Raw genomic sequence first — 111,338 nt, 5'->3', positions numbered from 1 at the left:
CAACTAGTAAAGCCTATAGAATCTTTAATAAAAGAACTCTAGTTATAGAAGAATCCATACATGTTGTTTTTGATGACTCTAGTGACATCTCATCTAGTAAGAAGGTTAATTTTGATGATGATATTGAAATACTTGAAGAAAAGATAGATGAGATGGGATTACGAGATGATAATCAAAAGTTGATTGAAGGAGAATCATCAAACCAAGAGCCTATAGTGGATCATGGGCTAACTAAAGCTTGGAGGTATGCTCACGGGCATCCTAAGGAACTAATTCTAGATGATCCATCACAACCGGTTAGGACTAGAGCATCCCTTAGGAATATGAATAATCATCTAGCCTTTGTTTCACACTTTGAGCCCAAACATATAGAAGAAGCCGAAAATGATGTAAATTGGATAAATGCAATGCAAGAAGAACTAAACCAATTTACTAGAAACAAAGTGTGGGATCTAGTAGAGAGACCTTCTGAATATCCAATTATTGGTACAAAATGGATATATAAAAATAAGCTAGATGAAAATGGAATTGTTATACGGAATAAGGCTAGACTAGTAGCAAAGGGTTATAATCAAGAAGAAGGTATAGACTTTGATGAAACCTTTGCTCCCGTAGCTAGACTTGAGGCTATTAGACTATTATTAGCATATGCATGCTCTAAAGATTTCAAACTATTTCAAATGGATGTAAAGAGTGCATTTTTAAATGGGTATATTAATGAGGAGGTGTATGTAGAACAACCTCCTGGTTTCGAAAATCATCAATACCCTAATCATGTGTATAAACTAAACAAAGCACTTTATGGGTTAAAACAAGCACCTAGAGCATGGTATGAGAGACTTAGTAAATTCCTATTAGAACATGAATTCTCTAGGGGAAATGTAGACACAACATTATTTCTGAAAAGACAAAATAAGGATATGTTGTTAGTACAGATTTATGTTGATGATATCATTTTCGGTGCCACTAACAATCGCCTCTGCGAAGAATTTGCTGATTTGATGCAGAGTGAGTTTGAAATGAGCATGATGGGAGAACTGAACTACTTCCTCGGGCTTCAAATCAAACAATCTGAAGAAGGCATCTTCATCAATCAAGTAAAATATATCAAGGAGATGCTCAAGAAGTTTGATATGGAGGGAAACAAATCAATCAGCACCCCCATGAGCTCATCATGTAAGTTAGACCAAGATGAATCAGGTAAATCCGTCGATCAAAAACTTTATAGAGGTATGATAGGTTCTTTACTGTATCTTACTGCAAGTAGACCTGATATTATGTTTAGTGTGTGCATGTGTGCTAGATATCAGGCTAATCCTAAAGAATCACACCTAGCTGCAGTTAAAAGAATCTTTAAATACTTAATAGGAACTAAGAACATAGGACTGTGGTACTCTAAAGAATCTAGCCTAAACTTAATAGGGTACACAGATTCAGACTTCGCTGGATGTAAACTTGATAGAAAAAGTACCAGCGGGTCTTGTCAATTTCTAGGAGAAAACCTAATCTCATGGTTTAGCAAGAAACAAAACTCGGTTGCATTATCCACTGCAGAAGCTGAATATGTTGCAGCCGGGAGTTGTTGTGCTCAAATCTTATGGATTAAACAACAATTAGAAGATTATGGCATTAAACAAGATGAAATCCCCATTAATTGTGATAACACAAGTGCCATAAATCTAACTAAAAATCCAATTCAACACTCAAGAACTAAACACATTGAGATAAGACATCACTTCATAAGAGATCATGTATTGAATGGTGATGTGTCACTCCACTTTGTGTGTACTGATAATCAATTAGCAGATATTTTCACAAAACCCCTAAGTGAAGAGAGATTTAGTGTGCTTAGAAGGGGATTAGGAGTGATTGATCCATCCTAGTGGGAGTTACCACTAGATTAATTGATTTTGATGATGAGAATGAGGTTAAAAGAGAGTTTCTATTCAATGATCATCATATCAGTCCTTAATTAGGTGATTTTCCCTCATTTGGCGCGATTATAGCAAGAGTTTTAAGTGCGTGCCAAGGTTAGAGACGACTCGAGTAAGTTTCAGAGCCGGCTCCTAAGGGGGAGTCGACTCGCGCATTTGCGGGAGTCGACTCGCAAAGCTGGCAGCAAAAGGGGAGTCGACTCGCGCATATTCTGGAGTCGACTCGAGGTCGAGTCGACTCGCGACTCAGGGGAGTCGACTCGCAGTCGGGATCCGACTTTTTAACCCTAGGTTTGTCGTTTCGCAAACACTTTTCCTCAAGCCGCCACTGTTCACAAAGCCCTAGAGCCGACTCCTAGGTCATCCCCCGATCGTCTCCAAGCCTTTTTCCCGTCGATTCTTCGCCGGACATTGAGTTTCCATCCGTTCCTAGGTCATTTCCGGTCCGTCCCGAGCTTCCTCTGTCCGTCCTTCATCGTCCTCAAGGTATTTTTATTCCCGTTTAGGTCAAGATGCCTCGTAAGGCCGTCGTTAGGAAGAGGTCCCGTCCCGCGGCCGTTCCCGAGCGGCGCTCCAAGGCGCGGCATGATCCCGCGAGGCAACCACCTCCGGATCGTTCCCCGCCTAGGGAGGTTCATGTTAGGCCATTGGCCGGGAAGGCCGTCTCCACCGGGAGGTATGTCGATTTTGACTTCCTCTCCCGGGAAGGGTTCACCATAGGCGATAGGCTTAGAGCCCAGGGTCTAGAGTACTTCCTCACCTTGGACCTTCCCACCTATCCTGGCCTAGTTCAAGAGTTCTATAGTACCGTCCATCGGGGAGATGGAGGTATTGAGGGCACGGTATTAGGTGTCCCATTACGTGTCACGGAGGATCTCGTTGCCCATATCCTCCACCTCCCACTGGTAGGGGTAGCTCCTGCACATCCTGAGGATAGATTTGAGGCCCTTACGATCGTCTTAGGGCAGCCACCTCAGTCCCCCCTAGATGAGGTATCTGCTAGCTCACTTCCTATTGAAGTGAGAATCCTCTTGAGCATTCTATCCAGGTCCATCTTCCCTAAGACAGGAAGATTTGATTTTGTGAATGAGAGGGACCTAGCTATTATGTCTTACATTCTTCAGGACACCCCGGTCAACTTCCCCAAGCTGATTTATAGGTATATGTGTGAGCCTTTAGATAGACCTAGGCTCTCCCTCCCATACGGGATGATATTCACTCTCCTGTTTAGGCAGTACGAAATTTCCATTCCTGAGAGGGAACCCTCTCGTGCCTTGCGATGGACTGATCGCTTGGGTACGGGGACCATGCACAGGATGGAATTTCGGAAGAAAGACGGGATCTGGGTCAGGAAGTCCACTCTCACTGCTCAGACCACCAGACCATCACCCAGTCCTGAGCCAGACTCTGATTACCCAGACTCTCCACATCATCCAGACCTTCCATCCACTCCTCCTGCTCCTACCACCTCTGCCGGACCTTCCTCCTCAGCTCCACCATCTATGGAGGTCCGTATTGATCCAGAGCAGCTCCGAGAGCTGCGGCAGGAGATCGTCCGAGATTTGAGGGACGAGCTGCTCCGGGAGCTCCGAGGTTCCGTGCCAGCTGCCACTCCTGCACCCACTCCTGCACCCACTCCATCCTCCGCATTGGTGCCATCCTTGACAGCCGTGACAGACATGACGGCTAAAGTGCGGGAAGAGATATATAATATCAGGGATTTGATGCAGGCCCAGTTCCGCAACATGAGGGAGATCAAGAGCACCACTCGACAGTTTCGAGAGGAGATAGGCCGTGACATGCACACCACTACCGAGGGGCCGAGCGCTTGTCGAATGTGATTGTCGGCAAGCTGGACGCACTTCAGACCTCAGTGACTGGGCTTCAGACGTCGGTGACTGAGCTCTCCACTATGCACAGCAGAGCCACCTCGTCTATCATCACACAGCTTAGCCATGTCACAGAGGCAGTCGCCCTCCTCATGGAGCGGAGCAGATTGGGAGGAGGAGCCACATCCTCCAGAGGAGGAGACGCATCCTCGAGAGGAGGAGCTACATCCTCGAGAGGAGGAGCTACATCCTCGAGAGGGGGAGCTACATCCTCGAGGAGGACATAGATGATTTTGAGTTGTGTTTTATCTTCTTTTGTATTGTTTTTGCCTTACTTATAGTATGCTCAAATGTATTCACCTTCATATCAATACAATGAGTAGACATCTTATCTTTATTTCTGTGCCAATTGACTGTGCCATTTGATGTTTGATTGTGCCATTTGTGCCATTGATTGTGTGTGTGATTACCTCCTTTTTGATATGATGACAAAAAGGGGGAGAAATATGTATAAAATATGTAATAAGGGGAGAAATATGGTTAAAATATGTAAAAGAACTCTTAAAAACACACACAAATTTGTTCTAAGTGGATTCGGTACCTCGAGGCTCATTATCTCTCTTTTGGGGCTCCTAATGGAGTAATCTCCAGAATCTATTCAAGGGATATTCGGAGATTAGCTTAATCGTACTCAAGAACAAATTGACAGATTTTCCCTCTAAAAACAAAAAATTCAGTTCAAAAATTTCAAAGCATTAAAAGGAAATTCAGAAAACTAAAACTAGTTGAATGCATATGTTGAGGGGGAGAATCTGAATTTTAATCAAGATAAATCATTGATAACATATAAGCCAAACAATTGATTGCATAATATGGAGGCTTATATAATTCCAAATGAAAGGGGGAGCTTTAACTCCGAAATTTAAATGTTTCACACCTTTCAAACTTGGATAAATTAAATTTTCAGACATTTGAATTCACTTGTGAATTTTATTTCATTATTTATTGAGCAATTCATTTTACGTATACTCAAAGTTTTGTCATCATCAAAAAGGGGGAGATTGTGGAGTGATTGATTAAAACCCCGTTTGATTTTGATGAGCTCAAAGCATTTGAGTATATCGTGTGATTACTAATGAATTCAATTGAGTGTTTCAGTGAAAATCCTGCTCAAGTGTTTCTAGACATGGTTTACAGTATTTTGGATAAGTTAAGAAGTCTGCTGAACCAATGTCTGAGACTCGAGTCGACTCCCGAGTTTCACGAGTCGACTCCAAGCGTATCAAGGTCACTGGCACGAGCTCGAGTCGACTCCTAATCAGTATGAGTCGACTCCGACTGAAAACAGACAGAAGGATAGAAGAGCAGTCTTTCAGATCTGAGATTCGAGTCGACTCCAGTGGAACGCGAGTCGACTCCCAGCGGTGCACAAAGAAAAAGTCAGAGAGTGTTTTATGGACTCTGAGATTCGAGTCGACTCCAGTGGAACGCGAGTCGACTCCCAGCGGTACACAAAGAAAGAGTCAGAGAGTATTTTATGGACTCTGAGATTCGAGTCGACTCCAGTGGAACGCGAGTCGACTCCCACCGGTGCACAAAGAAAAAGTCAGAGAGTGTTTTATGGACTCTGAGATTCGAGTCGACTCCCGCATTACGCGAGTCGACTCCAAGATTGTGCGACCATCAACAGAGAAAACCATGTTACTGCCACTGAGATTCGAGTCGACTCCCAGACAGCTCGAGTCGACACCAAGACAAGCTTCACGTCAAAAGGCAGAAGACCAACTTTCGGAAACTGAGAGCCGAGTCGACTCCAAGGAAGTTCGAGTCGACTCCAAGACTGGATGAGCCAAAAGACAGAGAATCGGGAGTTCGGGCTCTGAGATTCGAGTCGACTCCCAGGACAGTCGAGTCGACTCGAGAGGGCAAAATTCAAATTTGTATCCACGGTCTACAGAGGAAAAGCCGACTCCAAAATTGCCAGGTCAGCGCCAGAAGTTGGCGAGTCGACTCCGGGCCAAGACGAGTCGACTCCCAGTCGTGACGGCAACTTTAATTCAAACTTGGAACAGTTGCCGAGTCGACTCCTGAAAAGCTTGAGTCGACTCCCGCTACAGCCGAGTCGACTCCTGATCGCGCGAGTCGACTCCAACCCACCAACGGTCACATTGTCAGGCTGCGCAGAGTGTGCAGAACGGCCAGAAAAAGTGGAGTAACGGCTAGTTTCCGTGGGGGTTGGCTTAAATAGCCACAGAAGACTGTAGCAAAATAGAGAACATACATTCCACTCCAAGCATTCAAGTCTTCAAGCTTTGCAAGTGCTCTTCAACGAGAAAAAGGGGAGATCAGCATTTACTGCGCCACCAACTTCTCCCCAGCATTCAAAGCTTCCTCCTCCTACATTCAAGTCGATCACTCATCCAAGAGGAGACCAGAGTCAAGAAGCCATTCCTCTACTTAAGCTTAAAAGCGTTTGAGGGCTTCTAAACTCATCCTTGAATATATTGTTTCATACCTGCTTTTGAGAAGCTTATTTTCTGTTTTCTTTCTACTACGTGTATTTACTTGGTTCAATCGGGGGATTGAATCAAAGGGAAAAAGGTTAGTTGGTGAGCCAGTTTTAAAACCAACGTGTGAAAGGGTTTGATTGTGAGCCCGGGAAAACAATCGGGGTTGGTTCTAGTCGGTGAGCCTGGGAAAACCGACCGAGTTCGTTGTTAGCTCGTAAAACAACAAGTTTGGTTGTGAGCTTGCAAAACAACCGGCTGTAATCCAAGGGGGTTATAGTGTATTCCCAAGAGAAACTTGGGGAGTGGACGTAGGAGCAAGGGATAGCTCCGAACCACTATAAAACTTGTGTTTGTGATTGATTGTCTCTTCCTCTTCTCATTTCATATTGCTCACAGCACATAGTAATTAATTAAATAACTTGGCATAGTTTTTAATTAATCATCCATAACGTTTTAAATTATCCAAATTGTTTTAAAACCCAATTCACCCCCCCCCTCTTGGGTTGTCTATCTGGGCAACACCTTTTTTTTCTATTAGGAAACAGAGTACTCTGTTTCCTTTCTTCTTCTCCCGTGGCCTCTCCTCCTCTCTTGCTCGGCTGAAAGGATTGATCGGAAGAGGGAGCTTCGCTGGTAGATCCTCCCTTGGCCTCTTCCTCCTTCGTCGCACGGCCAGCTGTCCTCTTCTCCTCTCTTCCTATCTTGCCCGAACTTGGATGTATCCGGCCTTCTCCCTTTCTGTTTTATTCTGTCCGGCTGGGAATAATGCCGATAGATCCTCCTCTTCTTCTCCCGTCGGCTCCCCTCCTCCACCGGATGACTCCCCTTTTTATAGCATGTTGAAGGCGCGGCTGGTGAGATGCGTGGAGGTTTGGGGATGATCCGGTTGCTTGAGATGCGGGATGAAGTTGAATCGCTTGGGATTCTTCAGCTGGAAATGTTGTAGAAGTTTGGGAATGGATGAGACATGGGGTAGATGAAGTTGAATCGCCTGGGATCTTCGGCTGCTGGGATGCTTCCACTGTTGCTTGGAATGATCCGTTGGAAGACAAGAAGCCATGTGGCTGGTTGATGCCACAACGCTTGAGATGCCATGATCGGTTGGGATGCGGCTGGGAAGTGTGGAAGAAGATGACCGTTGGGGTGTTGAGAAGACTCCTAACAGCCGCTGGATTTGTGGATGAGCTGGGAAGAAACAGGGAAGATGGAAGGACTCTGAGGAGATGCCATGATCGGTTGGGAAAACTGGGAAACTCCTCGTGTGCTCGAACAGATGGAATGTGGCGACGGTTGAAGAGCTGAGTGCTGGGTTTGTTCCAAAACAGAGGAAATGGAATGTTGCCACGGTCGGTTGGAGGACTTAAACATTGGGAAGTTGATGGCAAACGGATTGAATTGTTTTGGGACTTTCGAGACGGCACAGGGACACTTGAAGATGTTGGGAAATCACTTGCTTCAACTCATTGATGTGGATACATGGAAATTTTATGTTAGGAACTGTTGAGTCGCCTCATCACGGACACAGGGAAATTTGTTAAGCTCGAACTACCAGGCATTGGGCTAAAATCCAGCATTATTGGGTCTTTTGAATTACATGCACTCAGACACAGATAAAACATTAATTAATTAATTTTATTAATAAAGATTAGCTATAATACTAATTAAGATAATATGAAAATTTTACTTTTGTACTCTCATCATAAAGCAATTAACGACCCATCCAATGATAGCTTGATTGATTGGTGTCCTAATGGAACCGATGATGATGATTTGTCAGTCACACCTATTGTGGATAATCTGGATATCAAGATGGTCAATGGGTGGAGACCAAAAGTAGAAGAATTTAAGAGGTTGTCGCCTCGAGAGGCGAAAATAGTACCATCCCATGGGCAAGCACCCAAGCTCGAATTGAAACCCTTACCAAAGGAACTTAAGTATGCTTTTCTTGGACCCGAAGACACTTTTCCTGTAATCATCTCGTCTGGACTTGATCATACCCAAGAAAGAAAATTAGTTGGTATTCTAAAGAATCATAAAGGAGCCTTAGGGTGGTCTATTGCCGACTTGAAGGGAATTAGCCCCTTAATTTGCATGCACCGGATATATTTGGAGGACAATGCCAAAACCACAAGGCAAATGCAACGAAGGTTGAATCCTACAATGAGAGATATGGTTAAGGCAGAAGTCCTCAAGTTGCTTGATGTGGGTATTATTTATCCAATTTCCGACAGCAAGTGGGTAAGCCCTACTCAAGTCGTTCCTAAGAAGTCGGGTTTGACGGTGGTAGAAAATGAACAAGGTGAACTAGTTCCAACTCGTGTCCCGACGAGTTGGCGCATGTGTGTTGACTACCGAAAGCTGAATTTGGTCACACGAAAGGATCACTTTCCTCTACCCTTCCTAGACCAAGTGTTGGAGAGAGTTGCAGGGCATGATTTCTATTGTTTTCTCGATGGCTATTCGGGATATTATCAAATTGAAATTTCACCAGAAGATCAAGAGAAGACTACCTTCACTTGTCCTTTTGGCACATTTGCTTTCCGACGGATGCCATTTGGGTTGTGTAATGCACCTGCAACATTCCAAAGATGCATGCTCAGCATCTTTGAAGACATGAACGAGAAGTTTTTGGAAGTGTTCATGGATGACTTCTCCATTTTTGGTGACTCATTTGATGATTGCTTGTCACATTTACAAGCAGTCTTAGCTCGATGTATAGAAAAGAATTTGATATTGAATTGGGAGAAATGCCACTTCATGGTACCAAAGGGAATTGTCTTAGGACATATTGTTTCATCGAAGGGCATGGAAGTAGATAGAGCTAAGATCGATTTAATTGCTAAGCTACCTGCACCCTAGACGGTTAAAGATGTTCGATCATTTTTGGGTCACGCCGAATTTTATAGGAGGTTCATCAAGGACTTTAGTGTCATAGCTCGACCATTATGTAACCTCCTATCCCTTGATACACCGTTCAATTGGACTGAAATCTGTCAAGAGGCATTCGAAAAGTTGAAGTCTATGCTTAGCACTGCACCCATTGTGTGACCACCTGATTGGTCATTACTTTTTGAGATTATGCGCAACGCTAGCAACTATGCGATAGGAGCTGTCCTAGGACAATGCAAGGATAATAAGCCATATGTCATTTACTATGCAAGCAAAACCTTAAACGATGCTCAAATGAATTACACTACCACCGAGAAGGAATTGCTTGCAGTAGTATTTGCCTTAGATAAATTTCGCTCTTATATCCTTGGTGCTCCTGTTGTTATCTTCACGGACCATGCGGCACTAAAATATTTGTTGGATAAAAAAGAGGCCAAACCACGCTTAATACGATGGATACTTCTACTCCAAGAATTTGACATCACTATTAAAGATAAAAAGGGAGTAGAGAATGTGGTTGCGGACCATTTATCACGGCTAGTTTTTCATGATTCAGTGCCACAATTTCCCATCAAGGACTCATTCCCTGAAGAGCAGTTGTTTGCACTTTCTAGTATGCCATGGTATGCAGATATTGTAAATTTTCTTGTTACAAGCCAGATGCCAGAACATTGGGGGTCGACAGATAGAAAAATTTTCTTGCGCGAAGTAAAGAATTATTACTATGACGAACCCTATTTATTTAAATATTGCAATGATCAAATCTTTAGACGATGCATACCGGATCATGATATACAAAGCGTACTCTCTTTCTGCCATACTGATGCTTGTGGTGGACACTTTGCTTCTAAGAAAACCGCCGCAAAGGTCTTGCAATGTGGTTTCTATTGGCCTACTATGTTCAAAGATGCCCACGAGTTCTGCAGGACATGTGATCCATGTCAACGTATTGGAAGTCTAACTCGTAGGCAAATGATGCCTCTTCAACCCATTACTGTTATCGAAATTTTTGATTGTTGGGGCATCGATTTTATGGGCCCATTCCCACCATCTTTTGGATATGATTACATTTTAGTCGGTGTCGAGTATGTGTCCAAATGGGTAGAAGCTGTCGCTTGTAGGACCAATAATCACAAACCTGTCCTGAAGTTTTTAAAAGAAAATATTTTTTCACGATTTGGGATGCCTAAGGTTATAATTAGTGACGGTGGAAAACACTTTTGTAATAAGCCTTTTGAGATATTATTAAAAAATTATGGTGTCACCCACAGAGTTGCTACCCCATATCACCCGCAAACTAGTGGCCAAGTAGAATTAGCCAATAGGGAAATCAAGCGTATTTTAGAAAAAACGGTAAATCCATCACGAAAAGATTGGTCCTTGAAACTATCAGATGCATTATGGGCCTATCGGACTACATACAAAACCATTCTTGGCATGTCTCCCTACTGGCTAGTCTACGGTGTGGAGTGATTGATTATAACCCTATTTGATTTTGATGAGCTCAAAGCATTTGAGTATATCTTATACTAATGAATTCAATCTAGTGTTTCAGCCAAATATTTGTAAATTTATGTTTAAGTGTCTCTAGCTTTGGTTCAATACATTTTGGCTAAGTATGGAACTCAGTTTGAACCAAAGTCTGAAGCTCGAGTCGACTCCGAAAGATTACGAGTCGACTCCAAGTGTATCAGAAGCTCTGGCACATGCTCGAGTCGACTCCGGTACACTACGAGTCGACTCCGACTGAGAACTGATAGAAAGACAGAAAGTTGATTTTTCAGACCCTGTCAGCGAGTCGACTCCACAAGGGTTCGAGTCGACTCCGATGGTTGCCGAGTCGACTCCCGACGTTTCCGAGTCGACTCCAAAGGGTAACAGAAGAAAGACAGAACAATGTATTTCAGACCCTGCAACTGAGTCGACTCCAGAAGGTTACGAGTCGACTCCGAAGTTTGGCGAGTCGACTCCTAGTTAAGTACGAGTCGACTCTCAGAGGAAAGCAAGACTACGAGGCAGTTCAACTCAAAATATAGAGAAACAGTTTTCGGATCCTGAGAGCCGAGCCGACTCCAAGTACTCTCGAGTCGACTTCCAAGTCAGCCGAGTCGACCCCAACAAAATCTGAGTCGACTCCGAGGCAGTTCAACTCAAAATACAGAGAAACAGTTTTCGGATCCTGAGAGCCGAGCCGACTCCAAGTACTCCCGAGTCGACTCTCAAGTCAGCCGAGTCGACTCCGAGGCAGTTCAACTCCAAACACAGAGGATCAGTTTTCGAATTCTGAGAGCCGAGTCGACTCCAACAAAGTGCGAGTCGACTCCGAGGCAGTTCAACTCAAAACACAGAGAAACAGTTTTCGGATCCTGAGAGCCGAGCCGACTCCAAGTACTCTCGAGTCGACTCCCAAGTCAGCCGAGTCGACCCCAACAAAATCCGAGTCGACTCCGAGGCAGTTCAACTCCAAACACAGAGGATCAGTTTTCGGGCTCTGAGAGCCGAGTCGGCTCCAAGATGATCCGAGTCGACTCGAGAAAGAAATACAGAAAAACAGATCTCTGGAACCCTGAGAACGAGTCATCTCCGGAGGGCCGAGTCATCTCCAGACATTGGCGAGTCAACTCCAGGGTTGGCCGAGTCAACTCCAGAACGGGACAGCACTTTAATTCAAATCCTGAACAGTGGGCGAGTCGTCTCTAGTAAAGTGTGAGTCGACTCCAGCAACAGCCGAGTCGACTCCAGATCGAGCGAGTCGACTCCGACCCCAACGGATACACTGTCAGGAGTTGCAGAGTGTGCAGAACGGCCACAAAAAGGTATCTAACGGCTAATTTTCAAAGTGGACTGCTTAAATAGCCAGAGTGAACAGTAGTAGACATCAAGAGAGCTATTCCATTCAAACAAAAAGGGATTTCCACCTACCAAAGGCTCTCAAGAGTAAATACAAGAGAAAGAAGGAAAAAGCGCATTGAACTCTATCCAACAAACGTTTCCTTCGCATTCAAGGCTCTCCTCTGACATCAGATCATTAGTGCATTCAAAGAGGAGACTCAGAGTTCGAGAAGCCCCTTCTTCCTCTTCCAAAATCTGTTTGAGGGCTTCTAACTCTACATTATTTATATTGTTCATATTTGCCTTTTAAGAAGCTTTTTCTGTACTCTTTACAAACTGTTTTCTTGTTACTTGATTCAATCAGGGGATTGAATTAAGGTTGTTGAGGTTTGTTGGTGAGCCGAAGTTAAAACCAACGGTGTAAGGGTTCGATTGTGATCTCGGAAAAACAATCGGGTGGTTTTAGTCGGTGAGCCTGTGAAAACCGACCAAGTTCGTTGTGATCTCGTGAAAACAACAAGTTGGGTTGTGAACTTGTAAAACAACCGGCTGTAATCCTAGGGATTATAGTGAACTCCCAAGTGAAGCTTGGGGAGTGGACGTAGAAGCAAGGATTAGCTCTGAACCACTATAAAACCTCTTGTGTTTGTAATTGGTTCATTGTCTCTTCCATCCTCTCCACTCACTATAACTAGTAATCTAATTAATCAGCCTGCAATAATATTAATTAGTTATTCATTAAGTTTTAATTTGCAATTATTTCTTAAAACCCAATTCACCCCCCCTCTTGGATTGTCTTCTTGGGCAACATACGGAAAAGCGTGTCATCTACCTGTAGAAATAGAACATAAATCGTATTAGGCAATTAGAAAATTGAATTTTGATTTACAAGATGCTAGTCTAGCTAGAAAATTGTAATTGAACGAGCTTAATGAGATTCACAGAGATGCTTATGACAATGCTAAAATTTGCAAAGAACGAATGAAGATCTTACATGATAAATCAATTTAAAAAAAATCTTTTGAACCTTTGCAAAAAGTTCTTTTATATGATTCCTGCTTACATCTGTTTCCTGGTAAGTTGCGATCGAGATGGACAGATCCTTACATTATAAAAACTGTTTTTCCATATGGGACGGTTGAGATTGAGAATCCACGGGATGGTAGAATTTTTAAGATAAATGGACATAGGTTAAAACTTTTTCTTGAGAATTTTGCAGATGAAAAGGACTCCTTTTCCTTGGGGGAGCCTTCTTATGACTGAGCATGAAGGCAAAGGTATGTGTATATTAGTTAGGATTATTTTTCTAGTTTTGTAGGTTTTATTTTCTGGATATCAACAGCTCAAGGTATTCCTCTTCTCTTCAATATTATTTTCTCTATTGTCTTTCATTATAGCTTTCTTGTATCTATTACATTGAGGACAATGCAATGTTTAAGTTGGGGAGAGGAAAGTATTTTGATTAAAAAAAAAAAAAATTTGCATTCTTTTCTAAGCAAATGCACATGTATTTTCATATTGAGTTTGTGCAACTATTAAGGCAAGGAATACATGCGTACTATGACTGATCAGAGACCTATTATTAGATCCCCGCACATGTATTTAATGATTATAGGAAGGCCTCAGGAGTTCACATTTGTTTAATGCATTTTTATTAAGCCATATCTGTAAAAGAAGTACGAGTATCCTTGTCCGTACTAAAAGGTTCATGATTTGATTTTCACATAAAGATAGAAGTTGAATACCTTGGCTAGATCACCTAAGTGCCTTATGTTCCGACCTTGGTTGACCTATAGTCACGATGCAGTCACGTTATATGGTTCAGTTTACCTACTCTTATTATTTAAAAAAAAAGAAAAAGAAAGAGATGACAAGTCTGACCTCGTGGCGTAGTCTGGTTCGAGTAATTAAGTCCGAAGGGTGTTTCACCTAATGCCTTGAGCCAACTGGATCAGGAGTCATTGGCCGAAAACTCGCTACATGGACCTTGCTAGAGCCTAAGGGGGTTGGACTATTGTAATCATCGTATGTGTTCAAAAATAAAAATAAGCATGAATAGGGTTGGTCAGGCTGAACCCAGTGACATGTGGTAATGGCTGGTTTGACTCCATTGTATTGGACCTTTGTGTACTTTGGATATTTAGTTGGGATTGATAACTCCTTTTTATGCAAACCATTCTTGACAATTTTTAGACAACATGAGATATTCCAAAAATTTGATGGATCAGGCTCTAATAAACTGTAGTAAACACTTGTGAACTTAAGTAGTACACCTAAAATTCAAGCGGTACCATGTTGTGGTGGAGGTATTAGTGCTCTAAGAAAGTCATTCTGTTTATGCACACTACACTTTAGTATTCCCCTTGCTTTGATAGTTGCCAAGCTTAAGAAAAATAGATATCACATGTGTATTAGCTTAGGCTTTATTTCATATTTTTTAGGATCTCATGTCATATCATTCATGATGTTTGTGGGTAACATCCCTGAAAAACCCTCACGAGACAACACTCGTCCACTAGGGTAACCTAGGGGTTTAACGGCTTGTTGCACGTGCTAAGTGCAATCGTGATGCCCTACGAAAGTGGGTACATATCTTAGTTTTATGTCTTTAGCTTTAATAAAAAGTCAAAGAATTGACCAACACTTTTTGTACTCTCATGTTATTATTTACTCTGAATTGCTAAAGACTAGCAATAAGCTAGTTGGGGGGTATGATGAGAGCACAAAAGTGCAATCTAAGTACCAATTAACTTAGCCTAATGCTAGCAAAATAATGACAAATAATAGATGTTAACATTTGCATGATTAATATTTTATCCTTAGCACTTATTATAATTTTTAATATTATTTTATATAAATTCATCTAAAAAGGATGCATCCTTCCAACTGCAGAACAGAGTCTATGACTCTTCTTCCGCGCACCCAAGCGACTCCCCAAATTCCGTAATGCAACTAAAGCTTCCAGCCGTCCGTGAGCTAGGATCTGTGATCTGATCTCCCGCACCCAATCCTAGCATCCTGATTCCATCCGCACCAGTGATCAGCTCCCTTCCCGTCTTGACCGCGATCACCCCCCAGCGTCCGCCTCCTCCATTCACGCGTCCAGCTCTCAGCGTGATTCTCCTGTGTTCATTCCCAGCATCCGCACGTCGTCCGCGTCCGCGATCACCTCCGGCACTCGTCTCGTCCGTGTTCTCCTCCTTCTCAGCCTCACAACCCGATCAACGCTCCTCCACAGCAGCCGCGATCACCTCCCAAGCATCCGCCTCCCTCACCGTTTCAAAGATTCCGAGTCCGTTCTTCAGCATGTGATCCCGCCTACAGCCGTCCGTGAGCAGCGTCCCAGGATCCCAGCGTCCGAAGATCCTGCCGCAGCTCTCATCCATTTCAATCTCCCAGCCGTCTGCCTCCTCTTCTTCCACGAGCCTGCCTCACGCGCCGGACCAGCATCAGACCCCCTCAGCGCCGGATCCGCCCGCAATCTCCTCCACAGCGTCCGCCCGAGCCCAAGACCCCAGCATCCCGTGAAGCGTCGCACCCATCAGCGCCGGATCCGCTCCGTTGTCACCTCCTCTCCACGCGCGATCAGGGGAATCCTAGCTTGTCCATGGGCTCTGGGGCGATCTATATGAAGAGGGCCTTCTCAACTGGGAAAGGGAGCTCTGATTCGGAAAAACAGAGGGGCTGATTTGTGGGAAGAAGAAGAAGAAAAAAAAGAAAAAGAAACAGGGTATGCCCTGTTTTGGAAAAGAAAAAGAAAAAAAATAGGGGAGTTGATGTTTGTAATAGCTTGCTAACTCTTTTGGCAAAGGGTGATGGATGAATCCTTGCCATGTTGCTTTCATCAAGTATACTCTAAACTTTTATTCTAATTATTTTATATCCATTGGTATGTTTTGAATTCTTGAATATTTATTTATTAGATAGATCTTTTATGGTTTATATATATATTGATGCATGGATTGTTTCGATGTTTGATTTGTCGTAGACGTAACCGGCACGATAAATACTAAAATGTTGAATTCATATTTTCAGATTGTATACTCTATGATTAGAACTACTCTATCATATTAATCTTTAATCAAGAATCGCCGAGTTTATTTATTGAAAGTAATATTGTCAAGGAGGATTCCAGATCCCTAGTCTTCCCTATATTCTTGAACTTTGTTTAATTATCTATTAATCCTCTACTTTTAATTTTTGAAAATCAACTGGAAATTACATCTAAAAATTACGCTAATAATCTATAGATCGTTCCTTGAGGAATCGACCTCGGACTTTCGAGTTATATTACTTGTGCGATTCTCCTGCACTTGGGAGAGCAATTTTATTTTTGCACCAAGCTGCGAGCGAGATCACTATCGAGCGGGACCGCGATCGCAATCCCGCACGTGGCTCACAATCGCGATCTCCTTCTTCACAGCAATCGCAATCCAGCTCGCGGCTCTTGATCGTGATCTCCTACCTCCCTGTTTTCATAATCCACAATCTGCCCAGCATCCAAATCTCCCCTCTCCAAAAGCTGGTCGTGGACTTGAAGAATCTATCCTCGTTGTTCATCATAAAGAAAGGTATTTCAATATTATCTTGCCCTTTCTTCCCTCTCGATGTATACTTTTTTTTTCTATTTGCACGTCTATCTATTAAGGATATTTGTCATTTTAATTTGAAACTGTTAATTTTGTAACGGCGTTAGATGACATGGGTACATATGTAAAAACAATAATAAAAAAAGGATAGAATAGCAAAATAAGTGTTTTACGAGGGTATACATGTAAATATCAATTTTGGAAGGGTATTCATGCAAAATTCGATATCTAGGAGGGTATTCATGTAAAAAAATCAATACTCGAGATCGACTCGACTCAACTCGAATATCAATCGAGCCATACTCAAGCTCAAATTCGAGCCTTAATTATAATTAAAAAATATCATCAAAACAAAAATAATACAATATTGTATTGTAAGCATAAAATTAATAAAATATATTATAAATAAAATAAAATATTTTATATATATATATATACACTTGATTAGGCTCACGAGTTTTAGAGCCGAGCATTTTGCTATTTAAGCTCGACTCAAAAATCTATTCGAGCTACTCGAGTTTGACTTGAGTTCGATAATAGTTGAGTAAAGTAGAGCTTGGAGTCGAGCCCAAGCAACTCAAAAACTGCTCAGCTTATTTGCACCCCTAGTAACAACAATGCACCAGGACAAGTGTTCTCCAAAGTCTGCAACATTTAAAAGCTTTGATATAGGGCAATGAAACATCATACAGAATTTGCATTTGCATGGTAAACTAGAAATTCTTAGGTTCGTGATTGTTAATCCACCCATGTAGAAAATGCTCAAGTTTTCCATTCTCATATGAGGGGGGAAAGTTTTCCATTCTCATGATTTGATGGGTGCTTTAGCATTGCACTGGCAACTGCAGAAAGATAGCATAGCAGTAACGACCATAGAAAGACAATATGTGCGTGATCACTGGATAAACTCCCAGATTCCCTACAATCTCTCACTGCATCATATGTGATGCATAAAATGATCAGAGTGGTAAACACTAAAAGGATGGGAAATTTTGAGGCATCTATTGATCTTCCTCAAAGGCCTCTAGCTGGAGGATTGGGGCACATAGAGAGCATGCCCCTCATCTTGGAGAAAAAATGCATTGTTGGTAATTCTCTTTCAAAGCTCAAACATTTCAAGATTTTGAATTGGATTTCAGTGATCACGATAAGCTCCAGACCAACCTTGCTCATCTTTCCTTGCTCCTTACTGGTCCAACTTACTTTTAGCAATTTCCAAAATTTGAATTCTGGACCACTTGAAGGGCTAGCCCTTAGGAGTGAGGTGCCAACAAGTGTGTTAATAATTGTTTGCCTCCTTACTAGTATAGTTAAAAAACAAGCAAACTATTGTATGATGAATGTTGCTACCAATCTTCGAACTGTTAATATGGATCGCCTCTATTAATCTGCAAGACAACAACAGATCAAAGAACTCACCGAAGTTGGCTCTGACTAGGCCCTCTAATGCTTAAGTTAGAGAGAGTGTGTTTTGTGTGGGGAAGAGAAGATTTAGATTCTTAGTGTTGTAGTGGTATTATGTGTCGTACCTTTTCATAGAGGGATCCCAAGTTCACATGTAGCCATAAGGTCTAGAATCTTCTAAGGGTTGTGCTGTAAAGGACTAAAGTCCTGCGATAACTATTGAGGAAGGTCTTGTAACCGTCCTAGATCGTATTATAACTGCCTTAAGATACGGCGCAATTGCTTAGGACCATTATGGTAATCTTTAATATGATGGAGGAAGTGCATTTCCACATAGAGTGGGGAGCTATTGTGTGAGGTGAGAAGGCTTTGATTAGTCTAAATGGCTGCATGTCCAAGCTGCGAGACTTTGCATCCATCAATGTGTGACCTTGGAGGTCAATTACTTTTGGTTTGCTTATTCTAGTTCGTAGATTAGTCGAGGTAGACCTAATTTGACTACGCTGAGTGCCACACTAGCTTTGAGTTGGGCAATTTCGGTCACTCCACAACATCAAGCTTATTTTTCGCTGCATGACTTGCTGCCATATTAGAGTCCGAGCCATTTCTTTTGGTTTGGGCAAAGAAAGTAACTATATCCACCATCTTTGCCATTTTGAGGCGAGCATTAAATTTTTGATATGAATGTTCCAAATGAAGAGCTGCCTCACTTCAATTCTCGAAGGCACTATTGATGACTCAGTGGAGAATGTTGGTACGACACATGCCAACCTACTAATTTTAAAACTTTATTAGCTAGGTTGATCTGAGTGCATGCCTCATCACCTCCATTCCACATGGACAGCTTTGAGATTAAGGTTGTTCTACTTTCGAAGATTAAGCTGCCATAGATCCTTTAATAGTTCCAACTGAGGTTTCTTAAATAAAGGCGTAGCTTGAGTCCAGACTTCTCCTCCTCAATTCATTATGCCTGGCATGTTCAATCATGGTTGTTTGGTGAATGTTATTGGTGCCGACCCATCGAATTCTTGGGTTGCCAAGGTAATTTGCGAGCAACACCCTTTTAATTTTAGAGGCTTAGCCATTGTGTTGACTTTTTTGGTTTATAGAGTGTTAACATCGTGGCTCTAATAGGTGAGAGCTTTTTGGATTCTAGGCATCGAGTGGTACAACTTGAGCTGGTGGTGCACATAGTCGATCAAAAGACAATTGAGGTAGAGGCCAGGCTAAAGGCTGCTAAAGGCAGAGCTAAAATGGTTGAGCTCCAAGCTATAGATAACTAAACAACAAGTTGCCAAAGCCAAGCAGAAAGCCCTCTGATATATGGAGGAGTACAAGTCCTCGTTAGATTATCAATGAAATTTCACCAAGTGCTCAATCGACTCATTTCTAGAGGACTATAGGGAATGTCAGAGCCTAATGGCAAGCCTTTTCCCCGAGGTCGAATTTAACTACATCACCCCTTTAATGGAGGGTAGCCTTGATGACATCGAGGAATAGCAAGGGGAAGAAAGGGATATTGTTGACCTCCCTCATTGGGACACCGAGGTGGAGCACCTTCCTCCAAGCCCCAAGGAGTAAGCATTCGAGCCTTCATAATTTTCTTCTTCTTGGGCTTGGTGTGGTCTTGTTTGGTGAGATTGATCTTCTTCTTTTGTAACGAGGTCTACTCGATGATTTTAACATTTTGTGATGAGGTTTGCTCGGCCATGTGAAATGGTAGCTTTTGACCTTCTTCTTTTGTAATGATGTTTACTCGAATTATGAGCTTCCCTATTTTGTAATCAGACATGTATATATTACTAAAATGAACATTTTCATGCATACTCATTTCTTTGCAATGTTTGAATATTTGATTTTCCACTCAAGTGTTTGAGGTCATCTCATGAACGTCGAGGTCGATTGAGTGAGGCTAAAGTATTTGAGGTTGCCTTAGCAAACATCAAGGTTGTCGAATGAGATTAAAGTAGTGGACTACGATCCTTTGTGAGACTCCATGCCTCAAGCATCTTGCTCTCACCGTTGTTAGGTCGAGGTGATGGACTACAGCCTCTTGGAGTTAGCTTGGAGAGAGGCTTATAGTATCTACCATCACCTGAGGCAAAGGTGGTGGACTTCAATTCTTAATAGCCAACAGGCTGCAACCCCCATTTTCGGGGGTCGGACTACGGTCCTTGGTGGCGAATGGGCCTCTGTTCTCCGATCTCATCATACACTCTTCAAGCTCAATACAAAGCTTTTGTATTCTTCCTGCTCCATAGCTTTGACTTTTATGAGGCTGACTCTTCAACTCAGGCTGCTAGATTGTAGACCTCCTAGGTTGGAGGGTTGGATCCTTCAGCTGTAAATCCTCTAGAGATTGTAGTAATCACTCCGGCAATTGGTCGATCATCATTTTGCCTTTCAAGAGTTCACCTATCCTGTCTAATGTTTTGCTGGTCATCAACATGACAATTGAGGCACCCTCATCAAATGAGAGCCTTGATATCACCTTTCACTTGCAGGCACTCCTTGGAATCGTGCCTATGATCTTTGTGGAATTGGTAGTATCTATTCGTGTCCCTCTTATCGGTAGAATTTTTCATCCTTCGAGGCTAGAGTAGATAACCCTAGTCTTGTATCTCCATTAAGATTTGAGCCCTTGGGGTGTTGAGATGGGTATACCTCTCGAACATTCGAGGTGCACTCCTTAATTGCATGATGCTCCTCTCTTCTTGACTTTGTTTTCTTCTAAACTCATTCTTCTCTTTAAAGCTTTTACACTTCTTACCACATTTGCCTCCTACCACCTCCCTTTGAAGAAGTATAGCTTTCTCAATATGGATGTACTTATATGCTTGGGATAGGAGTTCAACCAAATCTTTAGGAGGCCTTTTCACAAACAAGAAACTGAAGTGCGAGCATTTTAGCCCATTCATCACTGCTGTCACTATGTGATCCAACTCATGCACTTCTAATGTCCCGAGGCTAAATCGTCTAATGTAATCTCGAAGAGACTTATCTTCCTGCTGCTTGTCAGAGAATAGGTTAGTCGAGATCTTCTTGTGTCTTCTATTATTGATGAAATAAATGGCAAACTGGTGGCTGAGTGAGTCGAAGGATTCGATTGAGCTAGGTCAAAAGCTCAAGTGCAAAAGTTGAGCGGCTTTTCTGAGGGTGGTGATAGGTGCATGAAAATGTACCTTTTAACACTACCACTTTAGGCTAAATTGTTAAGACTTAAGCATGATTTGGATATTTTTATGATATTTTTCTAATCTGAACTTTACTTCACAAAGTGTCCAAGTCTTAATTGATTTTGGTGATTTTATTGTAGGAATGGAGTTAAGAAGATTGAATATCCCATTGCAGTCCGAATGAAATGAAACTTGGTAGAGATGAAGTAGACATGTTGAGGTTTCATATGCATCAAGAATCAGGTCAATTGGAGCTCCAGAGAGAAAGTTATGAAGTTGCAAAGTTAGGTTTCCCTAAACCGCCAGCCTGGGCCCTGACAGATCAGACCTTTGTGTAGTATTTTGATGATTTCGAGAGCTACAGAAGTCCAATTGAGATGATTCAAATTTTGTTGGAAACTAGACTTCCAGAGCTTTCAAATGACTATAAGAACATAAAATTTGAAGATCAGATGCGATCTGGAGAGTCTCCCGAACTTCATGCTGACGTTGGTGCTCGAGGGTAAAGTCGGAAAAACACATGCAAACGTGTCTAAGTCGTGTTTCCTAGGGTTTTTAGCCCCAAAATCATATATATACTTGGGGAGCACGCCGTTCTAAAGAAAAAAAAGGCTGCATTACAAAGAAATCATCAAGAGGAGCCAAAAATTCATGGAGAGCTAATTCTTGGTGAAGCTAGGGATGAACTCGCTTGGATGATGGTAGTTTCATTTATATTTGATCTATGTAATAGATTCTCATGTTGATACAATTTTTGTTTATCATTTCTCATCCATAGATCTTTCTTGTGTTGGAATAATCTTGAACCTATTCTTTTCATAGATTCAGCCATGTCTTTTTCTATAGAATTATTGAGGTGCTTGATTATATCTAGATTTGATTGTTTATCCAGTTAGTGTGATTTTTTGCTGAAATATTGCCATTGGGTATATTTTTGTCTTTGAATCTGAGTCTAAAAGGATAACAATCCTTGGTTTTAAAAGAGGAGAATGATTTTCTAGAATTATCACTAAATATTTTGATTGTAATGCTATATCCTCCAATTAGAGAATCTGGTGCTATGATCTCTAATTGAGTTATCCAATGGATCAAATATGAATGGAATTACCTGATTCAAGTGAGGAATTCCCGATGCTTTGCTGCCATTAATTCTGGTCACATCTTTTCACTACTACAATCTAATTGTCAATTTACTTTTAAACATTCACATCACATTTTACTGCTTTGATATTTCTTTTTAGTTTTGTAGTTCCTTTTAGTGTTCCTACCTTCTCCCTGTGGAATCGACACCCCAATATATACTGCGATAGCCGCGTTATTCTTTGGGCGTAATCAAATTTTGGCGCCGTTGCCGGGGAGAACGGTACAAGAAGCGCTTCAAGGAATAGGTTTGCTGAATTAATTCGTCAAAGCGGTAACCTCGTTCCTTCTTCTTCTTTTTTTTTTTTCTCTTGCTTTTTGTCTTCAGTTTATTTCATTCATAGTTTTGATTTGATTGTGCAAAAGAAAATGAAAATAAAATAAAAATAATATACATATATTTTGTGTTGCATGCGTAGGCATAGAGACGAGTTAGGTAGATTTGCAAGAAGACCGGAATTAGAACCTGACACTTTTCCTGTGAATTTGCCCGATACGCCATCTAATTCACGAAGATCAGCCCATTAGGACTCTCCAGGACTATCTCCATCCTACACGCACAGCCACACCGTCATGCATTATGTTCCCACCCAATGTCCCACAACAGGATTTTAAACCAGGAATGATACAGTTACTTCCTACCTTTCATGGCTTAGAGAATGAAAATCCTTACGTGCACATTAGAGAGTTTGAGGAGGTAGTGGCGACTTTTCATAGTCAACCCGGTACAATAGATGCAGTTAGACTTAAGTTTTTTCCATTTTCTTTGAAAGATAGAGCGAAAAGTTGGTTGTATTCACTGAGACCGCGGTCAATAGGATCTTGGGATGAGATGACACAGGTTTTCTTTAACAAATACTTCCCCCACCATAAGACCAGTGGTTTGAAGAGACAGATTTCAACCTTTGCACAAAAGGATAGTGAGACTTTGTATCAGGTGTGGGAGAGGTTTAAAGATTTGTTGAACTTGTGTCCTCATCACGGCTATGAGAGTTGGCGTTTAGTTAGTTACTTTTATGAGGGACTTACACCTAGAGAGCGCCAATTTGTAGAGATGATGTGTAATGGTGAGTTCTTGCAGAAAGATCCGGATGAGGCCATAGAGTACCTGAATGATCTAGCTGAGAAAGCTCATACTTGGACAGGACCTAGTGCGACTGATAGTACTAGTAGGTCACGACCTACAGCTACTCCTTCTAGTGGAGGAATTTACCATCTTAGAGAGGAGGATAATCTCAAGGCCCGGATAGAAATTCTGACTAGGGAGTTAGAGGCCTTAAAAACAAAGGATACAAAGGTTACGCATACTGTTTCTCGTGTTGAGTCCCATGGACCCTGTTTTGTATGTGGTGGAGTGGATCACCTAGCTCAGGATTGTCCCACATTTGCTGAAATGAGGGGTGTGTATGAGGAACATTGTAATGCCCTAGGTATGTACAAGAAGCCTTTTACACCCTTTTCAGATACCTATAATCCTGGTTGGAGGAACCATCCTCACTTTAGTTGGAAATCTGACCCGCAACATCCTGCACAACCACAGCTGCCTAGAGCTTATTCTACACCTCCATACCATGCCCCATCTTCTAGGAATCCTTTAGAGGACACACTACATGCTTCTATTGAGGCTCAGAATAAGACAAACCAGAAGTTTGAATCAATGATTACTCAGGTGGTTGAGGAAAATAAAGAGATTAGGAGTCAAGTGTCTAAGTTGATTAGTGCTTTAACCGTAAATGAGCGAGGAAAATTTCCATCGCAAGCTCAACCCAATCCCCAAGGTCAGCATATGGCACAAACTTCTAATCCTGATAGGCAAGATCTTAAGGAGGTTAATTCCATAACTACTCGAAGTGGTAAGGTTATAGAAAGGGTTCCCAAGCCTAAGGACACACAAGAGAAGTTGAGTAGTGATGTAGTTGATGTTCCAAGAGAGGAAGAGATAGTGAAGAGTCCAGTTAGAGTGCCCTTTCCTCAAGCTCTCAAGTCTACCTCAAGAGTTATGGACCATAGTAGCGAGATCCTAGAGAACCTAAGGCAAGTGAAAATTAATCTTCCTTTGTTACATGTGATAAAACAGGTTCCAACTTATGCAAAGGTCCTTAAAGATTTGTGCACTGTAAAAAGAAAACACCATGTTAAGAAAACAGCTTTTCTAACGGAACAAGTAAGTGCTTTGATTGAACAGAGAATCCCACCAAAATATAAGGACCCAGGATGCCCCACAATTTCTTGTATTATTGGGAATCATGAGTTTGCACAGGCCTTACTTGATTTGGGAGCTAGTGTCAATCTCATGCCTTATTCTGTTTACTTGCAATTGGGATTAGGAGAGATCAAACCCACCTCTGTGGTCTTACAGTTAGCTGATCGGTCAGTAAAGATACCAAGGGGGATAGTTGAGGATGTGTTAATTCAAGTTGATAAATTTTACTATCCTGTTGATTTCTTGATTCTAGACACACACTCTGTTGTTATTTCTGAATCAAAAATCCCCATTATTTTAGGTAGACCTTTTCTTGCCACCGCTAATGCTCTTATTAATTGCAGGAATGGATTGATGAAGTTGTCCTTTGGGCATATGACCCTTGAGGTCAATATCTTCCACATAAGCAAACAGCCACAGGAGGACGATGAGTGTCACCAAACTTACCTGATAAACACACTTATGCAAGAGGAAGCCATCACAAAACATGACCCCGATCCTCTTGAATATTTTCTTATTAATTCTGGGTTTGATAGCACATTTGACTCTAATGATGTTACTAATATTTGTGCTGTTTTTGATTCATCTCAGGATTATGGGACGAGGACATGGCAACCAAGATTTGAGGAGCTGCCCTTGATGCGAGAACAACCGAAGCCATCTACCATTGAAGCCCCAAAAGTCGAGTTAAAGCCACTGCCTAAGGGTTTAAAACATGCATTTCTTGGTCCAGGTGATACCTTTCCTGTAATAATTTCTTCTGACTTAAGTGCATCACAAGGTAAAAAATTACTTACAACTTTGAATGAGCATAAATCTGCACTTGGTTGGACCATGGCCGACATTAAAGGCATCAGCCCTTTAATTTGTTCTCATAGGATTCACTTGGAGGAGGGAGCTAACCCTCGTAGAGACCCCCAACGCAGGCTAAACCCTACCATGAAAGAAGTTGTGAAAAATGAAGTCTTAAAACTGTTAGATGCGGGTATTATTTATCCGATTGCTGATAGCAAGTGGGTTAGTCCTACGCAGGTAGTTCCTAAAAAGTCAGGTGTCACAGTAGTGAAGAATGATGTAGGAGAATTAGTCCCTACCAAAGCAGCAACCGGGTGGCGCATGTGCATTGATTATAGGAAGTTAAATGCTGCCACTCGCAAAGATCATTTTCCCTTTCCATTCATCGACCAAATCTTAGAGCGTGTAGCTGGTCATCCCTTTTATTGTTTTTTAGATGGTTATTCTGGTTATTATCAAATTGAAATTGCTTTAGAGGACCAAGATAAGACCACTTTTACATGTCCCTTTGGAACTTATGCATTTCGTCGTATGCCATTTGGTTTGTGTAATGCTCCAGCTACCTTTCAAAGGTGCATGATGAGTATTTTTAGTGATATGGTTGAGAATTGCATGGAGGTGTTTATGGATGACTTGACTGTTTTTGGTGACTCCTTTGATGTATGTTTGTTTAATTTAAAAAGGGTTCTAGCTCGTTGCAAAGAAAAAGGCCTTGTATTGAATTGGGAGAAATGCCATTTTATGGTGCCTTCGGGTATTGTTTTGGGCCATATTGTTTCCTCTAGGGGAATAGAGGTTGATCAATCCAAAATTGAGTTGATCTCTAAGTTGCCCACACCTAAGACTGTGAAGGATGTTAGATCATTCCTTGGTCATGCTGGTTTCTATAGGAGGTTTATCCAGAATTTTTCTGCCATATCTAGACCATTGTGTAACCTTCTAGTTAAGGATACCCCATTTGAGTGGACACAAGAGTGCCAAGCGGCATTCCAAACGCTTATTGGGAAGCTCACTTCAGCTCCCATTATGCAGCCACCAGATTGGAGTTTACCTTTTGAAATTATGTGTGATGCAAGTGACTACGCAGTAGGGGCTGTCTTAGGTCAACGGAGAGAGGGAAAGCCCTTTGTCATTTATTATGCTAGTAGGACTTTAAATAGTGCTCAAATGAATTATTCTACTACTGAAAAAGAACTACTAGCTGTAGTATTTGCATTAGATAAATTCCGTGCTTATTTGATTGGCTCGCCTATTACAATTTTTACAGATCATGCAGCCCTTAAGTACCTTCTCGCAAAGAAGGATGCTAAGGCGCGATTAATTAGGTGGATCTTGCTTTTGCAGGAATTTAATCTAACCATCAAGGACAAGAAGGGTTTAGAGAATGGGGTGGCTGATCACCTCTCAAGGTTAATATTTGAGGATACTACAGATACACCACCGATCCGTGATGATTTTCCAGATGAACAATTATTTTCTATCACCTCCATGCCGTGGTTTGCACATATTGTCAATTATTTGGTAACAGGTGAGATGCCATCAGACTGGAATGCACAGGATAAGCAGAAGTTCTTAACAGAGGTACGTTCTTTTTATTGGGATGATCCACATCTTTTTAAGTACTGTCCTGACCAAATTATGAGGAGATGTATCCCAGATGATGAGATAGCAAGTGTCTTAGAATTCTGTCATTCCCAAGCTTGTGGAGGCCATTTCTCTATGAAGAAAACCGCTGCAAAAATTTTGCAGTGTGGATTTTATTGGCCATCATTGTTTCGAGACACAAATGTTTATTGTCGTTCTTGTGAGAAATGTCAAAAATTAGGAGCTTTGTCCCGTCGTAATATGATGCCTTTGAATCCAATTTTAGTGATAGAAATTTTTGATTGCTGGGGTATAGATTTTATGGGACCGTTTCCTCCTTCTTTTGGTTATCTATATATTATTGTTGCAGTAGATTATGTGTCCAAATGGGTAGAGGCTGCAACTTGTAGGAACAATGACAATAAGACAGTAATTAAATTTCTAAAGGAAAATGTGTTGTCTCGTTTTGGTACACCACGTGTTATCATTAGTGACCGGGGTACACATTTTTGTAACCGTTCCTTTGAAGCATTGATGAGGAAGTATGGGGTGGTGCATAAGATTTCTACAGCTTACCATCCTCAAACAAGTGGGCAGGTAGAGCTTGCTAATAGAGAGATTAAGCGTATTTTAGAGAAAACGGTTAACCCCGACCGGAAGGATTGGTCATTGCGATTAACTGATGCACTTTGGGCATACCGTACAGCTTTCAAGACCCCCCTAGGCATGTCACCTTATAGGCTTGTTTTTGGTAAACCTTGCCACCTACCGGTAGAGCTAGAACATAGAGCCTATTGGGCTATTAAGAACTTTAACTTTGATTTACCTGAAGCCGGTGAGCTTAGAAAGTTCCAGATGACCGAGTTAGAAGAGTTGCGAAATGAAGCTTATGAAAATTCTAAAATTTACAAGGCTAAGATGAAGGCATTTCATGATAGAAATATTCTTAGAAAAACATTTGCACCTAATCAACGAGTATACTTATATGATTCTAGGCTTCATAAACACCCTGGTAAATTACGATCTAGGTGGACTGGTCCTTTTGTGGTAAAGCATACATTTGAGAATGGAGCGGTAGAGATAGAAGATCCTAGAGATGGTCGGATGTTTAAGGTAAATGGCCAGAGACTCAAGCCGGTCCTTGAGAAAGAGGCTCCAGTAGAGGAAGATATTCTTCTCATGGACCCCGTCTACGAACAGTGATGCTATGCCCATGCAGGTACGTTTCTCTTATTCCTTGTTTCTTTTTGTTTTTCTTTATTTTGTCTTTGTTTCAGTTTTTGTTTTTGCTTGTTTTGTTTTATTTCGTTTGGTTTCCTTAGTTTAATTTTCAGGTTTGCCAGCTTCCTGTTTTTACCATGGATTTGTGCTCCGCTAATCAGGTGACCTCTATCCTATTTTGTTTTCTATGCTTTTATTTCCATACATTGAGGACAATGTCATGTTTTAGTTGGGGGAGGGCAGCCCATGTGTATATGTTTTTGCATGAATTTGCTTTAAAAAAAAAAAACAAATGATTACAGAGTATTTTTGCTGGAGTCAATTTTTCTATCTTAGTCACACTATTAAGACACCCTTTGAATTCTTTTTTTATGCACGCATCTAAGCCTTGTGGTTTGATGGATGTTCAATGCATACAATTAGAGAACTCTCAAACTTAAGTATTTACGCATTGGTGAGTATTAGAGAGAGAGAGAGAGAGTTCATCATGTTCAGAGACTTGTGGCATGCGTTCATTGATTTTTTTGAATTGGTTGCTCTATTGGGAATTTTTATTGCACAGTTTGTGGTATGTTGGTTGATTATACTTAGGAGATGATGAAGGTCAATTTAGGATGAACGTTTGAGCCTTTCAAGCTAACCCATGTTTTATCCATTAGAAGCCATTTTGAGCCGAAAAAAAAAAAGAGAACCCTTTCCTTTGTAAACCCATATGTCCTTACCCCCCCCCCCCCTCCACATTGGAGTTGAGCCTAAATTATTATATCTTTCCTACCTTTTACTTTCAAGTACATGCTAGGGATGATAAATAATTGGTCCGCAAATAATGAAGACAAGAAAGGGGATGTACTGTGGTGGTTTCTCATTGGTGCTGTCAGGTTTGCTGAAATGGACTCCATAATTGCAACCAAAGGTTGTGTTAAAAAAAAAAAAAAAGGGAAGAAGAAAAAGAAAAGAAAGAAACAAATCAACTCCACCAGCAGCTTCAGCTTTCTATTACCACAGGCCTTGAAAATGTCTCAGGCTCTAATCTCCATTCTGAAAATGATTCTATTGGTTCCCAAACTGCTTGTCACAGGTTCAAAATGCTAGTATGAAGTTGTTGATGAAATAACCAAATGGTATGACTAGCGTGAAAAAAAAAAAGAAAAAAAAAAGAAGAAAAAAAAAAAGGGTACAAGCGGTTTGAGGAAGTTGTGCTTGATGTTATATCTTGTGAAGACCTCTAGCATGTACTGGAAAGTTCTTTTGAATTCTCTTATCCATCCTTTTATTATTTTTATTTTACTTAACTTTAGCCTCATTACAACCTTTTATTATTGACCTTTTTGATCCTAAGTGGGTTTGTGGTAAGAATGGTTGAGTTCCCAATGGTTGGTGATCCTATCATAAGATCAATGCTTGTTTGTTGCTTGTTCATGAACACTTGCCTTCTCATATATTTGTATGAACACCCTTTCTCAACTCCATAGAGAGACCCCTTACACCAGTCTACTATTGAATATTATACCTGTGAGATATGGAGTTGAAGCTTTTGTTTGAAATGTTCTCGACGTTGTATGTGTCAGGGTTGGTGGTAAGATGGTTACGGCTTAGAGTACACACACACACGAATTCTGGGAGTTGCTCTTGATGGACTGATTTTGATAGTATTGTTGATCTCTTGCGAGTACTTTGTTTGTTATACTTGAATATTATTGCTTAGCTCATGCAAAAGCTGTCTACACTGGGTTGGATATAGTCCGTTCTTTTTCTTCGCTTAAATTGCTAGGGACTAGCAATAAGCTGGTTGGGAGGTGTGATAGGTGCATGAAAATGTACCTTTTAACACTACCACTTTAGGCTAAATTGTTAAGACTTAAGCATGATTTGGATATTTTTATGATATTTTTCTAATCTGAACTTTACTTCACAAAGTGTCCAAGTCTTAATTGATTTTGGTGATTTTATTGTAGGAATGGAGTTAAGAAGATTGAATATCCCATTGCAGTCCGAATGAAATGAAACTTGGTAGAGATGAAGTAGACATGTTGAGGTTTCATATGCATCAAGAATCAGGTCAATTGGAGCTCCAGAGAGAAAGTTATGAAGTTGCAAAGTTAGGTTTCCCTAAACCGCCAGCCTGGGCCCTGACAGATCAGACCTTTGTGTAGTATTTTGATGATTTCGAGAGCTACAGAAGTCCAATTGAGATGATTCAAATTTTGTTGGAAACTAGACTTCCAGAGCTTTCAAATGACTATAAGAACATAAAATTTGAAGATCAGATGCGATCTGGAGAGTCTCCCGAACTTCATGCTGACGTTGGTGCTCGAGGGTAAAGTCGGAAAAACACATGCAAACGTGTCTAAGTCGTGTTTCCTAGGGTTTTTAGCCCCAAAATCATATATATACTTGGGGAGCACGCCGTTCTAAAGAAAAAAAAGGCTGCATTACAAAGAAATCATCAAGAGGAGCCAAAAATTCATGGAGAGCTAATTCTTGGTGAAGCTAGGGATGAACTCGCTTGGATGATGGTAGTTTCATTTATATTTGATCTATGTAATAGATTCTCATGTTGATACAATTTTTGTTTATCATTTCTCATCCATAGATCTTTCTTGTGTTGGGAATAATCTTGAACCTATTCTTTTCATAGATTCAGCCATGTCTTTTTCTATAGAATTATTGAGGTGCTTGATTATATCTAGATTTGATTGTTTATCCAGTTAGTGTGATTTTTTGCTGAAATATTGCCATTGGGGTATATTTTTGTCTTTGAATCTGAGTCTAAAAGGATAACAATCCTTGGTTTTAAAAGAGGAGAATGATTTTCTAGAATTATCACTAAATATTTTGATTGTAATGCTATATCCTCCAATTAGAGAATCTGGTGCTATGATCTCTAATTGAGTTATCCAATGGATCAAATATGAATGGAATTACCTGATTCAAGTGAGGAATTCCCGATGCTTTGCTGCCATTAATTCTGGTCACATCTTTTCACTACTACAATCTAATTGTCAATTTACTTTTAAACATTCACATCACATTTTACTGCTTTGATATTTCTTTTTAGTTTTGTAGTTCCTTTTAGTGTTCCTACCTTCTCCCTGTGGAATCGACACCCCAATATATACTGCGATAGCCGCGTTATTCTTTGGGCGTAATCAGGTGGCTAGGAAAGCTTCGTACATTACAGCATCATTTGCTCTTTGTAGGAACATAAGAGTACCAAAACTCTTGAGTTGATCCATCAAATTTGAGGAACCATCGTAATGCTCAACCGAGGCATTTTGAATTTTCTTGGTAAGGGTTCCTCCATGATTTATTTGGTGAAAGGAGGTTCACTCATCTTCTCTAGGTCATTGCCTACTCTAGCATGCTTTCCCCTTAATACCTTGATTCTTGTTGTTTATTTCTTCAATCTTGCGGTCGAGATTTGCTTCCCTCTTGAAGCCTCCTTTAGAGGAAGAGTTGAGATGATCGCACCTTTGGCTTCACCTAGGAGAAGGGCGGTCACTGCCTTATGCCAAGCGGTCTTGATGGTTCGGTGGCTAGCTGCAGGATCAATGGTTTATTGCTATAGGTTTGCAGCGCTGCAGTGAAAACTTGCATCTACTGAATGAGTAGGTTATACTGCTCAATATTGATAGCTCCTAAAGTTGATTGAGGAGGCTGAGATCTCTGAGGATGCACAGAAAGCTGTCAGACTCTCACTAGCTAATTGTGGTGGGTGGACCCCTTGATGGTTATTTTGCCTGAGCTTTATAGCTTATTTTGCCTTATTCCATAGATAGGGCCAATCCGTTGCTAGTGATCTTTAGACTATCGATATGAATTACCTCCATTGATCTACAAGACAACAAGTTAGAGAACTTGTTGGAGCTGACTCCAATCGAGCCCTCCGATGCTTAGAGGTGGGATAAATGGCTTTTAGAGTTTGGTTGGAGGATGGGGATAGGGGAAGGAAATAGAGTGCAATAGCTTTATATTTTGTGATCATGAAAACTAAATTACTATTCCGCTTTTTTTATGTACTTAAGAGTGGATGGAAAAAATGGAAGGGTAATATAATAATGGGCTTACAATGTGGAAGGGAATAAGCATATTCTATCGCTCCTTACGGAATAGAGTTATCGGCATTTGGTAGGGGATAAGTAGGGCGTTATCCCGCCGAGTGCTGAAAAAATGACTACGGAATAGCACCTATTCCAATAGTAAGTCTAAAAAGTGGACGTATGCGGTAATCCTAACGTGCCGGAGGGTATCTTCTCCGCACTATAGCCAGGAAATAGGCTACCAACCGATCCAGAAAGACTGTTTAGGCATAATAAGAGAGAAATAAGGTTATCTGGAAAAGCTGTTTAATGGAATTAGGATTATCCAAATATGAACCATACTAATCCAAGGTATTTTTGTTGATCTGTAAATAATGATGTGTTCTATGAATTATATATAATTTCGACAAGAATAAAAAAAAAACCTAGACCTTGTTCGCTAGTGTTTTCGGCACGTCTCGGCTCGTCAAGCCGCTCTACCTTCTCCGGTGCTCTTCTATTTTCTTCAATTCCGGGGACGTCGAGCAGGCCGCGTTTCTTCTCATAATTTATAACGGCGAAGAGGAAGCAGAAGATTCCGATCGCCAAGAAAAGAAAGGATGGTAAAAGTAGGTCCTCCTCCCGATTTTTTTTTTAATGCCATCCTAACCTAATCCTCGTTGTTGCCATTTCTTTCTGTTTAGTTCTATTTATAAGCATCCGATGCCGTGATGTCGTTTTATTGGGCCTTTGACTTGTGCTCCTTTTAATTTCGTGAGGTATTGAGGAGTTTAGTGAGATATATTTTTTCGTTTAATACGAACAGAAATAAAGGAATAAAATGCTCGAATGAAAGCTTGGATTCATATGAGCACTAAATACAGTTTTAGTCACCAAATTCTCTAACTTAGCTTATCCGATATTGGAAATTTGTTTACTTCAATGAAGGCATCCGATCATCCTAATTATATTGCTGATTGTTCTCTTCTTTTCCATGGGAAAATTTCGGAGGTTCCAACAGTCCTATGAGATAACGAAAGCAACAGAAACATGAAAAGTCCAGATCTCTTCCTAAGTGAATTGTTTAGCTGAATATCCATCTTTTTTTTTTTTGTAGGATAACGAGGCCTACATTGGAGAGCATCTGAAAATAGCCCCAGATGTTCGTGATGCTCTTTTACATGGTAATGCAGTTGTTGCTTTGGAGTCGACTATAATTTCTCATGGTAAGCATAGATGATAAAGATAATTTATGCAATACATTTATCTAGCACTTTGAGAATCATTCGGTTGTAAATAATCTTTTTCCTTGGATTGACTTGTATCACATATTGCATATATTGATCATCAAGAGTGTCAAGTTTATGCCTGTTAGATGATTCAGTAATTGATATGAAAATGCACACATTTACGTTGTAACTATCATTTTCTGAAGGATGCCAATTGTTTGAAAGCATCAAAGCATTGTAAATTTGGCCAGTTAGCTAAAGTTCAAGTGGCCTGATGCACATGTAATTTATTGCCATGACATGAATGTCGGAAATAATTTACCTTCCTTTATGTTCTTCATTTTCTGTTTTCAAAGTGCAATTGCAAACAGCTGACATAGACTGACATAGAATCCTAATCGACATGGTGGTTATCCTAATCCAAAAATAATGAAATTGGACATAAACTGGCATAGATTCTCAATGATGATGAACAAACCGACTTAAGTGAAGTCCATGGTGGATTTTCCAAATCGAGAATCTACATTATTGATTACAGTTCAATACAAAAAGTTTAATATTTTGGAGATTACTTGTGTATCAAATTAACATAAAACAAATTGTACTTCTAGAGTTTGATGCCGAACTGTTAATTGTGCATGATAGTAGTTGAGAATTCACACCATTGATCATTATTTACAGATCCTAAGATACTCGTGCGCCCAAACCCAAGTGGCTTTGAATGTTGTTAGACCATAACCATTCAAACAATCCATTTTGTGATTGGTTGATAGATGGTCCAAGAATTGTTAGACATTTTAATGTTGTAGGTTGTGATGATGGTCTGGATTCACACAGGAGGTGTCCATGGTACATGCTTAAAGAAGCCAATAAGAGAAGCCTACTCCATGAAGCCATTTGGTGCAGTTTCTTTGCTTTCATGAAATTAGAATTTGTTTCCTTGCTTAGTAGTTGCATTAATATTGTCGTTAGATATGTTTTATTATGGTGGGGGTATACATTAGTTCTTCTAGTTTTTGGTGTTGTTTTCTCTTGGAAAAGTGGGAAGACCTTTTGAAACTTTTTAATATATACTTTGCATGCCCCAAAGTTAGAAGGATGCTACGTCCTATGTTTATGTGAAGACAAATCATGTATGGAGAAGGTGATTTGAGTGTTTTTTCAGTGAAGCTGTATTTCTCTTCATTTATAATAATGTAGTTAAAAGTTGCCATCTAGGTGCTTGAGCAATTTCCACCGCATTGGTTGCCTGGTGCTTCTTGGGGTTTTACGTAGCATATCTACCCAAGCACATAGGCTGGTGAGATCGTGGTCATCCATTGCAATGTCCCACCAAGGAATATGCCTAAAGATGCTTGTAATAGCAGCCCCTTTCATAAACCCCACTCCATGAAGCCTAATGTTTGAGACTCCTTATAATTTCATGCATTTAGCATATCATGTTTGATTCGTAGATATCAAGGTTGGGTTTTGTAATGGTGAACTTCCAAGTAGGTCTTTTAGTTTGTGTGCTGCTTCTCTTGAAAAATTAGAAAAAAACTTGCTGAAATTTATTTCAATATTTTATGTTGCATGCATGTAGGTGGAGGGATTTTCCATCTTATGCTTAATATAAAGGCTAGTCCTGGATGGGAAGAGGCAATCTATGTGGTTTTTTGAAGGAAGCTTTTGTTTCTTTTCCTTTAGAAGGAGTTCTTCTGAATTTATATACGCATCTCTTAGTGTGTACCCTTGTATTTCTCCTTTTCCCAAGCTAAGCCCTTTATCTGCCTCTATCATTGGTGGATACTCAAGTTGGATAGTCGAGCATGGTATGCACTTGAAGGATTTGGGCTTGATTCCAACTAACAAGGTTTTATCTACTTCTTTTATGTGAATGCCAAATTCTATGTGCTTGTGCTACGGTTCATTTTCCCTGCAATACCAAATATAATCTGTGCACTGCGATTTAGGTTCTCTCAGTCACTAATATCTTTTGTCACTTGCATTAGTATGCCCTATCCGGAGAATCTTTATACTGCAAAAGAGGTTGAGCTATTGTGAAGGAGAATGGAGCTATTCCTGCAACCATTGCCATTCTAGATGGTGTTCCATGCATTGGTGATTTGCTTAGACACATTGTTCTATCTTCTATTGTTTGAATGTAGAAATTCATATTGGTATGTGATTTTCTTTGACATATTTTTCCATCTTTCTATTGTTGGCAACTTGGCATGTAGAAATCAAATTGTATTCTTTACAGACAACCATAATTAAATTGAGAATTTATAATAATGGTCATAAGCAAAACCAACATGCTTTGGCTCATTATGCTGTTATAAAGAGAATACCAGAGAACACTGATGTAGAATCTAGAAACATCAAGTGACACAGAAGGAGTTTAGAGATGTTAGTTGATTTTAGGGGACTGAGATTTGCCATGCCAAAGTTTTTTCTACTTATGATCTTTTTGTACAAAAGGGGTGGACAAGATGCCCAGATTTTATCCAGAATGGGTTATTTACTTATTCCTAGCTGAAAGTGGCCTCATTATGGGATGCTAGGACTTTAATTTTCAGATAATCTAACTTGTGGGAGTTGGCGATTTTGTCCTGAGCAATGCGTTTGACAAATTTTTATTGCAGTAATTTTGAGGTTATCCAAACAGAAAAATGTTACATAAGGTACAGCAGTGCAAGGATTTCAATAATATGTTACCTGTAAATAAATTAAGCAAGAACAAGATATCAAATGTTCTTCTGTTGCCCAAGGTGACAAGCCAAGAGGGGGGGGGGGGGGTGAATTGGTTTCTTTTGAATTTTAACTATCTTACTTGTGTTAAATGATGAGTTAGTGAACTTAAACAAATCACAATGCAAACAACAAGAAGTATAGTGGTTCGGTGCTCTCCTTAGCACCTACGTCCACTCCCCAAGCGACCCCTTGGGAATTCACTATAATCCCGTGGATTACAGTTGGATTGTTTTCCGGGCTCACAATCCAAAAATCTTTGTTGGTTTTACGGGCTCACCAACGAACCTATACACTTTGGTTTCCGGGTCACCAAAACCTTTGTTGGTTTTGCGGGCTCACCAACGAACCTATACACTTTGGTTTTCCGGGTTCACCAAAAACCTTTGTTGGTTTTACTACCGGGCTCACCAACGAACCTTTACACTTTAGTTTTCCGGGTTCACCAAAAACCTTTGTTGGTTTTACGGGCTCACCAACGAACCTTTACAAATAGTTTGATAAACAAAAAGGAAAGATTCAAACTCCTAAATGAGCAAATGAAACAATATTAACTACAAAGAAGAGTTAGAAAGTATTATCGCTTTGAAGTGGCTTTGCTCTTCTTTGTCAAGGATGCTTCACTCTTCAAGGGAGGATGGAGCTCTTGATGACTCTTTGAATCTGCTCAACCCCTTTCTTTGATTCTTGAATGAAGCACTTGAATGAAGAAGATTAGGGCACTTTTGTTTCTTGTGTACTCTTTGATATCTCTTTCAAAAGTTGTCTATCTGATAAATAGTGCCCCTTTAAATAGCTTCCCACATCCTTTGGTCAAGCCCCAATGGTTAGAATTCAAAAAACTAGCCGTTACTGATCTTGGAAAGGACAAAAAGTACATCTGCAGAACTAGCCGTTACTGTTCAGCCCGTGTTTGGGTCGGCTCAACCTGTCCTTAGGTCGACCCAACTTTGCCTTGGGTCGACTCAAACATTCCTTGGGTCGACCCTCTCAGAGAACACAGAAACTTGAATTTCAGACTTCCTTCACTTGGGTCGACCCAACCATCTTTGGGTCGACTCAAAGTTCACTTGGGTCGACTCAACTTCTTCTGGGTCGACCCTCTCATAATTTCAGAGAACCATTTCTGTCTGTCTTTCTGTCTTGCCTTTGGGTCGACCCTCTCAGGGTTGGGTCGACTCAAGCTGGGTCGACTCAACCACGTTGGGTCGACCCTCTCAGTAAATCCAGAGAACATATTTCTTTCATGTTTTGAGGTTCTTGAAGTTTGGGTCGACTCATGCTTACCTTGAGTCGACCCAACTCACTGTTCATCTGTGCCAATTTGCAGAAGTGTGCCAAATGACTCTGATGTCCGGGGTCGACCCAATCATCCTTGGGTCGACTCAATCTACACTTTGCTGCATCTCAAGGTAGATTCATTCAAATGAACAAAGCCATGTATCTATTATCATTCATACAAATATACTGAGAGTAATGAACTTATAAATGAAGTATCAATTTAACTTATAATATACTCTAATAATGCTTGTTAATCATCAAAATAACACTATCATCCTCAATCTCCCCCTTTTTGATGATTACAAAATAAAGAGTATAAGCCTATTGATACCTGTCTTAAAAACAGTTATAAAAGGGTTAAATTGCTGAATTTCAGCTTTCATATATAAGAGTGAAATCTCCCCCTATATCATCAAATGTTGCCAATTTGACTTTTTGAATGCTCCCCCTTTCATTTATAATTCATTAGCGATGAAACTTCAAAAATTTGAGATAAACTAGAGTTTCAGGTTAGTATCAGGTGCGAGAGGTGCGTGCCAAATTCTGAAATTATATGTGCCAAATTATGAAATTGATAGAAATTTTTGATTTGATGATTTCATTGTTACAATTGCTCCCCCTTGATGTATAGCTATCTTATATGATTTTCAATTGTTTGCCCAATATTTCTCTTTCTGCATAAATTCTTATTTCTTTTCTCTACTTCTCCTTCTTAACTTTCTTTACTTTTGCTCTTATTATTCTTTCTTACTTACTCTAAATATCTTACTTCTCCCCTTTTGTTGCTTTATCTAATCTACGCAAAATCTTACTTCTCACTAAGATCTTTATTCTCCTCAAATAAATACTCTTCTTTACTTCCTAAAATAAAAAATACTCTTTCTTTACTTCTCCCCCTTTTGTTATCATCAAAAAGATACATGGAAAGATGCAATAAACAACAAACTTCAAACTTCATGATCAAAATAGAACATTTTCATACATTCATGTCCTAAAACAAAAAAAAAAGATATAATGTTTCTTAATCAAGATTTAAAGATACATGATAAAAGCAAGATACATATAGAACTAGATATCTAGCCTAGGCTCTAAACATAGATGCTAAGATCAGCCTAGGGAGACTCTAACGGCTGGGATCTAGTCCTCATCCTCCTAGTGTACGTGGCGAGGGAGGTCGAGCCTGGTGGAACTGGTCTGGCGTGGAGCACGACGAGCTGGATGACTCTGTGCCGAAATCTCTGACTCAGCAGCCTGGCACAGATGGTCCATGGTCTCTCTCTCTCTGGAGTGCTCCAATTGCTGCCTCAGATCACTGATCTCAGCAGACATGACATCCAATCGGGCGTCCATCGGCTCGTCAGCCCGTCATGATAGTCCTCGCCTGAGCTGACATGAGCTCAGTCATCCTGCTCCAGAACTCATCCGTATCTGACGGAGGAACGGATGACGATGGTCCAGCTCTGAGGGCAGTAGGATGATCCATATGCTCCTCATCCTCATCCTCTGGGCATCTCCCTCTGTGCCTCACCCTGAATGCCTGCTCCAGTATGAATCCACTGCCCGTTCACTTTCTCATATCCCATGCTATAAGTGTCCGTGCAGTGTATTGTCAGTGTGATGCAGACTCTTGGATGCCTCCTCCTCGAGAGGTAAACCGTGCTGACGGAAAATCAATGTGAGTATCATACCATAAGGTAGTGATACCCTGTTGCTGCACATCACCTTCCTCATCTGTTTCAGTATCATAGCCGGAAGATTTAGGGAATCCCCCGAATCATACACTCCATCACTGCCAGATCCGCTCAGTGATGAGATCGAATCTCCCGGTCTTTGGAAATAAAATCCTATGATCATATTGAGCAATAATCTCATTTCAGCGGAAAGAGAACTAGCTATTACCTTCGTGGAAAAATCGAAGTTCTCATTTTCCATGATCAACTGTAGAGCTCTCATTTTGTTTTCTGGCTTTTCCGGATGCTCCTATGTAGGTAGATGAAGTAGCTCACTCAAGCCTCCTCGGAAACTCGAATTCGAACCCCTCGAACTTCTGAAACAAGCCCTCCCATACCAGTCTTGAGGAAGGCATAGAACTCTGTACCAATCCGGGTAGATAACCACATCTAGGAAGCAAAATACTCCCAACCTTGCCTTGGATCCATTCCCAAATCCGAAACCCTTCTATTGAAGAACTCGGAATGGATCCTTCTTCCCTTGTAACCGGCCTCCCCGCAAATCTTGCAAGTATCACTGAGGGAAGGAGAGGAGGGGGCTCCGCACGTGCCTCACTCGTGGAGACACGGGAGAAGGCTCGGTAGGTTGCCTTCCTCCCGTTGGATCCGAGTTACTCTTCCGGATCTCTTGCTACGGCTCTTTTGGGTCCATTTCTCTAAGATCTCAAGGAAACTACTGTTTGGAGATGATTGGAGAAGATTGAGAGTGGGGAAAAGTTTTTCGGAAGAAGACAAAGGGCAACAGTGCCCTAAAAGCTCTCGGGTCCCCTTTTATCAGTGGGTCCCGACGTGGGTCGACTCAAGATTTTTCTTGGGTCGACTCAACGTTGGTCGACCCATGTTCTGGTTGGGTCGACCCAAGTGCAGAAATTTTCTTTCTCTTCCTTTTGCTTCTAAAAATTTTCTTGCTTCCAAACCTTATAAATTCTCTCTGGGACAATGAACATGAGTAAGGAATCTCTAGATAACAAATTGACTCATGTTCATGGATTTAGAAGTTAAGGAATTATCATGAGACTACAGCTCCCTTTTATATTCTTCAATAAAAAGATCACATATGCCTAATTCCCTTCTTAGCATGCAGAATCTATCTTCACTCAATTTTGTAAATATGTCGGCTAATTTTTTTCAGTGCATATATGCTCAATACATATTTCCATTTTGCACATGATCCCTAATAAAATGGTACCTTATTTCTATGTGTTTGGCTTTAGAGTGCTGAACTGGATTTTTAGTAAGATTGATGGCACTAGTATTATCACACTTAATAGGAATATTATCTAGTTTAACTCCATAGTCCTCTAGTTGTTGCTTAAGCCATAATACTTGAGCACAACAACTACCAGCAGCTATATATTCAGCTTCAGCTGTGGACAGTGCCACTGAATTCTGCTTTTTGCTAAACCATGATACTAAGTTATTTCCTAAGAATTGACATGTGCCACTTGTGCTCTTCCTATCTAATTTGCATCCGGCAAAATCAGCATCTGAATATGCAAGCAAATCTAGACAGGAGTCTCTGAGTACCATAATCCTATATTGGTAGTTCCTCTTAAATATCTAAGGATTCTCTTAACAGCACTTAAATGTGACTCCTTAGGATCCGATTGGTATCTAGCACATATTCCTACACTAAATACGATGTCGGGTCTACTAGCAGTAAGATAGAGCAAGGATCCAATTAGTCCTCTATAGAGCTTAATATCAATACTCTTCCCTTTTTCATCTTTGTCTAGCTTACTAGTAGGATTCATTGGAGTGCCTACTCCCTTATGATTTTCATTCCCAAACTTCTTTAGTATTTCCTTTGTATACTTAGTTTGATGAATGAAAATGCCTTCTTTAGTTTGTTTGATTTGTAATCCTAGAAAGAAGCTTAGTTCTCCCATCAAACTCATTTCAAATTCTCCATGCATTAAATCAGCAAATTCTTTGCAAAGAGTATCATTTGTGGCACCAAAGATTATGTCATCTACATATATTTGTACCACTAATAGATTTTTGTCCTTTCTTTTGAGAAATAGAGTTTTATCTACATTTCCTCTACTAAAGTCATTATTAAGCAGAAATTTGCTTAATCGATCATACCAAGCCCTAGGTGCTTGCTTTAATCCATATAATGCCTTATGTAGTTTAAACACATGATTTGGCAATTCATGATTCTCAAAAACTGGAGGTTGTTCTACATATACTTCCTCCTCAATAAACCATTTAAGAATGCACTCTTCACATCCATTTGATATAATTTGAAATCCATGAAACATGCAAATGCTAGAAGTAATCTAATAGCCTCTAATCTAGCTACAGGAGCAAATGTTCATCAAAATCTATTCCTTCTTCTTGATTGTATCCCTTAGCTACAAGTCTAGCCTTATTTCTTATAACTAATCCATTTTCATCTAATTTATTTCTAAATATCCATTTTGTTCCAATTACTGAATTATGCTTTGGTCTTTCAGTTAATGTCCATACATTACTTCTTTTGAATTGATTTAATTCTTCTTGCATGGCATTTATCCATTAGTATCTTTTTCAGCTTCTTCATAAGTCTTAGGTTCTAATTGTGAAACAAAAGCAAGATAATCATTTAAATTTCTAAGAGATGATCGAGTTCTTACCCCTTGAGATGGATCACCAATGATTAAGTCTTTAGGTGTCCATATGCATACCTCCATTCCTTTGGCAAGTTTTGGGTGGTGGCACGCAATCATCTCCCTTATCTTGATTTGGCACGTCATCAATATTCAACTTTTCAAAGTCGATAATTCCTGTATCATCATCAACAATATTTTCTTTCCTAGCAGACTCACTATCAGACTCATCAAATATAATATTGACTGACTCTTCACTACTAAGGTTCTTTTATTGAATACTCTGTATGCCCTGCTAGATGTGGAGTATCCTAAGAAGATACCTTCATCTGACTTGGCATCAAATTTACTTAGATCCTCCTTGCCATTGTTTAAGATGAAACATCTACATCCAAAACTTTAAGATATTTAGCAGTTGGTTTCTTATTCTTCCAAAGTTCATAAGGAGTTTTCTTGGTTATTGGTCGTATTAAAACTCGATTTAGAATATGGCAAGCAGTGTTTATAGCTTCAGCCCAAAAGTACTTTGGAAGATTTGACTCACACAACATTGTGCGTGCCATTTCTGCCAATGTCCTATTTTTCTTTCAACAACCCCATTTTGTTGAGGCGTTCTAGGTGCTGAAAATTGATGTGATACCATTTTTAGTGCAAAATTCTTCAAAGTGTTGATTTTCAAATTCGTACCATGATCACTTCGAATTGCTACTAAGGTGAGTTTCTTTTCATTTATGATATTATTATATAGTTTCAAAAATTCTGAAAATGCTTCATTCTTATGTGCCAAAAATGAAACCCATGTATACCTTGAAAAATCATCAACAATAACTAGTCCATACTTCTTCCCTCCTAGACTTGTAGTTCTAGTAGGTCCAAATAAATCCATGTGTATGAGTTCAAAGGTCTAGTTGTTGATACTACATTCTTTCGATTTGAAAGATGATTAGTTTGTTTTCCAATGAACATGGTCCACATATTTTGTCCTTTTCAAAGATCAATTTTGGCACATCTTTATTAATTCCTTCTTAACTAGTTTTGATATTAATTCCATACTAGCATGTCCTAATCTTCGATGCCAAAGCCAACTAGTTTCATTTTTCTTTTCTTCATTAGTAATTAAGCATAACCATTTTTCTTGCCTAACTCATGAAGATCTACTAAGTAAATATTTCTTTGCCTTTGTCCTACAAGTACAATGCTATTATCTTTAGGATTGTGATTATGCATACAGATGCTTCAAATGACTTTAAACCCTTTATCACAAAATTGACTTATGCTAAGAAGGTTATGTTTCAAACCCTTAACTAATAAGACATTTTCTATAAAAATAGATGGAGCAATGAAAATTTTACCCTTTCCAATGATATCCTTTACCATTGTCTCCATAGGTTACTACTCCACCCTTCTTTGATTCCAAGGTGACAAATTGATCTACGTCACCGGTCATGTGTCTTGAACAGCCGCTATCTAGATACCATCGTTTTTCCACTTTATCAGCTGCAAGACACCCCTCATCGTCATTGGCCATATGACACATTTGGGCCGTCTCTTGATGATCTTCCTCTTCCGAACTTGACTCCTCACTTTCACTCCATTCAGCCATGAAATTCTTCTTTTTCAGTTTTCTTGCCATCCATTTCAAATCTGGGCAATCTATCTTATAATGCCCGGGTTTGTTACACTCATAGCAAATAGGAGTTTCTTTTTCTTTTTCCTTGTCCTTACCCTTTTCTTTGCTTGAGCTACCTTTGAGGAAGGGTTTCTTTTTATAAAATCTATTCTTACCTCTCATAAATTTTCTGAATTTTCTTCCAAGCACAGCCATCCCTTCTTCATCAAATTCATCATCATTATCTGAATCTTCTGATTCAGTTTGTTGTTTAGAGGTGTTAGTCTTTAGGGCAATGGGCTTTCTTCTCTTGACCTCTTCTTCCGAATTTTCCCTCATTGTCAACTCATGGGTCATGAGTGATCCTAGAAGTTCCTCTAATTGCAGTGTGTTGAGGTCCTTAGCTTTCTGAATTGCGGTTACCTTGGCCTCCCAAATTCTTGGTAGAGACCTGAGAATTTTTCGCACCAATTCAGAGTTAGTGTAAGACTTTCCTAAACTCTTAAGCCCATTTATAATTTGAGTAAAACGAGTAAACATATCAGTTATGAACTCAGTAGACTCCATTTTAAATAATTCATACTTGTGTACTAATATGTTTATTTTTGACTCCTTAACTTGATTGGTCCCTTCATGAGTGACCTCAAGTTTGTCCCAAATTTCTTTAGCAGAGATGCAAGTAGATATTCTGTTAAATTCATTTATATCTAAAGAGCAATAAAGTACATTTATAGCTTTTGCATTTAATTGTGCCAATCTTATATCACTTTCATTCCAATCTATTTCTGGTTTGGGTATGATAGTGCCCTCTATATTAAGTGTGGGTGTGTGAGGCCCTCTAGTAATGATGTACCATAATTCATAATCTAAAAGCTTGAATGAATATCCTCATCCTAGCTTTCCAATATGTGTAGTTGTGCCATTAAATAGAGGTGGTCTATTTGCGGATTGCCCCTCACTCATAATACATCCCACTTGGGTTGTCATGATCTTTAACTCTTGATTGTGAGATCAATGAGTACTATTGGAGCACCTTGCTCTGATACCACTTGTTGCCCAAGGTGACAAGCCAAGAGGGGGGTGAATTGGTTTCTTTTGAATTTTAACTATCTTACTGTGTTAAATGATGAGTTAGTGAACTTAAACAAATCACAATGCAAACAACAAGAAGTATAGTGGTTCGGTGCTCTCCTTAGCACCTACGTCCACTCCCCAAGCGACCCCTTGGGAATTCACTATAATCCCGCGGATTACAGTTGGATTGTTTTCCGGGCTCACAATCCAAAAATCTTTGTTGGTTTTACGGGCTCACCAACGAACCTATACACTTTGGTTTTCCGGGTTCACCAAAAACCTTTGTTGGTTTTGCGGGGCTCACCAACGAACCTATACACTTTGGTTTTTCCGGGTTCACCAAAAAACCTTTGTTGGTTTTACGGGCTCACCAACGAACCTTTACACTTTGGTTTTCCGGGTTCACCAAAAAATCTTTGTTGGTTTTACGGGCTCACCAACGAACCTTTACAAATGTTTGATAAACAAAAAGGAAAGATTCAAACTCCTAAATGAGCAAATGAAACAATATTAACTACAAAGAAGAGTTAGAAAGTATTTATCGCTTTGAAGTGGCTTTGCATCTTCTTTGTCAAGGATGCATCACTCTTCAAGGGAGGATGGAGCTCTTGATGACTCTTTGAATCTGCCTCAACCCCTTTCTTGATTCTTGAATGAAGCACTTTGAATGAAGAAGATTAGGGCACTTTTGTTTTTCTTGTGTACTCTTTGATATCTCTTTCATAAAGTTGTTCTAATCTGATGAATAGTGCCCCTTTAAATAGCTTTCCACATCCTTTGGTCAAGCCCCAATGTTAGAATTCAAAAACTAGCCGTTACTGACCTTGGGAAGGACAAAAAGTACATCTGCAGAACTAGCCGTTACTGTTCCAGCCCGTGTTTGGGTCGGCTCAACCTGTTCCTTGGGTCGACCCAACTTTGCCTTGGGTCGACTCAAACATTCCTTGGTCGACCCTCTCAGAGAACACAGAAACTTGAATTTCAGACTTCCTTCACTTGGGTCGACCCAACCATTCTTTGGGTCGACTCAAAGTTCACTTGGGTCGACTCAACTTCTTCTTGGGTCGACCTCTCAGTAATTTCAGAGAACCATTTTCTGTCTGTCTGTGTCTGTCTTGCCTTTGGGTCGACCCTCTCAGGGTTTTGGGTCGACTCAAGCTTGGGTTCGACTCAACCACTGTTTGGGTCGACTCTCTCAGTAAATCCAGAGAACATATTTTTTTTCATGTTTGAGGTTCTTGAAGTTTGGTCGACTCAATGCTTACCTTGGGTCGATCCCAACTCACTGTTCATCTGTGCAATTTTGCAGAAGTTGTGCCAAATGACTTCTTGATGTGCCCCGGAGTCGACCCAATCATCCTTTGGGTCGACTCAATCTACACTTTGCTGCATCTCAAGGTTAGATTCATTCAAAATGAACAAAGCCATGGAATGCCGTACCGGCCCGTTACCGGCCGGTACGGGCCGGTACGTACCGGTCCGGTCCCTAGACGGTACCGGGAACGGATAAAAAAACCGGTATTTCCCGGTTTTTTATCCGAACCGGCCGGTACGGGTGCGTACCGGCCGGTTCGGGCCCGTACCGGCCGGTTCAGGGCCCCGTACCGGCCGGTTCGGAGCCCGTACCGGCCGGTACGGGCCTCGTTACCGCGTGCGAACCGGCCGGTTCGCACCGGTACGATTTTTTTTTTTTTTTTAGAACCACAAGCGCCGCGCGCTGTGGTTTTTGAAACCACCGGTACCGGCCGTACGGACCGGACCGGACCGGTACCGTACGGTCCGGCCGGCCACCGGTACGCCGACCGGGTACCGGTACGGCGGACCTTGAACAAAGCCATGTATCTATTATCAATTCATACAAATATACTGAGAGTAATGAACTTATAAATGAAGTATCAATTTTAACTTATAATATACTCTAGATAATTGCTTGTTAATCATCAAAATAACACTATCATCCTCATCTTCACCATTTCCGATTTCACATAAGGATAAGAAAATTTTCTAATGCACATAGGCAAACTTATTTCTCTGTAGAGTTGTTGAAAGATGACAAGTTAATTTATTTAATATAGTTTTAAAGCATGAGGATGATAGGTTGAATAGCTTCAGTAGTTCAACTTGCTAACATGTAGATATCAAAGAGAAGCTTTTAGGTTGAAGATGAGGATGTTGTGTGATTCTGGATAATTGATGACAAGGCAAGCAGCTTTGTTGGTGAGATGAAGAAGCCCCTTAAGGTGTAGAAGCTTTTGAAATCACATTCATATGCAAAAATTGCAGCAGAGTTTTTTGAGATTACAATACCATAAATGAAGTTGGCTCCAGATGATACCAATCTTATATATACAATCCCGCCACCTACTCTAATAGAGAAACGAGTTTTTTTCAGTCTTTTGTATGAGAAACACTATAGTTTTACTTACTGAAAAAACCCAAGCTCATGAAACCAGCTGGCTCCAATCATTAAGTGTAAAAAGAAGTTTGAGGATATTTTGATGGTGCAAAACCAAGGAGACCTAGCAGGGAAAATTGCTCTAACTATTGAACAATGCAATCAGGGCTGCATCCAAAGAGATAGTTGTAGGGCTAAACTTGAGATGAGTTTCTTTGTATTCGAAGTTGGTGCAAGTCATGGGAGACCCAAGGTATATGAGAAGGGGAAAGTACATACTAAAAATGATCTCTTAGAGCTTTTGGCTGATGTTAGACTGAATTGGGAAATTTGTAATTGATTTGTTGCTGTCTTAGAGACGGATGAAGTATATTTGTTGGGATGTCAAGGTCAATCTTATTTTCCTTTCTTAAAAAATCAAGTCACTTGGTTAGCATATAACATATTCAAGTCATGATCATGCAATTTCTAATATGATGTCCACTGACAAGTTAGTGTCCATGGATTCATTTGGAATTTGATTGCAAATGTTCATTTTTATCCAAATAAATCTACTCTTCGATATCATAGCGATTTCTTTAATTCTTGAATCTGATTTTTTTTTTTTAGTTTTGGATGGACACGTACATGAATATCAGCTGGCGCCATAAGAGGACATATAATGATTTATAGACAAAATAAGTTTAACTAAAACATGTAATTTCAGTATTGTATAAAAGAAAACACTAAGGATATTGTGTGTCAAGGTCTTTCGATGTGCATATTTCTTAAATCGGGACTTCCCAATTAGCTTAAGGAGTTTAGGAAAATGACATTTGCGAAGTTATTTCAATAATTGCATGCTTCACCAATTTATAAACAAAAAAAGGCTCACTTTTAAAATTATAATAGTGGGTCTTACTCATTGTTGGAGTGCAACTCTCTACCATTTTTTTAAATGCTGCAATTAAAATTTGATAAGTATCCAAGTATCTTATCATATCCAATTCAAATGCCTATCTAACTCTGATTCTGGGAGCTGGACATGAGTGCAGGTGACAGAAACATTCTAAGAATTTATTGGTTGCTATAGCATGAGAGAACTTGTCCACTTCAAGAAAGGAAATGCTGAATATTTCTATAAAAATTGTATCTTTTTTAGACCATGTAAACAATATAGTTGGAAGGCCATAATTCATGTTTTGAAAATTATATAAAATCATAAATTATTGTGTCTGTTCAAGGTCCAAACACACCCTAAGCGACTAACAGATTATGTGTGTGTTTATTGAGTTTCACTTAATTGAAGTTCACCTTTAGTGGCTTGCAAACAATCTAAATTTGATAAGTTGTTTGTCAGATAGATAAGGAGTCATGGGACCTGCATCAATTGAAAACAATGCAATGAAGGAGCAATTGAGAGGGTGTGGGCGTGTGTAACAACTTAGAAGGTTTTGGTGAGATGAGGTGCTAAAATTTGTCTTGAATCATTCAGAATGTGGAGAAGGCATAAGATCATGGATGAAAAGTGTGAGAAAGAACTTGAAGAAGATTGCAATAATGCTAAAAGTAATACTCAGTAACATTTTTTTGCGAACAAGGATCTGAAAATCAACCCCAAATGGTTGAGATAAGGGTTAGTGGTTATGGGATATGATTGGTCCTACTTGTACTCAACTTCGATTTTATTTTTTTATTTGTTGGCAGTTTTAAGAAGATAAAATTGAAAAGTTCTCTTGCTTTTATTCGACATGAGGCAAAAGCTATAAGATTACCATTATTTCTTAGTTAAAAATCAAAGGGGGCCGCCATTGATGAACACCTTTTCTCTGTGATGATTGTAGCAATTTTCTTGGATGTTAGGCTTTCAGTAATTTTTGTGCGCTTATTGGGTGATATTGGTTGCATTTTAAGGAATGCCTCATTAACACAGTACTTGCAGTGTCTTTATTGCTTTGAATGCATTAACAAAGAAGGCCATTGGAAACCATGGATTCTAAGCAAAGGGAAAATCAGACATTTGGTGATAACATATTGCCATTACTAGGCAAGAGCAATTACTAAGCTGCTCTCTTGAATTAAAAAAAATTAAACAAAGAGCACAGAGCAATTGTTTGATTGCCTTTTAATCAAAAAATAAAAACAAGACATGATAGATGTGGTACATTAAATTTAGTCTTGATTTCATGAAACTCTCACTTCATAATCTGCATTATTGAAAACAATCCTCTCTAGGTCAAGCAATGAGTCAGTGGTCACCTGCTTGGTTGGTTTTCGAACTCTTGGAACCTAAAAAGAAAAAAGTGCTTGTTTTTGTGGGCACCGGTACCACAATTGCAAACCTTAGAACTATAAACATATGTATATGTGTATGTATATAATGATCTCATAAGTTAAAATCTATTAAAATAATGTTACATGGACATGAACATGAGAATCAGATTTGGACACATCTGTGTATGCAAGAGTCAAAAAAGGAGATGGAGATATGTAGAAAAAATAATTTTAACGAAAATATATAATTTAAGTGTTGTATAAAAGAAAACATTAGAAGATACTATCTGTTAAGACCATAGTATGCCGTACCGGCTTGAATCGAGCAGTACGGAGCATATCGTACTGTACCGATTGGGTATTGGTATCCGGTACGGATGGTGTACCGACATTCGATACACAAAAAAAAATTATGTATCCTACTGTATCGACTAAGGTCTGCCGAACCAGTACTGAAATCCGTACCAGTCGGCACCCGGTATGGTTTGGTACCGGACTGAACCGGTAGGGCAATGACAGGTGGCCCTATCCAATTCGGTTTGAAATTGGGTTGGGTTGCACCGAGTCGGCAATGAATTGGCCGGTTTTGGCCGGTTTTTTGCGATAAAGGATCGGTTCCAGCCGGTTCCGTGCGGTAAAAAGCTGGGTTCGGCTGGTAGGGGCCGAAACTGAATATGAATGATGAACCGATCTAGTTTGGCATTGGGTCTGTTTGGTACTGCCTGAACTGGACGGTTCGGTCCATTTTTTTTTTTGATATAGTGGCAACTCACACTATACGCGTATGAGTGCATCCATAAGAATCGAAAAGTAAAAGTCGATGTAGGGGTGGGGGAGCGGACTCCGTGTCAGCCCATCGAAATCTCTCTGAGCGGTGCGCCGCATAGGAGGTGACACAATCAACCGCACTATTCACCTTCCGATAGACGTGGGTAGCCCGGAATGCTGCAAGCCCACCCACAATCTCGCATATATCCCACAACAGCGGATGCCTATCCAGATGCCTGTGTCTGTCAGTACTCTTCTGAATTCAATCAATCACTAGGGCTGCGTCGCCCTCAAGCTGAATGCAGGTCACCCCTAGGACCAATCTGGAGTAGTGACGCAGAACGGGGATGGGTTTATGTGGTGGACTCAGACGGAAGGGCTGATCTTTATTCTTTCTTTTTGTTTTTCTCAAGTGGCGGTTAGGGTTTTGATTAATGGAAGGATGAAGGAAGAAGATAATGATGATGAAGAGATTGGGTTCTATTGATGACACCCAAGTTAAAGAAATGGTGAATAATTGGACTAGGGCTAGTTAGGGCGTGGTGATGATGGATGCAAGAAAGATGTAAGGAAGATAACTAGGTCTTGTTTGAAAGAGTCTCACCTTCACTCAAGAATCCGGGGTTGGCATTAAGGAGTCTTACCTTTTCTGCTTCTACTGATGAAGAACCTCGGCGTCTCACCAATGGTTTTCAATGGGTCTCACCTAGAAAGAAGGAACTTTTGGAGTCTCACCAAAGGAGGAAGAAGAAGCCTTACGCCTCTCAATCTCAAAAGCAATTGAAAACCAAAATTAATTCTCTAATTTTATTCTTCAATCTTTTCTTTATATAGAGTAAGAGGTTGGAAAAATATGGACTCTTACAACCAAAATTTTAGGACTCCAACTAAACATGGACTCTTTTAAATCAAATCAATCATTTGACAAAGTCAACTGACGAAATCAACTAAATCAATTAAGACTCTCAAATAACTAGGACTCTTTAAAAACACATGGACTAAGAGTCCAAATCAGCTAAGCCTCTTTCAAACGACACATGGACTCAATAAATAAAACTCCAAATAATCTAGGATTCCTCAGATGCATGGAAGAGAGTTTAAATCAACTAGGACTCTTCTCAAACGCCACATGGACCAAAAGACAACTCCTAATCACTTGACAATAGAGAGAATCTAGGACTCCTAGGACACTTGACTTTGACCAAGTCAAAGTCTCCACATCATGCTTTGATCTTCACGCCATCTAATTGCCACTTGGCACTCAATTACATGGACTCAATCATCAAACACAAATCAGCAAATTACAAATCCAAATTAAGAATCCAATGTAACTAGGTTATAAAAATATTGGACCCATTGTGTTTCGAGCATACCCAAGCGACGATCCAAACACGACGCACATCTAGGATGAATCGGGCTCTTGCTCCTGCATCAAATAGATAATGCCTTTCGATGCAGCTCTCAGCTCTGCGCTACTGGCTGACTCGTTTAAGATGTGCTATCCCTCGGCCGCAATAAGCTTGGACTCATTATCCTTGATTACAAAGCCCACTCTACCTCTATTTCCATTGCCAGCGCTACTACCATCAAAGTTAATCTTGAGGAAGCCAAGAAGTGGGAGCTCCTAAGAGACCAAAATGCTTTTGGGCGCTACATAAGCTAAGTGGGAGCTCCAGATGTCCCTGGCCGACCCAGGCAATGCTGCAATAGTAGTGTTGGTAATCTCTGTTGCTTGAAGTAAAGCTCTGTCCGCCACTGTCCTCGTATGCATTCTTTTGCCCTCAAAGATTCGGGCATTTCTGTCCAGCCATATATGATAGGTCATATAGGTGCACCTGATGCCCCACTCCATAGTGCTCGGTTTCCGCTGGGCTTCCTTCAGTTGGCCTAGGAAGTTCTCTGTCGAAGTCACTCCCTGCAGTGAGTCCATGATCCAACCCACACCTGAGCTACACGGGGGCACCTAAATAGAAGATGGCTGGCGGTCTCCTCCACACCGGGGCATCCCTCACATACTGAGGTGACTCTCAACCCCCGTTTGGCCAATACACTCCTCGTTGGTAAGCAGCCACAAGCAACCTTGCAAAGAAAGAGGGCGACACGGGGATGAATGCGTAGCCTCCAAATGCAAACCCATCCATCCTTCGGGCTGATTCCTTGCTGACCAGGACCTATAGGTCTCGGGTACGCACCCTTGTCCCTCCGGTTGCACTCCACACCCTCCTATCCATGGACTCCCCAATAGGTACCAACAGTGCCAAAATCCTCTTCACCAAATGCTCCTCAAAGGCCCATCTAATCCAAGGTAGCACCAACGGAGAGCGGGCACAAATCTCCCTCCATATGAAAGAGCATCGACGACCGGTGTGAAAAACCAACCCGGCCGCCCGCTCCCCATACTTCGCCCTCATCAGTATATACCATAGGCTCTCGGGTTCCAAAAAGTACCTGGCCGCGTGTCTGGCCGCCATAATCTCCCGCTTGACTATCAGGGAATGAACCCCCACACCTTCCAATTTGGTTGGCTGACAGATCACATCCCACGCAAGGAGAGTGCTACGCCCTCCCACTCCTCTCCTCCCCTAGATAAAGTTTCTGAACAGTTGCTCCAAAGCCCTTAATGGTGCCATCGGCACAATGGTGTTAGACAATAAATAAACTGGGATCGAGCTGAGAACTGACCGGATAAGGGTGATCCTCCCTATCATCGATAAAGCGCTCGCCTGCTATTCCTCCAACCTGTCTGATGCTCTGCTCGATGGTTGAACGATCCCCTCATCGCAGGCGTCGACCAATGATTGGAACTCTAAGATACCGTAAAGTGCTCCCCTGCTTGCCCACACCCAAGATTTCCATGATGGTCCTCCTCAGTCGTGCCTTAGCCTTCGGGTTGAAGCAGATAGCTGACTTATCCATATTTACCCTTTGTCCGGAAGCCTCGCAATATGCCACCAAGATCTCCTGTAGCACCTGTGCCGAGTGTGTCGTGACTCGGGCTAGTAATAAGCAGTCATCAGCAAAAAATAAGTAAAAAATCTAGACCGACCCTGGCACTGATCTATAGGCCGCCAGCGCCTGATCCGCAGTTAAGACCTTCTCATCCAAACATGCCCAATTAGTTTAATGATTTGAGAAAAATAACTTTTAGCAATGTTATTCAATTTCCAAATTCTTAACCAATCTCTAAAAAAAATAAAATGTTACTTTAAACATTATTATAGCAGGTTTAACTCATTGTCAGAGCCCAACTATCTACCAATTTCTAAAAGCTGCAATTAGAAAAATTGTTATGTATGTAATTGTCTGACATGTTTACAAGTCAGCCACATCTGACACAGATTCTAGAAGTTGAACTGAGTTTTCCGGTAACATAGTTAAAAATTATGTTGGTGCCAAATCCTATCAATTTAAAATAAATAGAAATCTTTTCAAAGTGCACTCAATATTGATCATGAGCTACAATGTCAAAATTGCTTGGAAACCAAAATGCAAGTGTTTCGACGCTGCTTACCTGGGCATCAGGCGAACATAGACTTAAAAACTGTAAAACAGTTAGTGAGCTAAACTACATCATACACTATAATTGAAGGGTCCAAACTCTTCTTGATCAACATTTAAAACACATAGGAACCAAAATTGAATGGATATGGATGTTTCTAAACTATAAATCAAATCAAAACATGGTATCAACTTGTTAAAAATTGTCCATTTCATATTTGCTTGATGCTTAGGTAAGAGACGTCTAAATCTTGTGATTTCACTTTGTTCCTAGGCAATTTACACATTATAGATCATGATCAATTATTTTTACTTTTATTTTGAAAGGGCTACAACTAGTTTTGCATCGATAGTGCTTGGAGTGAAATACCATTGATGGTAATTTATCTCTCTCCCCCCCCCCCCCGCTCTTATATATATTATTTAATACTAGCTACTTGACCCATGCAATGCATGTTGGAGAAAAGTGTGGAGAAAGTGATAAGAGTCCAGATGCTAGCATCTATCTAGAAGTCAAATTAGAGAAAGAGATGGAGTCCAATTTGTTTGGGAGTTTTAGGAAAGGGGTGTGATTTGATTGGGAGAGGACAGAGATAGAGCATATGGAGTTAATGTGGTGATGAAGTTAGTGGGGAACAATTAATATTTTTAAGAGATAGAAAGGGTATTCTTGGTATAAAAAGGGATAGAATCAAAAGGGAATGTTCGTAAATTTTAAAACCATTAATACCATATACCTTACTGTACCAACACTATGCTAGTGTGGCATTGGTACGGAGTCCGGTATCGAGATGGAGGATCTTGGTTAAGACCTTCCGACACGCCTCCTTATCCAAACATGCTCAATTAGTTTAATAATTTGAGAAAAATAACTTTTAGCAATGTTATTCAATTCCCAAATTCTTAACCAATCTTTAAAGGAATAAAATATTACTTTTAAACATTATTATAGCAGGTTGAACTCATTGTCGGAGCTCAATTGTCTAAATTGTTATTATCTAATTATCTAACATGTTTCCAAGTCAGCTACATTTGACACGGCTTCTAGGAGTTAAAATGAGTTTTCAGGTAACATAGTTAAAAATTGTGTTTGGCCCCAAATCCCATCAATTTAAAATCAATAAAAGTCCTTTCAAAGTGCTCTCAACATTGATCGCGAGCTACAATGTCAAAATTGGTTGGAAACCAAAACACAAGTTTTCCGAAGCTGCTTACCTGAGCATCAGGCAGACATAGACTTAAAAGCTGTAAAACAGTTAGTGATCTAAACTACATCATGCGCTATAATTGAAGGGTCCAAACTCTTCTTGATCGACATTTAAAATACATAGAAACCAAAATTAAATGGATATGGATGTTTCTAAACTATAAATCAAATCAAAACATGGTATCAACTTGTTAAAAATTGTCCATTTCATATTTGCTTGATGCTTGGGTAAGAGACCTCTAAATCTTGTGATTTTCACTTTGTTCCTAGGCAATTTACACATTATAGATCATGATCAATTATTTTTACTTTTATTCTGAAAGGTCTACAACTAGTTTTGCATTGATAGTGCTTGGAGTGAAATACCATTGATGGTAATTTATCTCTCTCTTTCTTCCCCCCTCCTCTTATATATATTATTTATACTAGCTACTTGACCTATGCAATGCATGTTGGAGAAAAGTGGGGAGAAAGTGATAGAGTCCAGATGCTAGAATCTATATAGAAGTCAAATTAGAGAAAGAGATGGAGCCCAATTTGTTTGGGAGTTTTATGAAAGGAGTGTGATTTGATTGGGAGAGGATAGAGATAGAGCATATGGTAGTTATGCGGCGATGAAGTTAGCAGGGGGTAATTAATATTTTTAAGAGATAGAAAGGGTAGTTTTGGTATAAAAAGTGATAGAATCTAAAGGGAATGTTCCTGAATTTTAAAACAAAATATGATGAACATAGAGCAACATTTGTAGACAAGCTAGAGAATGTGTTTTACAGAAAACAAAATACAATCGAATAAATGTGATTACAACTTCATATTATGGAGATAGTCATGGACCAATACATGTGGGATCCTTTAAAATGGCTTTTGCTTTGTTTTTTTTTTTTATGGACATGACTGTTATGAAGTTGCAATTTACGTAACAATAGGAGCCCTACTAGGAAAATCTTTTAGAAGGAAAAAACTAGAACGCCAAATTCCTTAGTGAGGGTCTCATCTTAGGTATGGCTAGACAAGGGCGATGCCTAATAACCTCGAGAGAAAGAAGAAAAAAGCTATTAAGACGTAGGGAAGTAGTTAGCAAGAAGAAGAACAACAAGAAGAAACTTAGCAATTGTTGACAAAGAGAAGAAGCTGTCAACAAGGATGGAAAGAGGAGGAAGAAGGAAAAAGGAAAAGGAAACAGCAGAAGGGATAGGAAAAGGAGATAATAGAGAAATGAAGGGGGGAGAGGACCTACCTGACACCCGCTAATGGTCATTGTTGTTTTCGTAAACTACAAAAGGGACAGGAAAAGGAGATAAACAGAGAAATGAAGGGGGGGAGAAGACCTACTGATACCCACCAATGGTCATTGTTGTTTTCATTGCCCTCGGCAATCACCCCTCTGGTTGTTAATCATCTCCCAAACTATCTGGTTCAGCTGTAGAATCTGTAGTTTGCAATCTTCTTGGAGTGCTTGTGTCAATAGAGGAAAAAAAAAGAGAAAGAAGAGAAAATACTTTGTATTATCTAGGGTTCAAGTTGGGCATGGCCTAAGCAACTAGGCCCAACTCAATGCCTATGCAACCACTTATGACTGCTTGAGGGTCTTGAAGACTTTTAGTTGTGGTGAAATTTGGTTAGCTTTGTTTCGTCTCATAACCTTTGGATTGGGCTTGAGCTTGATAAGTATTAGGTTAAGTAATTCTACTTGGGTCAAGCCACATTGTCTACCTTTCAAATCTCTTGGCTCAATATAGTAAAAGGAAAAATATATATTTGAAATACCATTTCAAAGCCTTAGCCAAGTTCAGGATATGTACTTACAACATGATGAAGGATTTCCTAGGAAGCATGGATAATTCGAATCACATACTGTGTTCGTATTAGATATGTATGGGATATCAATATTCATTAGATACTTATTTAGACTATCCTATTTTTTCAAAATTTAAAAATAAATATTGTGGATCAAAGTATATCATCGTGGTACCGGGCTTCGTACCGGTGTCATGCTACCACTACGTTGGTACAGTATGGGGTTGGTTCGGCATACTGAGAGTCAGTACGCCTTTCGTACCGTATCCCAGTACCGAATCGGTACGGTACGGTGCGAACAACGTACCATGCTGTGGATACTTCTTGAATACACTTTAAATACTTGATGCCTCCAAAAAAGATTAGCGGGTCAACTTAGTAGTCTCTGATATTAATTAATAATATTAAGTATGAATTACAATCTATGGAATTGAATGAGGACTAAGTGATGAGCTCATGGTCTACCATACTGCCCCTTACCATTCGGTATGAGGCTTATCGTATTGTACCGGAAGAAAATCGGTACAAAACTTAACTTTGAGACTGTACAAGCCTTGTACCTCTCCATATCGAGGGTACCGCCTCGTATCGAGGCTTATCGCCCCATACCGAGGCATACCGAGGTATACTGAGGTGTGTATCAGTTTGTACTAAACTGTATCGACCTGTATCGAGACCTACCGAGATAAAAATTAAGAAAAATGGTTAGAGAGTTATTTCTGTATAGAAACGTACCGTATCATATCTTATCGAACCGATAAGGTACCGTGGTACCCGGTACCAAGATTGAAGACCTTGCATGAGATTATAAAAGTTGATACTATCAAAAAAATGTTTGGACTATGTTGATAGCCTACTATGCCTTTATGGATGCTTTTTTGCATGTATACACATTTTGTGTGTATGTCTGTATACATGTATTTATGTGTATGTCTGTATACATGTATTTATGTGTATGTCTGTATGGACTTGGTTCTTCTTGACTCCAATGTCAACAAAGGGACATCCAAATCGAAGATTTGCACTATTGATCATGACTTATACTGCTAAAATTGCTTGAGAACCAAAAATCACTTGTTTGAGTCTTTAACCTATGCATCAAGTGGGCGCAAAATGAAGGGTGAAAATAATGTGAGACCATGTTTTGCTATGATGCAAGCATCAAAATCTATTGATTTTCTATATATATATATATACATATATTCTAGCATGTATAGATCATAATCAATAAGAGGAATTTTCAATTTAAATACTTTATTATATACTTTAGTACACTAGCACAATGCATGCTATTCGTTTTGTTGTCTACATGAGTGAGAGACTACTAGAATATGTGATATGTGGTCTCTAGAAATTTTTAGTAGTTTAGATCATGATCAATGGTGTGAATCTTTGATTTAAATCGCTTGTACTTCACTTAAAAATCACCAAATTAAAAAAGGGTCACTGACTTCACTTAAAAATCGTGAAATTAAAAAGGGGCTGGAACCCCTGTTTCAAACAAAATAGGGGACTCAGAGGCATTCAAAACAGGGGGCTCGGAGGCGGAGTCCTCCGCACGGCTCGCCGGCCTCCGCCAGCCCTCCACCGGCCTCTGCCAGCCCTCCACCGGCCTCCGCCGACTCTCCGCCGGCTTCCGCCGGCCCTCCGCTGGCCTCCGCCACCCCCTTCACTCTCCCTCCCTCTCTCCTCCTTCTCTCTTTTCTTCTCTCCCGTTCTCCCTCTACCTCGCCTCCTCAACTGTTTTGCAGCACGGAATGGTACGAGGGCATACCAACTCGTGCTGCCGGGCAACCGGTCCAGGCCCTGGTTCCGGCACAACAGACCTTGCATATGCGTATCGTACTTTGTAGAGATTTGTTGTATCATGTTGTATCCATATCCCATATCCATTTCATAGAGGATTTCATTATAATTACATGCTTATGCTTGTACTATATTTATGAAATAAATTTCTGAACCATTTTGAGCATGGATGGGTCTGAGGCAGATTGTGGATTCAGACTTTTGAGCCCAGTATTTCTTACTCAGGTTGAACGAGCTAATTCAGCAAGCTGATTTTCCTTAATCACTTACTTTTGGTGTTGGATTGGCTATCTTATTCATGAGAATGGGATTTTGTCAGAAATTGGCTGTACCATTAAATAAATGCAGGTTTCTTTATTGTCTTTGTTGTCTAATCCTCTGGATATTGGTTCAACAGAATTGCTCATCATTTTGTAACAACTATTGTACTATGAGTTTGTGCTCTAGAGGTGCTTAGGTTATTAGATGCTTGGTCCCCACAAATGTTCTCATATACTCCTTCCACATTCATTTCAAAAGGTTCCTTATAACTTTATCTCAGGACTGAATAATGAACAACTGGAAAGGCTTGCAAAACTTGGAAGGAAATCTCAGAAGGCAGCTCGCAGGGACATTGCACATATTGTGAGTGATGTTTAATTCAACTTTTCCTTCTTTTCTTTTAGTGTTGGATTACTAGAAAACATTTTATAGGTTTATTTTAAAACTGCTCAATTTAATAAATTTGATATATGGTCAAGGTTTTCTGTAATGTTTGAAATTAGTTCAATAACTATATTAAACTATTTCTTTTGTGCAAAGTGTACATAGTTATTATTGACTGCATGTTGCTTCTACCAAGATTAAGCTGAGTAATGTTCGCATATGTTTTGTTTTTTTCAATAGGACAATCTGAGATTTAAATTGTTGATAATTGCTTGGAATCTTATGGAAGCAGGATCACCATCTACTACTTGTCCTGATTTGCCCTTTGATAGTTCATCGACTACTAGCAGTAAACTCCCAAGCGGTGCATGTAGCTCTGTGGAGGAGGTCCTCCATCTCATTCTCCACACCACATGCATCACACATGGCATGTTCTTGGATTGTATTATGATTGTTCGAATTTGTTGATGAATTGGAGTTTTTCATTTAACAGGTAGCATCTGGAGGAAATGGTGCAACAACTGTTTCTGCAACCATGTTTTTTGCAGCTAAGGTAATATCTGTTGTTAGCTCTCTCTCTCTCTCTCTCTCTCTCTCTCCCCCCCCCGACCCCCACCCCCCCCCCCAACCCTCGGGCCCATATTTATGTAGCTAATCTTTAATCACAGAGAACGCGTGGGTCATATGGACTTTCAGCTTCAATACTGTTTGTTTCTTCAGTTTATCAGTTCATAAATCCACTGGGTGTTAGCAATTTGAGCCTTTTTAATAATTGCATGCACTTATTTTCATTGCTCCAACAAACTCAGTAGATGAAACTATTGCAGGTTGGTATACCAGTTTTTGTTACTGGGGGAATAGGAGGAGTGCATAGGCATGGAGAACAGAGTAAGAAATACCTAATTCATTTATATTAAGAATTCAAAATCTTATGTAATGGTGGTTTCATGAGTAACGGATGTGTGATTTAATCATTTGTTAATAATTGCAGCTAGAATGAAAATTGTAATTGTGCATACTTTCTTAGTTATTTTGACACCACAAATGCATGAAAATTGACAAAAGATTAACTTACTGTTAGTTTTATTTTTTAATCCAGACTATTTTATGCTCTCAAAGGCATATGCCTCTCTTGTTTCACTTTAACATAAGGATGTACGGTGCTTTTTTTTATAATTTATGTGAATACCTGTTGACTTTTCTGTTCCTATCATTATCTATCTAATTTTGGATTCAAATTTGTATCTGAATCTTCATTTCTTTAATTGTTTTTTTTCTTTTTTTATTTTGTTGCATGCAGCAATGGATATATCATCCGATCTCACTGAACTAGGAAAGACTCCTGTGGCGGTTATCTCAGCTGGTGTGAAGTCAATTTTAGATATTCCCAGAACCCTAGAATACCTGGTATTTATAATATTATTTCATGCAAAAATTTGAATTGATGGCATTTTTTTGTGATATAAATATATCCCATGTCGAGAGACTACAATAGCCTAGATAAGTAACTGTGCCCAGTTCTGGTTTGCTAATTATATTGTGTATGTCAAAATATCCTAGTAAAAGTTAATGAGAAATTCAAAATATTGTAGATGAAAAATAACTGCACATTAAATGCCTATTTGCTCGCACCAAAATGGCTGGAGTGGGAAGTGTCACTTCCGGAGAAGTGAGTTCTGAGAAGTTACTTTTGATGAAGTAGGACTTAAGACATTCGGTTTGTTTGGGGAGTAAATGCTAGAGAATGCTTGTTCTAAGACTTTTGGCACTTAGTTGCTGGGAAGTGGCTGGAGCATAACTAGCTTCTAGCTAGTTTTTTTTGTCTGGTTGTACTGGAAGTGCTGTGATTAGTCACACTTAAAGTTGACTAGTAAGGTTACCCCCTACCTTGTGATGTATTATAACGGTTAACCATTATTATAATAATATTAAAAAAAAACCATATGATCCTACCCCTATATAATATTGGCTTTGTATATAAAATACCAAATACCAAATAAACATCTTGTTGTTATATTCAATCAAGGACAATTAATAATAGATGGAGCTTTTATATTTGCTCATGCAAATAAATTAATAAAGTCAAAAAATATACAGTATGAACATCGTAGAGAAACAATATTCTTCAAATGATTTAGATATTATTGGCTCAGTATATGTCAGTTTCATTCATTGTAATAGTGGAAAAAGAAAACCATCAGGTGATTTCTCCAAGCTGCTTCCCTTTGAACCTCACTTCTCATCATTGCCCAGAGGTATTTTGCAGCTGCAATTGTTGCCCAATACTATGGAAGGGCCATCCAATTGCAACCAACAATGATATACGTACCATATGGCTAATGAACCTGTGTAATAGAAGACCAAAATACAACTTCAATTAACAGAATATAACATATAAAATCAAAACAAGGCAATGGAACCATAGAAGTCAAATAACTTATCATGTAGAACCATCAAAAAGAAGCCTAGGAATATGCTAATCAAATGCCTGTCAACGTGGTCTAGATAGGAACTAGGGAACCTGTGCTGATAACAAGTAATAGGTACCTACATCAACTACAAAATAGGCCAATATTCCAACTGCTACACACTTGGGCAATGATCGGAACCTATGAACAAATACCATAACCCATAACAGCCAATTTAAACACAGGTATCCTAAGCAACTAGGAATAATAACAAACCAAGTAATAGGCACCTGCATTAACACAAACCAACCAACAATCCACCCATTGTATGGGAAGAAGGGATAGGAACTCAGGAGCCTGTGCCTGAAACAAGTATAACACAGGTATCACAAGCAACTAGCCGTGATAATAAACCAACAACTGGCTTAGACTTTATTGGTTCCTCATTGGGTGTTGGTGGCTGCACACCAAATGGTATTCCTCTCAGCTAATGCCCATCCATACACACACATAATTGTCGATTAAACTATTTGTTGCAGTGGTTACCCAACACTAGATTGATGGGCCATCTAGTAACTACAGCCTTTAGGCATAATACCTGCATCATAATATAATCAGCCATGGTCTACCACATATATAAATACATATACGTGGAGAATGACAAATAACATACTAGTTATCATTTAACTGCCATAGTAATTCTAACAATATAATATATCAAAAAATATTAGCAGGGGGGTTGCCAAGTATGTAGCCAGTCATTACATGTCCAAAAATATCAAACATATGCCTGCCAAGAATGTTAGACAGCCATAACATGTCCTAAAGTATCAGTGATAGAGCTGCAAAACAATTGGACAGCCATAACACATCAAGTATCAAATTCCAAATAACGCAACAAGTCTCAAAAAATAGAAGTGTCATCAAATCATAATCATATTGAATATTGAACCCAAAATCAGGAGGAGGATTGAATGAAGAGTGGATGATTGCCAATGCTAGCCCGGCTCGCAGAAAGTCCCTTATTATGTCTTCTTGAATGAAGACCGGGGAAAAACTTTCTCAATCTCTCAACAAGATCTTTGATTACAATTAAAAGCAAGGTTCGCCGTACCGGTGGCCGGCCGGACCGGTACGGTACGCGGTGGTTTCAAAAACCACAGCGCGCGGCGCTGTGGTTCTTTAAAAAAAAAAAAATCGTACCGGTGCGAACCGGCCGGTTCGCATCGGTACGGGCTCCGAACCGGCCGGTACGGGCTCCGAACCGGCCGGTACGGGCCCGTACCGGCCGATTCGGATAAAAAACCGAAAAATACCGATTTTTTTGCCGTTCCGGTACCGGTCTAGGACCGGACTGGTACGTACCGGCCCGTACCGGCCGGTACGGTCCGGTACGGCATTCCATGATTAAAAGATCTCTTGTACTCTTATGCTAAACGTGAAATCTAAAAGTAAAGCCTGTAGGTATCAAATAAAAGATGAGTCCTTTCCTAATTTTTTCCTTTTCTAGTAAAAAAAATTCTTTTTGATGTAAATATTTGCAAATTCCATGGAAAATCCCCATTTTCTAGAGCATGGGAAGGCATTGATGAGCAAATGTGGTTTGGGAAGAGTAGAAGATGCTGGCAAGCAAGAGGCATGGGCCATAGGGAGATTAAGAGAGGAGAGAGGAGTGCTTTTTTCCTCCTTAAAGTGGTCAGATCAATTGAGAGGCTTGAACGGGGTTGGAAGCCCGAAGTCTAAGTCGGGAAGTTTGAGCGTGCACTTTAGGTGACTTCAAAACAATTTGGCCGAAGTTGCTAAAGTGCCAGTGTGGGTATTTTAGGACTGAACCTGCTTTGCAATCTAGTTCGACCAAACTAGGTTTGGGGACCACTTCGCGTATCCAAATAGCCGAACTGGGCCAATTTGGCAAAATTGCAGGTTGTGCAGTCTAGTTCTGTGGCACCAAATGGGCCCTAAATTTTAGAATTTTGGTAAAACTCGCATGGTCTGCCGAACCGATCCGTACCGGCCGGTACGGGCCGGTACGGCCTGGGACCGGTACCGGATCAGCGTGAAATTCGGTACCGATAGTTTATTGTTGAAGAACCGGTACGAGACCGGTACGGACCGGTACGGGACCGGTTTCGTAGCAGTCCGGGCCGCCACCGGTACGCCGATCGGTACCGGTACGGCGGACCTTGGGTAAAATATTTGATGATTCTAGAAATAATGATGGGCATCCAAATCAATAATTTACCATTGCCTTTTGTCATCCTCACTTGTCCGTCAACCTGGCATCATGCGTTATGTTAGTCAATGCTATTAGAGTCTTATGCGACTTATTTTGAATTGATAAGCTCAAAGTTTCAAATAATTATGCAAGTTGACAAAATCCCAAACTTGATTCCACCTCAAACATTATAGTTCATCTTTAATGGCTTCCATTTAAACAACAAAAGGGCTGTTTAGTAGTCATCAATGACCAAGTGAGGAGAACAATAAAAAATCTATATTTCATGCCATAATTGTTTTGACTGACTATTGTTTTCATTAAAAGTTGGGTTGCATTTTACCTTAATCAATCAAATAGCTTTTTCATATTACATATTGTTTTATTTAACCTATTTGAATAGGCTTCTTGATATATTGAACCATCAATTCACTGTAAAATGCAGACTTAAGCTCCCTATTCTTTTACTAGAAACTTGAAACTTCTCCCATAAATAACTTCCTTGAGTTTAGATAAAATATGAGAATAGAGAATAACTGAACTTCCATATGAAATTTAAATAATTGGCTATGTGCACTAAATAGATATGCAGCACATTTATTAAAGTTTCTTAGTCCTTGATCATTTAATTCAGTAGTGCAAGATGCTTTCGAAGGTTCAAGTTTAACTTGGGGATTATGAATCAAATGTTTTATTAGCAGCTTGAAGGAAATATTCTCATGCACATACGTTTCCTATTCTACCTGGTCTCCACTTATGAAACCAAAAGTTATCTATCCTTTGTACTCATTATATGGGCGTGCCTGCAATCCATAACCATTACCATGAGAAAAAACTGTAACTTTACTGGTTTACCTTTTATTAACAGTGCCTAGCATGGTATTGGCTGTTAGTGATCAGTGCAGTAGAAAAGTTACACATCAGCTGTGTAAGCATTTTTTGATAAATTTCATTTTATACTAACACTACTCCAGTGATAAATATCGAGCCCTGTCTTAGCCATTTGAGGGTGGGTTTCTGCATTCTTGTTCATCAATTCTTCCTATAAAAAGCAATCTCTAGTGTTATACAAGTCTTTCCATGTTCTTAAAGACAACTTCCATCCATGTGATTATGTCCTTACGTCCTTTTTCTTTTTAAAACCTGCACATATTTATGCACCTCTCCTATTACCGGGGCTTACCAACGTACGCTGGAGATGCTTTTACCCTTTGAAATGGTTCTCCATTACTTAATTGGTGCAATCCTCAGATATACACTTCAAGTATATACGTCCATGTTTTCCCATGTATCCAACTTAATATTCTTAATTTTACCACATCTATATGTGAATCTCCACAACAATAATGTAAGGTTCTTTGAAAACTTTATGCTAGGGTAATTTCAATGAAGAATTTGATGGTCTAAAAAATGCTTTAAAATGTGAATTCCAGTTTTCACTAGTGTGTATATTGCTCTACAAAACTATTGCTTCTGCTACATTTCCATCCAACAAAAAAAATAGAGAAGAAAGACATGTTATATGGTTTTGCTTTGAGTGTGCTATGATGAAAGAAAAGGTTTCCTTGACAAATGATGAAAGAAAATGAAATTTTCTATTGTCACAATGCAATAAGTGAATCTATATTTCTTAATGCAGGAAACTCAAGGAGTGACTGTCGTTGCTTATAAGACCAACGAGTTTCCTGCATTTTTCACTGAACACAGTGGATTCAAGGTGATGCCATATTTTTCATTTGTTTAATATATGCTAGCATACTGCAAAATTGGTTGTTCTATAAAAAAACTTCTTGTGTGGCTCTTTCTTCATTAAGTTTTCTAGATAATTTGTCATTATATTTTTTCTGCTTTATCAATGTCAATGTTTTTTTTTTTAAATGTAATATGCGGTGCTGTTACTCATATCAATATGTCTATCATCCTAATCTAGCCAAATCGTGCGTAGGGTTGGAATTGGGCTAGGTTAGGTTGGGTTTTCATGTTACTCAAGCTTGTACTTGAAATATTTTTTAGACTTTGAGCTAGGCCAAGGCCTGAAAATTTTTGCCTAATACCCGCTTGAGCTCGAACTTGAGCTCGATCTAAAGCCTTATCTTGTTGGCTTGGATTAAGGCTTGAGCCTCTTTCTCATTGGTGCAACATGAGAGAGAGAACATGGGGAGGAGAAAGGAGAGAGATTAGAGGGAGAGAGTGGAAATCAAGAGAGAGAGAGAGTAGAGAGAGAGAGAGAGGGGGGAGAGATTAGGACGAAGAGGAGAGGATAGAGATATCAGGAGGGGGGATGAGAAGAGAGAGATTGAGAGAGAGAGAAGACAATGATCAGGAGAGAGGGGGGGCGTAAGGACAACAGTGGAGAGAACGGAGAATAGGTTTGGAATTGGGTTGGGCCGGGTTGGGCTTCATCATAGCTTGGCCTGTCCTAGAAATAATTTGGGCTTCAAGGTAGGCCAAGGATCAATTTTTTTTTTATTCAAAATTTTTGCTGAGCTTGAACTTGAGCTTGTCTTGAAGTCTAATTCAGCTTGTTCGGATCTATGCCTAAGCTAAACAAGGGAGAGTGGTTGGGAGAAGAGAGAGAGAGAGAGAGAGAGAGAGAGAGAGAGGAGAGATCGATAGGGAGATAAAGTGTAAAGAGATCGAGAGGGAGAGGAGATCGAGAGATCAGAAAGGAGAGAGAAGGGATATGATAGGGAGGGGATAGAGGAGATGGAGAGAGATTAGAAGAGAGAGGGGAAAGAGGGGTGAGAGATTTGGAGGGAGAAAGAGGGGACACTAGAGGGAGAGTAGAGAAGACAGTGGAGAGGGAGTGATTTGAGAAACATGAAGGGGTGGGGTAGACCTAAGTTCAGGCTCGAATCAGGCTTGTTGGGCTTGATTTTTGGGCCGGGATAAGGCTAGACCCGATCCCAACCTAAAATATTTGGGGCTTAGTTTTTAGGCCTAAGCCTGATGCGGTTCTTCTCGGCCGAGCACAAAGCCTGACCCAAAGTTTGCTTGGTCCGACAGGCCTTGGGCCGAGGATCGAGCCCATGTCCAGCCCTAGTGAAATAAAATAAAGAGGAGAAGGGGTTAGGGTGGGCATTCGGGCTTGGATCGGACCTACTTTGGGCATGTGCTTGGGGCCTACTTTGCATTCTAAGTTGGTCCTCTTTTGAAATATTATGCAAATCTCCATAACAAAAGCTACCATTGGTAAGTTCTAAGTCATCATTTGCATAGTTCTATTCTTAAGATTTGAGCCTTCTTAATGCATATTTTATGACCTGATGAAGCTATGTTGGCATACAAGTCATATTAGAACTCTTTCTAGCCAATTCACATTTAAACAACTTAGAATATTACTTCTCACTTAATAAGTGTATCCTTGATGTTGCAATGCTCATTTTGTAATCCAATAAATAAATTGTTGACCCTCGATAATCACTCTTCATTCGCTTGGTTCAATGTTATAATCAATACACAATGTCTTGCAACTGTACTTCCTTTTTATTAACATTGGATACTGAAGCATCTCATGGTGATGTACTACTCAATAAAAACCTTTATTGTCAATTATCGCAATTACTTCTTCAGCTCTAAAAGTTCCACCAATGGCATCGTGTAAGGGGGTTGATGAGAAATTCAATCATTGTTTGTGGTATTGGTAAATTAATAGCTCTTCTAATTAAGTGTGATTTTTATGATATCAATAATTGCCAAACTTTTCCTTAGAAAGGGTTTTAGTAATCATTTTGACACTGCTATCATCATTCTAATATGTAATCAGGCTTCATGAATCATTCTTGGTAACTTTATTTCCCTAGTTTCACAAATCAATCTTTTTATCAAAGATTGCATATAAAGCTAGCTTCTTATAAGAGGAAAATTAGTTACATATGAATTTGATGGACAAGATTTATCTCCCCCAATTTGTCCCCAATTGTTATTTTCAATTATTATAACTTATGTTTCTTAATAAGCTTACACATAAAACATTGTTTGATATGAAAAAAATGGTCATGCTGTCCAAATTTTACTATATATTTTCATATCGCTATAAAGATGCATCACTAATATATTTAACTTCCTTGGTCCCATTGGAAATATTCCCACTAACTCTCCATGTCATCATAAGGTAATCATGATTCTAAGGCTATCCACTTATCAACCAGACCTCTTTTGCTGCTAGGAGATAGAAAACCTACTGTTTTGATACCATAATGTCACAACCAAAACCTAGCTCTATCAAGTCGTCCATGTGACTAAAATCACGGTTGATCAATTGCCTGGATTAAATTCAACTAATTATTGCAAAAGAACATAATTCTAAATTTAAACTTCAGTTCATGTAATCATAACATAAGTGACCATTTGGTTATGGTATCATGTAGAGCAAATTAAAATCTAAAAATTAACTAACTTTAGCTCACAACCCTGACAAGATTCGCTTACCATTTACTTAAAATACACAAACTATCTCACTGAAACACACTTATATTTTCCAATATGAATACATTTTAGCACTCCTTCCTCACCTAGTGTGACATCTATAAGCACACTTTAACCCCAGGGTATGCTGTACCGGCCTGTATGCGCCGATACGGGCCGGTACGAATCGGTTTTGGTAGGGACTGGTACCGGATCAATGTGGGATCCGGTACCGTAAGTTTTTCATTGAAAAATCGGCCAGTACGACTGCCGTACGGGTACGAAACCAGTACGGACCGATATGGGATCGGTACGTACCGGTCCGGGCCGCCACCAGTATGCTGACCGGTACTGGTACGGCGGACCTTGCTTTAACCTATGATACAAAAATAGCACTAAGTTCCTTTTTGAGGTAGACTTTGCGCAGCAAAAATACTTCAAACCTTTTAGTAGACTAATAAGTGTTTCACTCTGAAATATGTTCAGTTACTGAGTGAGCTACATAAGTTCGTAAGTAGCCAAACATAGCGAATAACATACTATCAAGAAAAATAGAATAACGGAAGCAATGAGGATTAAGACTTGTTGAAACTCAAATAGTCATGAACGATAGGGGCTATGACAATAAGTAAATTTACCACAATAATTTTTTTTTTTTGAAAAAAACACTAGAATGCACTTGAAATCAATTATTAAAATCAATAATAGATGCCTTTTTTCAAAATTGCTGAGAAAACATTAAGTGCAATTAAAAAATCACTTTATACAATGAAAATTTGACAACACTTAGAAAATTAATTCAATACCAACTAGTTAGTAACCAACTATTACACCTGCTAGTCATGGGTTCACTAATTAGTAGGCACGTTTGCCAAGGGTCACTAATTAGTAGGCGCATTAGCCAAGGGTTCACTTGCACCAACTATTGCAATATTGCTTCTTAGTGGTTCATTAATGCCCCAGCTGTTATACCCATTGGCTATGTTTCATTGAAACCAGCTATTATCCCGCTGGTCAATGGTTTAGTGAAGCCTACCAGCTGGTTAGGGGTCCATTGACTAATTTGTAGTTTCATCTAAATCCATAAAACAAGAAAGCTCTCACTTTTAGGCAATATGACAATTTAAAATATTTTGAATGGATCAGTTCAAAAGAAATCCTTTTTATTGATATAAATTTCAATTATAATCACTTAACTTTGAGAAATTCAAATTTCAATAGTTTTCAAAACAAAATTTTACCAAAATTCACTTAACACAAAATGCCAAAAAAAAGATCACAAATTATGAAAACTATGATTATTTACATATAACAAGGATAAATATACAATAAAAAGTTTCATCTAAACAAGCATGTTGTTGAAAGTAATGTCTATAAGCTGCTTCAACTTTTGGAGCTGCAAAAGTGGTTGCAGGGTAGCGGCCTCCTATTTTTAGATGGCTTATAATCATGAGATGTCCAGCCATTATAAGGTAGAAGCTGGGTGTCAAGCTAGGGTTTAGCTGGGTGACTAATTTATAAGGAAAAGGTGGCTGGTGGTAGCTAGTATGAGTGGCTTTATAGTGACCAAACATGAGGTGGCAACTAATTAGGGAAAGTGTGGCGTGGCTGTTAACAATGTGAGCATGAGGTAGCAGCTCCTAACAGATTGAAGGTGACAGCTTAAGAGTAAGCATGTGGTGGCTCAGCCTAATCCTTGAAGTCCTTTGATTTATATTCAAGATCTCATTTGTGGGTTCCTTTTGATCATTATTACCTAGTCATTTCATTTAGTCATTTTAACTTAGATATGATAAAAATCAAGTTTTTTTTTTTTGTGTTCCCACAGAGATGTGGTACTGCATGCATATCATGCATGTCATGTACCATAGGCACGGCTCTTCTTGATTTGCTTGATTTAGGGTTCCTCTCTCTCATGCTTGTTGATGAAGGAAGGAGAAAAAAGGAAGGGGGTGGGTTGGGGGGGGGGGGGGGGGGGGGGGAGGAGGAGAGCATAACTGCATTCGGCACCTTCTCTATTGATTGCTTCTTGAGGGGTAGAGGGAACCTGCATTCAAGTGAAAGGATGTAACCTATCTTCCTATCCAGTGCCCTAGGGTTTTGGCGGTTTGGAGACTAGCGATAGAGAAAGTGAAAGATGAGAGGGCATTGTTTATCATCCCAACCAGATGTGCATGGCTAATAAAGGTGCTTCCAAAGGTCTGCCTATATTGGGCCCGCCACCAATATTAGCCTCATCAGAAAAAAATACAGCCCAAAAAAATGTCACTTAGATATAGTCTAAATATTTTGAAACCCAAATATATAACTTACAATCAAAATGATTCTAAATTAATCACAAGTATATACATATATTATTTGTAATTAAATTGTACAGTTGTGTCCGTGTATCCAAGTTTTTTTAAAGTTGCCGTCTCAGATTCTTCTAGCCATTTGGTCACTTGACAACCTTGTCCTGTGTCCAGGTAATCCTTATGTTTTAAAAAACAAACAGGGGCAACACTACTTTTAGTCCTCAATATCTCTTATTTATTCTTCAGATTATCTACATAAATCTCTTTACTTCCAGTTGGGTTTTCAGAATATACATTGCCAAAAGTTTTCATTTATCTAACTCAGCCAATAGTCTTAATTAAGATGTTGCAAATTTGGGGCGTTACATGCCAAGTCATAACAAAGCATGAGATGTAAGAGCAATGAAGTGCTGTGGAAGGACAACTTGGACTTAGTTTTGTTTAAGTGATGCTTTATCACGGGAGCCAACCACCATTCTCAGATTTAAGTTCTAGGAAATATGATTTGTTGATGGTTTCAATATTTTACCCTTAATTTGTGTGTCAACAGGTCTAGATATTTTCAGCCTCTTTAAAATAATTCTTAGTAATTGCTGCTGCTGGAGCATTCCAACAAATCCATACATGTTCGGTATCTTATATGCTTTATTAGCATCAATTTTTTTTGCTGAAACATAATGATTCTTTATTCATAGTTAAACATATATTATCAATATAGAGCCTGGAATTGTATTTAACCATGATTTTTTTTTTTCTAATCATGTTTCCCACAATTTAGATAGTGAATTCTATTTTACTTGCATGACTCAGGCATATTTGTATTATTCTTGCTGCTTTTGTAGGTTCTCGCCGATTTATTTATAGCAATATAACCATTCTGAATATGATGGCAATTTTGTTCTGTTGTTATGTTCTTGATACGAGCTTGTGCGACAATCCTTATGTCCCATAAGTTGTTAATGCTGCCCTTTTATAGGACAAATATTTGCACTTACAAAAGAACAATTTGATGCTGTTATAGCTGTAGATACTCATAAGGTCTTTTCAATTTGTTGAATGCAGGCTCCCTGCCGTCTCAACACTCCACAGGAGTGTGCTAGGCTCATAAGTGAGTGAAATCAATATATACGCATAAGCACTTGTTTTCTCGTTATACTCGATTCTGGCATGCATGTCAGTTTATTTCCATGTTATGAACTGCAGATGCAAACCTGAATCTAAAGCTTGGAAGCGGAATGCTAATTGCAGTGCCTGTCCCAAAAGAATACGCCGCTTCAGGAGATATGATAGATTCAGCAATACAAAGTGCCCTAAAAGAAGCAACGTAACCTCACTTTCACTAGTCTATCAATAATTCCTTTCTGTTTCTGTGTTTGTGTGGATACATCCCGATTTACTAATGTGTATGCATGTAGGTGTGGCTAGAACCAGACCACACATATGATCTATCCATAGGGATCCTTCTATCTACCATGGAAAATGCCGTTCTTTCATTATTTTTGTGCTCTGCATCTCCACCAGATAAGAATTTTCATCCGTCAATTTCATGCACCAAACTACCCAGAAAATCAGGTTTCTTGCTTTTGAAAAATTAAAATGTCTGAGCAATAAACCAATGGAAGAAGGTAATTTTGCGTGTTTGGTTCCATAGTTGCTCGTGATCTCCAGATTATTCTAGTCAAAGTGTTTTATTCACCCTTAGAATGTCCCCATATTATTCGTGCACAAACTTGTGATGCACTGGTGCATGCATGCACAAGCACATGAAGACATGTAGGCATGGACACATGCGCACATACATACATCTGTTTTCATATGCACAGACACTGACAAATAAATATGCTCATAACATGCTCAAACACTTTCAAAGCAAGATCTGTTTTTTCTTGCACTATTTACGAGTCATTTTAGTGCTGAGCAGCGGAGTTTTTAAGATTACATGTCACTTAAACAATAAATTGTTTTTTTTTTTGGTTTATATAAGATTATTCTGGTCATGAATTGACAATTAAAATGAAAAATCAATTAATTTAAATACAACGCATCTTTGGATTATTTCTTTTCTTTTCCTTCTTTGTATGCTCCACCTGATGACCTTATCGCATCTGTATCAGATTTGGACTTTTCAACTTCATTAAATCACTAAGTACACTATTTGTGAACATATAGCATATTACCATCATATTCTTACATTTTGTATCAGGGAGAAGAATGTGATAGGTAATGCTGCAACTCCTTTCTTGCTTGCTAGAGTGAATGAGCTAACCGGAGGAGCTTCGTTGGCTGCCAGTATCCTGAATTTGTATTTTTGAGTGTGTCTATAATCTAGATAATCATGTCTGTACTTCAATACAGCTAATTTTTGGCCCACAGATTTTGAAAGGAGAGAATTTCATCCAAGCTAAGGAGAATAATTATACCTTTTCCTAAGGAGATTTTTACCTTTCTCCTTATGTTCATCTGGTAATTTTCCTTAAGCAAGTTATAGATATCGCACTTGTGAAGAACAATGCATGCGTAGGTGCAAGAATTGCAGTGGAACTTGCCAGTCTTAGACGAAATATAAACAATTGTGAGTAGTCAATCCCCATTTTTTCTTCGTTTTTCCTGCTTATATTGCTACTTTTATCTATCATCCTCTTTGAAAATGCGGTGGTGCCACTGAGTTTCTTGTATTACTGTTACACAGTGGAGGTAATGATTGCTTAGCCTGAAAATGCATATCATCGTTAGAATTTACATTGTCCTGCTAATTTAACTCTTATTACTGAAGATATAGAATTACTCGGGATAGCTCTCATAGTCATCCTTGAGGTGACGTTAGATTGATCTTTACATTTCACAAGGAAACCTGAGAAAAGAGGTTGGACTAGACATTTAAGGTATGGATGCCCTGGCTTTCTGTAAAATAATTGCGTTTATTGGAGGATTCAATCATATACGTAACTTTGCTAGCATGGGATGTATCGGTCAATTATGAGCTGCAGTTGAAATCATCCAACCTCATATGTCGGCAACCAAAAGGCTTAGATGGTATCGAAAAGAACTGGGGACGAGGATTTTTCCAAACTTTTGATCCTCAGTTTCTCTTATCCTCTGTCCTTTTCGAACTCCATGAATGCTGGCAGTAAGCATTTCCTGTTCATGATGTGGTAGCCCAACTTGCTATAGTCTTGTAGCATGCCAGGTTTAAATTTTAATACCTATCTTCATTGCAACTTATATTAAAGTACTCATCATCAATAATGTCAACATACAGAACATAGAAATACAAAAGGCTGCACAATGTAAATATGTTGTATAAAGGGGCATTAGGTAATAAACAAATGCAGGACCGACGGGATGCTTCAGGAGAGTTAATAGCCAGTCAAAGTGAACCATTGTTTTTTTTTTTGGTGAGTAAATGAGCCATTGTGATGGGGTATTATGACTACTAGCTGACACCTCCAATGGCCTCTTAGTCTAGCAGTTTTAGAGCATATGAACTGTACTGGAATAACTTAAATGTTCCATTTGAAAAAACCCCTCACTCCCTTCTTGATATACTGTAACATCCCTTCTTTGCAATCATTGTATTACTTAAAAATATAATGTGATTTTTGACAGGTTCTGTGAGGTCGGCATTATAAATTTGAGAGATGGTAGCGCCTACATTGCTGTATGGTAGTTTGTTACTCAATCAGTTATGTTTGGAAATATATATTTCTTTGAAAATGTTAATTGCAGTGTAATAATTAGTTTTGTTTATTTTAGAAAAAATGTCGTGATTTAAAAAATGTTGGTGATGGCGATGTAATCTTTAGAATAATATTAAGTTGTTGGAAGGTTTGTCAGGAATAGAACTTTTTCTGCATTCACTGCATGGGATGTTTCATTTATCCTTTTCGCATTATCTCCTCCTCTTTCAACATATAAAAACAACTGTCCTTTTCGTCCAACTAATAAATTGGGAAATTGTGCTTGGCCTTTCCTATCTACATGGAATACAGTTCCCTACTAGTAAGATCAGGTTGCCAAGTGTGTCAAAAAGTACCATCTGGAATTGGTGCAGTAGCTTCGGTTAATGCACGCGTGCAAGTACTAAAATCTGTGCTCTCGTCGGAGGTGGCGGGTATGTAAAAGGATGGTTGCTTACCCAAGGTTTTCAAGGATTTTCCCGTAAGGCTTCGCATGGAATAGATATCACAGGCACTCCGCATCTTTCTTTTTTCTTTTCTTTTCTTTTTTTTGGGAGAGGGGGAGGAGAAGAAAAATCACTTGTGATAAAACATGATACATTGGTACATAAACTGATGCGTACGTGATCAGAAGCAAACATTAATAAGAAGAAACCCAGATTTTAAGACACGATATTGCATTGTTGCACTGTAGTCCAGAAAAGACTCTGTAGAAGGTCAAATGAGAATAACCACATCAATTGTATCCAGGTATCCGTGACCCATCATTCTTCTGGACAAGTAGGATTAGAGAAGACTATAAGACTTTGACTTGGACGAATCACTATTAAAGCTAAAAAAATCAGCCACCAATCTCTTAATTTATTCCTTTGAAAGTAAGGGCACCTATATGGCCTCACACAAATTGGTTCATGCCTTGCTTGAGAGGTACCTTGTGGACATAAGATCTGGAAGGTGGTAACCCACGTAGCTCTTGAAAGACATGTTCAGAAGATTTAGAACATCTTCTAATTAAGAATTAAATTTAGAAGTGGCGCCATCATGTTGATCTTGTAAATTAAGAGAAAATTTTGAATAAATCTCCCTATTTTCTTCGATGTAGCTCTTTTGAAATTTCCTGTTCATCCATGATCTTGTCTTCCGGGGCTGCCAATCTTTCAAAACATCTTTCACAGCAACATTAAATTTTATATGTAAATCAGAAAAATTCCAAACAATAGGTTTTAATATACGTATCCACCGGGTACCTAAAACTGCTTCATAACCAATCAAAGGAAGCAAATAAAAAACAACAGTAATTGGTACCTTTTGCACCATCATATATACCTCTTTACGATGCCTAGAACTTGTAATCTTTTCTTCATTTGCTTTTGCCACTTCAAACTTGCCTTGTATGCTAGGAGTGATTCCTAAACCTTGTTGTTTAAGAAATTGTGAACGCTCCCAGAATCCACCAAAATTGAGATTTGGTGTCGAACCATTCTTCCTTGAAACTTCATAGTTTGGCGTCTGGGGCACCGTTGATAGCATGGATGGATATCTTTGGCATTTCTTCAAGGTTCTCTTTACTATTGTCATCAATAACTCCATAGATGTCTTCCTCATCGACCAGCTTCCCTCAATAAGTAATAATTTTTTGCACCTATGTCCAATATCAGATTTCTCATTGCAATTAAAGTATAATCCCTTGTCTCATCTTTCTTTCAACTCGAGAAGACTCAGCTTTTGATTGGTAAAGGATTGCGGTTATACACTAGCCTGCTGGCTATTGACATCCTCATCTCCATTTGACTTGCATGCTTTTGTGGAATGGACATGTGCCTCGCCTAACTGGTTGCAAGTAAAAGCATTATTGGTTTGGATTTTGTTTGCATGTATACCCTCCTAAATATACAAAATTGAATGAATACTCTAGTAAAATTACTATTTGCATGTATGTTCTTTTTTTTTTTTGCATATGTATCCATACCATTTAATGAATGCCGTTAAAAAAATAGACGGCTTAAAATTAAAATAACTAAAATACCTTTATGGGTAGGTATACATTCAAAAAATTTATTAAAAAAAATCCAAAACTCGGATGAAATTTGGTAAGCCTTTTATGATTCTGTTGGATCAACAAGTTAAAAAAAATATTTTAATTTGCATGCTAAGTGTTGCTAAGATTTCTGAGAATGTTCTGGTGGAAGACTCACGTAAACCTTTTCTTCCAAATCACCATGTAAAAAAGCATTTATAACATCCATTTGGAACAATGGCCAATCATGATTAACTGCAACAAACAACAAAACTCGAACAATATTCATCTTGGCAACAGGAGCAAATGTTTCCTTGCAGTCAACTCCATAGGTTTGTGTAAACCCCTTAGTGACTAATCTGGCTTTGTCTCTGTTAACTATTCCATCACTGTTATACTTTTTTTTTATACACCCAATGACATCCCACTTTCTCAGTGTCACAATTTCCCAAGTATGATTTTTGTCAAGAGCCTCAAGCTCTTCTTGCATGGATTTTCTCCAATTTGGTTATGCATTGGCTTCTTGAAAGTTTTTGGGTTCATCTGATATAGAACTTAGAAAGGCAAAGTAGGATGGAGAGACATTGTCATAGGTTAGGTGACTTTGAATGAAGTTGAATGGTAGGTATAAAAATCTTGCATCTTAGCAAGGGGACGAGTCAGCCTAGTTGAGCGATGAACTTCAGGTTGGGCCATCATGGGACCTTCAAGTGAAGCATTTTCTTCATATAAGGCATCACTTTCTCCTATATTAGATGAAGAATTTTCCAAAGAGACAAGTGGAGGAGACATTGAGCTAACAGTGGGAAGGGGGACCAAGTCATGTAGAAACTCCCTCTGTGACTGAATCCTAGAGTCATCATTTGGTGCAAGAAAGAATGGTTCGGTTTCAACAAATTGCACATCACGGGATACAACAAGTTTGTGGTTTTTTGGATCGTAATATTTGTATTCTTTTTGGGTGGAAGAGTACCCAAAAAACACACATTTAGTCGCACGAGCATCAAGTTTATTCCGATGACTTGCTGCAACATGAACATAGCACAGACATCCAAAAACATGAAGGCGAAAAATATCAATTTTTCTACCGTGCAGGACTTCAAGTAGAGACTTGTGTTTAAGAACACGACTAAGTAGTATGTTAATCAAATAGACAGAGGTAAGGACACCATGTGACCAATATCATTTTGAAACATGCATCTAAAATATGAGACACTTGACAGTTTCTAATAGGTGACAGTTTTTTCTTTCGGCTACACCAATTTGCTGTAGGGTGCCAACATAACTAGTTTGATGAATAATGCCATGACAACTCAAATAATCAGAAAAAATATTTTGCACATACACTGTTCCATTATCAGAGCATAAAACTTTCACAGAAGCACAAACTGAGTAGCAACCATCTTATAAAAGTTTTGAAAAGCAGAGATGGCTTCACATTTGTGTTTCAACAAGTAAAACCATATAACACGAGCAATAAATGTAATAAAATATTTATAACTGTCATATATTCAATAGGAGCTGGTCCCCAAACATTAGTATGAATTAATTTAAAAGGTGCACCTGACACAGTATGAGATGAACTAAAAGGTAGTCGAGTTTGTTTGGACAATTGACGAGTCTCACAAGGGTGAGGGATACCAAACATGCTAGGAAACAAATAAGACAACACGTGATCAGATGGGTGTCCTAAACGCTTGTGCCAAATACTTGTAGATCTGACCAAGAAAGCTTGAGTGGAAGTGGTCAACAAAATTTAGCCTATGAGAATATATGCCTTCACCAATCACTTTCTTTGTGGCTTGATCCTAAAATTTTACATTAGTAGATGAGAAAACAACATCACAGTTTATGGTGCAAGTGAGCTTGCCACAAAAAGTAATTTTGAAAGAAATGAAGGAATATACAATGCTTGAGAGTTTGGACACTTTGGAAAAATATTAAAGGTACCATGACCCTCAATTGGGGAAGAAGTTCCGTTAGCAACAGAGACAGTGTATTTCTCTGTAGAAGGTCTAAAGTAAAGCAAATAACTATGATCATTGGTAATATTATTTATACTACCAAAATCAATAATCCAAGTAGAGTCATCAAAGAGCGTTGAAAAAAAGGCTTTGAGATTACCTGAGACGTGTGGGAGAGGATAGGTCAGCTTTAGATGTGGAAGATTTAAGCTTACTGAAGTGTTGGTGGAGTAGCCTTGCAAGATCCTCAATGGTAGTATTAGATAAGGAGAGATGAGCCACATCATAGGACTTCATAGTATTAGCAACCTTTGGCTTCAAATGGGGATGAAGAATCCAACAACGATCTTTTGTATGATTTAACTTATTACAATAATCCCACCGACATCCCTTTTCTGACCCTTGAGAAGAACCACCAGCATTGAACATTCTCTTATCATTTCGAGTTCTAGAAATAACATGAGCACTAGACTCAAAATGCATACTAGCAGTTTGGGATTCAACATTCATGGCTTTCTTCCTAATTTTGTCTCTTTGAAGGGTAGCACAAACATTTGATAATGATGGTACTTCAGCTCCTATCAACATTTGCCCTATTAGAATCTCAGACTCGAGCTTCAAACTAGCCAACAACTGAAAAACTTTATCTTCCTTAGCACGCTTTTGAAGGATATTGATATCTGTGGTAGGTGGGCGATACATTGACAGTTCATCCCACATGCTCTTGAGTTTCCCAAGATGCTCAATAAAAGAATAATTTTTTTGCTTACATTCAGAAATTTGCTGTTGTAATTGGTAGATTCTAGCCATATTATTCTGGTGACCATATAAATCTTTAATATAATTCCACAAATCTTTAGCTGACTTGAAGAATGTAAAGATTTCAGCAATCTTGGGTTCTATAGAATTAAGAATCCTAGACATAACAAGTTGATCATTTGCAACCCATTCATCATACTTAGAAACATCAGTTTTTGGAGTGGATTTCTTGCCATCAATGTCCCAATTTGTATTTACTGCCCACAGATAGGCAAACAGCTCTAGACCATGGGACATAATTAAGCCCACTGAGTAAAATCGAAGAAAGCTTTGTACCAGGATTGCTATTTTTTCCAATCATATTTAACAAAAAACTAAAAATGAAATACACTAGATTTTTGCAAATATAGCAAGCAAATACAAGGCTGAAAAAGATTTCTCACTGATGGGGGGAAAAGTGGATCACCCAATGCATAGGGTTAAAACACCCAAATCTGACAGTAAGCCTAGCCTCGGCGAACGGATCTCGGTAAGCATAGTCTCGGTGAGCGTGATCTCAGTCTCGGCTAAGCAAAACTTGATTGACCTCGAGGCTAAGAAAAATCTAGTCAGAAGCTAAGACCGACTCCAACTCTACTGAAAGTCAAGTCGGTCTCTAAATCGGAGCGTCTGCATAAAGAAGGGGTCACCAAATCCTCCATATTTGGGATCAAATTTCGCAGTCTCCGCCACAACAGCTATCAAATTTGAATCTTTACAATTTTAACCGATTGTCAGCTAGCCTGAAATTCCATGCCATCTAAGGTAATTTATTTAACCCAAGATTTGCGCAATCACATCCGATTACGAATAACCTCCACACCCCCTCCTATAAAGAAGGGGGAACTCCGGGGAGAGAGGGACTTCTCCCCCCTTGATAAGAAGATTTCTTCATTAAAATATCTATAAATTCTATCTAACTTAAGTATCGGAGGGCCTTTGCCATATCCTCTGGCCTGGGCTTCTTGCAGGTCTGCCAAAGACAACATCCTCCATGGCCTGCGGCAGAAGCTCCTTCTCCTGGTTCGCAATCACCTCCGGGTCTGATTTTCAGCAATAACACTCACCAACAAAGTGTAGACCGCCAAACACCGCAGCCCTCAGCTCCAACAACGATCGATTGGGCAAGTGGGTGATGAAGACCAAGAAGTAGATTAGAAAAAATCTGGGTGTTTGCTTCCCAAGATACAGTTTTGGAATTGAAGGATTTTCTTCTTAAACAAATATATGAGTGGGCTACAAAAGACAAATCTCACAAGTTTATCCTTTTGCAAAGAGTGGCTTTCAATTGATTCTGAAGGTGTACGGCAAAAGTTTCAAAGAATGAACGGTATGTTGCAAAATTGGCAGGAAAATGACAAGGTTATGGAATTCAAAACTGCTAAGAAAGAAATAATAAAGAATGGAATCAACACAAAAAGACCATGTTTTACATGGAAAACCCCGAAGGGAAAAAACTACAGGCATAGAAAAACATTCTCATTCATGGTTTGCTCAAAAAAGAGCATAGCAATATATAGAATACAACAGCCAAAAATAACACCCACAATTAAGCCCCAATTAGCTCCATCTTGTTGGCCAAGAATAGCACCTACAATTAAGCCCCAATTAGCTCCCCAATCAATTCTACATAAATGGAAATATCTTCTTGCCTTCTTAACAACAGATATAATGCATTCTATTGTTCAACGGATGACACAAAAAATGGGATTATTTGGGGCATACAACTTTTGATATTAGTGATATTGGTCATCAGTGATCTCCATTACTTCGAGCATGAAACACCCGTCAAGTATCACTAGCATCACGAATTGGTCACGGTGTGTTGTGTTCTCCACTCCCTTCTAAGGCTATCACAGCAATCCTTAGGTTGCTTCGATTTCTCTCACTGCCTAGATTAAGTGATCTGATGGATTGCCTGCCCTTTTGAGGAAGTGGACCAGAGCCCTTGGCTTGTGCTTCTCCATTGGCTTAAAGTGGTCTGTGCCATGATGGTATGGACCGAAAGACACCAAGTGGGGAGTGAAGGCAGCTCTGCTAAGATATATGATGTTGGCGGGCATCCTATATATATCGAAGTCTCCTTCCATTCTCATCTTCATCAGGATGGTTCAAAGAGTACTTGATGTTATTTTCGATGTTTAGCACCCAATCGAATGCCTTGATGCCCCATGATAGGACCTGGAACCATATAAATATGGTTTATGGTCCTTGTACTATGCCACACCTCTTTAGTTTGGAGGCCTCCCACCTTTTTTGCTGTACATAAATACACAGCAAAGAAAGATTGAAGGGATTGGATTCATTGCTTTACAACCAGGCGAGGAATGAGATTTCTTGGGCTTTGCTAGATTTGAGATATATATATATATATATATATATATATAGTTACGTTTCATGGTTGCCCTTGCACTCATAACATAGTTATCCTTCATGGTGGTCCTTGTACCCCTATAAGGCAACTCTTTCGTCCAGAGGCCTCCTTCCTCCTCTTTTGGCATATATAAACACTACTATAGAGAAAGTATAGAGGGATTGGAAATCAATTGCTTTACAACCAGGCAAGGAATAAGATTCCTTAGGCTTTGCGAGACTTGTTAAATTCAGATTCTAGAGGCTTTGCTTTGAAAGAACCTTGGAGAATAAATCCCAATAACAGACTTTATAGGATAAATACCTTAATAAGAAGCTTTTTTTTGCTAATCTTGTGATAGTATTGTTTCCCTCCTGAGATGAGATGGATAGGAAAATAGGGCAATGGCTAGGTCATATAACTGGACGAGCATGCCTCCTGCCATCACTGGAGTAAAGGAGAAAAGCAAATGGATTCAATTAACTTGAACTTTGGAGAACTTTATCAGAACATTTCCCCCTTAGAGAGGTCATGGCTAAATTCTATGCTACTGAAAGTTAAAGATAGATTAAAAAAAGAAATTTGATTAATAGATAAAAGATAACATAAAGAGGTCAGATATTCAAATTCTTAGATCTTCTTTTTCCCTTTTATAATCTTATTATATTCCCTTTACCACCATGTTCTTCTTGTTTACCGCAGGATAAATGTTATGTTTTTTTATTTTGACACATTCTAGTTAGTTACTACCACTATATCCATTTTCTTCTCCATCAATTACCAGTATTAAATTAAATTTTGAATCTTCCCCCCAACTTTCATATCATATTACGTGATATTGGCCCTCTTTTGTTCCTACTCGTATGGTAAGATGGATAGGAGAATAGGCATGTAAATGGACCTAGCTTGATAGATGCATATGCATACTACCATTAGCCGAATTGAAAAGATGATAGATGACAGTGTTTCCTACTGCTTTAACTTTCAAGAACTTTTACTACTAATTAAAGTATTGCCTTCTCAAAGGAGGGAGCGGTGACTAAGATCTACAAGCTATGAACTATGACCTAGGAATAAAAATGTGAAGGATAACTTGAAAGATAAATTGATAAAAAAAACTTATAATTGACAACTTGATATTTATACATATTTCCCCTAAATGTTGGAGAGCTATCTCTCTCTAATGCCGACATCTGTCTTTACTAACTACCGCTACTCCATCTATTTTGAGAGAAAAATGGACCATAAGTTTTATGATAGTTTAAGACCTATGTTTTTCCAAACTACTTTTCTCTCAAACCAAGGCACTACATGATCCATGGTTTCTATGGATGTTAGATCGTTATAAGAGCTTTCCAACAAGTAGTCACATGCCCAATTTAGCTAAGCAATGAGAATGTTATGAGGGTTGAAAAATCAATGGTTTTGAAACAATTCCGTAGGATGGAGCAACATGGTGTTTGACCCATCTTGCCCGCATCCATACCCCGTCAGAGGCGAAGCCTAGGATCCTGGTGCTGGCGATATTACTGATGAAGCTGTGATATGCTACATGTATGTTACTATGTTAGCGCTGGCATGGCATGCCCATGGTCGTTAGCTAAGATTTGAGGGCTACAGTGCACATTGATGTGTAACTTGAACGGAAAAATCACAATGCTAGAGTTGGCTAGCTATGATTGGATGAACCGCTGGGTCCCTCAAATGTGGCTTCACAATGTGTCCACGGTTGCTTCATGTTGTGGTTCAAATTCGGCCCGAGGGTGACCACACCGGAGGAGCCGAGAGGAGCAGCCGGACGGGACGGAGAAGGAAGTCGCCTCCTGTGCGCCGGCGGACCTACACAAAGCTTCATCAGTGGGGTTCCGATGAGGAGCCTCCGATGATAAAGTTAGAGTAGATTTTAGGTGGTCAGCCAAAAGTTGTTAGGCATTACCTGATGGGGCTATTTATAGTCCCTGTAGAGGTGCCCAGGTGGCGTGCAGCTAGAACTTGCTTGAGGCATACGGTGTAGACCGTTTTTGTGAACGGCATGGCGTCGATAGAGGTGGCAGGGTATGGCCCTTGGTTGACATGTCGTGGAGTAGCCAGCAACCAAAGTATGGCGTGGTGAGGCTGTAATGTACGGCCACGTATGCGGGCATAAGGGCACGCGTAAGTGCACACGTATGTAAGGTTGTGGGTGAGGTCGGGCTTGCTTGGAGGCCGCAGCATATGCTTGACGAAGTTAGCTTGATGAGCATTGAGGTCGAGCTAACTTAAGGGCCACAACATTTGATGAGGTCGGCTCGGCGGACTCTGAGGTCGGCCCCGCCTCCTCAGCTCTGAAGTCAGCTCGGTTGGGGACCCTGAGCTCGGGCCGGGGCGTTGTTGCGGATACCTGCGGTCGACGGGGCCCTTTGGCTCTCGGTCGATCCTGCAGGGCGCTCCGAGCCCGGCTCAAGAGGCATCATTGTAGATACTTGTGGTCGACGAAGCCTCTTCGGCTCTTAGTCGATCCTACAGGGCGCTCCAAGCGGAGAGGTCCGGGCGAGGTCTGCTCGACCTTTTGTAGGGTCCGGGGTCGAACTAGTGTTCAGTAGGACTGAAGTTTGGCCTGCTCGATGCTGATGTCTACTTGGCTGAAATTGGGTGGTCCCATGTTGTGAACAGGACGATCCATTTTACCCTACATCACTTCATATATTCTTGTTTTCCCTTGAATTTTCTTTGGAAAAATTTTAGAAAATTGATTTGAACTCTAATAAAGATTATTCATTTTTTAATGATTTTGCTAATCTTGTGTAGAGTACCACAAAAACTTGAGAGAAAAGTAATCTTATTATATAGTGCATGATATGAACTTTGCAATAATTAGATATATTTAATTTATCATAAATTGTGGAAAATATATCTTTGCATTATATAGCATGTTTATATCTGAAATATCAAGACATGAAATATTGTAATTATTTGGGATAATTCTCATGCATTTTGTATAGTTTTGGGGCAAATTAAAATAAAAATAGATATTTTAGTATGCATATAGTGATTAACTATATGAATAATTCTATGATATCAACATACATGGTAACATGCCATGACATGCTATGTTGAGTGGAAGGATTTAGGCCGAAAGCATATTCAGAAATTCTTGCCTAGCTCCTCGAATTTGCATATAATTGAATTGATAAATAATGATTAGACTTTGTATATAGAAGATGATTGAATATGCATGCAGTATTTCTCATTATTATATTATGATTCTAGAAATTGCTACAAAATTATGTTGATGGTTGTTGTGCTAGTTATTAATTTTGTACCTATTTTATATCTCTTAAAATTGACTATGGCTACAATTGAGAGCATTGCTATTTACCTCAATAAGGGTGAAAAACTAAATGGGGAGAAGCCAAATGAGAGAAACTGCAAAGTCCAGCATCATAATTAAGCCCCAGTATCTCCTAGGGAGCACGACATGCTAGAAACAATAACACAGCCAATACAAGATCCTGAATATGGGACCTCAGCACAATATAGACGTGATAAGAAAACATATCAAGCCTGAAAAAGAAAGGATCACGTTGCTCGCATCTCGTTGTTGAGCAACATGAGGAATGATGTTATGCTCTGTTGCGAGAGCCACTGGTCAACAATGGTAGTTTGGGATGGTATCAAGGTCTAGTATGGTGAGGCCTCCACCACTAGGCTATGCTAGCTCATTCTAATGTTTGATGGGTATAAGAAGCACCCTAACCACCTCACGAGACAGCATCCTATAGTCGTATCAAATATAATTAGTGAGCTAAGGGCTATAGGCCACGAGTAAGCCGATGAGCTAGCTGCAAGTACATGCTGTCATTCACTTCCTATCTAGTTCTTAATAGCATATGCGAGTGAATCTCACACATCATGACATCATCAAGATTTTGTTCTTGTTGTCTGCCATATAGAACTTGAGAAGGCACGCATCTCTGGTGGACTCTAGTTTGCAGAGGGCATCTGGTTCTAAGCACAAGAGAGCCAGAGATAAAATCACCAAGACAAGGAAAGAAGGCTAGGAATGCCAAGCACAAGAGAGGAAAATGCGATGGCAAGAGGGACAAAACAAAAATGACCTACTACAACTAGATAAGATGGGTCACTTTACTCATGAATGCGCTCAAGTGAACTTAGCAGCAACATGCCATATAGCAAGAGCTTGGACAGTATATGTGGAGTCTCATCAGATTCCAGCAAGAAACTGACAGACATGCGTAACAATACTAGTGTAGAGATCTTAGAGATTGAAACGTGCAAGTTGGCCTTGCATGGTGGGCGTACGTTATATCTCCATGATGTTTTATATGCATCCGATATTCAATGAAGTCTTGTCTGTGGACTAGTCTTTCAAGGTTTAGGCTTTAGATTTGAATTTGCTGATAATTGTATAATGTTGTACTTGGGAAATATTTGTTATGCTGGTAGATATTTATTAGATGGTTTTATGGTAATGGGCAGCTTTTACGTCGAATGATGTGCTAGATTAAGGCATAGAGCAAGACAAAATAAATAGATTTGCTAGAGAAGGCCTCTTGGCTCAAATCACAAAAGTTGACTTTGCCTATTTGCAAATACTATTTGGCTGTAAAAACAACTCAATAACCATTTAGCAAAGCAAAGAGAGCCACAACGCCCTTGTAGCTTATTCATTCAAAGATTTATGGCTCAATGAATATGAGGGCAAGGCATAAAGCCTTACATTGCATCACTTTCATCGACGACTTCACAATATGTGGTCATATCTATTTGATCTCTTATAAGTCAGAAGCATTGGATTACTTTAAGCATTATTCAAGGTTGATGAGAATCAATTAGACTAGAGTATTAAAACTCTAAGAATTGATCGTGGTTATGAGTATCCATATAAGTTGTTTAAGAAAATGTATAATTAAAAGGAAATAACTAGAGAGCTAAGTATTCCTAAAACTCTCCAATAAAATGGTATTGCAAAGGGAAGAAATAGGACATGTCTAGACATGGTTAGATTGATGATGGCGCAGGCTAATCTATCAATCTCCTATTAGAGAGATATACCATTAACCGTAACTTACATCCTTAACTATGTGCCCTCAAAATCCATACCTTCCAATCTGTATGAGCTCTAGATTAGTAAAAAGACCGATCTAGGTAATTTGCAGCCATAAGATTTAACATCGTACATTCACATTTCTTCTCACAAATATGGAAAGTTAGCCCTAGAGGAAAAATATATCTTCATAAGATATCTAGATGTTTCTAAGGGGTATATGTTGATTGAAGAATAAGCTGATGAAAGTATGATAGAAATTGTATCATGAGATGCCAACTTTATTTTGAGGACGATTTTCCTAGCAAAGGTGAAGCTACTAAGGACTTCCAAAATTATATAACACAAGATCCAAATCTTGGCCTACTTTCTGGAGTGAGTGGAAGCGACATACCCAATGGATCAACTCTAATGGAGCATGATCAATATATTTTTCAACCATGTAAAAGCATTCATGGTAGGATCCCTTGTCATCGATTTGAGACTAAGTGAGAAACACTCTTGGTAGCTCTAAAAGATGATTAGAAGCCTAAAACATTTCAAAAGGCTATCTCGAGCCTAGCTGCTAGGGAATGGATTAAAGTGATGCAAGAAGAAATGGCCTCAATGAAGGAAAACCATGTCTAGGACTTGGTTGACCTTCCACCTAGGCATCAAATGATTGGGAACAAAGGAGTTAAGATCAAATGTAAGGCAGAAAGATTGTTGAGATACAAGGCTCATATTACGACTAAGGGTTGTATCTAAAAGGAGGGAATCAATTATGAGGAAACTTTCTCTCCGATTGTTAGGTTTGCCTTGATTCGCCTTATTCTAGTCATTATCATACATATGGATTTGGATCTCTACTAGTTGGATGTTAAAATTGCATTTCTTAATGAAGAATCAGATGAGGAGATTTATATGGGTCAATTGATTGGCTTGGTGGTTAAAAACTAAGCAAAGTATGCAAGGTCCAACAATTGATCTATGACCTAAAGCAAGCATCCAGACAATAGAACCTCAAATTTTTTTGAGCCATCTCAGTAGATGGGTTTATGATGATGGAGGAGGACCATTGTGTTTATGTTAAATGGTCTGAAAGTAGTTTAGTAATCCTATCATTATATGTTGATGACATACAATTGGCAGAAAATCACTAAAAGTTGATTGATACCACTAAGAAGTGGTTGTAAACCAATTTTGAGATGAAGGATGTGGGTGAAGTAGGTTATGTGCTTACCACCAAAATCCTAAAAGATCGCTTTAAGAGACTTTCTTAGTTTGTCTTAAGAGACTTACATCAAAAAGATATTTGAACAATACTAGATGTACAACTGCAAACCTATAGACACTTATGTAGAGAAGAATTTGAAACTAAGCCTTGCTATGGATCCTAGGACTCTAGAGGAAAGAGAGAAAATGCGAAGAATTTCCTATTCTAGTGCAATTAGAAGCTTGATGTATACAATGATGTGTACAAAGTCTGACATACGTTATGTTGTTGTATTTGTTAGCCATTTTCATGGTAATCCAAGACTTGCATATTAGAAGGCAGACGAAAGGATACTTAAGTACCTTAGAGGAATAACAAATTATATGCTATGTTATTAGGGTAAGAAATTGCGCTCAAGAGGTTACAATGATGTTGATTGGGGAGGTAACCTAACTAAGCACAAATCAACATCTAAAATTGCATTCTTACTCAATAATGGTGCCATATCTTGAAGTAGCAAGAGGCTATCCTATAAGCCTTATCCATCATGGAGGTTGAATACATAGCATGTTCTTCAATAGCATAGGAAGCTATTTGGTTAGGAGTTCCTTGCAACATCAAGAAATCATCACCCATGCATTAGATCCTATGACGATCTATTGTGATAGTATGGTTGCACTAATTTACACAAGAGCTTCAAATATCATGATAGAATAAAACACATACAAGGTATGATTTTGTCGAAGATATTGTGACACGAAAGCAAGTGGTCTTGAAGCACATTTCTATGAGTTAGATGCTAGGGACATCTATGTGACACATGTCAAATCCATAAGATTGTGTATAATATGATTGTATTTGCTTAGTTGAACACTATGTAATCATACCTAGCTGGATCCTCATTTTCCATTTATATGATTGATGAAGTTTTTCAATCATATTTATTGGATATAGTATATTTCATTTATTTAAGATTAAGATATGATGTATGAGTTATCATTAGCATAACTAGATATGTATATCGATTCGCTAAGATTGGCTCACTCTTGTAAGCAGTTCCTCTAGCATTGATAGAGCGAGTAGTGATGAGACAAGTTGAGCTATAGTACTAAAAGAGTGAGTTTAGCTCAAATCTTTAAAGTGTCCCCTTGGTAAAGACTAAGATGAGACTTTTTATGCAATGAAGAGCTAACATGGATGTCTCTACACCATCAATGAACCTAGTGTAAAATCAGGCATGAGAACTTCATTTGGCACTGATAAGAGAGAGCAAATGAAAGACTCGAGTTAGGCGCTTGAGATGCAACTGATTTAAGACCCTTAAGGTGCTTTGAGTAAAGGCATACATGTAAAATAGAGAATCTCCACCACAACATACATTTCGTACTACATAATACTCAGCAACCCATCAAGAAGTGAGTGAATGGATCCTTGCTTCCTCACCATGTTAAGTTCCAGAGATCATATGCTTGTTCTCAACAATACTTTATGTGACTTTTAACAACGTTACAACGTGAAAAGTTGATGTTAGCTGCTCTAGTATGTTATCTCTGATCATGAGTGTTTTGATCTAAATGGACATTACTAGGAATGCATGTAACTCAAAACCAAGTGGCATTAGGGCAAAAGGATGGCATTTGGAATTACAAAACACACTCATAGTCATTAGCTAGCTAATTATGCCATTATGATGAGATTGGATATAATTGTGGGTATATGTTGAGTTAGATAGTGGTTATGGATCCCTTGAAGGATTGAAATATGCTTGATCCGGTGTAACTAGATGAGCCTGGGATACAGCAGTACAACATTTTCACTTTCTTTCTACTATTTTTTGAGTTGAAGTCTCCATCCTAGCCCTAACTAGTTCATAGCTCCCAATAGCAGGTGTATGCGACTGTCATATGACCCATTTATCTACATGAATAGGATTCAAAATTTGAGAGATAGAGATATGGTCATGCCCATTATGTACGAGGTGGAGATATTAAAAACCAAGATTGAGCACCTATGAGATGAGGGCTTGCCCAAACCTGGTTCAAGTCCTAGTTTATATGGGAGTAATTTCACGGTGATAACTACTTTGTGTAGTTATCATAACTTTTAAAAACTTCCCCAACCGCTTGGTGATAATAGGAAGGGAGTTAGAAATAGGAGATCTCGTAGAAGAAGTAATATCCTCTCCTGCACCCATCTCTCTCTGTCATCAGTGAACCCCAAAAGCTCTTGGGTTGTGAAAAAAGTTACTGTTTTGATGTAAATATATTTCTCACCATGAATCCATACTATAACAAAGAAGATATTCAAGAATATAATAAAGAGACCAAAGCACATGATCTTAGTTAAAGAAAGGTCTCGAAAACATTTGATCATGGTTCTGAAGGTACGTTACCAATTTTTGTTCTGATTGAAGATTTTGATTTCTTTCAGAAAAAAGGCGGACAAAGAAGAGGCTGAATTAGAAATTCACAAAACATCTCATATGATCCTGGGCATGACCAGAGTATATGTCAACTACTCTAAATTGTATAAAGCAAGTTCCTGAAGTTGTATACAAAGTCATGTGCTGTTCTTTATAAGCTTTAGCAAGCGTTAGTATTTACTTTTTGTGAAAAAGCTGAGCCAATAAAGTTTTCTTTTCCCTTTCCGTAGTCATGCATTCTAGTTCTTTTTTTACTATATCTTTACGTTATTGGATGCTATAGTCCTGGCCTTTAGCAATATTTCACGACTTGCAGTACATGTTAGAAGTGGCTATCACATTATAAAGGCCAAATTGACTATTGTAAATAACTCACTTTCTCATTCCTTTTCTGGTTTAGATTAACCCAATCCAGATCATACACCTATTTGCCATGTTGTTGTAACTGATGCAAAAGTTAATCTGATCATCCTCGGTAGTGGAAGTTTCAATTAGAAATCATGTCATGTGTCATGGAAAAAATCATTATGCTACATCAAAGGAGAAAACGTTAGTTCATACAAAAAACACATCTTACATTGCTCCAAAATTTTCAATCATGATGATAAATGCATTGAAGTACGCAAGGTTTATCCATTAATATTTACAAGGATTGTGCATGTAGTATCCAGTTATTATACCAAAATATAGAAAAGAAATCATTCTTGCAAGGCCAGTTTATCAGTATAAAATGAGGACAAGAAGAAGGATGACCAATACTGTGACGAAGACTACCAATGCCCAACAACACTGTTGAAAAGAACATAGCAAAGCTCATCAAGAAGGCAGCAAAAAGTAAATCTGGAAAGTAAGAGAACTAATTACAGCCAAGTACTATGACAGATAAGGACTCTGAAGAAATTTTTTCCATACATTTTTATTTTAAAAACCTCAAGTAGTTGGAGCTTTGAGGTCATGATTGGAAGTAAATTATCTATTTAAACAAGTATTAAAATTTTTTAAAAATCTCTCTGTTAATCTGGCTGAATTTGGTTTGATACATAATCATGTTAAATACTCTGTGAATGCACTATACTCTTAACATCCCAAACAGATAGCATGAAGCTCATCTACATGTGTGCCCGTTCCGTAATTTTTTTCTTTCATTTTCCTTTCTAAATGATCTTTGAGGTCATGAGATGGAATTAGTTATCTATTGAGATCTATTCAGATAGAAGCATGCAAGTTTCTTAAACACGCCTCTGTTCTTCATGCTGAATTTGCTTTGATGCACAATCATGTTATACACTGAATGCAATATAACACTCAACATCCCAGACAGATAACATGAAGTTTTTAGACCAGCTCTCTCTCTCTCTCTCTCTCTCTCTCTCTCTTTGTGTGTGTGTGTGTGTGGGTGTATGTGCCAAGTAGATAGATTGATCTTCTTCAAGGTCATAAGAATGGAAGCTAATTGTCTATTTAAATAAGTATGCAACATAATCATGTTATGGTATTCACTGAATGCGATATACCAGAACATCCCAAACAGACAGCATGAAGCTTATGTCTGTGCTGTGCTCTGCGTATGTTTGCATGTCAAGTAGATAGATCGATCTTTGAGGTCATGAGAATGAAAGTTAATTAACTACTTAAACAAGAAGTATGCAACATAATCATGTTAATGTATTCACTGAATACAAAATATAACTGAAGATCCCAAACCAATAGCATGAAGCTTATCTCTGCAGTGCTCTGTGTACATGTGTGTTTGTCTAGTAGATATATTGATCTTTGAGTTCATGAGAATGGAAGTTAATTATCTATTTAAGTAAGAAATATATAACATAATCATGTCAAGTATTCACTGAATGCAATACACTTAACGTTCCAAAATAGATAGCATGAAGACAAAACTTATACCCATGCTGTGCTGTGTGTGTGTCAAGTACATAGATTGATCTTTAAGGTCATAAGAATGGAAGTTAATTATTGTATTTCAATAATAAATATGCAACATAATCATGTTAAGGTATTCAGAGAATACAATATACCACTTAACATCCCGAACAGAAAGCATGAAACTTATGTCTGCGTTGCTCTCTCTCTCTCTCTCTCTCTCTCTCTCTGTCTCACTGTGTGTGTGTTTGTGCATGTGTCCGTGTGAAGCATAGCTAGGAAGAATATACGGTTGAGGACAGGACCAAACCTAGGTCTCTTGTAACAATAGCTTAGCTAGTTGGCACCCTCCTGTTGTTATGGTATATATTTCTAATTTTTAACAGTTCCTTACTAATTTTACTATTTTTCCTCTGAGTCATGGCAATTTTAATTATCAAAGTTTTCTCGAGGATTTTTCTCATCAAATTTTTTTGAGAGAATTTCTTCTTTTATTACGAGAGAAAAATTCTCATGAAATTACATTTCTTCATTTATATGCCAACTAAACTAAAGGGTTTTGATGACATTTACAAATAAATCACATTTTTTTTGGCAAATATGTTGTAATATATATATATATATATTTTTAATTTTGTTACATTGTCACTCTATGACCTACATTATACGTTCTTCTTAATTTTGACATTATTTTTCAAATTCCTTCTGATACTTCATAGAATTATAAAAATATTATCTTTACATATTAGTCTGGAATCTGGGTTCTGTGATGTTGGTTCCCCGATATATATACTGGATGGAGTCAGTTCTCTCTATGCATGGAAAGAGTTAGGGATTTCAGTTAATGTTGAAATGGGGCAGCATTTGTTGAATTAGGTTATTCGAAGTTGGCTTAGCAGATTACTGATACTTACCCGCGAAGATCTAGACCTAGTGCTTTTGGAAGCCTTGCGGAGTACAGTTTTAGCTTGGACTGCTGAAGCAGATGTCTCCTCCATGTGTCTATCAATGTCATCTGCCGGAAGTATAGCCAAGCATGATCAGTCTTTAAAGAAATAATTCATAACTTGAAAAAAGATTTGTTTGTTCGCTCTTCCTATTTTACCTATAGTAACACGCTGGCTGTGAAGTAGGACAGCAAGGTCTCGATATATTTCATTTACTTGTTCTACATCATTGTTTATTGCTTTTATTCCCTGGTCCCTTTCCTCTATCACAGCTTCATTGAATGTTATTTCATTGCCCAATGATAGTATCTCTTGCCTGCATATTGTGAAACAAGAAGTCATAACACAAATCATGTTTTGTGGGAAGAACTCAACTCTGAATGAGTTCAGATATTCAATCAAAAGCCTAACTCCTTAGACCATATTCCATGCAGTGGATATAACTCAGCAGGCTGATCTTTCTGAGTATCAGCTTTCTGTTTTCTGCCGAGACACAGATCAGGGGGAAGTTGCAGAAGCAGTCACTTAACTGTGTCAGAGCAGGTAAGGATAGAAGAGACAAATGATCTGTTTAGGAAATGTACATAATCAACCAAAGATTCACCCAAGATGTAATATCATAATAAGTTGTACTGTGCCAAACTAGACGGTACATGGCATACCATACCGAACCAGTTTGGTACCAGTATATGGTACAGAGGGCATCCCGACACTCGGCACTCCGAACTGGCCCCATACCTTACTAGATACAATGATAGCGTGGCACTAATACAGGACTCAGTACCGAGATGGCATACCTTGTGTAATATAGTTGCCATGTCCATTGTTGGCATGATTAATGCCTTTTTCCTTAACTTCAAAAGCATAGACTTCAAGCTGGTATTGATGCCACTAATGTCTTTCTCCAGTAGATGCAAGTAGCAAATCAATGAATTTGTTTAATTTAAAAGCCTTGAAGAAGAGGCTTAGATATTTAATGTGCGTGAAAAAGACAATGGACCTGCTATGAATGCAGCATTAAATTACAGAGGAAAATTTTAAAAATCCATTATAATTTTATACTAGTTTCTACCGGTTAGCAGATTCTCAATGCATATAGCTCAGGTAGAAAGTTTAAAGTAGGACATGACATAAAGCTATATAGAGGATTTTCTTCCTCTAGGTTGAAAAGATATCGTAAAATTATGGCCTAACGAACATCCTGAAACTATAAGGATGAATGTCATGTAAACAAATGTTCAATGCATACTGAAGTGAGAGAAAGATGGTAGGTTATCTTACTTTTGTTATGTATCGTTTGTGCTTTAAATGCAGATAATTAAGCAAAAATGCTGGGATGTTACACTAACTTGGGCAAGGACGTAGCGTTCATTCTCATTTTGTCAAGGTTATTTTAGTGTGATCTTCTGGATATATAGGGTTTTAGACAGACTTGTACATTTTGTAAAAGATCTTTCTAGAGGATAGTCTTAGAATTGTCCCGAAATAAAATAATAAAGCATGAATTGATGATTCTAGAGGGGAAGTTCAAAATGAACTGGATTAACCTGAAGGCCTTTATAAAAATCATCATGAATGAGGCCCAGCTACTTCCTGGATAATTCAGAAACTTTCCAAAGGACATACCATTATGTACTCTTGATGGCCTCTCAAATTATAGAAGGGTTCATGGTGTTTCCAAAATATCGACTAAAATCCCAATCCGTCTTAGCTGTCCTGCATCATACCAGTACGATGCTGGTTCCTAGGATGGGTCTGGGGCCTTGGTACATGAAAACCAGGTTGACTCAGTTGGTATCACATGCTATAAATCAGGATGGTGTTTCAAATGGGCAAGACACACTGTCCTGATACTTGAGACAGGTTGACATCCCGTTAATTCATTAGGACGCCATTTTTTTGTCTTTCTTTTCTTCCATTATTTGTTGTTCTTAATGATTGTTTAAAGGTTCCTAGGATTTCTTTATGCCATAGTCTGGAACTAAGCGACAATATTGAGGTAATATGTTGGCCTATGAAACCAATACCATTTCTATTTGACTTCGCAAAAAAATGGCAATAAATAAAAAATGTGCTGGGAGACAACAAGAGGAGACTACTAGATTTTAATCTCAATTGGAGAGGACAAATATGACTAATAGAAGATGGATAGACTTGCTCTCTCCCTTCTTCCTCTCTTTCTCCCTTCTTTCTTTCCTCCCCTAATGTGCAAAGCAAACAGTCAAAAGAAACAAGATAGTGGTAACGGAACCGTAAGAAGACCTATTCCCCCCAAAAACTGTCCTAATTTTAGATTATAATATAAACCACCCTTTAAAAACTTTAAACAACTATTAAAAGTAACAAATGATAGGAAAAAAAAAAAAAAATGGTGCCCTAGTGAATTGCTGGGACATCAACCCATCATAAGCATCAGGATGGTCCCATCCCAACTTGGTCCCTAACCAATACCGTGATCCAGGAGTGTGATTTAAAAATCTTGCTCCAAATTAAAGTTTGTAAGAATATTTTCAAATACCAAACCTTTTTTTCTTTTTATCTTGTGTCCTTTCTACATTGGTGTCTTTTGCTTCCTCTCGGGGAAATAGACATGCATCAAGTGAAATTAACTGAGTGGTTACACTCATACGGGAAAAAATAAATAGAAGTTAGACAATTATCAAAAAGGTCACAGTCTAAAAGAGAGATGTAAATGCGAAATGTGAATGAATTCCCCAAGGGCATTCGTTAAGGGGATCACCTCCATTTAGGAAACCAACAGAGTGTCATACAGTTTCTAGAAATATTTAATGTACAAGCTGAAATCATGTGTAAATTGCTCATGAAGCTTCTAAAAGTTCTATGCTAAGTTTACATCCAAGTGAGTTGTGGCAAATAGATAAATAACTCAAGACAACATATTCAAGAGTTATTGGAGATCTTTTTGGGGGTTCGAATACTCTACTATATTATCTACACAACATTCATGCATATTATGAAGAATATAGTCTTCTATATGGTCGAGTACAAGAGGCAATAGGAAGGGACGAGTAGGAGGGACTGGATTTTCTGTTGGTCCTGCAATATCCCAAGATTGTCGGGGTATTGTGAATCTCTTTGTACATAATTCTTTGCTCAAGGTACAATTCCACCCTAAGCATGATCCCACTCTTTATGTAATCCCAAATTATACTTCACAAGAATCAAGACTCTGAGCCTCTTTTGTGGATCATAGTTCCAGCATATTTTACATTCTTTTACAGTTGGTTGTGAGGGTCAACTAGGATCACAGCCATCCGTATCTCTACTTACATGCATTTATGTACACAAATCTTGGAATGCAAGAATGTAAATATGGTGGAATTGAAAATCCATTATACTAGTGTCTCCAATATACCATCAAAAGAAATCTCTAACTCATCTGCTGGATATCTGACAGAGATATAACACAGTATTTAAACACCTCTTACTATAATCAGTAAACAAATTTGTTCAAGCAGTAAAAGATGCTTTCTACATCAGTTCTCATAACTGAATCAGAAGCAATCCAATGATTCATGCTCTCAAGAGTATCTTTTTCATCTTTATCTGCTGCTTTACATTCCATAAAATGTTCGAGGAAAAAAAAAATTAAATGCTTGTCAATTTGGCAACTCATGCACTACAAAAATCCATTCCACTGCTCTATGATATCAATAACCAAATACCAAACAGTCAAAATGCTTACCTCTTCTGCTCCCAAAGAAGTAGCATGCCCTCTTCATCTCCATCCCCTTTCCCATTCTCTTCTGCTCCCGAGCTTTCAAATCCAACTCCATCAAATCAACTACTACTCCAACTGATCTTAAATGACGAAAGATCACAATTTCAGAAGAATCAACAAGTAATAAAGAAAGAGCAAGATACCTCGAGGGCAAAGGAGACCGAGAAGTGGAAGGGGCGTAGGCTAACTCCCGCTCTTCCGCAAGCTTCTGGGCCTTCTGGAAGTCATGAATCGCTGCCTGGAAGTCTCTGGCCAGCTTCGCCTCCTCTGCCCTCTTGCTCGGCTGCCATTAACCCCCAAATCATACTCGTCTTAGCGATATCAATTCAAAGGAAAATACTAACAGCAGGAACAAGAATTCTAAATATATAATAACATTTTCGTCGCGGTTGGCATCGATGAGGGATTTGAGCTTGGTGGAGGTCTCCTTCACCAACTGCCCAATTCGCTTCCTCGCGTCTTGCCTGCATTGAATCACAGGAAACCGTTGGCGAACGTCGATGTTTCAAGAAAATGGAGGACATGAAAGCCGAGAGAGAGAAAGAGAGTATACAGGGCTTGGCGGTGCTCCGATGTGTCTTTGGAGGTTCCGATGGCGTCGACGAGACGCCGGAATCCAGCGGCGGCGGTGTTGATCTGGAATATTCCGGCGGCCACGGCCGACGTACTAGTTTTGGGAGCCAAAGAGGGCTTGGAGGGGTCCTCGAGATCTTGGAAGCTCATCTCTTCTTCTTCTTTGCTGGAGAGAGAGATGGGGAAGGGGGCGGGGTCGGTAATTGGTGGTCCGCAGGTGGGTGGTGCTTGGCCGGCTACCGGCCATTAAAGTAACGGCTTTTCAAACAGAGACTTGGAGAGGAAAAATTATTACAACGCCCTTCCTTGAGGCTTTACGGAGGTGACGTTGACGAAGACGCGTAGATTATTAGATCTTAGAAGATTTGGCGACAGCATGATGGCTAAGGTATGCAAGCTTTTATGCGGACACCGTTGTGTCTTCTGCGTTCGCTTGATATGTAGCGCCATCTTCTGGTATCAAGTATCAACATCAGCGAAGCTTTTTCATTTGTTGAAAGTTAGAGTGGATAAGATGGATTCATAAGAATAAGAAAAAGTGGGCTGCCACGTTTCCACAGGATATCAAAAAATTTTCATGCCGACATGGCGGTTGTATGTATGTTGTATTTTAATCAGGACTTTACAAATTACATCAATTTATAATAATATGCCAATAATGATACCAGGAACTTGCAATTGGGACTCCTCTCTCTCTGTTTTTTTATGAAAAATAAATATTTTTTCCTGATTTATAAATGATTAGGATAATTCTATGTCTATACTCAATATGACAGATAAAATGGATAGATTAGAATACAAGGATGAATGTGGTTGGAAATGACGAGCTCTAACTAGGGCCCATCTCAGTATAAATGTTAATACCCGTCTGCTACTTTATCTGGCTCCTTATAAATGTACTTCACTAAATGCTTAGTGAACGCGTGGTGGATTCAACTATCAATGAGTATTGAAATGAGGTTGTGGGACTCATTGTTGTTGACATTGTGACGTACATCATGAAGTAAAGAACCCTAAGGTACCTCAAAGTTTGCTCTGTTGGTCACAAGGACTCATCAATGTTTCCTTTCATCCATGCCCTTAATTAGAGTTGGGCACAAGGACTCATCCACGGCCCGGCACGAAGCGGGCCGTGCCTGGCACGGCCCGCCCGCTACAGTACCGGGCCGTGCCTGGCACGGCCCATTTGAGAGGGTCGTACTGGGTCACAGGGTACTGGCCCGCGGGCCGAGCCCGGCACGGCCCGGTCTAGGCCCGCTGGCCAAGCACGGCATGGCCCGCGGGCCAGCCCGGCACGGCCCATAAGGGCCTGGGCCGGGCTGGCCCGCGGGCCTGGCACGGTCCGGGCCTGGGCCCGGCCCGGCCCGATAAAAATTAATGCTTCATAAATTTTTTTAATAAATTAATAAATATTGAAAACTAAGGATTTATGAATATAAAGCCACCATTGGTGGGGGGTTTGGCATAGACCCCTACCAGTTTATTAATTTAAATCAAAATGATACATGAAGGGAGGTTTGGACCTTGGTCTGACCTCCAGAATACAATAAGAAAGGGCCGAGGTTTGGACCTTGGTCTGACCTCCAGAATACAATAAAAATGTACAATTATAAAAAATTAAGAAATCTTACTAATCATCAGTGATTCAGTGAATCAGTATTCACTCTTCAGTCTTCAGTCTTCAGTCTTCAGTAGTGTTTGTATCATCATCATCAGAGGATGTTGTATTATGTCCACCTTTATCTTGAAGTCTTGCCTCAGCATCCAACCAATCTTTGAAGCAGAGAAGCATCTCTACCGTTTCGCCCGTCATCCTACTTCTCTTTTCGTCAAGAACACGCCGACCTGCACTAAAAGCGGATTCCGATGCTACCGTGGACATCGGCACAGCTAAAATATCGCGTGCAATTGCAGACATAACAGGATATTGATTTCTAACACTCTTCCACCAAGATAATACATCTAGATTCTCTATTTGATTTTCATCATATGCAGAATGAAGATCATTTCGTAAATAAAATTCTAGTTCACTACTTAAAGATGAAGAAGATGAAGAGGAACTTGAAGCATGTGTGTGTCTTCTCTGTGCAATGAATGAAAAAATAGATGACGAACGAGAACTACTAGAAGAAGAAATAGAGGTTTGTATTTGTGTTCTAGATCCACGAATTTTTTCATCATATATAGCATAAATATCATAAAGAAGTTGTTTTACCTCATCTTTAGCAGATTCAGAATCATGATTCATATTTTCAGAGTATGCATCAAGTAAAATTAGCACGCCATTTAATTTAACTCTAGGATCAAATACAGCAGCTAAGTTATGCATAGGACATATCTTGTCCCAATACTCATTCCATTTAGATTCCATTAGGTCAATAATAGGCATTAAAACATCATCATATCTATGTTCTGCAAATTTTTGACTAATTATATATGCTTGTTGTAAAAATGAACATGAAGTTGGATAATAAATACCAGAAAGAACATTGGTAGCATTATAAAAACTAAGCAAAAAATCTTCCAAAATTTTTTCTTTATTCCAATCAGTTTCAGACAATGTAAAGCCTAATCCACGATCATTAATATATGCATTTAATAAGTTTTTATATGGGTATGCATCATCTATCATGCTATATGTGGAGTTCCAACGAGTAATTACATCAAGTTTAAATTTTTTAAAATGTTTACCATGATTTATGCATAATTCCTTAAATTCTTGAAGTCTTGATCTTGAAGCATGAATAAAAGAAACTGCATTTCTAATTTTTGAAATCACATCTTGAATCATGCCCATGCCAGCTTGAACAGAAAGATTTAAGATATGACATGCACATCTAATATGCAATAAATTTCCATCTAACATGGGATGCAATGAGTCTTTTAATAATGCAACAGCAGAATTATTATTAGATGCATTATCAAAAGTAATAGACATAATTTTATCATTAATATTATATGAACATGCAGTTTGATAAATGATATTTGAAATTTGTTGCCCAGAATGTGGAAAATCAAAAGCACGAAAAGCAAGAATACGTTTATTTAATTACCAATCATTATCAATATAATGAGCAGTAATGACAATAAAACAATTACTACCTACAGATGCTGACCAAATATCAGAAGTTAATGAAATTTTTACATTTAAAGTAGAAAGTGTTTCAATTAAATTTTGTTTCATTGCTAAAAAGTTAGTCATAGCTACTCTTCTAAATGTACGCCTACTAGTTCTTTTGTAAGCAGGTTGTAGGTTTAATTGAACATATTCTTCAAAATTAAAAGATTCACATAAACTAAAAGGTAATTCATCCTTAACTATCCATTTTACAAGTGCTTTTCTTTGATTTTCATGATTATATGCAAAATTACCTACAAGTAATCCCCCTTGTATATTAAGGGTACTTTGAGTTTGAGCATGAGAATCATGCATCCTATGACTCTCTTGATGTCTTTTTAAATGCCCTGTTCCCCCACTACTACTACAACTATAAAGTTTGGCACATTTTTTACATCTAGCTTTCCAGACTCCATCAACTATAACTCTATCAAATTCATTCCATACAGCACTAGTCCTCTTACGAGAAGAGGTTTGATCTTCACTCGGTTCACCAGTTCTAGAGGAACTAGGAACATGGGGTTGGGGATTAGTTTCTTCTCCCTCAGAAACAGAAGGAATGCCAAACTGACTTTCCTCAAAAGATGACATATCTATGATTAATTCAAAAAATAAAAACTAACCGCAAGGAGGAATTGAGTAGAGGGTCGGAGGGCAGAGGCAGAGCCGAGATTCCGAGCTTCCTCTTGTGCTCTCAACAGAAGCGACCTTCTCTTCTCAACAGGAACCTCCTCTTGTGTAGCACTTGAACAAACTAAAAATTAAATTGCTAGAAGAGCACTTTAGAAGAGAGAAATAATAGCAGTAGAGAAGGAGAGAATAGTTGGTTTGGTGTGGTGAGAATGAGGGAGGAATGGGCTATTTATAGAAGCCCAAATTTTTTTTCCCAAAATACCCCTCAATTCAGCCGTTATTGGACTGTTGGGAGGGGTAAAAGGGTCTTTTTCCCGAAAATAGCCGTTGGAAACGGCTATTTTCCTCCCCCCTCTCCAGACGGGCCGTGCCAGGCACGGCCCGTCTGGAGCCGTTGCGGGCCGTGCCTGGCACGGCCCGTTTGGAGCCGTTGCGCCGTGCCCGGCCCGGCCCGCCAATAGACGGGCCTGGGGCCGGGCCGGGCTGGCGTTCCGTGCTGGACGGGCCGTGCCCGGCACGGCCCGCTTCATAAGCGGGCCGGGCCAGGCACGGCCCGTTTATTCCTTGGGCCCGGTGGGCCTGGGCCGGGCCGGCCCGGCACGGCCCGTTGCCCAACACTACCCTTAATGGTGAGTCCCAATTAACCCCCCTAGGTATAGGCTAAGGCTTCGGATTCCATTTCGGTATTGCATACTCCTCAGCAATTTGTATAGACTATCTAATTACAATCTTAGATTAATACCTATCTATCATTAGATTCTCATAAGCTCTTATTTTCTATTGCCACCAAAATCCAAGCTCCAAGCTGAGTTGGCCGGCGAAAGTGGTCGGTTGTGGCTATGCTCGGATAAAGAAGCTTGCTTGACACTAGTCATTTAACCTGAAAATGAAAAGAGAGTCCACTTGTAAGAGTTTATCTAGTAGAGGACCCTTTGATACCTAAGTCAGGCAGGAATTTTGAAGAAATAATGGCGAGATTTATCGGTAGGTGAAACAGTGTAAGAGAGTTGTGAAAAAAGCATACCAAAAAGGCCTCCAAGTGTTTTTCATATAGAATGAAGGTTAGTGTTTGTTACTAAGTATAAGAGACGTGAGCCTTAACTACTCGGTTACCCACACATTACGTGCACCACAAATTTTAACTGTCCAGATCGTGCAATAACTATTCAACCATACGAGACGAGCTGTAACCACTCCGCAATGTGCTCCATAAGTGTGTTGTATCAGAAGTATCTCTTTAATAGACTTTAAAGAAATACACGTGGCTCATTGCTATTAATTGGTAAATCTACTTCGATTGATATAACAGTTCAAGCTACAGCTCGAATGACTGCTCAGGTCGGCAAATTAGTTGATACAGAGATCAACACCTTGATCGGCTACCAAAGTTGGTATTAATCATAGGCCGACGAATATATACCATATCATTTACCACCCACTTTCGAGTTTGAGCACTTTTTAGATTGGGAGAAGGAAGTAGTCAAATTGCGCAAGCTGGGGCACCAAAAAGGATGCTCTCATTTAATTTGGGTTAAACCTGGAAGTTTTTGGAATGTGGCATTAAATGCTCTCTAATTCTTCCGAGGCGACATCACATCTGGGTATGATTTTTCATGCATCGATTAGACTTCTTAAAACCATTTAAATGGGGCAATCCGATTAATCATCTAAAGGCGAATATTGAGCTAACATGTGGCAGTAGATTAGGTCAGGCAATTTTACAAGCATGTTGATCAAAGACATCCGTCATTCTATATAAAGGGTTTGTTCCTTTCCTTTTCTCTCATTTACAGAGTTGAGAGTTTCTTGCTACTAGTTTCGTCTATCTTCTCCAGTGTATTTTGGTTCCACCCCCATCTTCTCCGGTGAATGTTGTCGAGGGGTTCTAATCTCCTGCCATTGATGACCTCCGGTTTCACTTCCTTAAACGAGTTGTCTGGGAGCTGGTCAATCGACCCTCCTACTCCTCAGACTTCTCCTCATTCATCCTCTAATAGCTTCGTGCAGGCCTATGCCTTCTGCTTCTTATAGACTCAAATGAACTGGCTATTGAACTAGTCTTCCTCTTTTTTTTTCTTGTTTTGTAAGGCGATACGTCAACTTTCTCGCTCGTTCAGAGGGAGGATTTGAGATGTTCTTTGGTGGGGACACCAAGAAATCCATTCTAATTCAGAAAGATTTAGATCGAATCAAAGCCTAATATTCTATTCCTCTTCTCTTTAGTGTTGTCTGGTCCTAAGTACTAGATAACTAAGATATTGCCTTCTTAGCTTCGCCTATACGAGGAGACATTTAAGGATGGGCTAAGTTTTCCACTTTGTTCTTTCATCATCTAGCTCTTGAACCAATATTTTTTTGTGCCAACCACTTAGTCCCCAATTCTTGGAGCATTATAGTCAGGTTTCTTTCATTCTATTTGCTCCTTGGTATTCCACCGATAATGGGTTCATTTTGGATCTTCTTCACACTGAAGAGACCTTCCCAAGAGCGAAATTAGTGGTACTTCTCTCCTTGAAAGAACTACCAATTAATCTGAGAAAATCCTTCCTCCATCCACGAATGGAAGGATAGATTTTTCTTCATCACCTCTGAGCAGCTTTGGGCCTTTAGTACTTTTTGGGGGTCACCGAGGACAACATTAAACTTAGCTATGAATCTATCTGAAGAAGATCAGAAGTCTCAAGACATTCTGCTTGGAGCCAAGGTGCCCCTTGTGTGGGAACTCTTGGGCGAGCAGATATTGATTAATATTGGCTTGAGCCTGACCCATAGGGTAAACATCTTTGTTTTCTCTTTTTTTGTACAAACTAGTTGCGATTGACTTCTAACCTTCCTTCCTCATCATGCAGAAATGAAGATCGACCGAGAGGATGACCATCCGAAAGAGGATATCATTGCAGATATTTTCAAGCTCTCACTACTATAGCTCTGACTCCCCTAGAATCTTCGACCCTAGCTAACCCAGCCCGTTTGAAGGGGCCTAGCTTGAAAGGCATTCCTCAGGAAGAGATTTAGCTTGAGGTAGAAATCATATCTCCCATCACTTTTTTTCCTCCACTAACTACTCCAATGTCTCTTTAGCTCTTGGCATCTACCACAGCATCCCCTCAACCTCCCACACCCAAGCCTGCAATTTACACTCCCAAGTGATTGGTGAAAGTCTCCAACTCTAGGCTGACTAATGCTCAAGTAACAAAGGAGTTGGCCCATGTTGTCTTGCTTCCTCATGACAAGAAGTCCTTTGGAAAGTGGCAGATCAATGACCTCGCCAATGATGCATATATGTAAGCCATCCAAGTAAGTACTGACTACTGAGCTAACATATAGCCTTAGATTTTTTTTTGGAATTTTATGCTCGAACTAACTCTTTTCTTTTTGCAGCATGTTAACACCATCTATATTATGTATGACAGGCTGAAGGCATTGAAGCACTTGATGACCAAAACTGAGTAGAAGTTCAAGGATGCCGAGCATAGGTCGGCTGAGATGGAGGGCAAGCTAAAGGCAATGAACGAGAAGCTAGCTGTAGTAGAAAGATGAGATGTGGCAGCAAAGGCTCGAACGGAGGTTGTTGGGCTTCGAAAATATGAGACTAAGAAGGAAATAATGGCAACTAACTAATAAGTAGGTGATGCTGAAGAGAGAGCCGCCAGCCCCTAGGGGTAGGCCGCTTGAGCTATAGCAAAATATTAGGCAAGTAGAAAATTGTTGAAGGTGTCGCCGACACCTATGTGCAAGGCTTCTAAGATTGGAAAGCCAAAGTGGCGAAGCTTTTTCAGGAGGTCAATCTCAGCAGCCGCTAGCCTGCCATGGGTAACGATGACTCCAAGAAAATGGCACCTCCTCTGAGCTTAGATAATTAGGCTTCAAAAGCCTTTGTTCTTTTTTGAATTTTGTACTCCATTCTCCTCGGTCATTTATATGATGAGCTCATTGTAAAAACTTTTTTCATTAATGAAAAAAGCTTCCTTTTGATCATACCTAGTGTTTCTTTCTAATTTTTACCAAGTGTTTGAGTTTGGGCAATACACTTAGCTTGTAGGTTAGACGACATATCAACCAAACTTATTCATCATGCATAGTCATCCATTGTAGGTAGGTGTTGAAGCTAATATCAGCCAAACTTATTCATCATGCATATCTTGCCCCCCTATCTAAATATGATTGTGTTGATGTTATGGGCCTAGTGAATTTGCTGCCCTACATTTATTGGCATAGAGTTCGCCTTAGGGCTCTCGACTTATAGAGGTTGGTCAATAGGCCCATCAAGTCATCAGCAGGGATTTTGGAAAGCTAATGCTCAAGCGAGCATGTGTCCTCCTATCCAAGCCTAGCTTTTTGCTAGATTTTTTTGTTGACTCCTTAGTCAGTATAATGGAGCTCCAAGTTACTTCTGGGTTGTCTTCATGGGAGGAATTGGTTCTTTCACCATATTTTTTTCTACCCTCGTAGGCTTGTAAGTCGCAGTCCCAGGCATTTTTGGGTCGTCCCTTTTTCAAAGGTCTGTGGTCTTTGAGAGATGCATCCGACCTAAGATGCTCGACTATTTTAGAGTAGAGTATCCAATCTGAAATACTTTGAGAATATATAGAGAAAAGATAATTTTATTCATTAGTAGCCAGAATTTCAAAGTATAATTTTACATTTTACTAATAGTAGGCCCGAAGATTGTCGAAGTTCCAAGTCTAAGGTACGAATATTCTATTAAGGTGTTCAAGTCGATAAGTTCTTGGACGAACGACCTCGGTCATCTTGTAAGGTCCTTCCTAGTTTGGAGACTGCTTGTCATGTTCTCCTAATCGTGCTACCTCGGCCTTTCTGAGTATAAGGTCTCCAAGTCGGAAGAGCTTTTCTTTTATCCAGCAATTGTAATGCTGAGCTACTCTGTGCTGATAAGCCACCATTTAGATCTGAGCTCTCTCCATTTCTTCTTCAAGCAAATCCAAATTTGCTTGGAGGTCTTTTGGATTCCACTACTCATCGTATTGCTCGACTCGAAGCGATGGGAAGCTGATCTCGACTGGTATTACCACTTCTGAGCCGAAGATGTGGATGAAAGGGGTTTCTTCCGACCCATTTGTATCCCTAGTTCTATCGGCCTAGGTGATTGTCGCATATCCCTTTATAGATTTTTCAGAGAGAATACTCTGCCTTTGTAGATTAGAGACTCCTGAGGAGAGGCAAAGAAAAGGATCTTTTGTAGAACTTACCCTCCAATAGGATGTTGGGTGCTGCTCAGTACTTTAGTCTTCAGGCTCTCTTCTACCCTTGGGCAACATTCCATTTCGGAGGTACTCAACAAGTAGATCCATCCAACTCGGCTCAAAATCAGTTTGCAACATTAAGCTTGGTTCTTTATCGATGCTAGGCTTCTTGAGCACCTTAAAATAGGCAATCTTCTTCAAGTCGACACATTCCGAGGTTGCCAATTTGGAGACAAGGTTAGCTCTGGCATTTTCAACCATAGAACCTGCAGGATCTTAAATTTTGTGAAAGCCAAGAAGATATCCTTCGCTTTCTACAAATATTTTTGTATGGTAAGGATCCTAGCTTCATACTCTCCTCAGACTTAGCCAACAATGAGCTACGAGTCGCTAAAGGCCTTCAGGTGATTGACTCTAATCTTCTTAGCAAGTTTGAGGCCAGTGATGAGGGTCTCATTCTCAACTTTGTTGTTCGAGACTTTGTAGATGAGCCTCAAGGCATACTCCACTATTACTCCTTCTGAGCTTGTGAGGATCAGCTCGGCTTGCTTTCTCTTAAGCTAGAGAGGCCATCAACATAAAGGATCTAGAACTCCTCCAGCTTGTCCCTTTCATGATGATCCTCGAACTCTACTTCCTCGAGGATGGTGCATTCTACTAGAAAGTCCGCAAATATGTGAGCTTTGATGACGAACCAAGGTTGGAAATGGATGTCAAACTTCCGAAGCCTGATCGCCCATTTAGCTAACCACCCTGATGTCTCTAGTTTCTGCAAAATTTCCTTCAAAGGTCGGTTTTGTCAGTCGGCATCATGATGGAATAGGCTTGAAAATAGGGCCACAACCTTCGAGCTAAGACGATTAGGGCATAAGCCATCTTTTCAATTAGGGTATCTCGTCTCATCATCAAGAAGGACTTTGCTTGTGGAGGAGAACAGTTTCTAGACCTTTATCTTTCTCTCGGATCAAAACCAAGCTCAAGGCCATTGGGGAAACTGCGAGATAAAGATATAACATCTCCATATGCCTCAATTTGGTAAGAAGAGGCAGCGAGCCGAGGTACTCCATGAGCTAGAGTTCAAGGTGTTTTGAAACTTCTCAGTCCATCGAAAGTCCTTTATTTGCTTAAGTTCCTTGAAGAATGGAAGATACCTGGTGCGGACACGAGTACTGGACTGATTATTTTGCGGTATCATGGTTGTCGCAGGAGGACGGTCCAGCCACTTTCGTTGTGGCTGGATTGATTGATGTTATTTTTTATTATTTATTTATTTTATGCGGGTAGGATTAATTTGCATATTGTCTTTTGAGGACCTCTTTCAAATTGTTTTCTTCGTTGGGACTTATTTGTTATTTTGTGGCCCTATATATATATAGGGCATGCATTTGTTTATTTTTCAATAAATTAATGCAAGAAAATTAGCCTTCTTCTTCTTCCTCCTCCTCTCCTCTTTTCTTCTTCTTCCCCTCTTCTTCTCCTCTTTCACGCTGCCTTCCATCCCTTACATCCGTCCTGCATCAGCTTTGGTATCCGAGCCAGGCTAATTACGAATAGTTTAAGCTTATATTGGGCATAAACTTTGCAATTACGAATTACTTTCATGCATTAGGTCTACTTAGGAACCTTTATAATTGGTAGGAACATACATATTGCATTCATTTTAGCATCTACGTAGTGGTCGTGTCGTATCTTATTCTGAGTCTCACCTAGACATGGATTCCAAAATCGAAGCTCTATTAAAAGCTATTCAAGACACTAATGCTCAAGTCCAAAACACTAATGCCCAAGTTCAAAAAACCTAATACTCAAGTCCAAAATACCAATGCCCAAGTCCAAGCAAACAATGCCCAAATTCATGACTTAACCACAATGTCCACCCAGGTTAATGCCCGACTCGATTCAATTGAGGTTTTGTTGCCCAGAGATGGTCACCCAAGAGGGGGGTGAATTAGATGTTTTAAAACTTTTTGCCTAATTAAGAGTAAAACACGCAAATGTATGAACTAAAGTAAAGATAGAGGGATGAGAAGAGTCAATCGCAAACACAAGGTTTTATAGTGGTTCGGAGCTTCCACTGCTCCAACATCCACTCCCCAAAGCACCTTTGGGAATTTTCACTATAATCCAAGATTACAGTCCGGTAGTTTTGCGAGTGCACTACCCAACTCGTTGTTTTACACCGGGCTAACAACGAACCCTAAAACCCCCAATTTAACCTAGGCTTGGGACGCCTTTCCCTTGTTCCAAGTTCTTTGACTGGAACAAGCACAATATTGAAGGAGTTTTACAAACAATTAGAAAGCTCTAAATAAGCAAATATGACAATGATAAACAATAGAACCCAGAAGAATCCTTTTGCCGTTGGAAGCGTGGGAAAATGATGATTCTTCCGATGTGGATCGCGTAGGCTTGAGTATGAGCTTTGAATCCCGAGCGGAAGAGAGTGGTTGAGCTTGAAATCACTTGGGAAGCTTGAAAGCACTTGATTTCTTCACTTGAATGCACTCACTCCCTTGAACTTCTTTCTCTTGCTTCTCTCTTAAATGATGTAGCTTTGGGTTGGTAAAGAGTTGTTGAGAAGCACTTAAGAGGTCCCTTTTATAGCCCAAAAAGCAAATATAGCCGTTAGAGATAAAGTAAAAGAGATTTGAAATTCAAACCAAACCTGTAAAAGCTGTCAGTCGCGTCCCAGGCGCTCCGGGGACGTCTCTGCTTCAACGAGAGACGTCTCGGCTACAAGATTTTACTTTTTACGTTGTCTGGGGACGACTCGGCTCTTTACGGGGACGACTCTGGAATTGTACCGTTTGAATTCTTGCCTTTCTGATTTGCTGAGAGGGTCGTCTCTGCACTTTACGGGGACGTCTCGGCTTGTTTGCACTTTTTGAATGGGGACGACTCCGCTGCCTCGGGGACGACTCCGCTTCTTTATCTCAGAAAAACATGTCTTCTGGAATTCACTGAGAGAGTCGACTCCGCTCTTTCAGGGGACGTCTCCGCTGCCTTATCACCGAAAAAGTCATTCTCTGGAAAACCCTGAGAGAGCCGTCTCCGCTATCTTGGGGACGACTCGGGAAGTCTGCTTTTTACTTGCGGGGACGACTCCGCGTACGGTGGGGACGTCTCGCGCATATCTCTTGAAAACTGCCTTTCTGCCGCCACTGAGAGAGTCGACTCCGCTACTGAGAGAGTCGACTCCGCTATCGCGGGGACGACTCGGCAGGTGCCAGGGACGTCTCCAGACGTGCCAGTTCTTCCTGTTTGTGCCAGAGACGTCTCTGAGACAACCCGGAGACGTCTCGGCTGTCCCTGAACTTTTTCTTTCATCTCAAAAATTCTTTAATAAGTCCTTAAAAATCATGGGAACTTACCTAGACATTTCTTAACAATATTCCTAATAAAATACATGAAATCCTCAATTAAATTGTGAAGATAAATGGAATTATACTCTAGTATTTTGTATTCATCAAAATCCATTAGGGGGTCAACAATCTCCCCCTTTTTGATGATGACAAAACACTGAGTATATGCAAAATTCGAATTTTAAACATATACACAGTATTTGATCAGATGTACAAGCATAATGTTTTGATTAGAGCTAGATACAGTGTGCATAATTCAAAATAGTCAATTTTCAGTTCTATCATTATGCATAAGATTGATCTTTATAGCTCTTAAGCAATTTTAGCATATCAACTGAATTTGAATTAAGTTAAGATTTGAAAGCTAAGTTCTTTTTGACTCCCCCTTTCTTTTCCAGAAGGGCAATTATCTAAAAGCCAATATTTTTCAATTTTATCTTTTCTAATTCAACTTTGGAGTATGAATTTCGTATTTTGCATTCCAATGTATCCAATATCCATATTGGTTCTACTCTTGGTTCTACTCCCCCTTCTATATATCTACTCCCCCTTTTTGTCATCAACAATGAAGGGGACAAATTATCTTTCTATGAACTACTCAAGGAGATTCAAGTTGTGCTCCCCCTGTCCAAGTTATTTCTATTAAAGAATTTTAGTCATTCATATCACTCCCCCTTTGTTTTGGAATTCATTTCAGACTCCTCTTTTTGTTTAACATAGTTATCACAAGATGTGCTCCCCCTGTGTCATATGCATGGATAAGTTGTGTTGAATTTGAATACTTAAGGTATGTTATGAGATTTTTATGGCACATCACAAGAAACACATACACAGTCACAGAATCACATACACAGTAGCACATACACAAGGTTTCAAAAGAAATTGTATTCATGTATCATTGTAAACTTTTGAAGTCAGTACATAGTTAAAAGAAGAAATCATTACAAGTATTGATTTCTACTACAAAAAGTGTTTCAAAATAGCCTAGGGTATACAAAGAGAAGATCCCTAGATGTATACAAAAAGTGCCTTATCGGCGACGTTACTCATAAGCCCTACAAGCTGCATCTATAAATGCATTGATTGAATCCATTAGGGTCTTGAACTGATCTCCCTGTGACTTATGGAAGGCTGCCACGAGTGCTTCAAATTCTATGGTTGCCATTTCAATTCTTCCTCTAAGTTGAGCAACCAAGGTGCCCACATTTCCTCCTGGGCTTGTCAACTCTTTAAGATTCTTTGAAATGGCCTTCAAACTGTCCTTTAGCTCGATTGATCTGACTGTTTGGGTGGCACCCACACCAATTATTTCTTGCGTTGTGGCTTCAATTTGAGCTCTAATGTCCTTTAGCTCTTGTAGAAGCCCTTCATGTGAAGCTCTGATGGGGGCCAACTCAGTAGAGATCATGGATCTCATTTCCTCCCTCATTTGTTGGTAAATGACAGATGCTAAGGTACGCATCTGGTCTTCTGATAGGAAGGAGGGCCCACTGACTGGAGGAGGTGGTGGCATGGATGTGGAAGGTCCAGCTGAGCTGGAGGGTATATCAGGCAAATCCATGTGGCTAGGTGGAGGAGAGTGGTGGTCAGGCTCCTGAAGTGGGATCTCAGGCTCTAGGATTTGGGCTTTTCTCTTTGGTACCTTGACCCACGACCCATCTACTTTATGAAACTCCATTCTTCGCATTGTGCCCTCATTATAATAGTCGGTGTTTCTCAAGGATTTTGCAGGCTCATTTGTTGGAATGGGAACTTTGAAGTGTTTGAATACTAGGGTAAATATCATGCCATAGGGTATACTAAACCTAGAATACCTATGACATAGAGCAATGTAGTTCAACATAAGTCTAGGGAGGTTTAGGGGAATCCCTAGTAGGATATGATGCATAATAACTAAGTCTCGCTCCGAAACAAAATTGAAGCGACCGGTTTTAGGAAACAAGACCCGGTTGACAATACTCAAAAGGAGTCTCATCTCAGCGTTTAGGTCTTGAGAGTTGACAACATCAAGAGGGCCGCAGTCCTCTCGTCCTAAAAGTAAATTTAGGGCTATTTCCCTTTGGGGATGTGAGGTTGGAGCCTCACCGTCCTTAGGGATTTGCAAAATAGTGGACAAGATGTCCTCATTAATTTCTACTAATGTCCCCCGGACATATGCAGTGTACCCTAAGTCCCCTAAGGCCATATTGCTAAAAAGTTCTCTAACTAGACCGGGGTAGGTCGAGGTATTGAGGGTACAAAGGTGCTCCCACCCTTGGGCTCGGAGTCTCTCTCCAATAGAGAACCCCTCACTGTCTAAAAATGCAAAATCTATGTACCTACCGGTCGTCACTGTGCGATTTGCAC

General features: G+C 39.5%; 3 protein-coding genes and 1 non-coding gene across 4 annotated transcripts; 2 read left to right on the top strand and 2 right to left on the bottom strand.

The window, feature by feature from the left end:
• The first annotated feature begins 22,840 nt into the window (after positions 1-22,840).
• On the top strand, positions 22,841-28,130 carry LOC120106748. Its single transcript, XM_039119801.1, has one exon. It carries the CDS (start codon positions 22,884-22,886, stop codon positions 28,086-28,088), a length of 5,205 nt encoding a protein of 1,734 aa, XP_038975729.1. The 5' UTR covers positions 22,841-22,883; the 3' UTR covers positions 28,089-28,130.
• On the bottom strand, positions 23,183-23,290 carry LOC120106750. Its single transcript, XR_005508798.1, has one exon. It is a non-coding gene; the product is annotated as a small nucleolar RNA R71 (small nucleolar RNA).
• Positions 28,131-32,414: 4,284 nt separating the features above from the next.
• Positions 32,415-73,940, top strand: LOC103723746 (pseudouridine-5'-phosphate glycosidase). Its single transcript, XM_039119800.1, is given in 15 exon segments — positions 32,415-32,497; positions 32,590-32,754; positions 33,243-33,351; positions 35,345-35,386; positions 35,389-35,454; positions 58,635-58,717; positions 59,232-59,291; positions 59,566-59,626; positions 60,039-60,145; positions 65,001-65,078; positions 71,125-71,170; positions 71,266-71,386; positions 72,266-72,351; positions 72,551-72,634; positions 73,669-73,940. Coding segments are annotated over 14 exon segments (975 nt in total). The 5' UTR covers positions 32,415-32,497; positions 32,590-32,745; the 3' UTR covers positions 73,692-73,940.
• Positions 73,941-90,085: 16,145 nt separating this feature from the next.
• LOC103723743 (syntaxin-22-like) lies at positions 90,086-97,073 on the bottom strand. The gene is made up of 7 exons (XM_008814764.3): positions 96,656-97,073; positions 96,479-96,566; positions 96,246-96,385; positions 96,067-96,138; positions 92,519-92,676; positions 92,328-92,428; positions 90,086-90,324 (listed from the first exon to the last, which is right to left on the bottom strand). The coding sequence occupies exons 1-7, from the start codon at positions 96,823-96,825 to the stop codon at positions 90,256-90,258; spliced, it is 798 nt and encodes a 265-aa protein (XP_008812986.1). The 5' UTR covers positions 96,826-97,073; the 3' UTR covers positions 90,086-90,255.
• Between the last annotated feature and the right edge of the window lie 14,265 nt (positions 97,074-111,338).

This window comes from Phoenix dactylifera, unplaced genomic scaffold (genome assembly GCF_009389715.1).
Source record: "Phoenix dactylifera cultivar Barhee BC4 unplaced genomic scaffold, palm_55x_up_171113_PBpolish2nd_filt_p 000618F, whole genome shotgun sequence".
Classification (NCBI taxonomy): Eukaryota; Viridiplantae; Streptophyta; class Magnoliopsida; order Arecales; family Arecaceae; genus Phoenix; species Phoenix dactylifera.
This window is presented reverse-complemented; position numbering and strand designations above follow the sequence as displayed.

Bases quoted from the DNA above. Each gene is read 5' to 3' on its own strand.
- LOC120106748 (XM_039119801.1), top strand. From the start codon at position 22,884: ATGTTCCCACCCAATGTCCCACAACAGGATTTTAAACCAGGAATGATA.
- LOC103723743 (XM_008814764.3), bottom strand. From the start codon at position 96,825: ATGAGCTTCCAAGATCTCGAGGACCCCTCCAAGCCCTCTTTGGCTCCC. The intron at 96,567-96,655 runs GTATACTCTCTT...GATTCAATGCAG, and splicing joins TCGGAGCACCGCCAAGCCCT to GCAAGACGCGAGGAAGCGAA. The intron at 92,429-92,518 runs GTAAAATAGGAA...TACTTCCGGCAG, and splicing joins CAGCCAGCGTGTTACTATAG to ATGACATTGATAGACACATG.